Source organism: Anguilla anguilla, chromosome 6 (assembly GCF_013347855.1).
Source record: "Anguilla anguilla isolate fAngAng1 chromosome 6, fAngAng1.pri, whole genome shotgun sequence".
Lineage (NCBI taxonomy): Eukaryota > Metazoa > Chordata > Actinopteri > Anguilliformes > Anguillidae > Anguilla > Anguilla anguilla.
Genome location: NC_049206.1, coordinates 53,082,448 through 53,199,485, shown reverse-complemented (window position 1 = coordinate 53,199,485; position 117,038 = coordinate 53,082,448). Strand labels below are relative to the sequence as shown.

The 117,038-nt window shown below is 41.6% G+C and overlaps 8 protein-coding genes across 20 annotated transcripts; 4 read left to right on the top strand and 4 right to left on the bottom strand.

The window, feature by feature from the left end:
• Nucleotides 1-332: 332 nt before the first annotated feature.
• Nucleotides 333-19,181, top strand: txlnba (taxilin beta a). Of its 2 annotated transcripts, none has more exons than XM_035420900.1 (10): nucleotides 333-437; nucleotides 2,298-2,606; nucleotides 4,453-4,544; nucleotides 5,277-5,447; nucleotides 9,744-9,938; nucleotides 12,590-12,709; nucleotides 13,496-13,570; nucleotides 16,556-16,648; nucleotides 17,019-17,114; nucleotides 17,532-19,181. In XM_035420900.1, exons 2-10 carry the CDS (start codon nucleotides 2,312-2,314, stop codon nucleotides 18,045-18,047), a joined length of 1,653 nt encoding a protein of 550 aa, XP_035276791.1. In that variant the 5' UTR covers nucleotides 333-437; nucleotides 2,298-2,311; the 3' UTR covers nucleotides 18,048-19,181. The 2 variants fall into 2 exon arrangements, with proteins under 2 accessions (XP_035276791.1, XP_035276792.1); XM_035420901.1 differs by lacking the exon at nucleotides 13,496-13,570 and adding an exon at nucleotides 13,378-13,452 and having other exon boundaries at nucleotides 346-437.
• A 4,934-nt stretch (nucleotides 19,182-24,115) lies between these two features.
• On the bottom strand, nucleotides 24,116-31,877 carry heca (hdc homolog, cell cycle regulator). 2 transcript variants are annotated; one of them, XM_035424221.1, is made up of 4 exons: nucleotides 31,410-31,877; nucleotides 27,334-28,485; nucleotides 25,539-25,693; nucleotides 24,116-24,645 (listed from the first exon to the last, which is right to left on the bottom strand). In XM_035424221.1, exons 1-4 carry the CDS (start codon nucleotides 31,567-31,569, stop codon nucleotides 24,481-24,483), a joined length of 1,632 nt encoding a protein of 543 aa, XP_035280112.1. In that variant the 5' UTR covers nucleotides 31,570-31,877; the 3' UTR covers nucleotides 24,116-24,480. The 2 variants fall into 2 exon arrangements, with proteins under 2 accessions (XP_035280112.1, XP_035280113.1); XM_035424222.1 differs by having other exon boundaries at nucleotides 27,334-28,482; nucleotides 31,410-31,873.
• Nucleotides 31,878-32,822: 945 nt separating this feature from the next.
• On the bottom strand, nucleotides 32,823-36,962 carry abracl (ABRA C-terminal like). The gene is made up of 3 exons (XM_035423808.1): nucleotides 36,832-36,962; nucleotides 35,701-35,766; nucleotides 32,823-34,317 (listed from the first exon to the last, which is right to left on the bottom strand). Exons 2-3 carry the CDS (start codon nucleotides 35,759-35,761, stop codon nucleotides 34,127-34,129), a joined length of 252 nt encoding a protein of 83 aa, XP_035279699.1. The 5' UTR covers nucleotides 35,762-35,766; nucleotides 36,832-36,962; the 3' UTR covers nucleotides 32,823-34,126.
• A 1,437-nt stretch (nucleotides 36,963-38,399) lies between these two features.
• reps1 (RALBP1 associated Eps domain containing 1) lies at nucleotides 38,400-57,976 on the top strand. Of its 5 annotated transcripts, none has more exons than XM_035421895.1 (20): nucleotides 38,400-39,118; nucleotides 42,866-42,989; nucleotides 44,351-44,544; nucleotides 45,994-46,150; nucleotides 46,697-46,746; nucleotides 47,571-47,733; nucleotides 47,842-47,905; nucleotides 48,260-48,414; nucleotides 48,932-49,053; nucleotides 50,682-50,762; nucleotides 51,229-51,316; nucleotides 51,535-51,636; nucleotides 51,993-52,065; nucleotides 52,326-52,456; nucleotides 52,788-52,852; nucleotides 53,550-53,720; nucleotides 54,190-54,279; nucleotides 55,075-55,223; nucleotides 55,530-55,635; nucleotides 56,448-57,976. In XM_035421895.1, the coding sequence occupies exons 1-20, from the start codon at nucleotides 38,966-38,968 to the stop codon at nucleotides 56,514-56,516; spliced, it is 2,307 nt and encodes a 768-aa protein (XP_035277786.1). In that variant the 5' UTR covers nucleotides 38,400-38,965; the 3' UTR covers nucleotides 56,517-57,976. The 5 variants fall into 5 exon arrangements, with proteins under 5 accessions (XP_035277786.1, XP_035277784.1, XP_035277783.1 ...); XM_035421893.1 differs by having other exon boundaries at nucleotides 46,697-46,809; XM_035421892.1 differs by having other exon boundaries at nucleotides 46,685-46,809.
• A 535-nt stretch (nucleotides 57,977-58,511) lies between these two features.
• Nucleotides 58,512-67,227, bottom strand: clu (clusterin). Its single transcript, XM_035421898.1, has 9 exons — nucleotides 67,007-67,227; nucleotides 63,818-63,970; nucleotides 62,968-63,116; nucleotides 62,106-62,276; nucleotides 61,070-61,478; nucleotides 60,780-60,923; nucleotides 60,055-60,281; nucleotides 59,696-59,871; nucleotides 58,512-58,968 (listed from the first exon to the last, which is right to left on the bottom strand). Exons 2-9 carry the CDS (start codon nucleotides 63,903-63,905, stop codon nucleotides 58,956-58,958), a joined length of 1,377 nt encoding a protein of 458 aa, XP_035277789.1. The 5' UTR covers nucleotides 63,906-63,970; nucleotides 67,007-67,227; the 3' UTR covers nucleotides 58,512-58,955.
• A 6,394-nt stretch (nucleotides 67,228-73,621) lies between these two features.
• Nucleotides 73,622-86,757, top strand: scara3 (scavenger receptor class A, member 3). The gene is made up of 7 exons (XM_035424223.1): nucleotides 73,622-74,198; nucleotides 79,625-79,660; nucleotides 80,100-80,144; nucleotides 81,155-81,274; nucleotides 82,827-82,907; nucleotides 83,307-84,350; nucleotides 84,447-86,757. Exons 1-7 carry the CDS (start codon nucleotides 74,192-74,194, stop codon nucleotides 84,881-84,883), a joined length of 1,770 nt encoding a protein of 589 aa, XP_035280114.1. The 5' UTR covers nucleotides 73,622-74,191; the 3' UTR covers nucleotides 84,884-86,757.
• An 18,093-nt stretch (nucleotides 86,758-104,850) lies between these two features.
• On the top strand, nucleotides 104,851-109,814 carry esco2 (establishment of sister chromatid cohesion N-acetyltransferase 2). Of its 5 annotated transcripts, none has more exons than XM_035420293.1 (11): nucleotides 104,851-105,000; nucleotides 106,081-106,156; nucleotides 106,255-107,257; nucleotides 107,396-107,474; nucleotides 107,617-107,653; nucleotides 107,767-107,893; nucleotides 108,077-108,208; nucleotides 108,367-108,456; nucleotides 108,541-108,684; nucleotides 108,837-109,021; nucleotides 109,414-109,814. In XM_035420293.1, the coding sequence occupies exons 2-11, from the start codon at nucleotides 106,101-106,103 to the stop codon at nucleotides 109,544-109,546; spliced, it is 1,986 nt and encodes a 661-aa protein (XP_035276184.1). In that variant the 5' UTR covers nucleotides 104,851-105,000; nucleotides 106,081-106,100; the 3' UTR covers nucleotides 109,547-109,814. The 5 variants fall into 5 exon arrangements, with proteins under 5 accessions (XP_035276184.1, XP_035276180.1, XP_035276185.1 ...); XM_035420289.1 differs by having other exon boundaries at nucleotides 104,852-105,000; nucleotides 106,252-107,257; XM_035420294.1 differs by lacking the exon at nucleotides 104,851-105,000 and adding an exon at nucleotides 105,150-105,325.
• Nucleotides 109,815-110,168: 354 nt separating this feature from the next.
• On the bottom strand, nucleotides 110,169-114,795 carry pbk (PDZ binding kinase). Of its 3 annotated transcripts, none has more exons than XM_035420295.1 (8): nucleotides 114,687-114,795; nucleotides 114,061-114,142; nucleotides 113,608-113,692; nucleotides 113,173-113,312; nucleotides 112,705-112,874; nucleotides 111,970-112,099; nucleotides 110,726-110,899; nucleotides 110,169-110,524 (listed from the first exon to the last, which is right to left on the bottom strand). In XM_035420295.1, the coding sequence occupies exons 2-8, from the start codon at nucleotides 114,116-114,118 to the stop codon at nucleotides 110,289-110,291; spliced, it is 993 nt and encodes a 330-aa protein (XP_035276186.1). In that variant the 5' UTR covers nucleotides 114,119-114,142; nucleotides 114,687-114,795; the 3' UTR covers nucleotides 110,169-110,288. The 3 variants fall into 3 exon arrangements, with proteins under 3 accessions (XP_035276186.1, XP_035276188.1, XP_035276187.1); XM_035420297.1 differs by having other exon boundaries at nucleotides 114,733-114,751; XM_035420296.1 differs by lacking the exon at nucleotides 114,687-114,795 and adding an exon at nucleotides 114,317-114,392.
• Nucleotides 114,796-117,038: the final 2,243 nt, after the last annotated feature.

The following is a 117,038-nucleotide window of genomic DNA, read 5'->3' as shown; positions in this document are numbered from 1 at the left end:
AGGGACAGGAATCCTGCTTTAATTTTCCATTGAATTGCTGCTAATTATTTAAATACGAGTGTACAAAATGAAAACAGCCTACAGGTGCTTAAGCCAGTCCTTTTTTATTTTTTAACTGTAAAATTGGCCTCGGTCTGAGGTGTAAAATCAAGGCTATATTTGAGAGAATGGCAGAGAGAGGAGGCCACATGAAAAGCCCTTGAGCTGACCTGGAAGGCCACTTAATACAGAACCTTCCGAGACTCCCTCTTGAAAAACCTTGATCTGGAGAGACCTCAGAGGCCACTTCTCTCGCTCTGCTACCGCTGTCTTTCCATTGGTGCACGCTGAGTTCCATGGGGTTATTTTTGGGGAGGGCCCTGCCGATCACAGCTGTTGTTTCTGGCATCAGGTTCTCAGACCCTCTTCACTTCCCTCTATCTTCCCTGCTGGTCCTGGTAAGTGCCGCTCCATTCTCTTTGCTCTGTATGTTAGCCTAGCATGTTTTTTTTTTAAATATATATAATGTGGCAATTTGTCTTGGTTTTATTGTGATTTTGGTCCTTGTTTTTTCATATGTGTGAATATAGCTTCGATTCAGAATAACCTTCTTGTGAGTTCTAGTGAAGACTCTGAGTTGCGTGTATCATAAGTCTTGGTAGCCATGTTCTGTCACGTGTCTTGCCACTGCCTGACACAGCTGAAAATGTCCTCCAAACAAAACTGACTTTGAGGTGACAAATCATGTCAGAGGGGTAAATTAACTTTACCGTAATGCTTTTTGTTAATGTTTATAGGAATACAGATTAAATACATTCAATACATACTTATTTTTACACACGTACATACGTGCGTACAAACCCGAAACATGATGGATATGTTTTAGGCTACCTATTGAGCATGAAGATGAAGTTGCTTTCCGTCATTTCTTAATTTAGTCGGTTAGTGAAGAGTGAAGTCACGAGTCGTGTTCAGTGAATAAATGATAGCAATAGTTACGCGCACCAGCAATCAACGATTAGCACTGATGTCAATGGCCTCTTTATTTGTTTTTTCCACTTGTATACAGAGGGACACTGACATCAGCGGGGACGTGGCTAGAATAAGAAATAGCTTGTCCATATTTAGAAGCTCCAAAAATAGACTGTGGCTCCCGAACAGGTGCCATGCGCTCGCCTGCTCGAAGCAGAATGGAGAGGGAGAGGGAGAGAGGGAGAGAGAGAGAGAGAGAGAGAGAGAGAGAGAGAGAGAGAGAGAGAGAGGGGGGGGGGGGGGCACTAATTTTATCCTGATAAGTAGGAGCAATCATGAGGAGACCAAACCAGTGGGTAAACAACTCCCGGATGGTTTAAGTTCATTGGGTATGAAATCAAACAGAGAGCTGTTAATGCCAACACCATGTGCCTCTGTGCCATTCTGGGATTGGCAGTTTGGGGGGGAAATCTTAGCATGGTGACAGACCGCTGTGTTTTACGCCATTTTTCACCATTGCTTGATCGAGCATGTTCGAGTTTATGCTGCTGCCTTTTAGCATTAAATCCACACGTGCATTTGGGGGAAAAAGGGAATCAAAAGAATGGTGTATGTTAAAAGCCTGCACATTTGGCTCAGTTCAGGAAAAAACAAATAAATGATGAAAATAAATCACTAGGTTTTATCATGCAAATGTAGATGTCAGTTTTTTTGTTTGTTTTCATTTTCTGTATAATGAGAGGAGTATATCTTGTTATTATTTCTTGAGATCTGATATTTATGTTGACTGAAGTACTATAAAAGGGTGCCTTTGTACTGCTGCTGGCTAATTATGTTTGCTTGAACATACTCCTTTCTTCTAATGTTACAAAGTTATGAATACCAAGCTTCTTTAGAAGCAGTGTGGATATTTAGTCACCTTTGAACACATTACATCTGATCTAAAAATAATTTTTTATCAGACACATGCGCTACTTATTGTTCTTGAGTTCTAAATTCACTGCGGCAAAATGATCAGTTGGTCTTGATCAGCACAATAAATACTCCATCTATGCTAATTTCAAACAAATATTGTTCAATCGCCAATTTTAATGTTATCTTCAGTTTAATGGGTGATTTAGAGGGATTTCCCATTTCGCAGATTCTTTTTTCCATTATGCACAGTGAACTGTATTTGGCACCCTCCATTTGAAAGAATGGGTGGTAAACATCTTGTTCAACGTACAAGTCATGGTAATCACCACTAATAATAGTACAGGCAACTAAATATGTCCAAAGATTCACTGAATTTAAGAGCTATGTATTGTGCGGGTAAAAGTTGTAAAACACGATTCTTCCCTTCACAGAGACATCAGTAAACATGGACGGCAACATACATTCAGAGGTCAGCACCGAGCCGGAAGGCCAGCCCGGCAACACCGAGGATCAGTACGACGACCCGTCCGAGGATTTCAGCCGGAAGCTGGAGGACATCATCAACACGTACGGGCCGGCGGCCAGCCTGATCGAGCAGCAGGTCGCGCTCCCTGAGCCCGAGGAGGCGGACAGGGCCGAGGAAGACGCAAACGGGGAGCAGGGCGAGGAGGCCACGCCCGCCAAAGACGCCGGCGCCGGCAAGGACCCGAAACTGGAGAAGAAGATGCTGAAAGGCTTGGGTAGGTGCTCTTGGGCCCTCCTTTCTAGGAGACTTTCAACAAGGCGATGCTGGTTCCAATCATTTGTTTAGCAATATAGGTTATATGTGTCCTATAAGCTACATGCTTGCTACGCAAAGGAAGGTTTGGGAGGCAGTCCAGTCCCTTCAGCATTTGCTTCCTTTACTTTGGCCTCAAAATTGGTGTTAGTGGTCTTACAAATTACTAGCAAACCAGCAAACTTGTAGTGTTTACAGCAGCACCGTGCTCAATGGTGGTATCTGATACAGCCTGAGATTGCGCAACCTACAAAATCTAATTCCAAGAAGTCACGCCTTGATGTCTGCTTTTAGTTGACAGCACGCCAACCACATTTTGGCACATTAACTTGTTTATGGCAAAGCTATCTACCCAAAGTTGGTTTATCCCATCCCTTGAGTGTTTCACAGAACAAAGGACCACTATGTTTGATTGGTTCTTCACAATGGTTGCACAACTGTCATGCTATTGGTTAAATCAATTATTTTAAAATGAGAGGGGGGGATTGGCTTCACTGAAGGCAATAACAATTGAACTTCATGGTGAAATTAAGAGTGTCCATTCAGCGCTAAATCCTCTATTGAGATCACAGTAAATTAACAAATGGTACTGTAAGAGGGTTGACATAATAATTGAGGTGATGTTTATTAGATTCAATTGTATATCAAGTGTCAGTTATTTATTAGTTTTATCTCGATTTTTTCATGAAAAATACGGTATGATTTCATCTAAGAAACAGACATTACAGTAAATGAATTTTGTTATATACCCTCAAGGTCAGTTTAACATTCTGTTGATATTTTCCATAAAAATTACACACAAGCATTCTCAGAGCCTCATTTTGTTCAAAGAATGCTCCGTTGTTTGTATGTGAGAGGGAGGGAGAGAGAGAGAGAGAGAGAGAGAGAGAGAGAGAGGGAGAGAGAGAGAGAGAGAGATAAAAGAGCATCACTTCTGTGAAAGTGAAAATGTACTTTTCTCTCAGATACGGCAGGCAGGCAAGTGTCTACGCCCATATCCACATCTGTACTTCAATAAGGTCACATTTATCCCTCTCTGTTTAGCGGTAGCTAATCTGCCGTTGCTCGATGCCGATTCCCATGCAGGCAGGGCCCTGAAGAGCCCGGGGGGAGTTCTGCGCTCCAGTCACAATTCAAAGAATAATCAATTGACAGGACATTTGTCAAAATTACCCATGGGCCACAAGACTTTGTTTCTGAGCATGCTCTGTCCAGACACAATTTTTAGGAAAATTATTTTGACCCCTTAATGTATTTGTCCCGAATTGTTTATAGTGAATAATTGCTGTAATTTTTATATATCGTAGTTCCTATTGCTCTTGATGTGCTTTAAAAGATTATACTGTAACTGCTTGTGAGATCAGCAGCCATGATATATTAGCGGAACTCCAATGTATATGACTTGCAGTTTACCATGATGCTTCATTTGGTTTGCAAATTACTGCAAAGTCCTTGGACTGAGTGCATGATTTTATTTCTTGGATAGAATAATATTTTCCTAAGAGTTTATGCTCTGGTATTCACTAATGCTTTATCTTTTTTAAATGAAAAAGCAAACATTTTCAAGTTTAGGTGTTTATGAAGCTGTCAGTTAAAATAACATAATAATAATGCAAGCTATTGTGTCTTAGTTATCTGAAGCTAGAAGTCTTCAAGTTTGATTATTGTTATAGTGTGAAATATTCTTCTCACAAAAGCTTGTGCTTGGATTACCTGTCTGTCATAATTGTGCCAATAGGAAATGACTAATTAGAGGAGTTTTTCAGGGCTAACATGCAACTCTATGTGGCGTCTTTCTCTACGTACAGGAAAAGAGGCCACACAGCTAATGCAAAATTTGAACAAGCTCAGCACTCCAGAAGAGAAACTAGAAGCGCTGTTCAAGAAGTATGCAGAACTAGTAAGTGTCCCTGCCCTCTGGCTAAAATGTAGCTCAATATATAAGCATCCACAGGCCATAAAACATAAGGAGAGGGTGGGGAAAAAAACGAATTAATTGACAAAAGACTGCTAAAAGCGCCTGGCGAGATCTTCGAAGTGGTTCAGCTTGTACCGGAATGACCTAAATATTCACAGCTCCAGGGTGCAGAGCTGATCGGAGAGGAACTAGCAGAGCCATATGCCATGCAGGATAACTGAAACGCGCCTGTCTCCCACATTCTGGAAAAAGTAACCTCATTTTTAAAAAATCTCCACCAATTCCAAAAAAAAAAAAATCCAAAATAGTTTGGTGAAGCCAATATTTATCTCTTTTGCACCAAGTCCTCTTTTTGTCTCTTTCATTCCCAGTCCAAATGCAACTTGCCAGCTAATCAACTTGCCAACTAGGGCCTGTAAAATGCCAAAAAGCCAGTCAAATAGACAAAAGCCTGGAATCAGTCAACATTCATCCTTAACCTTGACTTGCAAAACTGCAAATGCAAGTGTTCAGGGGTTTTGTATTGTCTTCACAGACACAGTTTGGCAGGTTTAGCGAGCGCGACAGTGAACTTGCCAAACCGTTTGCGAAGGCACACACACTCAATCAGCATTCGTTTGGCAAAGGTGAGGACGAATGTCGATCGGATCCAGGTGCGCGGTCCTCGGTCGCGGTCGCGGTCGCGCTCACAAACGCCTTTTGCGTCCCGCGCAGCTGGAGGAGCGCAGGGCAGAGCAGAAGCAGCTCAAGCTGGTGCAGAAGAGGCAGGCCCAGGTCCTGAAGGACAGGGAGCACCTGCGGAGCGAGCACAGCCGAGCCGTGCTGGCTCGCAGCAAGCTGGAGGAGCTGTGCAGGGAACTGCAGCGGCACAACAAGAACCTCAAGGTGGGCCTTCGCCGCTCTAACATCTCTCAGGGTGCTCTGTCTCCATGTGTCTTTTTACGTCTTCCTCCTTTGTCTCCCCCCCCCTTCCTCCCTGCCTCCCTATCTTTCTCTCTCTTCGTCTCTCTCTCTTGCTCCTTCAACTATTACATATTCTCTGGAATATGAGCTCTAAATTAGTACAATATGATTTTATTTTCCATCCTTTCACTGATTTTATTTTCCATACTCTTTTAAACTTGGCATACAATTGTAGGAGCATTTGGATATCTCATCTTAACATGGAAGGCGAACTCTTCAGTCATACTCCATAACTTAATAACCTTGTGTTTTTGTAAGGAGTAAAAACTACCTGTTTTTGTTCAATGTATTAGTGTTAACATTTCTTATTTACTAAAACAGAAACCAGAATTCGTTCAGAATTGAATAAAAAACAGAAACAAAAAGGTAACTATTGATCAATAAATTTGATGACCACAATATCTGTTCTGTGCGATCTACGAACAGATTATTCTCTACTATTTACATGAATCGATCGTTTTTTCCGAGCCTTCACATCCGTTTTGTTGTGTATAACCTTTTGTTTTGAGCCGAAGCGGGTTTTCTGCTTGTTTGTCTGCGTTGAGTAATTGGTTCCCCTCCCTGCCGGCTCTCCCTCAGGCACACCTCTGTTGTCTGCAGCCTCATCCTTACGCAAAGCTTTGTTCGGCTCACAGACGAACCTCTGTGAGGAAATCTTCACGTTCGGGGCGGTGACAGTCTTCTCAGACAAGAGGGATGGTCTCATCAGGGTTCTGTGGCGTCTACCCTTCGACCATAAATCAAAGGGAGGAGCAAAAGCCTTGAAGGCAAAGGTCACGGGAGGTCACATCCACCTCTGATATGCTTTAGCGTCGCTGCTCGGCCCAGCAATCTCAGTTTTGCTGTTTTTATAGCACGTGTCGTTCTCACGTTTAACGTTAATTACAGCGTCGGGATCCGAAATGGCATTATCCAACTTTAGCATTATGAGTGAATCTTCTATCAACCGGTGAATTTGGTGGTAAAAGCTTTGCACTTTTCTTATTTTGCTTTGGGTTTTGTATTTTTACTTTATTTTTTAGATTACATGATGGCATTTCTGCCTTACAACCACAGGGTGCTAATCTAGTCACATTTTGCTAATTTGTTTTCAGATACCCCATTATGTTTGATTGCCTCATTTCAATTGGTTCAATTTGAATGTGGAAATACTATCAGTGGTGTAGTGGAAAAAGAAGTAGTGGCTAAATTGTAAGAAAACCTTCAGAAGCAAAAAGTAAAACCATGAATCATTAGGGCCTATTATTAATCCATTTATTTTTTGTGATGGGTGATATAAAGGGGCAGTTGGAGGCATTTTGAAATTAAAATACAATGATATTCAAGAAAAGGCTTTCAATACTAAAACATTTATATTTTTTGCAAATAATGTACTGCCTGCTGTTCTTTTCGGTTCTGAAGAGGAAAGAAAGGGTTGTTCAGGATTCATTTTCACACAAGTAACTGTTCTGTCTAATGTTGGATGATTTAACCGCTTGTTATGTTTTTGTTTATGTAATAGTCGGGTGTAAGCGCATATTCTAACTTAGGCTTTACCCGAGAGATCCACAATTGGGGTGTTCTTTTATTGAAAAAAGGGTGTGATGTCTATTTTCTAGTGCTATACTGGTTCCGACCTTGATCTTAATTTCTTAAGATGAACTATTCTGGGCTGTGTTCTCATGATTTTTCAGCACGTAATACCAAAATACATTGTGCACATCCATTAGCAGTTTTAGTTGATGTAGTTGATGTAGATGTTGACAGACATGCTCAGTGGAATGTGCATTTTCATGACCTTAATGGTCTAACAGTTTGTGGTAGAGTCAGGGAAACTACAAGCCAATTTGGCAGTTCTCCAACACATCTCAGACTACAAGGATTTGATGGACGTTTTTGATAGCCATCATATTCAGATCACACATCTCAGAGAGTCTTGTGTCTGTTTGAGTGGAGAACTTTCAGGAATAATAAACCTGTTTTCCTGGCTTTGAAGATAGATTTTGTGACATATTGAATGCTCCTATTAGTTTTGTTCATGCTGAAGGATAAAAAGGAATGTGTATTTTGTTGTTGTTAGTCTAAGCTGACAGGTACTGTGAAGGAGTTTATCTTGATGAGTAGGGTTTTACTGACAAACGACAGTAAATAGGTGAATAATTTCAGTTTGAAAAACAAAGCTAATTAATTGGAAACCAATGTTAGTTAGTCTTCACTCGCTGTCTGATCATTTGTGGTTCATAATGTAAGAAAGCACTGAGAAGCCTATTAATTTATTCATTCTGTTAGCAGTGTGGCAATATTGCCTAAAATGATCAAGGTATAATTTGTGAAAGAGAGCTATAGAAAATTTTACTTGGCGAGAACACATTGCTAACAAATCACTGATCTTTGTAACGGCAGGCGTGAAATGAATACAAAATTATTTACAAAACCAGTTAGTCCTGCTGTGACATCCCCTGCCTTGGGGAAAATTTCAAGACACTGAAAGAAGTGCTTCTTTGTGTTCTCTTTGCTTTGATGGAGAATCGATTATTTAGCGCCATTATTTAAATAAAAAAGCATTTGTTCCTTGTGTCAAAATACAAAGATTTATTTTTGAACACCATTGTAGTTCGCTTCACTAGATGAAGGGTTTTTTTTTTTTTCTTTTGCAAACAGACTCATTTAACTAGACCCCCCTCCCCGCTCTCCCCCCCCCCCCCCCCCCCCCCCCCCCCCCCCCCCCCCCCCCCCCCCCCCCCCCCCCCCCCCCCCCCCCATCCCCAAACAACCTTGCCTCTCTCAGTTACAGTTCATATCTGCATGTCATGCAGGAGAGAGACATTAAATGGCATTGGAAGCACAGCGTCAGGTGTGAGCACCAACCTGAAGCCTTAACCTGTTTATTATTATCAAGCTTCCTTGAGAAAGGCAATACGTTAAATAAATATATGATTATTGCACAACTCAAAGATGAAATTTCTCAGGACAACGTGGACTGAAACTCTTCTCCTCAAGTACGCGCAGACCCTTGGTATGCTTGCTTCAATCCAGACGTATAGCGACTGGGCTACGAACCACTCAAGGCGAAGCAGCTTTTTATTTTTATCCTTTAACATCCCTGTGACTCACCGCCAAACGGCAGGCTCTGTACATCATCAAGAAGCGAGACAGTATTCTGGGGAGAAGAGCCCTCTGTGCAGAACCTCTCAAGCTACAGTATTTCTGTCAAGAATCTCCACTGAACACAAAAAAACAGAAGAAAAAAAAAATGTTTTTTTTCTTTCTGGTTTGGCCACAGGGGGCAGGTTCAGCCATTGTCACCAGATGAAGAAACGAGTCGTGGCTTCTGCGGTGCGGGCGCAAGCTCAAACTTTATTCCTCCCCGCTCCTCCATCTGCCCCACATGCCAAGAAGTGAAATGCCAGCCCCCAAAAGGCTAGAGCGAACATTTCCATTTTTTTTTTTCCTCCTGGTGAAAGCAATGGCTGACCTCAGCTTTTTATCGGGTTCAATATTAGCCTCGGTGAAACATGACTAAGACATCTGTCTCTTCGCTAAGGCGGTTTACCCCCGAGGACGTTCCTCCGCTTCGGTCCGCGGTAGCGCAATCGGCCGTTTAACCTATCTCTCTGGCGCGGGGCAATAGGCCCTGAATGTGTAAGTCAGATTCAATTTTTATCACGGGCGCTGGGTTAATGCCCCCGGTTGCATCTGCGTTAGAGGCCCCTTGCTTTGTTTGCCTGACTGTGGCTTTAATTGATTCACCTGTCCCAGGTGGGGGCTTGTGTCCGTGCCATTTGTAAACACAGGCAAACAAACAGATAAGACCCCAGAGAGGAACCTTGACGACGCTTGATTTACTCTCAATTAGCCGAGTCTGAAAACGCACCCCCCCTCCGACGCCCGGCAACCCAGAGGCAATGCGAGCTTTGTGTGTGTGCGTGCGTGTGTGTGTGTGTGTGGGTGTTTGCGTGCACGTGGGTATACGTGTGTGTACATGTGTATGTGTGCACATGTATGTATGTGTGTGTGTGTGTGCGTGGGTAAACATGTGTGTGTGCATGTGTCTGTGTGCATGTGTCTGTGTGTGTGTGCATGGGTATACATGTGTGTATGTGCGTGTGCTTGTGTGGGTAAGTGTGTGAGTATGTGAGTGCATGCGTGCATGCATTCATGCATGTGTGCGTGCGGGTGAGTGGAGGGGGCGGGGCTCTTTGTCGATTGACGGCTGTCCCTCTACCCCCCCGGCCGCAGGAGGAGTGTCTGCAAAGGTGCCGTGAGGACGAGCTGAAGCGCAAGGAGATCACCACCCACTTCCAGTCCACGCTGACGGACATCCAGGCCCAGATCGAGCAGCACAGCAACCGCAACACCAAGCTGTGCCAGGAGAACGGAGCCATGGCCGAGAGGCTGCAGGCCATCATCAACCAGTACGAGCAGAGGGAGGAGGTACGGAACCGTCCTGCGCCACCCCACCTGCGCCCCCCCTGCGCCGTTCGGCATCAGGGGTCACGTCACGTGACAAGCCCCCCGACCTTGGTTTTCGTTCGCGGTCTCTCAGATGAAAACTGTCACTGTCCCTGGAGAAGCTCTGTCCCTATGGGCTCATGTAGGAGCTGACTTATGCTCATATGCAGACTGCTGAAAGTGTTACAGTGGGTCAATAGCGAATTGATTATTGTTTCTACTTTATGAGTAAAACCAATCAGTTTTATTACTTAATCAGTTTTAATCAATGTACAGTCACAGGCTGGGGCACTTCTGGACCACATTTATGGAGTCTTATCCTGGACGATATAACAAAGCAGTATTATTGGTTGTAAACTGACTATTGTACAGTTCTGTGTTGCTTGCTGTATGAAAAGGCTAATGGAAGTGAACACCTGGCCAGATTTGGGTTTACATGGTCACATGTATCTGTTCAAAATGGTTCCTTGACTTTTAGTGCCATTTTTTCTGCTTCTGTCCCGCCCAGATTAGTCACAGAGACTCCTCTTATTTCTAGCTGAGCAATTCCTCCTGAGTCACATAGACCCACACTGCATCAAGAATAGTTTAAATATGTGTTTTATATTGCATATTTAGATCAAGTGAAAAGAACCAAAAATCTAACTTGAAAGAAGGGGTCTTTTCCTCAGACAATATCGTGAAAGGTGTTGGCATATCCACTTACAATGATCAGTCTGTTTTTATAAAAATTTTTATAACATGTTGCAAATCTGGCTTCAAGCTTTGATGCCAGATACAGATGAGACTAAAACATTTCTCATCAAGTCACAAGGGATTGCATTTGCTTTTCTGTTAATATAAGAAGTTCAGACACATGTTCTTTATCTTCCATATAGTCACTGACACACATTGCAAGCTTTGTATTATTTTCTAAAGCATAATGAATGATGCATGCCCTATTAGAAATTGCATTATGCCTATTTTACACTATAACATGTCTTATTTAATCATACTGGAATACACTGGGGAGTTGACAGCTCCAAAATGACGCATACAAGCCAAAATTTGTCACGCTCACGGTTGCCATTGGAGCTGTTCTCACACAGCCATGCCCGGTGTGTAAAAACAACATCCTTTCCTTTGTTGCGGCAGCTTGATCCATAACTATCTGTCTCCAGCACCACCTGCTGGTCAGGCAGTGGTAACACATTTTCTGTGTAGAGTGAAAGAAGGCCGGAAATTTGAAGCAAAACTAATATTTATTGCCAAACCACTGCCCGTGATTAGATTTGTCTCAAGCCATTAAGATGCATATAATTCTGAAATCACATGTAAATACAAAAGAACACGTATGGCAGAGAAGGGCATCTAAAAGAATTTCAAGGACACATTAAAACCAAAGTAAAATCAAATGTAAGTTCTCTTTATCTTTATATAATTTACAAAACTAATGTGGATTTTTGATCTGTTTTCATACCAGTGGTTTTTTTCATCAGCAGTTTTTTGTAAGAAATGGGGTGGGGGGGGGGGTGTTGTTTCGTTAATCCAAATGGGTGTGTCACAGTTACAAGAGATTGAATATCAAAATATTGAAAGTTTGCTCTGTGAAAAAAAAAATTGGCCTGAGTCGTATCAATTATTTTGCCTCAAAATTCATTTTTAGACAACAGCAGCCGTGGAACTACACAATTTACTGATCTCAATTCATGGCGCACAGTGAGGTGCACTGAATCAAAAAGGAATCAACACAAAGTGCGAATACGAAGTATGGAGCTCCGGCTCGGAGCTGTGTCAACAAGAGCACTGTGAAGGCCTGCCAAGAAAGAGAAACCAAACACACTCGCAAACTGCGCTATCTCTAGACACAAGCCTAATTTGTGTTTCCGAGAGTTATGCAGGCAGGTGGTGTTCTTAGTATTTGGAAACGGCTGGAAAATGATTTAATCATGTATCGTGTTCTCAGAAGAGAAAGGAAAATGTGCAAAACAAAAGCAAAAAAAAAAAAGTACAAAATTAAATATACTACTGCACACTGTCTGGAGGGAGGGATGATTGGGTTTGGCGATTAGTTATACCTCAAAGTTCCTTGGTATTGCTGAGATGGTTTATTTATTTATTTTTTTTGTGACGTGTGCACATGCCTGAGCAAGTGCAGCAGGAATCTCACAGATTCCTTTTGAACATTTTGCCCTAGCAAGCAGTAGCTTGCAGGCATGACAGGGGCAAAAAAAAAAGTTTGGGGAATTGGCTATCTGGGTGATGAAAATCCAGCGTGGGTCACATTATTACACATAACAAACATGTATGTAAGGAGTTTTAATGATGGCCTGTGAAAATTCTTATATGCCTTTTTTTAAGTGCCTTTATTTAAAAATGACATTTTCCTCAACCTGAGGAAACTTTATTGAATGTATATTACCTTCTCATGAAGAGGAATCTCGTCCGTTCATTTTGTGGTATTTGTTTAATGATGACAATGACATTTAAAGAAATGCTACCTACAACAACAACAAAAAAACATCAAACTTGAGAAAACGTCTTGTCAGCAATATGTTGAGTTAAACCGAATGTGCTCTCAGGAGAGTTTCAAGTATGGAATTCCGTAACAACCGCCTTCGTTATCCCTGCTTCCTGTGTGTGTTCCGGTGCAGAGTCTGGAGAAAATCTTGAAACACCGCGACCTCCAGCAGAAACTAGCGGACGCTAAGCTCGAGCAGGCCAACCTGCTCCTGAACGAAGCTGAGGAGAAACACAAGCGAGAGAAGGAATACGTGAGTTATGCTTTTCATTTTACACCTGTGTCATTTACAAAAGAAAAATATTTGCATTTAAAATTTAATTCATCCCCCAAATTGTCTCTATTATACTAACGTTTCAGGATAAACTCTACAAGATTGGTAGCCTTAAATTCAACAACATTATCTCATTTCACTCCGTAGTCTAATCCTCTTTGTAAACACAATGATAGCACAGGGGATTTTCTTATCTTTGGTATTCAAACAAAAAATTGGAACACCTGCTTTTATGAAACTGCTAAAGTGACACATGCTGTATGATGAGCTCTGTTTGGAGATTCTCCAGCTGTCTTATAAAATGTAAAAAAGAGAAACCTGTTAAAGTCCATTGAATCTGATTTTTGTGTTTGGCCTGAACGTCTAATATGAGGTCAAGATTGAATCTGTCAAAATGCTTGATCTGATTCTGCTACTCACATGTTTTTTATTGCTTAGTTATTGGAATATTTTTGTAGTAATCGTTTCAGAATTTCAAGGATGTTTTATAGCTGAGGGCTGAGGGTGAACAGTATTACACCAGAAAATGTGTTCTACGCCTTATAGCGAACAATGGCAGTTGGTCTTGCTGCCATATTGCTCACGGTAGCATAGGCCGAGAACTGGGGGGGCTGTGACAATAATCATTTTACTGTTTTTGTTAATAGTTGCTTAAAGAGGCAATTGAAAAAACAAAGAAATGCTACGCAATGAAGGAGCAGGAGTTACAGATGAAGAAGCAGGTAAAGCAACCTTCTCTCACCTGTGTTTTGTGTCTGAATACAGTTACTGACACAGGCCGCTGAATGGAAACTGCAGGCTAAAGTCCTGAAAGAGCAGGAGACATTGATGCAGGCCCAGGTGAATATTCCGCGTCCACTCCGGGGACTGTCGGTTTCGCGACCGACGCCTGCTTTAACCGAGCCTCACGTAGCCACGGCAACAAACTGATGCCTGTCCTGCATTACGCACATGTCCTCTGCATTTTCCACAAGCTGGACTTTCTGAGTATGTATCAGTATTCATAGTACATTTCAAGCACCTACCACATATCCATGAACCATGAATATGGGTCCATATATAGGTCTATAATGTATATAGAGATATTTTTTCTTAAAATATTAATCAGTGGTTCTCAATGAGGGTGGCACGGTGGTGCAGTGGGTAGCACTGTGGCCTCACAGCAAGAAGGTCAGGGGTTCAAGTCTCGGCTTGGGGCCTTTCTGTGTGGAGTTTCCTCCGGGTACTCCGGGTTTCCTCCCACAGTCCAAAGACTAATTGGAGACCCTAAATTGCCCATAGGTGTGAGTGTGTGAGTGAATGGTGTGTCTGCCCTGCAATGGATTGGCGGCCTGTCCAGGGTGTATTCCTGCCTCTTGCCCAATGCCCACTGCGATAGGCTCTAGCACCTCCCGTGACCCTGACCAGGATAAGTGGGTATAGATAATGGATGGGTGGATGGATGGATGGGTTATCAATGAGTAATTTCTGCTAAACCAAATATTCTGCTGCAAACCATACTTGCATCTGTGGAATAGATCCCCTCTATATTATTACCAAATGATAGACATATACACTCAACTCTAATTTAAGAATTTGGGCCCTAGATATCAACCATGAAACTACAAGACAGTATGATATTGACAAAGCCCTTATTTTTACATTCAGTGGCGAACTAAGCCTGAGCATATGCCTTTGCAGTTTGACTAACAGATCTAATGCTACCCTAATATTGTTTAAAATGCACCCTTACCGAATGGTAATAGTATTACCATAAAATAATGTTGCTATTAATAATTGAACAACACCCTGGATGACAAACTAATCTACAGTATATGCTACAGCACATTGTGCATATCTGAAATTAATTCAATAAATGTATTTGTTCCATCATTGTATTCTTTTTATGATTACAGATAGTGGTTACTGAAATTAACCAAAAACATTACGATTAAAAGACTATTTGCAAAAGTCACAATTTATTTATTTATTTATTTATTTATTCATTGTTTAAAAAGATTGAATGGACAGCCTGCCCTCAATACTTTTTTTTTTTTCACTTTATTTAGACATGGACAACCCTTGTGGAAAAACAGTATGCTGAAGTATGCTATTTTATGCTTAAGAGTTCTTGAAACATAATTAAAGTTTATACCAAGTAAGCGTAGTGTACCATTTCACATAGGAAAGCAGAAAGGGTCACAGTAGAGTGTACCATGGCAGGAAATTTAGCTAAATGAGGTCATTTTCATGTGGGTTGGCAGCCAATCATCCTGCAAACTATGTCACATTATCTCCTGTTATATTATGATTATTAAAATCACTTAAGGACAATATTCCATGTGCGTGAGAATGGAACCCTTCCTAAATGCCTTCAAATGTTATTTCAATTTAGTTTTTTTCCACTGCTGCAAAACATATTGACTTACAACATATCTGAATGATTTTTATATTTGATATATATTACAGAGGTTAAATATGTTTTTATAATGAAAAAATTGACCATGATAGCTTTTTAAATGACACCTTTTTTAAAAGATGTAATGATGAACACGCTATTAGTTAGAAGAGCATTTAGCATTTTAGATTCTCAAACCAACCCACTATCACAAAGTTTTCAGTTTTATGCAAACTATTCTATTGCACAACTGCGTGTTCATTTACAACACAATTACACTAATTGGGTTACATTATTCTACCTTTTTTAATGTTAATCTCATAAAGATTAATGGTTCTCTTGTACATTCATGAATTATTTATGACAGTTAATGCAGTTTTAATTAATTGCAGTGTAACTATGCCATCAATTAAAACCTTTTCAATGGGAACTCTGGTAAGAATCTCTTCTGGTGGTCAGTATTATAATACAAAGCATATGGCTTTGTTTTAATTCTGTCTTGCATGTATTTGTTTCATGCTGTGCGACTTATTGTAACTAATTAAATGCAAATATCCTTCTTATTTTTTCCTGTGGAAAAAATAGTTGAGTTATATGACTCAGAAAAGGCTAATGCCTTTCGGTGAGCAATAAAAATCTCTGGAAAAGAACTGAAAGCGGAATCAGTTTGATGTTGTCTGTATGAATAAGGCTTGTGATTTGTCACTCTTTTAAGTCAGGAGAATGTCTCTTCAATCGTATGAACGCAGTTTGCATACCCATGAGGTATGTGTGAGAGGTGTGCTTTGGCAAAGGAAAGAAGAAGGAAGCAATTTGAATGTGGGAAACTGCACACCATGCTATCTGACAGGCCCTAACAGATTAGCCGGTTAACTCTTGAAAGGGCAACAGCCTCTGAAATATTTATAGAACGGCTCATTAATATATCTCGGCAACCACTAAAAACAGCCACAGGAAATCCCACAGAAGCTGCCGGGGATGCTGGGAACTGGGTGTGCATACGGGGCGAGCTGGACTAGGAATACGATCGTCCTAATTAGACCCAAAGGCTAAAAGTAGATCAACAATGTGTGGCCACTTGGATGTGTTTGAGAAGAAGAAGAAGAAGAAGAAGAAGAACTTTGTCCCTGTCATGTAGACCTGAAGATGTTAGTCCCATAGAAGGTTGTGTTAACATATATATTCACCTCTGATTAAAGTTCTGTGTAAAGTACTATACAAAAACTTAAACCTAAATCTGATATTTGATGAAATTAAGATAGCATGTCTGAATAAACTCATTTTCTATACTGAGAATGCAAAAGTTGACTTGTCGATGTGAACAGAAGTTAGAAATGATTGAAGGCCTTTAAGTTCACTGCTCCATCATGTACTTACATGCACCCTTCATTGACTCCGCCCCTTTTGATGACGTCAGAGCTGACTGCTGTCCCGCTTTCTCTCCTCAGCTCGTCCTGTACTCACAGAAGTTTGACGAGTTCCAGACCACGCTGGCTAAAAGCAACGACGTGTACGCCGCTTTCAAGCAAGAGATGGAGAAGGTTAGCACTGTCTGTTCAGTCAGACACTTCTCATAGAATTGTATCATAGCACCTTATACATCATTATCAGCTTTTTACTTACGGTTTCCGAGCTTATCTCAGCCAAACACGTACACCCTCTTCACCATTAGTCCGCATGGAAACCAATCTTCCTCCCATGTTGCAAATGCACTCATTCATACAGTGGTATTTTAACTGTCAAAATATTATTTTTCTTTTTACCTGGTATTTTTCCCATGATTATTTTACCACAATGAAAACGTATACAGAGTTCAATGTTAAAAAAACATAATAAATGTGACATAAGGAAAAATAAACTGATGTGCAATAAAAATGTAAGACATCTAATATCTGGAATTTTGATTTGTAGATGACACAGAAGATGAAGAAGATGGATAAAGATTCGAATACCTGGAGGACACGCTTTGAAAGCTGCAACAAGGCACTGATGGATATGGTGGAAGATGTAAGATAATTCAAACTAAATCCCATTTGTTCAAATGCACCACTTAGTACAAGAATAAAAAGTTCTATTTCGGTTCATTTCGGTTAACTGAACGACTGACAGCGTCATAAATTAAGATGCAAAGTAAAAATAGTACCTTTTTCTGGACCCAGGACCCTCTTTGTTTTTAAAGCTGCAAAGGCAGCAACAGCTTAGGGAGAAATATGCACGGCAGTGCCGGCCCTAGCCTTTGAGGGGCCCTAAGCAGAATTAGATTTGGGCCCTCCCATCCAAACATTATAAATAATATATATTTCAGAACAATTAGGGGGCCCCCTGGTGGCCGCGGGGTCCTTAGCAGCCGCTTATTGGCTTGAGCCGGCTCTGACGGACGGTAAGCCCCCGTGGGCTAATGGCTTTCCCCTCTTCACCTGGCAGAGAGCGGCGAAAGATAAGGAGTTTGAGCTCTTCACCCTCAAGATTCTGAAGCTGGAGAAGCTGTGCCGGGCGCTGCAGGAAGAGAGGAAGGGCCTCTACAAGAAGATCCAGGAGATCAAGCAGTCGAGAGCCGAGGTCGCCCCCACGGAGGAGCAGAACGCACAGGAGGGCTCTGCCCCTGCCCCCGCCCCCGCCCCCGACTCCGCCCTCGACCTACCCCCGGAAGAGCTTTTCCTGACCGAAGAGATGACTCGTCTCAGCGCGGAGCAAGCCCGTCTGCAGGAATTCGCCAACTCCCTCCTGTCCTCCTCCCTGTCGGAGGAGCGGGATGAGGAGGAGTCTGCGGAGCCCGCGGGGGTCGAGCAGGCCTCCTCGACGGCGGAGCCGAAAGCCAGCACCGCCCCGGCCCCGCCCTCCTCCCAGCAGCTCACTTCCGCTGAGGAGAAGACCCAGGAGAAGAGCGATGGCGATGGGACTGCGGTCGTCACAAGTAAATTATCACCAGAAATGTTCTAGCTGTTCTAAATGTTCTACAAGTGCCTTCCCACAGTTTGAAAATTGAATTCAGTTTGTTAGTCTGTATTTGTGAATTTTAAGGTGTGGTGTACACTTTAAGCATCTTTTTAATTGCGTACCAGCTGGCTGCCAAAAGATATTTTAATTGTTTTGTACGGTATGCTGGAATAAATCCAAACCATGAATGTCAAGTTGATTAAACGGCCAAGACCCTATGCAATACCTAACAATTAAGACAAGTTTCCTTTTACACAAGAATCGTATGCAAATAACTGTGTTTCTCCCTAATCCCTTTGTCCTGTCAGTGGCATTCTTTAGTACAAATGATCACCGATGCCCACAGTTTTCTAGTTTTTTTCTAGGACAGCAACATTTTCATAACGCCTGAAAATGACAGAGGTTTACGTGAGTGCGTTTACTCCCTTTGTTATGAAATTTAAATAAATGCAGGCCTCTACTGTAACATCGGAGTTAGCCATTTCAATCAGGCCACGTGACCCTTCTTTCTTGCCCTTGCTTAAAGATTTTTTTTTCCCCGTGAAAGTGTTTCCATGGCAACACACTTCCAAAAAAGAAAAGAGACGAGAAGAGAGAAAAGAATCAAGCTCATTCTGTCTGGGAAAGCAATCTGTATGTGACAGCCTTCATCCAGAGAGCTGGTGGGGGGGGGGGGGGGGGAGATGCGCGGACCCTCTCCTGCAGCATGATTTCTGCGGAAGAACAGCAGCCTTACGCAAACTCGGCGAGCGCGCACCAAGGGCACCTCACAGGACGTCAGGGACTCTCGGTCGCCATGGCAACCCCCAGAGCAGGCCCAGCCGGGGCATCTTCGCATTTGCATGTTAGGTGTTTTTTTTTTCTTTTTCTTCTTCTTCTTCTGTTTCTTCTTTCTTTGTCTTCTTCTTCTTCTTTTAATGTTATTGTGTGTTGCCTGACATCACAACACAAAAGAATTAACATGCAGAACCTGAAGGGGAAGGAGGAATAGAGTACGGACATTGGTCGCACTGGGGGAAAAAAAGTGCCAGAGGCATGTTATCTCCAGGGTTTTCAAATGCTTATAGTGTAATTATCGTGTCATCTATCATTTAACATTGTCCAGTCCATTGCTTTAATAAACTATATTAACTTTGACTCATGCATATGCTTTTCTTGCCGAATGTATTATATATGGTACCCTTTTACAGTGCGAATATCTGAATGTCTGGTGAGCTATGTCTCATGTAATGTGAGGGGACATAGTATAAAATAATGATGGAAGATACAGCACCTGTCTTCCGTCTAAAACAGTAAATGTCCCATTTTTATCATTAAAAAGGCTGAGGAGTAATCTTTCGTTTTATGGTTTGTTACCACTCAATTATGAACCATTTGGGTAGCTGACCCCCATGTCTCAGGTAGCCTACATACTGCTACATGCACTTAATTTAGATTAAGGACTTCTTTTCAGGAGTGTAACTGTACTGTCTCACTCAAGACTCAAGCCTTTGACCTTCTAGTTCCCTAGAGCTGTTCTGTAGTCACTAAATGAGAAATTGGTTTTACATTATACTTTTTTATTGACAATTAACAACTTAAATATAAAAAGGATATGCAAAAGTATAAAACATTTAGTTAAATTCTGTAACGGAATAATTTGTATTCCAAAAAAATTAAAGTGTTGAAAACTAAGCTACGTATGAAAATCCAGATGTACCACAGCATCAGGAACTGATTTTGGCATACTTATGCGTGACTCATGGGGGAACATCTCTGTTCTTACGAGAGTTATTTCACTTTGAGTTTGTGGCCACCAGATGGGGCCTACGTGCTTAATCAAACTACAAGTGGGGAGGAAGTGACATATTTTTCCCTTCACCTCTTCCCCCAAAGCTTGTTTCTTTATTGAGAATGTGCACTGAGACTTGAAACATGCCTAAGCTTGTCGACATTAGCACTTGAAATCTCGAGAACTCAATTCTAAATTACATAAATGTCGTTATGGTATGTCTTGTGGTCTGAAATTGTGTGTGCGTGTGCGTGCACATGTTTGTGTGTATGTGTGCGTGTGTGTTCATCTAATTAGTTAGTTTTCTATCATTCATATATTAAATGGTTCATTGGCCATTAAATAAACAGCCTTTTTGGATTCACAATGTAGTTAAACATACAGTATTTCCATTTAATATTATTCATTGAACTTTGACCTTGAGAGAACAAGGAATGCATCATTTAAATGGAGGCTAAAGTGAAAGTAGTGGGTCACTTAATTGCTGGTAGTGGCATAGGGTTTTCACTGAGGGAAACAAAGACAGGATGCGCTAGATGGTAGTTTTTTCCACTTCCTTAAATCAAACAATATATCTGACAAACAAAAGACAGAGAGAAAACCTCAGAGTGCATCAAATTTTCAGACCGGTGGAGGAAAAGGTTTCAAAAATGAATACAGATAGCAAAAAGAAAAACAAGAAAAGAATATTCATAGCTCAGGTCAAGGAAGAGAGTAAAAACGGGTATACAAAGAGCAAAAAAAGAGGCAGTGAAACTTCCTCTTGGCTCTGTCATATTTTGTGCTGCTTCTGAGATAGCCCTGGATATCTCATTTCCTGATATCCTTTGACAGTATAGGATTGCACAGATAGGTGGCAGAACACAATACACAAGAACAACTGTACATGGATTAATAGAGCTTACACTCACAGCTAGGTACTATTGGAGTCATGTCTCAACATCTCTACATGCAGTGATCAAATTGATCAAGCATACAGGCAAGATAAATGATGGTCAGTTTGACCATTCATGGCCATTTAAGTGAGTAAGTGTCAAATTGACCACTGTGGCATTTTTAGAGTTAACTACTTTTTAAGTACATTACTGTAGCTACCTTGCAAACACCACGTTTTTTAAGACTCATAGACAGAAGCGTATGCATGAGTAACTTGCCAGTTCTGTAAGTTGAAAACTTTTTGCTCGGGATAAGATTTACCGTACTGAAGGTAGGGTAAGCGCCCTTAGATCAGGTTTCACCCCTTGCTCTCGTTCTTGGGTTGTGAAATTAAAGAGAGCCTCAAGAAAAACCTAATTATCGTCTCAACTAAAGGAAGACGAGGAGCTGATCGCAAAGAAACCTACATTTTAATATGTTCTGAACATGATATGGATCAGCTACACATCCAATTCTGAAGGCCGTGCATCTTCGCCGTTGCTTTTCCATCTTAGGATAGGCAGGTTATTCTTAGCATCAAGCCTTGGCATTTGCCAGGGTGTATAGCAGCTGAGATGTGGACGCTCATCTTCCATTTCTTTTTCGTCTACAAAATGCAGTGGTAGAACACATTTAAACAGATGGACATTTAAAAAGATGTAATAATCAGGTTTAGAGAGGAATAGGCAAACATAAAAGCACTTACTATGATACTTCGCGTCGGGATGACAGTAGATAATGAAGTGCATTTGAATACGTGTTCTTGATACAGTATGTCCACCACAACGTTATATAACATTGATGATTGCCCGCAGATTCACTCAACTGAAAATAGATTTACAAGTGGGGAAACACTGAACATGTATTTTTATTCTAGGCACTTGTCTACAACCTGAGTTCAATATAAGTGAAAAAAATGTTGCTTTATTACATGTGAAGCCAGGTGGGGGGTGGGGAGATCTAAGAGAAATCCATTCAAAAACTGCAGAAATAAAAACTGCAGAGTGTCACTTATGAAAATGACTGCAGTTACTCACCATCCCCATTAACAAACAAAAGTGCGCTCAAATGATACATCACCAGGTGTAGGAGCACTTTAGATTCACTTTGATCATGTGATCAGAAGCATTGCATTGCTTGAGGATTGGTGGTAGATGAGGAACGGACAGGATTCATTCCGTGCATCAAATAATAGATCGTAAGTCTTGGTTACCGGAAAAAGTAGAGTGCTATGTTCTTATTAATAGATCCTTGGTACTTTGTTCTGAGCATTCATATATAATACTTTACTTCAAATAATACCTGAATTCCCATCACATCCACTGGTGTGTCATTTCACCTTAACGAAAACAATCTGTAGGTAGAGGTGGACAATTCAGGCTCAGAAAGTAAAAGTCCTCCCCAGTATTTTATTCCAATTGCCTGGACTTGCTAATTAGCACAAATTGTCAGCCAGGAGGTAGAACTAATTAGTGAAATCAACTGGCTGAGTTCATGGGTGGAAGTAACACATGGCAGGACTTTTACTTTTTGACCCCTGGACTGTTCAGCTGTTTTTAAGTGAATAAGTACAATTCACCCTTCGCTTTTCTTTCCCCTATTTGATACAGGCAATCGTGTTGAGCAAGTTACCCTGATTCCACCCACACCCTGTGAATTGCCCCACTGCAGCTGAAGTGTGTGCACTGCACCAATGCACTTGCTGCAAGCTAATGACCATTTTCCACTCTACAGGCTAAACGTTATTATAGAAGAGCTGGCTTCAAACAGGAAAAGAATACCTCTCACTATTACCATGGTACTGAGTTCACTATGTTGACTCCCAATCACCTGTAACTTTCCAAATGCATAAAAGTAAAAATTTTCCAATTTTATACAGAATTTCCCTTTGGGAAAACGTGAGGCAATTGGTCTAAATGTGCGCTAATGCAAATGCTCATTTTAATGAGCCAACAACATAACCTGCATCTCAACTGCTTTCAAAAATTTCAGGTGTGACCTAATTCAGTGTTCATTAATCAGATGACATGGAACTCCTTCTAATCATGTAGTACCTCTTTTCCAGACAAAAAGGGGGCTGTTAACACCCATCTCAGTAGCTGGTTTGCATGAAAAAGAAAAAAAAAGACTTTTGTATGGTTTGTACGACTCCAGGGTAAATTTGGAGCAGCATTTTTATAAAAACATACACTGTGTAGTCTTCGGGCACCTGGTGTATTGTTGAGCCAATACTGCGGAAGTCCAAGGATCCTAAACACAACTTACCTATGGTGGGAAACAGGGGTGTAGCACAAAATTCTGGGCCCTATACATAAGCAGTCTCTGTGGGTCCCCTTCCTCTCTTGATCCATGTCTCTCACGCATCATTCCAGGCTTTTCAAGGGCACTCCCCCCATTCAGGCCCTGGGTAGTCAGTCCCACTTTTCCCCCCACTACGACACCCCTGGTGGGAAATAGCCAAGGATCAAACCTGCAGTACCTCGGCTTTAGGGTCCAGTTTTAGCACATGGTTAGTGCCCTAGCCACGTGAACCACCAAATCACTTAAACCTCACCCCCTACAGAAAACATGCCATCTGCTTAAGAACTAAACACATCCATTAATCTTCCTGTGGTGTATTGTCTAAGGAACAAAACAAGCACACACGCAATTATAAAACTGCCTGTCACTTTGGTTTGGCCAAAAATGCCCACAGCCCCATTGGGTTCCTTCGTTAATGTTCCTTTATTTCAAATCCCAAAACGTTTCACTTCCTGTATTGACACACAAATTGCAGTGAGGTGCCAATTTCAAATGAAAATCAATAATTCATTCACGAAAGCGTGTCGTATTACACACGAGTAGAGCAACGTTTTCCCCATCACATTGGCTGGGCATTGTTGCAGGGTGTGCATCTTCTCTATTGCAAAACCCAAGACTGGATTTTGGCCAGACATTTGTAAATATTTAGGTCAAATGTGCACGCACATAGGCTTTTACTTCGAGTTGAATGCCAGCATACCAACTAGGATATTGTTTGCTCTACATGGATAATTAGATGAACATTTTGGTTTTTATTAGGCAAAGTTTAAACAGGTTGATGCATGTGTACTGTAAACAATCCTTTATAAACATTTTAGGCCTTAGGACTGAAAAAATCACACCAAGTGCATGTGTATGTGATACGAGTTGAAATTAACTGCAAATGACAACTGTAAAGAATTTAACTTCTCAGGATTTATGGAGTTCCATTGAGAATCTGTACTGCATTTTGAAAGAGGGAGCCTTCAAAGTGTTGTTACTATAGCAACAGAACTTCCTGCTTCAAAACGAAAACCTATAACTATAACTTTATGGAACAGGCTTAAATAATAAAGGAGAATGGATAAATAAATGAGTTGATTAGTCCATTTAACTTTGTTTTTTTATTTATTTTTTTATTACAAAAAAGCTCATTTGGCATACGGATACATTCACTTGTCACAGTTTTTGTTTTTTTGTTGTTGCTTATGGGTTTTTTTTTCTTTTTACATATTAATTTCAAAAACTTTTTTCCCCATTTCTTATGAATATACACCCAAATCTTGTTAAATTTTCTTTCTTTAAATAGAAAAGATACTTTATTGGTACATGTATATTGTCATATTTCTTTATAAAAACAAAAAAGAGATGGACAAAGCATCCTGAAAATGAATCTTTGTTTATGAGCCAAAAAAGGTTGCCTATAGAAAGGAAACAGAAAACAACACTAGCATGCAAACACAGCATTTGTCAATAGGCTTCCAGGACCTTGTAAGAGGAGAATGGCTTGACAAAGTGATAGTCTAGATTTCCACAGTGGGGACACTGCTGCACGTTGCTGTACTCGGAGAAGTACTGCATCCCAACTCGAACGTCTATGACGGGTTTTCCACAGTGCTTGCAGTTCAGCCGAGCCTAACGGGGATCAAACGAGCAACAGAAGCAGTGGGATTAGAACATGCTATGGCATGGCGGACAAAGACAGTGAGGGGAGAAAGAAACAAACACATATTTCGACAGTTCACCTGGACCAAACAGGGTAGAGAAGATCAAAAAGCAGCAGGATTAGAACCTGCTACAGTAGTGGTAACCAATCCTGTTCCTGGAGACATTGCGTTCTGTAGGTTTTCACACCAACACCTCATTCAGCAACTAGAGATCTCTTTGAGCAGCTAATTAGGTGTCAGGTGTGCAAAATTAGGGTTGAATTGAAAGGGTTGGTTACCACTTCTATAGTATGGGTAATAATGCCAGTGGCAACAGTTACATTTGGCCAAACCAAGGAAAGAACCAACAAACTAGTGGAATCCTTCTGAAATACAATATTCTTAAACAAAATATAAAGACAACCATTTAACAAATTTGCAACAGCACTGTGCTGCAATGTATAGAACATTGTACAAATACCAGCCACTGTAACACTGGCAAGTCATCATTAAGGACAAACTGCAGTTAGGCCAAATTAATACCAAGGTCAAGCCACAGAAGCTACAGTACCACTCCCTGTGGTGTTGAAACAAATCCTAAATTACTGTTCTTACTGTGGGTCAGGTTAGGTTCAGGCGCAAGTTTAAACACAAGAACATCAGGAACAAATAACTGCACACTCGACGCAGGCCCAGAATAATAACTGCTAAAGCATTAACCTGTCGAGGCGTGAAGTTTGATTCAGAAGGAATAAACCTATCAAAGCATGAAATAAACAATATCATAAAATATCATTGTTTTTTTTTTGTTTGTTTAACAAAGAGGCCAGTTAATTACAGTCAACTACAAACATGCCATATGGCTTATTAAATCTCTCTTACCTGACAACAGGGCGAGGCAGCCAGTATGTCATAAGTGTACATGGTTCCCAGTTGGTGCCAGCTCCCATCCCATCGAGACTTACACTTTATACATACGATTTTATGGACTCCTTCCAGGCAATCGACACAAATTGCATACAGGTGCATCAGCCTCCCTATAAAGAAAAGGGTTGGTTCATTTTTAATTGATAGAATCCAAAATCATTTTCTTTAAATAGTGAAGAGAAAAAAATTTCAAATTCAAATAAAAAGAGACAAGATTTTTTTTAAATGACATTTTAAATACACGCAACGTGTATCATTGCCATGCAGACAGGAACCTTAAGATCAAAGCGACAGCTTCAAATGGCTGCGCCATTTCTTTAGGCGGCTGCGCCATTTCTTTAGGCACCTGCTCCATGTAGCCCAGCGGTTGGTGATGATAAGCACGTACGCGGCTGACATTTATGGGCACGGTTTTATGTCCATGCAGAAATACATTAAGATGATGGATGCCTTCGTATAAAAAAATGAGCAAATTTCACTGGGATTTCTTTATTTTCCCATTGCTGACTGATTTGCATGCTGCGTGCACTGCTTACTGGTTGTGTGCTGCCAGGTTTAAGATCACATATTAAAACAACTTTTGGCATAAATCTTTCATTACAAATAGCTAATAACTGAGGACCCACAATGTGAGAAATCCCTCCTTTTTATTTAAAGCAGCCAAATACCACTCTTGTGCAATTTTTTTTAAAGATCTGGGAAAAATTAGAGAAAATAATTTTTTTTATTTTCATTTTACATTATGAACCAGACTATTAGGCTTCATAAAAATACAAAACTGTATAAATGAAGAATTCACATAATAAGCTGTGTACACTACCCCAGACAAGGGCACAGCCCAGCAAATTTGTAATACCCATGAAATTATTATAATATTTTTTTAGGGTCACAGAAATGTAATGCATGATGTCCTAGTGGCCCAACTGGGTGAAGAAAGCTTATACCACTGCATCATCCAATATACACCGGTAACAACTTTAATGCATGTTTGGTTTATCCACAACTGATAACCTTCCTCATCTTTCCGCCATTCCGGTTCTTTCCTTGCCGCCTTTTCGCGCTCTACTGTTCCTATAGTGAGACGATTGTTTTCTTTGCCTAAGTTATAACCTGAGGAAACAACCTGCTGATATGCTTGCAGTGTTGCTCTGGGTTGTGCAGTGCTATCGGGAGGGAGCCGAAAGAGGCTGATAACACTTACACAATCGTTTGCCCTGCATATCCTGTTTGAGGTCTTGCATCGAGATTTGACTATTCGACTTTGCATATGTAAATGTGTGGCTTGCCGTCATGCGTCTGAGCATTTGTCTCGCAAGCTCTGTAAACACCGCACTGCCATACAACTTACTGTAACTTTTTCCTATTTCCTGCAATATACATTACGGATGCATTTTGAGAATAACCATGATCTGCTATCAATGTAGCAGGGAAATGAAATATGAAATCCGAGATTTGCAACAATCTGAGAACGACAGTGGAGAAACACAGTGCACAGAGATGTTTTGAATACTGTGGCACCAGTAGTTACTCTGTGGCTTAAAACTCATTCCATCATAAATCCCACTTATATCAAATTTGCATTCAGGTAAAATGAATGCTAAGCACAATACTTAAAAAACTCAGCAATGATTTTCATCAGATAGAGTCAGATAGCACAGCTTATTTCATGCAAAACCAAAAAAGTTTGAAATAACTTGACAGTTTTACAGTGAAGGACAGAAGTAAAACAGGGAATAGGAAGTGACTTTACCCTGTAGGTGGCAGGGCACGTCATACTCGATCTCGTCGTGACGGGAGGGGCTGAGAAACAGGGTCCCGTCCACCAATGGGAACTGCTCAAACACCGGCAGGGTCCGGTGGCACAGGGCGCAGTTGACCACGTTCCTGTGGCTGGCGCTGAGCGCCGATAGGATGAACTTCCTCAGCTCCTCCCCCTGGCCGGTGTGGGCGTCGTCCTCCATGCGCACGTGGTAGGTGTTGAGCTTGTGGCGGGGGATGTGGGCCAGCAGCTCAGAGAGGTCCAGCCTCCGGAGGAACTGCACGGGGTTGTCCCCCGGGGCCAGCCGGGGCAGGGGGAGGCCGACGCCGTGCTCCAGCCCGTGGCCGCTGCGGCCCAGCCCGCCGGCGGCGGCGGCGGCGGCAGCCAGCAGGTGCTTGCGGTGGCCCTCCAGGTGGACGGCGTTCTTCAGGAACTCGCCCAGGTGCCGCGAGCCGCGGGGCCCGCCGAAGGCCGCAGGCGAGAAGAATGAGAAGCCGGACGGCGGCGACTGGCCGGGGGAGTCGCAGGGCGAGCGGGGCCCCAGGCTGTTGCCGCAGAAAGGGCCGCCGGGGCCCCTCTCCTGAGAGTTCTGCCGGTCTATAGACTGCCGGCGCGGCAGCTCCTGGCTGGACGTCCTGTGCGCCATTTTGTTTCCCGTAGGGTGCCGGACCTTTTTGGGCTCTTCGGAGGGCTCCATCCCACCCACAGCCCCGCCCACACACCCACCCCCACCCCCGCACCCGCCCCCGCCCCCGCTTGCAGAGGCGCCGGACTTGCCGAAGCTCTTCTCCGGCGGGACCTTCTTCTTGCGGTCGTCCTGCATGCGTTTGACCTGGTACCAGTCGGTGTCCTTTTTGAGGTGGCCCTGGCCGCAGCGGCAGGAGCAGAAGCGGAAGGCCAGGTCGTATCCCTTCTTAGTCCACATGTTCTGGCGGCACTGCTTCTCGTTCCAGCTGCGCGCGCGTCCGATGCAGTTGAACTGCACCAGGATGCTGCTCTCCCACTCGTAGAAGCACTGCAGGTGCATCCAGTTGCTGTAGGGACAGGTTTCGCTGTTGCACACCACCCGTTGGTAGTCGTCCTTGTCCAGGTCGATCGGTCTGCCCAGACTGCACACCAGAGGGGTAGCACAAGGGGCTTCTGCTGGGCATAAGAATTAAGAGAATAACTGCAGTGGACAACACAATTGCATTTAAAATGCAAAGCTATGCATTTGCATGATGTGATGTCTGCAATGCAAATTATACAGATGTAGAACCACATTGGACAAATGAGTGTCAGAAGGCTGAATAAAAGTAAATGGACTCGTGATGCATTCCTGATAAAGTTACAGTCTGCGTGTTGTTTTTGGAGAGTTCTCCATATGTCCTGTTCTACACCTGCTAGCATTAACTTCTGGTGGAATAATAAAAAATCGGTACAGTGATGCTCCTATGCTCCTATATCATCTTATTCATGATACAAATTCTGAAAACACACTAGCATTTGAAATATGTCACTAAGTAAGCACACATGGAAGGAGAAGATAAAAATTGCAATAATTTCCAAATCCTTATCTAACGGGCCAGGGGCCATGTAACTGATTTTTTCTCCATGATACCCAATAATAAGCAAAGGGGTGAAATTAGACACCCCAAAACACCCTTCCCTCAGCCAAGCGAACATCTGGCAGGTGAGTCACTCGATCCCTTGCATTAAACTAATGAAAAGAGGTGACCTTCACCAATTCGCGAAAGACTCAGAGAAAGCAATTAATGACACATGAACCTTTCGTTAATTCACAGATGCTCCATTTACGTTATTTACGACTTCTGAAACTGAATGAATCACACTTTTTCAGTCACAATTCTTGTCAAATGTCCTACTTACACCTACTTTCACAGCTAGAGCATTTTCACCAGATGTCTGCATCTATTTTGTCACAGCACTTCTGAATGGTCCAGGTTTTCTGTCACTTGGCACAACAGATATAAGCTACATCAAAACATTCTTCCATAAATCAAAGAGCAATACCAGTTGAATTACCCTGCTTCCTTTACATAGGCCCTAAACCAAGGCAAATCACACTGCCTAGCCTACATGTAGCATACTGTCAATTTATTTTAGCCAGATAAAACATGTTGCTGTTGACATTAAGCATCAATGGTAGTGTAGTTTAAGCTTAATATTACCCATTCATAATTCCTTCACACATCTGGTAAAAAGTCAAGTTAACAAAACATTATGTAGCACTGGTCTGCTGTACAATATGGCAGTCAATTTAATATGCAATAGCATATCTTATTGCTTACACAACTGCATAGCCTGTGTATCAATGCCATGTGAACCTTTTATAAGGGGTAGACTTTGTTTGTATTTTTTCACAAACTCAGTTTGACAAGGAAATTATCTGCAACTAGCCTGTGTCGTATTAGCGTCACGGTTTATTCGTTCACAACAAGAAATTGCTTTAGTCTTTCCAGCCCATCACCACCTGTAATGCAATGGATGCATCAGCCAAACAAATGGGAAACGTATTAACTTATGTATCTATATTAGAATTAGGCCACTTGACAAATTAGCCAGATTTCACGACCCTCATGTTTATTGAAATACAGTTATACATCCATCAAAGGGATGAATGCTGGAGCACACCATGGTTATATGACTTCTAACAAAACATAATACACACTGTATTCTTCAGAGAATTCTCTGACACTGCTCACCCAGAATTCACCCCTCAATCACACTGTCACTATAAGCATTACTGTCAAAGTACATATAGAGCACAGTAAAGAAACACAGGGGAAGACACGTGCATTTGCTGTTAACATTTGCTAAATATTATTTTGCTTGTTTTATCAAACCTAATTTATGATTGATTGTTGGTCATTTGGATGTGTAACTTCATCATTCTTAAAGGGAATAATTCTAAAATAGGGGTCTCAAAAGTTTCCAACGCCCAGCGTCCCTACACTAATTTTACCTGGTATTAGACACTTCAGTGAATGAATGCCCATTACACTCATTCACTTAAACAGGGCTGTGTCTGAGGAAGCAAGGTTGACTTCCTTGTTTTTAGAATAGCTTTGCCAAGCATGATTTACAAAAGAAATCGTGCATCAACAGTAAATGCATTCTATTTTAATAAAAAGGGGGAACCTATATATTAAATTATGTTTAAAACCTGTTTTGTCAGTACAAAAAAACGATCCTGTGATGAAAAAAAAGAAATTAATACAAACCAAGAAAAGTTTATAGAATAGCATTTCATATCATATCTAATCATGTAATTTCACTAAGTTGAAATTCAAGCTCTTGTCTGCACGCTACCTGGGCACCTGTAGTGCTTTGCGAAGTCATTTACGGCTAAATATGAGCCTTTCTCTTCCTGTTCATCGGCAGTACATTTACTAGTAATGACAAATTCGGTTATATTTTCAATTGTCAAATTTAGTCGTAAATCGGACATATTGCCTATAATCAACGTACACCGAAAATCTGTAATACATCAGATATTCAATATTTCAGTTATTCCAATTTTGTGACCTCAATCATCACATTTACGCTTGTTGGATCTTTGATTTGCATCGCCTGCAAATATTACCAAGGAAATATATTGACTTGAAGAGGACATTGCAGGCTTGAAGTCTGGAATACAGTATTAGACAAAAGAACCCTTGAGTAAAGCACTTGACCTCAATTGTTTTTGTTAAACTCCAGCCGTACAGAACGTGCAAAATATAAATGGCGAGCCATTTGAGGGCCTGGATAAAAGAAAAGGTTACGTTTAATAAAACAACATGTGTGCCATTAAGGCAAAATGCACGCGTGCAACCAACTGGGACAAGTTGCTGCAACTGAGTAAAGATTCGCAGAGGCGTTGCATATCCCATGATAAAAACAATGCCATTTTAACGCACGCAGATATGTAGCTGGCTAGCTAGCTAGCTAGCTATCAAATTATCGTGCATACTCTACATGTAGTTAATCGTTGATCTTTAGTTATGTAGTTTGCTGTATGTTATTAAAAGAATCACAATAAATGCATAAGAGTATGCACGCTCTGTCGCGAATGTTGTCCTTACCACTAGTATTCTCATTTGGCGGCGCAGCTGTAGCCCCCAACAACGTTGTTGCTGCTGCCTGGGTTCCTGTTGCGGCCGCACTGGCTCCATTTTCCTGTTCATCTCCACTACTATTGGTGCGTTTATTTCTCTTCCCCTTGTTGTTTTTCTGGTTGGGCATCGTGCTGTTCCTGTTATTAATGAATACTGATAATCAGAAGCTGCTGTCTCTCATTTCCGCAGATTACATTTTCTCAACGCAGCGCAGCATAACATTCTTTTCTTCGCTTTCTGTTCTTCCTTTGCAGGTGACACTGCCTTTCACAGCCTCATCGCCATCTAGATTTCTGTGGTTCTGTCAGCAAAGGTAGGCTATACGACGAAGGCGTGTCAGTCTGTTGTTTTGATTCCTATTCTGAATCTCGAACGGTCAGGCGCTGTTTTCCCCTTGCCTCGGTGACGACACTGGGCTCCTCCCCCCGCCCATTGGCTTCGAGTTATTAATAGACCTGGTGAGGGAGTCCCAAGTCAAGAAGTTCTGGCTGGGAAGGGATTCCAATGCGTGTTTTGGACCAGACCTAATGCCCTTCATGTGGCTATTCAGTTGGTTTCAGTAGTATGGACTCTAAGTAGGGCTTACATGCGTTGCAGTCCAGTAGCTGCAGTCCTGTCGTTATATTTCAGAAAATGTGTCACTATCTCCACAACCCGTTGATGCATTTCTCTCAACAGAACCTACACAGATCCCACTGTCTGGTCTATAACTGTACTAGGACGGAGTGTAGCACAGTGGGTAAGGAACTGGGCTTGTAACTGAAAGGTCGCAGGTTCGATTCCTGGGTGGGACACTTCCGTTGTACCCTTGAGCAAGGTGCTTAACCGGGATTGCTTCAGTATATATCCAGCTGTATAAATGGATACAATGTAAAATGCTATGTGAAAGTTGTGTAAGTCGCTCTGGATAAGAGCGTCTGCTAAATGCCTGTAATGTAATGTACTGCTGAACTAAATGTTTAATTTCATCAGTTACATATGGACAGGTGCCTGGGCTCAATGTATGTCCTCAGCTTTTTTCATTTAGTTTTTTCTGCAAGTAGCAAAAAAATGTGCACTTACCAATTCAAACATCACAAAATGTATTCCCTTGGCTATATTTGAGAAAAATTACAATTGCTTATATTTGCAAGTAGAGGACGATTATCAATTAAACAAAATTCAATTTGTCATAACATCTGGGGTAAAGCTTGTGCATCCCATTAATGTTCAATGATTTAAAATCTTCTTTAAAAAACATATTAAAATACAGCCAATTTAGATGCTACTTGTGCATTCTGTGTTCTATCAGGTTGTCATAAATAATATACATTGCTTGCCTCAAATTTGTATAAGCACATGCAATGAATATATAAGACACACTTCCAGTTGAATGCTCAGATTATTTTATTTATTTTTTTTTAGTAATTTGACTTTCATTGCTTTTATTACATTTGTCAGTAAGAACATTTTTATCCTTCTGACAGAGGTACTGAACATGTAGGCAGCAAAATCTGAACAGACCTGCCATGTGTGGATCCAGTGTTATTCCAGTGCTGTCTACCTCAGTTGATTTCTTTCAATAAACCATATGAATACAAATATAAACACTTCCTGAGTCTATCTCACGGTGCTAGAACAGACTATATTGCTGTATAACCAAAACCTGAACGGTGTTCATTACATGTCCACAATCATTACTGATGTGAATACAGTTTTGCATGTTCTCTGATCAATTAGAATTACTTGAGAACACGCAGTCAATTTATTTTCATAGAGACCAACACTGTTCACCTCAGAAAGAAATGGTCAAGTGGATCTAATACTACAAGGATCAAATTCTTTTGAGGAGAAATCTCAGAACCTATTACTTTAGCAGCTCTTTGATTTTTCAGGAGTGATTAAAACATTGTCCATCAGCCAATCTTTTAAAGGAAAATAGTAACTATTTTAAAGAAATACAAAAATTGAGGGTGGCTATATTTTATGTTCATCACACAGGTTTGTTTTTCATTCTTTATAAGAAATACAATTTAACCAAAAGTTGAATGTAAAATACTTGGTCATGTTGATTTAGTCCTGAGAAAACTTTACAAAACCAACTATATATTTGGCACAAATTATCCTATTATATAAGAGTAAGGAAACAGTACAGTATTGCACATTAATTGTGTTGACCCTCTCTCTCTAATGGCCACACATAGTAGAATTGTTGTGCATTGGCAAGGAAACTTGCTCTTTGACTACACCATGTTCTACATTCACCAACTTTGGCAAAACTTGTAAAATGCAAGCCATGGTCACAGTAGTAAAAAGTAGTCTTTCAACCAAATATTAAAATTATACACATTTCCTTTAAACAATTGGTCCAAAAAAAGTCAAAAAGAAGTCCATATCCAAAAGTTCATGAGGTAGCAACATGAACATGTAAACAATAAATGAAAACCACCAGGATGTTTTTTCGTTCCACCAAGACTACCTGTGATATGTCTTAGAAACGTTTTGTTGCTGAATAAAAATTACATTCCAATGTAACATACAAATTTCAAATTGCAATTTAAAATTGACACATATTTAGTTGCCCTGAAAACACATAAAATTCTGATTGTGACTTGTTTGACACTGCATGGTACTACCTCAGTTGCAAACCTGATCTTTGTTGTTGCTTTTTATTTTTAATTATTTTTGGAAAACACGTACATTCACTAGTCTTCGTCTTGCAGCAGCACGACATCAACGTTGTCATGGACGCCTTGCAGAAGAAGCTCTCCCTGGAAAGTGACAATCTTCCTCTTCTTGGCGGCCTTCAGTGTCCCAACGATTGCTTCAAAGACGTTGGCACATTCATCGTCACTAAACAGAACGCCGAACTTAACGCTGTACTTCCCGTCTGCATCTGTATTGGAAACAGTGAATTTTAGAGCAAATCTTCTTCCACAATGAGGAACACATGCAGACCCTAGGAATTTAATAGATTTCAACTTGAACAGACCTCCTTATGCCTTGTTAATAACGCTTGTGTTTTACTCTCTTTCAGTATTAATATCATGACAACTGAATGTTTTTCTAGTAGAATAGCTAGTTTTTTATCCTGAATAAGCTTTCCACCAAACTAAGAATTTGATTACATTGACATGTGGAACAAAAATTAATCTATAATTATCAGTGAATAAACACAAGTGTAATAGTAAATGTTATTCTAAATGATCAAAAACATTCACTATCAAGAATGTTCACGCTCAGCATATTTGTTTTTGGACCACTTTCACAACAGAAAGGAACGGTTGTGACTGTTTATTTATGTTCATGTGCTCTTCCCAAAATTTTTGACTATTTAACATGAGAATCTGGATAAATGGGCGATAAAGTAAAATCTATGCATTACCTTGTATTGCACATTGTTTCACACAGTTAGCATTTAGCTAATTATTAACTAACTCTGCAGTAAATTTTCATTGTAATGGCTCATAAAATACATAGACAAAAATGGGTGAAAAGGTATGGTGTACAAAATATATACTTTAAAAAATGGCAGTTTAATTTACATGTAAAGCCATACTCCAACCATACACCCAGTACCTACATCTGGCTACACCAACCTCACCCACACCATGGTGTGACAATTCATTATTCACAAAGAATGTACACAGCTCTGTAATGAATAGCTGCATTTTACTTAGTGTTATATTAAGGCAGAATCCGCAGACAGAGAACTGTGAAAGCAAAGCAATCCATAGTCAATTTCTATTCATGAAACACTTTCTTTAAATGGATGTAATTGATTAACGAATTTATATGATGGTAACATTAAACTACGCTTGCAAGTTTATTGAGAGTAATTTAATTGCTGCCATTAACTAGACTTTGGTATGGCAGTAATGAAAAACCAAAAACCTGGCGTGAGGAGACCCAAAATAAAGACAATAAACAATCCTACATCCTTCCTCTTCAATGGTTTCTTAAGTTTTAAGTTACCTTCCACTTCAGAAAAGTATGAAGCATTTCACTGTTGCACTGTATTAATTCCTGACATTTACAAACAGAACAAGCAGCATTGTACTTTGGAGCTGCTGGAGTGGGTCCTAGTTCAGATAAACCTGCAAAAATTAATCAGAAGTGATAACAGCCATTTTAGGTGGCTCATAGGAGCCAACAAGTTACATATTTGTATGTGACAATGAGGACACAGTGCAAGTCAGCAGCCACTGCATAGACTCCAGTGTTACTGGGGACTACACGTTTTTCCTCAGAATTGCTTTTAATATCGTTTCATACTTACTTTTGCTCCCAAGTCGGCGGATATGTTCAGTTAACAGTTTTATCTCATGGTCCACATTCATTTTCACTGCAAATTGAATGCAAATTGAATTAAAAGCGGTGGATAAAATAAAAGAAACTTATCCGCAACAAGCGTCAATAACTGCTTGGGAAAGTTAGAGCAATACAACATTGGAATACATGACTGAAATATAGCATGCCTCTTTTAAGTTTAGTTAATTAATTCGTGCACATAAATTCCAGCGCTCTTAACTGTTGCGAGATTTTAGAGTCAACTGCTTAAATGAAGTCCAACCAAGCCAAATATAACAATTATTTACTGCGGGTCTTTATATCATGTGGATGCACCAAACGTATTTAGAGACCGCAGATTCTACCTAGGTGTCTAGCTATGATTCTACCTGTGCACACTACAATGAGTTCAAGCTGTGCAGCGCCTCCCCAAATCTAACGCCCATGGTACAGAAATGACTCGTCTTGCAATTGCATCGCCAAATAAGGCATGGTATTTTCTGCTGGCAAACAATATATGCCGGTGATCAACTCGGTGAGTACTCCGCACTCAAGGCAGATTACATTTTCCAGATCAATTTCGACTCCAGTCTGCAAGTGAAAATAAAATAGCTAATGCGACTGAATAAGGATTTCTATTCTTTCGTTCCATCAAATGAATATTTGCAAAATAGGTTCATAAAGCACACCAATTATTTCTAAACAGACCGCAGCACGATGTTGACAGAACCTGAGAGAATAAGTGGGTCTGCTCAATATTAACTTGGAATTTCACGTGATAAACCGTGCACTTTATGCGGAAGTAGGTCGTCTCACCAACACCCATATGAAGAGGTGCAGGGAAATTATACTGGGTCATACTTGCCGCTAAAACCATACATTCGGTCAGCTTTTTAACTACGCCCGGATATTACCATATAATCGTTAAAACACACTTATCTTAAAAACACGAGAGTGTAACTATTCAATTCTTTAACCCTTGCGTAAAAATGCGGGCTAAAGAATGGATCCTTCTTCTAAAAGTTGCAAGCTTCCTAGTTGTCGAAAAAACAATGTTTCCTGCGCGAGCACAGTTAATACGATTTTCTAAACACTTATATCACAAGTTTTGTCTACTCACCAAAGAAAAATATATTTTTCCAGTATCACAGGAGCTAAAAGCTGCTACCTTCTAAATGAACAGGAAGCGGGTGAAGCCAATGAGACTTGAGAGCACTCCATACAATGAACGCGATAATACTGACGTCAGCATCTCCTCCCCCTCAGTTGCCAAGGCATAGGTATATGTTGCAAGATCCAAAAACTGGCAACATTTTTAAAGACGAAGGAAAAGCACGAAACCTGAGGAAACGGCTACAGACATACCACTGTACCGGGGAACTATTATTATGTTCTGCATCATATATGTATGAGATCAGATGATACATTCTGCATTAATGTTTAATCCACAATTTTCGAGTTTGTATGAAAAGTCTTGAATTACAAGCTATTCCCATCACGGTGACGTCCTCCATAGATTCAGTATGGTGTAAACAACTAACTGGGTCATCCTGCTTAAACAATGGCGTTCGTGGAAGTGATGGAAATTCCAACAGTGCTAGTGTTCGCATGGATCTCATAGGACAGTATACAATCGCCATGGTGTTGTATGTGGAAAAAAGTTTTAGTGAGTAGGGTTGGGTCTGCATCCTTGTAGAAGACCAACACCATAACACCCATTGGTTGAATGGAACCTGCAATATGACTACCTCAAGGGTGGCTAAAGTATACAGTTGGTTGTATATTGACTTATAAAAAACAGAAAAATAAAGAATAGGTAAAAGAATAGGGGGTGGGGTGTTCAAATATAGTGTAATGATAATTCTCTCTGAAATTCATGCTTCTAACCTTCACTTCTTCATACTCTGCGGTCTCTCAGCACAGGCAATTTTGTTGTAGAACCCTAGAAATTATGAAGGCACCTTTGCTACAGGTACATAGCAATTGCCCAATCAATCAGGGAAGAACCAATCACTATATAAAGCAGTATTTTATTGAAGACATATTCCCATTTTTGAAAGATCATAGCATTGCATTAAAACAGTATTCATATCAAAATCCACTTCTTCAAGAGATGGGTAGCAATCAAACAGGCCCAATTCACTCGTTTTGCATGGGTGTGCATTCAAATGCTGAATAAACATGAAACAACCTCTGAATCTTAGCAACTGTTCTCTGCTTAGTTCCCCTTAAGTTATTGTTGTATTCTTTGCAATATTGGGCTGTATAGATAAAATACAGGTAAGAGTTTAGTTAACTATGATCAGGAGTCTGCTGACACAATTGTTAAATTGGTAAAATAGTCACCCACTTGAAAGCGAGTACGTTGAAAAGGTTAAATATGACATATTTATTTGAATTTCTATGAATAAGAAAGCTTCTATTGAGAAGTATACCATAGCAGCAAATGGCACAAGGCATGGCATTTGCAGCAGCTGTTGATTATTATTTTTATTTTTTCCATTTGGTGCCCATGTCATGCAACGCCCATACTCTGCAACATCCATGCCCTGCATATGCATGACAGCCAAATAACCAGCAGGAGGAGGTATGACCATAGGTATGACATGCAATTCTCAGGCCCTAAGTCCTGTTGATACGTTTCATCCGGGTCCTCTTTCCTCCTCCCCTCTCCAAGTCGACTCGGGCTGACTGGCAGGCTGTTGAGTGACGTCACGGAGCACAGGAATGGCGGCGCTGGCTGATAGAGGAAGAACCTCTAAGACCATGAAACTTTATTGCTAACACCATTCACAGAATTCGAAACTGGGAGGATAAGTCAGAAACTTTGCACTGCTACAGAGAGGCCTATTTCACTCCCTTGTGGCATATGATACCAACGTCGGGAGTAGACTGCTGACTTGGGTAGCTAGGTAGCTAACATTGGCTACCTGGCTAACGAGTAGCTAAGTTCGCTGATAGCTAATAATAGTCAAAGCAAGCTAGCTTGTGCGCCTACTTCTAGGCTAACGCTAACTACCCACTTCAATTGGAAACGTTGGTTTTTTGCTATAGTTAACTTAGCTGTTTACCCGCAAGTGTACCAACAAGGCTAGGGTTAAGCTGGTAGTTTTAGCTGGCTAGGTAGCTAATAATCTAGCCAGACCGCGACGTCGTTAATTTTGCTTTGGTAGCTAGTTTCAGCAGTTGGGTCCGCTAGCTGTGTAATTAGCTAGCCATCAAGCTAGCTAGCGCTATCCATATCCTGTGCTACAATGGAAAGTTTAACCTTAAGTGATGTGGAGCAAAAATATTACTCGGATTTATTTGTCTACTGCGACACGGAGAACACCAAGAAAGTGGCCTCCAACGGCAGAGTTCTTGACCTTTTCCGAGCGGCCCAGCTACCTAACGAGGTGGTCCTGCAGGTAACTAACGTTAGCTAACTTACTGCTGGCAAGCACGTCGAGCTGTCACAACTGTAACTTAACATTGCAGGTTTCCAGCTAACTTGCTAGCGTTGTTGTAGTTTGCTAGTAAGCAGGTGGTGAAACTTTCCGCCACAACACACCTGCCGGCCCCGACTTCTCGTCTTCTGACATGTCAGGCTGTAGACCTATGTAATTAGCGAGCTTGACTGGCTGACCGTTATCTGATCGTTTTCTAACTTGGCTAGTTAGCTGGTACACTTGTCAGCTACCTGGCTACCTAGACAAACTGGGTACAAATCCGTTAAGGTCTGAAGTCGTAATTTCCATCCGTGAACCTAACATTTGCTAACGTGCTAGATTAGCTTTGATTTGTTAGTGAGATGGAGTAGCTAGCTAGCTACTGACTGTTGTCAGTTTTTGTACGTTACCGGCTAACGGCGTTACCTGGCTAACTAGTTAACTTGGTCGAATTGGTTTTATTGAAATGCTGATATAATTAGTTGGCTACCTACCTGGCTTATGGTTTAGATATTTTAGCGAGCTAATGGTTTGTGTGGCAGTAGTAGGCGTGACTGCATAGACGACATGCAGTTTCATTGCGCTGGATTGTTAGCTAGACTAGCTGACTAGTTAATAGCGATTCTACTGCCGTTCCCGGTGATTTAATTCGCACCGTGATGGTGAGGAACATAAATAGAACGTGTGCTGTGTGCAGTAGGCCAGTTTACATTCCATATGCAAAAATGTAGCTAGTTGTTAGTCAGATATTATGTGCAGAATCTGGCCTACCGGTGGTGTAGCTCAGTATCGCTAACTTGCTGGCTAGATAGAGTTTAAGGTATGTTTTGTGACTGTTAGCTATACCTTGTTGCAGATAGGCATGTTAAAAGCGGAAACGTGCACTGCTCGCTCGCTAGCTAGCTATCATTTAGAAGCAAATATAACGTTTGTTCCATAGTAGGCAACTATTTTCTATCTGGCTGTTAACTGTGACGCCTGTAGAATATTCAGCCCGCTTATTAGCTAAATTATAATACCCGGAACGTTACTTGAAATACGTATGTATTTAGCCAGTCGGAACAGTTTGAATCAGTGCAATCTGGACGTTATTATTCAAGTCTAATAAACCTTAATCTTCATTATACTGAAGCTTTCATGAGTATGTATGGTAATAATAGATTAATTATGTACCCAAATAAATTGACGTGGCGTTAGCTGACAACATGTCGACTCATAGGACATCCATGTAGTGGCTAGTGAAACGTCCGTCCTTTTCAAGGGTGGGACATAGCTAGATGGCCCTAAAGCAGTCAATTGCCGGAAAAAAGCAGATGGTCGAACCACTTGTATTCGTTTGACAGTGCGCAGTATTACAAACTGGAGATTTTTAGGTTTGAGCGCATGTGATTTGGAGGGGTGTGCCTTTTTGAGTCATCGGTTGAATCAGCATTTAGTGTGTTTCAGGGCATACTGTTCTGTTTCCTGGCTAGTTCTGCCAGGGGGACACACGGCCTACCTGTTAGTAATTTGTTTCAGGAGTACAGAATAGGTTGTGATCATGCATTTCGCTGCACGTTCCTACGCTTGGTGTGAGTTTCACTGAATACTATGCAATGAAACGGATTCTGTAAGCCGTTATGAGTCATCACTAAACGTGAACATGCTGGCTGTAGTCTAATTTAAGTTCCAACTGTATCATATGATTTAGGTCATTCCAAGGCATTTGTGGGTTCTCATACATGTCTTGCAGATTCTTCTCATAATATTTGATGGTTAATATTATACAAAATCTGATCATCCTTCCTGCTCCTGTTATGACGGTCAGTGTTCCAACATTTGGTTCTCCGCCTGGTGTAGATGGCTTTTCTTAATTGTTTTTAACCACAGTTACATTGCCCTTTGTACACGGAGATAAAAGTTCCTCCGCACGTATCCTTAGATGGACATTAATGTCCTTGGACCTTCCCATTATCAGAATATACAATGGATTAGACTGTCACAGTCTGCCTCAGTCTGGAGCTTGCCATGGTGCACTCCTTAAGGCAGGTGTTTCCTGAATTCTTAAAATATCACCAGCGTGCCCTGTAGTTGCCTTGTTCCTCTCTGCTGTTGTTGATGCTCAGTGTGGGAATTTATTTTCTGATTAAGATATTTATCACAGGCATCAGATTTTGCTCTGTCAGCATATCTCTGGTTGGTCGTTCCTAATCAATACACCCAATAAACAGAATATCAGTTTCTCTCTGTACACCTTTATTTTCATGAATTGATAAAGCACAATTTAGAAAGCACTTGTTATATGCTTTGTTTAAACTGCAGATCCACAAAATGTTGTTCTTAGTAGACTATTCAAGTGTTCTGTTTCAGGATTCAACAGTTGTACTGCTTTCATATTAATACAATGACTGATTTAGAGAAAATATGAAGGTGGAATTCTTGCAGTAATATGTTGAGCTTGTAAAGGTTTTTCATCTTTTAAGCTTTTCAGAAAATATGCAATTATTTTACATGTTTTCACCTTTTGCATTATCAGTTTTGTTCATTTTTTTTCTTTGGTAAATCTGAGAAATTTACAACAAAATGATAACGATTATTGCATATTCTTCTGTTATTTTTTTCTTTCTTTTGTACTGGAAGCCGCTTTAACATATGTAAATTAAAATTTTAATTTATTTCCACAAATGCTGAATGATTACTCAAACCTTTAGATGACCAACTAAATGTGCTGCATTAGACAAAACCTCAATTCCACGATATACACACTCAAAAGCATAATCTCAAGTCCATTACAGACTGTGTGCAGGCTCAGACTGTGCTGAATTTGCTCCGAGTTCGGTAGTGCGTTCTATTTTGGTGGGTACAGGGAACTGGGCAACACTTGTAGCTCGACCGCTTTTCCTCCTCAGGTCCGCAAAAAAAAAAAAAAAAAAAACTGTAGCAAAGGTCGGCAGGGCAGCTGCTGTTGGGGGACCTCCTGAAATGGATTGTACTTGTAGAGGAGTGCCCTTTGATTTATGCCTGTCATGATAAAAATAATGATACAGGTCGGATGAATATCAGGCTGCATTAAGCGAGATAGCACACACTCTCATGAGTCTAGCACTGAATAGCTGACCATAACTGGGTTCCCTCACCAATTTGACTGATTTGGAGAATGTACCCGACTCCTTTTGGGTCTTGAAATTAAATTTGTTTTAAATGTTGACCGTCCCCTCCCTCACTGTTTCGTTCAGGGAATAATCTGAACGTGTTAATGGCTTGGGAATTCAAGGTGTAGGTTACTGAAATGCAGCATCTGTGAGTAATTTAAGTGTAGTCCGCAGGTTGACCTCTCATTCGAGTGCTTTCCATCCTCGGTGTAGCGAATGCAAAAAAACACATGCAGGGCTGTAAAGTTTCTTCAGATTTAAGGTTCCTGCGTCGCTGGTGAAGGTTTTGCAGAGCTGCCTTCAGAATGTGCAGTTTAATCAGGCAAAGGACTTTTGATTCTACAGCAGGGTGCTGTGGGTTCATTTAAATATCGCTTTAAACAGTGACCCACCGACAAACTTCACCAATTTGACACGTTTCCTGATTCACAACCGCTGCAGGAGTAAATCCCCAAGGTCAGAGGTTAACATTTTCTGGTATTTTTGCTTTTTGAGGTATTGAGGCACGGGTCTGCTGTGTTTTAGGGTCAACTCGTGGTTACAGAGGGTCATTTTTTAAATTATAATAATTTTTTATTTGTTGTTTTTTTTGCAGATCACGGAGCTGTGCGGTGCCACTCGCCTGGGCTATTTCGGACGGAGCCAGTTCTACATCGCGCTGAAGCTCATAGCTGTGGCCCAGTCTGGGCTGCCGCTCCGGGCCGAGAGTTTGAACAGCGGTAAGCGGACAACCTTTTCACGATCGCCATTGCCGTTGCTCCACATATAGCTGAACATGCTAGGATTGACGGATATAAGGTAATCATTATGTTCCAGTATGCTACATCATGATTGAAAAATAGTGTTTGGTGTCCAGTTTCGTCTCGAATGTCATTGGTGGCAAACCTTAACTCTTACTCAAACCTTAAGACTTAAAATCACAGGTAAACCGTGCTGTGAGTCCCTTTCATATGTTGTAGCTGTGTTTGCAGTATGCAGCATAATGGCTGACACATGAAGGGGAGAGTATGTCTGTTGCATTTAAGGAGAACAAATGAAATCCAACCTTTTCACTTCTGCTCTTGCTTGGGCAAAGGCAAATAATTTAGCCAATTGCTGTGACATCATAAAATTGTATACAGGGTAATAACTTTGTACTAGTTTCTCCAGTTTATCTGATGACCAGTATGTCACTCGCAATGCAGAAGCTGTGATAAAGGCTTTTCCTGGTCAGCTGCGTATTCTGAAAGGAAGGACGGCTATCGCAAACCCGGCGATAGGATTCGGAGAAAGGGCTGAGTTAGAGAAAAAGAGATGACACAGACAGGAAATAAAGACATCCCCGCAGGCTGTAAGACGCAGCGGGGGGGGGAGTAGACGGTCGACAGGAAATTGCCAACCCTGAAACGAGGGCTCGAGCAGAGCTTGTTAGGAAAGAGTTATCAGTTGCTCCACTCCATGGGGAAATGGAGTTCAGACACTGATACGTTATTGAACTCTGGTGCACGATGTTAGTATTATAGGATTTGTTTTCATTATGTGCATTAGGGGATAGTGTTCCAGGAGCTGAACTGACTCCCTTTTTACAACTCAAGGTGATCTGTGGCATATCCCTGTCATAGTTTGTCAAAGTGCCTGTCTATTGTATTTTTACCACGGTTCAAACTGACTTAAATGCTACAAGATTAGACCATTTCATATTAGAAAGAAACTCTTATTGTAACACTGACCGGCTCTTTCAGTAAACGCCACACATTTTATCAGGCCTAAATATTAACACTGTGGTCAACTAACCCCCCCCCCCCCCCCCAAGAACGGTCAGTTCACCACAGTGTTAATATTTAATGATAAAAATGTGATAAAAATGTGTGGTGTTTGTTGAAAGACAGTGTTACAATAAGAGTTCTTTTCTAATATGCACTGGTATGTATAGTAACTTTTGCCATGCACCAAAATTGGACTGCATGATTTTTGTTATAGTTATAAATGGGTTACTGCGGGTTACAGTGAAATGAATTGGTTACGTACACTTACACTAGAGAGGAATGTGTTGTTGAGGCCTGTAACCATGTATGCCGTCTTTGCTCCTCCCCGTGTGTAGTGAAGGACCTGCCCCTGCCCAGGTTCGTGTTGGGCAAGAACGAGCAGGAGGCCCGACACGCTGCCCTGTACCCCGACTCGGAGAACCAGGGGCCCTACTCGGGCGTGATCCCGCGACCCCCCGGGCGGGTGCAGTCCAAGAAGGCGTCGAGCCACGAGGTGATCCAGCCGTGCGCGCCTCCGGCCGAACCTCAGGTGAGGAGCGCCACCGACCGAGCGGCCCTAAATCGACCGCCTCCGCCTCCCACACGCAAGCCTCGGCACTGACACGGCCTTGTGAAAAAGGAGAAGCCCCTTTTAACCAGGCCTCTGTCCAGTCACGCAAGGGAAACTTCCTCGCGAGAACTCTGTCAGCAGCTTATTCTGAAGGCATCGATTCCAAATCAGCGCTTTGTGCAGTTATGTGGTTAAGTTCGGTGTGAGTTGATGTTTTGGCCAACTGTATTTTAAATGTAAAATACACTAATGTGAATTAAACTGAAGGAGTACCGAAGGGAATGTTTTTGTGATTGTGCGAATGAGCTGTTTTTGGAATCGCTCCTGCACCATGGTGTTTTTGAGTTGAATTAGATTTTTCCACTAGACATCTTTTGGATTTTTTTTTTTTTTTTTTTTTTTTTTACAGCTACTGAGTAGATTGAAGTGTTTGTGCAAATGGGAGATGCCAGAAAAAAGTATTGTCCTCGTCTATTTTGAATTGACACTTGAATATAATTATAGAAGTTTGTTATAGCCCACATGACAAACTGGATTTTGTGAGATGGGATATTTTGGTGTTTATCCGAGATGTGGATATTTTAATTTGAAAACAGACAAAGCAGATCGCAAGCAAAAATTTCTGGCCCAAGCCTCTCCCTTGCCAGATTAGATGTCTCATCACTTTTATGTCTTGTCTTGTCACTTTTATGTCTCATCTTGCAAGAATGTAGAAACAACCTAAATATAGCACTGGGTTGAATCTGTTATGATTGAACTTCTGCCAGACCGTGTTATTGACATAACGATCGCTGTCAATGTCCAAAATAATTAGCCCATTGTGATATCAATGGCTGCCATGTTAGAAATGAGATAACACAGTAAATGGGATGGTTGAGCATCATGTATAAAGAGCACAGCAGTCTTGCATTGCACATCAGACGGTACAGATTTTTAAAGATGTAGTCTCTAATAAAACAGGAACTCTTTATTTTCTGTTCCCGAAATGGTCTGATTCCGCCCAGAATCATATTCTGTGAGTAGAACGCAGACTCAAGCCTGCAGGGCTCTGTTGGGACTTTCGCAATGCGAATCCCCAACCTGTGCAAATGTCTATGCTGCTATGCGCCAGCACATCCTTCATCATCCGAGGGAAGAGCATCAGCCCTGTGGCCACATTCGCTGGCAGAGTGAAGTCAGGTTTCTGTGCAGCTCGCGAAACCTGCTTGGACTTTTTAATCAAAAAAGGCTAGTAGATGATTAACAGCTTGCTGTCTCTTTCTCCCTCTCTCTCTCCCCCCTCCCTCCCTCCCTCCCTCCCTCTCTCTCTCTCAGCCTCCCTCCCTCTCTCTCAACCCCCCTCCCTCCCTCCCTCCCTCCCTCTCTCTCTCTCTCTCTCTCTCTCTCTCTCTCCCTCCCTCTCTCCCTCCCCCCCCCTTTCTGCTACAGCCTGACACCACGTCCCCCGTGGTTTCCCCCCACCAGTCTCCGCCGGCCTCCCCCAACTCCTGGAGAAAGCACAAGCGACAGACCAGCGGCGGGAACTCTGAGAGACAGCCCGCGGTAGCAGGTGCCGTCTGGACGCCCTTCGGTGAAGCACAATCAGGTGGTTATCGGGTGGCTGGCATCGCACGGCTATACCATATAGCGGCACGGCCGCTGAAAATATGGCTTGTCTCTCAAAAACACCCTTCTTATGGCTGGTATCTAGCCCTGCGGACGTACCAGTATGTGCTCTGCTTAATTCAAACCAGCCAACACTTGTTTGCATTATTCCTAGCTATTATTCACTGACATTTGAAGTTCTCATTCAGCCACAAGATAGTTATATACATACTTTCTTTCCTTGAAAGGTATTAACAGGAGCACAATGTTATGTAAAGTTACCCTGGGCGCACACACACCAAACATTTGCACTGCTTATTGGTTTAAATGTAAATATCACATCCACTGTGCACTGAATATGGTCTCTAAACAATCAATACCTAAGCTTGAAGTAATGGGCAGCACAAGAACTCATTAAAATAGGCGAAATTTCATAGTGTGTGATGCTAACCTTGTTGTTATTTTTTAGCCTGTTGTTTTTTTCTTTTTGCTAACTGTGCGCCGTTTCCCCCCCCCCCCCCTCTGCCTCGGAAAGGGCCGGTGGCAGGCGATGCAATGTGGTCTGCCCACTCTCCCCCTCCCGTTCAGGAAAGCTGGGTCAGTTTCACCGATACTCCCCCTACCAGCACACTTCCACCAATGCATCCCTCGTCAGTCCAGGTAGTGCAGCACATGCTCCCGCGGACCCTGTCGGCTTTCTTCCCTAACGGCTACGAGTCTCCGGGCTTTTTGGCTAGCGCAGTGCGCGCCGGTTGACCGATAGCAGGCCGCCATCGCTTAGCGAGCGCGCTCAGAACAGGCGGGCGATCTCCGGAAGGCTTTTCGCGGGACGAATTCGCTGCTTGGGGTGTAGGCCAGCGTGACGAGGGTCTGACAGGATTAGCAGAACATACACGGTTCCGTAGCAGATGATATCGATAGTGATTTTTGTTTGCAGATGGCTTCTGCTCTGGGGCATGCTTTATGAATGGCAATGGCAAGCAGACCTTGTAACACTTTGTCCAGACTGCTGTCGAACTTCTGTAGCTTCATTGACCTATATAAGTCTCTTTTGCTTCAAGTCTAAAAAAAAAAACACATTCTGTTTCTTTTTTTTAAATCTGTTGTGTTGATTATGGCCTAACTGTTGTTATACCAACAAGAAATGCAAAGGCATTTTATCACTTGTTTCCCATCAGCTTTTTGCATGGAAGACAAATATCAGAACCTTTCCACCTGACACATACGTACCTATCTGTTATTTTGTGTATTTTTATTGATCCCAATTCAGTTTCTTAAAGGCTTATATTTTGCTTGATACAGTACAGTTTTTCATAGGCTTAATGCTGGATGTCCTAAATATGTTTCTTCTCTGAGAAAATGATTAACATTTTTTTATTTTTTGTTAATTATGTCACGTGGGGGGGGGGGGTGGACTTTAGGAGAGCACAACGGTCCGAACGGTCGCGTCTGCTGCAACGGCGAATGAGCTCCAAAGGCAGTCCAGCAACTACGACGACCCCTGGAAGATCACGGACGAGCAGCGGCAGTATTACATCAACCAGTTCAAGACCATCCAGCCGGATCTGAACGGGTTCATCCCCGGTAAGAAAGCCAGCCCCTCGCCCCACTCGCGACCATAGCTGGGGTCTATCGCTTAAGAGCAGTTTCACTTCATTACGTGAGCATTTCTGCTTCCGTCCTCCCCTCCAGGCTCTGCAGCCAAGGAGTTTTTCACTAAATCAAAGCTGCCCATCCTTGAACTGTCTCACATTTGGTAAGCGAGCTTTGTGTCATGTCATGCTTTTGTGTGGTTAGAGCTTACTGTGTTCAGAGAGATAGCAGGCCGGTATACCTATGATTGGGTAAGGCCATCTGCTAGCTGAGGTCATTAAAAATGCATTTAAATGATAAGCAGTATGACATCAGCAGTGTTGTGAAATGAAAATGAAAAGTGACCTGAAATTTTGGCATGAAACTGCACTGTTTTTCTGAACGATTAATCCAGGCAGCCTTACTTTTAAAATGTATTTCATGCTTCTCGAATCACGTTAATAATGGAGTGTTATTCTTAGTTATTGCTTAACGGCTAGTGTGTATCCATCTCTGACTCATTTCCTTTACTTTTCAGGGAGCTGTCAGATTTTGATAAAGATGGTGCTTTAACACTGGACGAGTTCTGTGCTGCGTTTCATTTGGTGGTAGCAAGAAAAAATGGCTATGACCTTCCGGAAAAACTGCCAGAGAGCTTAATGCCAAAGCTTATTGACTTGGATGACTCAGCAGGTAAAAGCAAGGAGAGAGAGGCTTTCTCTCATGACTTTAAAAGGCAATGTTTTGGACATATCTTCACCATTTGAGCACTTGTTTGGAGAGAGCTGGCTGTTGTAACAAATGAAGAATAAATGCACTGCAGGCTAAAGCGGATCATTATTATCATGTTGTACAATTGCAAAGTTAAAGGGATAGTCCAACTTTGCTTTTTGGCTATTTATACCAAATTCATCCCTGTGCACCCAGTACAAAAATATTTGACAGTATCTAGAGGCAGCATTTTAGCCGTGCTACCTCAATGAATGGCTGCAGACAGAACCAACGTTGGCTTTGCTAAGTGAAGTGATGGGTGAGATGGCCAAAAATAAATTTGGACTATCCCTTTACGGTGCAGCGATGTGAACGTCCCCACTGTATGTGTAATTGAGTTAAAGGAAGAGCAGTGCGCTAAGGAAGTGAGCGAATGCGTGAGTCGAGCTGGTTTGGTTAGTTTGTCTGTTTGACTTCTCACACGAGCGTGTTGTTGCAGAAGTCCCTGACCCAGTCCCAGAGGTGGGGTACTCCAGCTCGCCTGTGGAGGTGACCCCCAACAAATCCCCCTCCATGCCCTCCCTAAACCAGAACTGGCCCGAGCTCAACCAGAGCAATGAGGTACAACCCATCTCGCATGCTCCATGACCCCTGCTTCACCTGCCGATGACCTTTGACCCAAAGAGCGGATTGGTCTGCTCTTGATGTAGAATTTAATGCTTGGTATTGTGTACAATTCTGCAAATATATTTTTTTAATTCATATTTTCATTGTGGCCTCCCTTCAATTGGCTGTTTGGTTGGGGGAGAGAGTTTCTAGGCCTTATCCTGTTGTGATTAAGCTTGTAGCCGACTGTGTAGTTTGCATTTGCGCAGTGAGACATTTGCTACAACTTTTGGTGTATTATATTTATATTTTATTTGTTGTTGATGTTCTCTCTGCCTCTTAAGTATACTTTGGATTTGCAGAAGCTCTAAGAATGTACTGGGGGAGGAGGGGGGAGGGGGTCCAGGTGAATTTGTACCCAATTCCTGCATTTTTGTGCAAATATATTGCCATTACTTGTTAGTTTATTGACCATGTACAGATGCATTTTATAGGATAGTCAATTTAGGCATTACATTTTACCACTTGGTAATTTATAGCACTTTACTGAAGTCATATGACAATTCATTTCCCAGTAAGTGATAAATTGAAGAATTCTATGCAGGTTCTGTCCAACCCCTTGTGCTGTTGTTAACTGAGCAGCACCAGTGAGGGCTTGGTCGTTTAGCCAATGAATGAGCCGGGAGCGTATTCATAAAGACTCTTAGCGCGCTCTAGGGAATGCACGCTAAGCATGCTAAAATGTTTTACCCAAGGAACTCTCCCTTTGAATGCGCTCATAACAGTCTGAGGCATGCCCGCGTGCATAGACACTTCACTGCAATGGCTGTTAAGAGCATAGGGTCTGGCAGAAGTGCTTTATCAATGCAGTTTTTAACCATTCTGCTCCTACGTGGAAAATGTCTGCTGATCACCAGTGCTGAAATGAAATGAATTCTTTGAGAGCCATTCCACATAACAAATGGATTTATAATTGTAGAAAACAAAGGTTATTACATGGTTTCTTTAAGTTGGTGACAAATTTTTAATACATCTGTTTAAAAAAAAAAAAAAAACACTCCCTGCCAATCAGTTAATACAGTCTCAAACATTCCTTGACATCCTGACTACCAACAACATATTACTTTCCTGATAATCACAGAGTGCCTTTAATTGCCAGCAGCTGCCATTTTCTGGTGTAAGAAAGTAAGAGCAGGACTTACAGGCTCTGAAAAGCTTTATAAATGGCTTTGAATGCAGATTCTAACAGCGAAGAGAAATGGGCAAATTTGAAATTCTCAGAAATGAGTTTCTGAGAGCTTGAGACTTAATTTTCCCTCAGACCTACTCTCAGCGCTGAAATTGAATGCATATGGGACCCGAACTCCCGCTGTGAAAACCAAATGTCCATCTTCTTAATTGTTGATATTTTTAGTTCTGTTCTTTTGTGATCAAAGTTCTCACTAACCAGTTCCAACCATTCCTTCTGTCAGGTTTTGCTAATGAAACATTATGAATAAATGGGTTTATTGTATGTTAATTACAGGTGTCCCCAGCCCCGCCCAAATGGCAGTGCTTCCATTGCATTGGTTGTGATCATGCCTCTGCAGCAAATCAGTGTGCTGATTTAATTATTTTTTTTCTTTATGCTCTTGTCTCTCCAGCAGTGGGAGACTTTTAGCGAACGCTCCTCCAGCTCACAAACTCTGACCCAATTTGATTCTAACATTGCACCAGCTGACCCTGTAAGTCAATCACTCAGTACGGCCGTTTCATTATTACTTATTTCATTAACCCCTCCCCAGCCCGGTTTTATCCCTTAAAACTCATGGTCCCAGCATGCCGCTGCAATTGCGGCCTTCCTGTGTCGTTTTGCCTGTTCATAAGAAGGCCGACCGTGCCATTCTTTTTCAAATTCATCATGTAACTTGCATCACAAAGTCTTAACTGTTAGTTTTTAGATGGCTTTGAGGACTTGAAATATTACATGCGTAAGGTTAAGTACAGAGCCTTGGAGTTAAGATTTGCTTTAAGAGCTTATAAGGACAGTCGTTAACACATTTCCTGTCTGACCGCCTGTAATGGTGTGGAAGGTCGTCACGGTTTCCCGCCACAAAATGTCCTGCCGTGTTTTCTGTGACGGAGCGGGGCGGGTTGCCGTGGTCGCGGCGTAAGGGCGATGACACGGCCGCCGCTTGTGTTTCCTCCCAGGATACGGCCATCGTTCACCCCGTCCCCATCCGCATGACCCCCAGCAAGATCCACATGCAGGAAATGGAGCTGAAGAGAACAGGAAGTGGTAAAGACGCGCCTCCTTTCCTCTCCGCTCAACGCCGCCCCACCCGCCACTCAGTTTGCGGCGGTTTTTTCGCACTTAATGTTTGAGTGTACCGGCATAACCTCTGTTCTTGTGAATTTATGTGGCCATAATCTGTATTGGATGTTTCAGTCCTATGATTTTTAACACTGGATGTAAAGATGTACCGCTCCTTATTCTGAATGCTTGTTTCCTTGCAGAGCACACACATCCTACGAGCCCTTTGATGGCTAAGCCCCCTGAGCTGTCGGAGGAGAATAAGTTAGCAACTTCTATGAAATTTGTAGCTGCAAATACCACAGGTATATTTCCTTGTGTACTCACCCACGCTGCTTCCACTGCACTGCAGAACTCAGTTTCATTGCTCATCATGCATTGATACAGAAACATTTATGTTACCAGTTATGGCTCAGTTAGACTTAAGGCTGTTTTGCTGTAACTTTCATAACTACCTTCATATCGCCCTGTGGCTCTGCTTTAGAGTTGCTGGCAGTAAGTGGTGTGATCATCAGACTTTAGCCGTTTCCCTGACCACCCGAGTTTGATCCCATAAATGTGTTTGTGTCAGGCCGTTGTCATGAAATGGCTATTTAGGGAAGTTGAGCGCCAGCGAAATGATGGCCCTGCGTTCGAGTAATTCTTCCTCTCCGTCTCACAGGCGATGGATACAGCAGTTCCGACTCATTCACATCAGATCAAGAGCCAATAGGCAGTGTCGTAACGAGACAAAGGTGGGCTAATTTCATCAGGGTTGCCTGAATCTGTCGTCCTGGAAGTTGTCGCTGTGGATGCGGAGGACAGAGCAGCGTGATTAGATTTTTCTCTTGAATCCCCCTGCGGTACTGCGGCATTGTATTTTTAATTGAGAAAACGGTGGAACTCGAGCAGTTTGTCATAAGAAGGGCAGGAGAAGCCTGACGGGCTGAGTGTGTCGCCGCTGTGAATACAAAGAGGTTTTTGTGTTTTTTTTCCTCTTCGCCCTCGGCTGCAGATCTCACTCGGGGACGTCTCCCGAAGGACTCAAAGCCGCGGCCCCGCCCCCGCCGCCCCCCAGGCCCCACGCGTCTCACTCGAGATCCTCCTCGCTAGACATGAACAGAAACTTCGCCGCCGTCCCCGCAGGTATGGCCATGGATGCTGATGCTGAAAGGGCGCGCCTCGACACAGATGAAAGAGAACCTGCACTTTGATTTGCCTGCTTTAACCCTCTGAAGAGCAGTTTTTTGTTTGTTTTTTTGGAATTCAGTGTTCTAGAACTTCATTGCTTTTAATTGCCAGTAGGGATTGTGACATCAGCATTAGAACGTTCACTTCAGAATGTTCACTTAGGAACATTCTAATCACTTGTTTGTGACCTTACACCTTACAGGGATAAATAGAGTACCTAAAACGACATTGCAGCGTTTGATGACGAGCGCCCATCCTTATCGTCGTGTTTGACTCTGTTCTACAGGGCAGCAGCCGGCCGCGGGCGTGGCCTTCCCCCCAGCGGTGCCTCCCCGCCCCCAGCCCTCGCAGGTACGCCCCGGCGCTTCGTGTCTGCGTGTCTCGCGCGCGTCTGCACGCTGACAGGAACTCTCCAGTTCTGTGTCTGCTCGTAGCTTCCTTTCGTGCCCTCTGAGCTTCCTGTCAAGCTTTGATAAGACCGTGGGTTGTGTGTGTTCAAGTTCCACGTATATCCTTTTGCTGTAAACATGTTATTGTATACTTTTCACTGTTTTCAGTGTGGATATCAAATTTAAAATGGATATTTCCGTAAAAAAATAATAATAAAAATAAAAAACTATATTAAAAATAGGCATTAAAGAAACTATATCATATGACTTCAAAAATTCAATTATAGTATTGGATGATTCTCTGTGTGTATTTAGGGTTTGTATCGTGGGTCAAGTCCACCCTCAGGTTTAAACTTTTTAGTGTTTCCATGCTCATTCAGTGCTGCCTGATGGACAGATGCAGTCTCTCAGAATTCCAGATAGTGGCTGTTGAAGTGGCAACTGGCAAGCATTTCTACCTTAGAAGACAATTACTTAAAAATACATTGGATTAAAAGCAATTTCTAGATGATTGTTGTCCACTGATACTTCGGGTCATAAAATGTAATTGAGCTCCCTATTTTAAGAGGTGTGGTGTGAATTAGAACGTTTAATTGCCCTGCCGTGGTCTGTAAGTGTGATCAGTGACTGAACGCTGTGTTCCGTCCCCCTGGCCGCAGGCTGCCGGCCCTCACGGCCACCGCCCGGTGGACGGGGACGGCCTGGCGGCTCACGCCAGCACCTCCCCGCAGCAGATCCCCGAGCAGCCCAACTTCGCCGACTTCAGCCAGTTCCAGGCCTTCGCCGTAGAGCCCTCCGAGGACGGGGAGAAGCACCCGGAAAGCTCGCAGGTGGGCGGAGCCGACGTCGGGATTTTAATTGGGCCAGTCGGTCGACCGGTCGGACGCGTTCGCCGCACTGCGTCCCGATTCTCCACGCGCGGCGAACCTGAATGTTTGCGGAGGTCGTGCCAGGAACGCGGCCGTCAGCTGCCGTTTGTCATTTGCGGAAAACGTTAAAGACGTCAGAGTGAATAATGGTGGCGATTAAGCCAAAGCAGCGGAATCCAGGGGCTGAGTTGGACTCTGTGCATAACATTGGTGTCTGAATGTGTTGTGTGTCTGAATACGTTTGTGTGTTAATGTGTTATTGTGTGTCTGATTGTGTTGTTGTGTGTCTGAATGCAATTGTGTGTTTTAATGTGATTGTGTATTAATGTGTTGTTGTGTGTCTGATTGTGTTGTTGTGTCTGATTGTGTTGTTGTGTGTCTGATTGTGTTGTTGTGTCTGATTGTTTTGTTGTGTGTCCGCTGTGTACAGGCAGAGAAGCCGGGGGAACCGGCCGGCTCGTTGAGAACGGCGAAGGCGGACGCTCCGGCGGAAGACCGAGCCGCGGCGGCTGTGAACTCGGTACGCACGACATCCCTGCAGTGACATCACTCCGCGTATTTAAAGGGACCTTCACCCTGGGGGGGGGGCGTTGATTAAGAATGTCTCATGTCATTCCGCCCAGTGGCATTGACTGTTTACGGTGTCCTGGGGTGTGGTTTTCATGGTCGTCGATTTGAATTAATGTCTTGGGTCTCAAATCAAATCGGAGGCTATTAAAACCACACCCCTGGACACTGCTGACTGCCCCTTCAAATAGGGAGACTTTGAGGTCTGAGGCCCCCACAGGGCATTGATCCAGAAACCAAGCAGAGATATTCTTCATTTACCGTTTTCTGCATTATTAGTTCATTTTTTCCCCCTTTGGAGGTCTCCTTTAATGACTGTCTGCTTATCATGACTTTCCACAGAAACATTAGTTCCCTCACATTCATATTCATGTATTTTATTAGTCATGTTAGATAATGTAATAATCTTTGCTATGTAACCGTGATACGTTGAACTGTATTGTGTTTGTTAATAATGACGGATGCTTGAATAACGTTGCTATCCTGTGGGGAATAATGAAACTGGTGATCAGGTTAGCTGTTTTTCATGCACACACTGACACGTGGGTAGCATGCAGATGCAGCCACGCCTCCTCACAGAACCCTGAGATTAAATTAACTGGGTAATTTAATAACTCTGAATAACCTGATACTGAACATGAAAGGCCTGGCTGTTGGGGACAGATTTGTTTTCCGAGGTGCCATTCTGCACAAAGAGCCCATTTGACAGGCGTCCCGTGTGTTCCCCCCCTCGACCCCCCTATCGCAGGCCAAAGGCTCCACGCCCCTCGCCCCCCCGCCAAAGCCCGTCCGCAGGAGGCTAAAATCGGAGGACGAGCTGCGGCCGGAGACGGAGGAGCACCCGCAGAAGCCCAACGTCATAGCGGCTGTGCTAGCGACGCAGCCCTCTATTCCCAGGTACAGAGACACCGAGGATCAGCCTTAAAGAGCAGCAGTGCCACTACCGCTGCTCATCCTCATGTTCAATACTGTGGAGGAGGAGGAGGACTATATTGGTATGACATGCAAAAACCTGCATGGGGATGCACATTTCTTTCTGATATATTCTGCAAGTTGTTTGAAAGTTTGTTTCTCTTTTTGGCTCAACTATTAAACACCCTTTAGAAGGTTGTATTGTGTTCATTACAGCGAGTTGGAGCTTGTTGTATTAAGTGAGTAGTGGCCTTGCAGGTTTTCTCCATTATTGTGTTCTTTTTTTAACAGATCAGCTGGCAAGGACAAAAAGTCAATCCAAGCCTCGATCAGAAGAAACAAAGAAACTAATACTGTGTTGGCCCGGCTCAATAGTGAATTACAGCAACAGTTAAAGGTAAGAATGGTTTCTCCCTCACCCCCACCCCGTCAGGAGACGGCAGTGAAAAATGCTGATTAGGCCTTGCAGTTTAAAATAAATAAATCTTTTGAACAACAGAGGGGGAAAAAAAGTAATCCTAGTCCTAAAATGGATAACGGTAGTAGCATAATCAAGCAAGACAATTGTGGCTACAACTCTGAGTGAACAAAGCAACATCTTGAGTCCTTGAGCGATGTGGGTGGGGCGTCCCAGATGCGGGGGGTGACGTCCGGCATGGTTTTCTAAAGCATATCCACGATGTTCGCTTTGGCGTTTGAGGCGTATTATTGGGCCTTGACATCACGCGGCGTGCAGTCCTTATCAGATGGAATGTGGGTCGGCTGTTAATGAGCGAGGGGGAGACGCAGAAGTTCAGCTGCGGGTCAGGCTGCTGTCTTGCAGGTTCTCCAGTCTCCTTCCCCTTTGAGCGAATGCGCTACCCATACAGAGCAACGCCTATAGCAGAGGGGCTCGCAATCATTTTGTTAATGGAGAGCTTGCTCTGCTGAGTCTCTGAAGGCCTAACGTATCACACGGTTGAACACTAGTGAGTTGGTAACACTAGTGAGCTGTAATCCTCAGTTGGTCTTGCAGATCAGTGACTAAAGCAACATGAAGACTCTGGGATTATCAGCTGCAAGCCTTGTAGGTCATGGTTGCCAAGGAAACACAAGGGGCCTGTGATCATTTAATGGCCAGTTGTAACGTTTTTGTTTAGACTGAGATAGGGAGAAAAGGGGTTGGGACGGACGGGGTGCTAAGCGGGATTTTGTGCTTTTCGTCCACAGGACCTGCTAGAAGAGAGGATATCCTTGGAAGTGCAACTGGAGCAGCTGAGACCGTTTTCACACTTATAACGGGGGAGGGGCATCCACCACGCGTCTGAACTTTCTGCGAGGCCGCGAGCGAGAGAGAGAGAGAGAGAGAGCGAGAGACAGAGACCGTTAGAGTCCAGCCCGTCCCCTTCGAGGACTCGAATGTTCACCCCCTATTCCCACCCCGCCTCTGCTCCAGCAGGCTGTACAAATGAACACGCCCCCTCTCCCCCCACCTCCCAGCCCACTCGCAGACACCGATTGGCCAGAGAGCACGTCGCTCCAGAGGGGTTCCGGGGGAAGGAATGTTCCCAATTGTGGCACTTTCATTTCAATTAAATAAAAAAAAAAAAGAAGTATATATTTAAAAATGTCTATCCCCCACCCTTACCAGAGCAGTGCTTCCGGTTCCCCTTGGCAAGTCTTCAGTTGACAGGAGCGACAGCGCACATTGCGGTTGTGGACAGCAGGTGGCGCACTTCAGCAAGAAGAGAGCCGGTCGGCTGAGCACCGGGCCGGACTGGAGGCCGAGGGAAGCGGCATGGTTATGAGTAACGACGGCCAGCAGTCATTCATGTTTATGACTCCTCCCCCCTCCCTGCGCATGCCGCAGTAACAATGGAGGGTCTGTCCCAGCGTGCGTCCGGGCACCAGCTACTAATCTCTGGCATCAAAGGACGAGCTTTTCCTTTTTGTTCCTGCGTCCCCAGCGGTTTTCTGAGAGTGACACGACAAATTGCGTACCTTGTACAGTACTTGACCCGAAACAACTGCATACACTTTTCCTCCTTTTTGTTGTTGTTTCTTCCTCTTTTTAGTTTACCTTTTCCACTTACACAGGCATTTTCTGTAGCTTACACTGTACCTTACCTGCCTCAGTCCCACTCCAATCACTGCGTTTCTCTCCTGACTGGGTAGAGAAGTGTGAAGCAAAGCTTAGAATTAAATGACTGCACCCCAATCCCCCCAAAACCATTTTAATCTGCATGTTTTTCATGTTCTTACTGAGTATGACGACTCAAAAAATAAACCACTTAATTTGCATAAGTATCTTAACTAGTATGACTTAATTTGTGTTGGTACCTAAACTTGTCTTTTGAGTCATTTTTTTTTCTTTTTATTTGTTCGATTTTTGCTTTGGATTTTTTTTTTCTGGAACTTTCCATGTTTTCGGTTTCTTTTTCACCTGTACTCTAAGCCTTACTCCTGCCGTTCAGATCTCCACCCTACTATACTGTCCCTGTACTGAACCAAGGCGAGCCTTCTTTTCCCTGCTGTTCAGGTTGATGTACTGTATAAGGGGTATGTTGTATATTGTATGATACACACCTTTTGATCTCATATGTAAATTTGCATTAATTGCTGACTAACAGCAAATATTCTATTTAATTGCTTATATTATGGCTGTGGGATCATAGATGTTTAACTGCATGGATGTCTCTGCAGAATGAACTAGCAGCTGTGTGATTTTTACACAAAATAAAAACAGCACAATATTTTAATCACCTCTCCTTTTATTCCCCCTTAGTCCCAGCAGCCTTACGTTTGTCATGTGGTCACGATGAAGAATTGCCAGACAAGCTTATAGGATCGTTCTCTAGTATTTTGATACCTGGCAGCAATAATAAAGCTGAAGTAAAGCATTTCTCTCCTTCGGCTGAGCTTGATTTTAAACAAGTTCATTTCTTGAGTGCTGTTTCCCTCTCAGATTTAAGTATCTGGTGCTGACTTAAGGCTTTAATGTGCATCTGATTTTTTTCTTCTTCTGTTGCTTCTTATATTTTTGAGTCATCTTAGTTCTTTACTTGAGAGGACTTTTCAAAACTTTCCTTTGTGAAAAAACACCCAAAGAGTTAATTTTTTATTGACTGGAATATTGCAAACAATGTGATTTTGTCTTCTTGATGTTGAGTGTAGTTGTAGAAGACAATATTAATTTGCCAAACCAGTGGATTCCATCATTTTTCCCTAGAAGTGTAATGTAGTGTGACCAACATTCACTCATTAACAGTGATTTAAAAGAAAAATGGGACAGCCTTTTAGCACAGTATATTTTATTCATTTCTGCATTGGTTTTTAGCAGTCAGGATGTTGGAATGTACAAAATCTATTGCAATCATATTTTCATCTCTAGCTTTTTCCTCAGCTAACTGGCAGAATACATTTACAAAGCAAAACAGTATTACAACAGTGTTAGTGCAGATTAGCTGAAGTAGTAAGGACATGAATTTTAAATGAACAGTAGTTCTTATTCCTCTTTTGCCTTTTCTAAAAATATGACACCGCTCAGAAGATCTCACTTCATGCCAGTGAAGTTTCACAGCAGGAAAGACTATGGTGCATGCAAAACGCTTCTAAATTAGGAAAAGGATTCGCTATGGTGTTGAAGAAAACGCGAAATTCACAAATATTACGACCTTACGGCATTGTGAAGAAAATCCTTTTATGGCCAGAACCGCAGCCCGGAAAACTTCTGATGGTTTACTTCACAACACTGGAAGAGAAAAGACGACTGGAATTACGTCAGGCATATGTAAGAATAATGAAGATGAGATCAATGTGTTTGTGCCAGGTTGATAGCTCATGGCGTTGAAAATATTGAATCGCTGAAATATTTATGCCATATAACCCATATGCTCTGAAGAGCAGTCTTGCCCAAATTTCGAAATTCTTTCAATTTAAATTCACAGTCTGGCACTCAACAGGGCCAGCTGTGAAATAATAGCTGTATATGTCCCCATCAGACCTTCACAGAAACACATGCAGATGTTTAGACTGAAAAGGCTATTATGCTTTCATTATAGTTTAAAAATTAGTATCTGTGGACACTGCAGTTTCTCGCCTCTTAAGGGATGTTGCTAATGACTTAGATTCAAGTGTGCGTTTGAAGATTAGGGGATGCAATTTTCCGTTGGCTCCATGGCGCCAACTGGCGTACGTTATTTTCCTGACCTGAACGTTATTTTCCTGACCTGAGGTAATTCTAACCGCGGATTCAATACACAAACAGAATTGACTGCAGAAACTCTCCCAATAGTCAAAAGCATATAAATAAACATCTTTTTTTACGTAATTGTGACTTTAAGAAGATGACAGCCAAAGAATGTCAACCACCCAGAAATGTCAAATTTAACCAGTCACTGCTAGATTGAGTAATCTTTCAGTGAGTCTCTCCAGTTGAATTTGACAGAAGGGTGTCAAAAGATACGCATCACACTTACATGGTGTTCTGCTTGTAGCGGTCAAGAGCCTCCTGAGCCACCACCTCGGAGAATCTGGGATCGCTCCAGGGGAGGTCTCCTGGCACCGTGAAGCTCATGGGAGGGGCATCAAACAGCTCAACGGACACTTTGGTGTCCTCTGGCGGCTTGTTGTCTTCTGATGTCCTGGACATAACCTTGAGTGGAACAAAATTTAATTGTGATGAGGAATTTAAAGAAAAATGCTGTATTTTTTCTGTTGATTACATTGTATTGTAGTTTACTGTATAATCTAAAAAATGTGTATGTTATGAACTGGGAGGTCATATAAAAGGCATATGCAATATTATTAAAAATTGGGGAAATCCTGAGAAGCTCACTGTTTTAATCTGGAAGATTCCATCCTTGGTCTTTGTGTTGTTGGCCAGGGCAGACACCCAGCCAAACTGCCGGTTGAACATGTCCAGCAGGCTGGAGGTGTTGAACATCTGCTCCTCGAACCTCCTCAGAAGCTTGCTGTACTCCTGGGTGAACTTATCCGCCATGGCCAGAGCTCTCTCCAGCTCCTCCTTCACAGGTCCTTCCAGAGGGTTCTTCCCCGAGCAATCTGGGACAGACGACAGGACTTCCTGTTTACAACTGCGAGGTTATCAGCAGTCTGCAAAATGTCCCACCTGACCGCTCGGTGATGCTTTCAGAATGACGTCATAGATTCTTCCCCTCTCCACAATTCTGAACATACATAGTTCCACCCTCAACTACCATTGGCTGATATGCCACTGAGACATCAAGGCATTATACACAGAATGGGGAATCAATTTCATCTAAGCTTTGAGTTGTTAGTAACCTCACACATGGACTATTGGATGTACTGTTAATGTACTGTGTCCAGGTAGAAGCTGGCACTTTGCCAGGCTGTCAATCATGACTAGAATTTATATATTTAAAAGTATATTTAAAAGTGGGCCTCAGATAATCTGGTAAGTTACTTTTGTGGAAGTCATGTTTCCTTTTTCACTTGTTTGTTATCTTTTCATCAGAATGCTTTTAGGTTGGAATTAGGGAATTAACCTCTAAACCTGTGAAAGACTTTGGTGCTTCTTACCAACTGACTGGATGGCTTTGCACTTTTCACATTCCTCCCGCAGCTTGATGCAGCCGGCTGAATTGCGACGGATTTCCCTGCAGGTCATGCGACCATTCCCGAAAGGCTTCGTGATAACCACGTCCTCGTTAACGCTCCCATTTCCTTAAACAGGGAAGACAAATGTAAAAACAAAACATCACATCTGACGTCCAACATCTTTATCACCCAGTTTTCAATGGGGTATTTATCACGCAAAGCTAACTGTGAACATGCTACACTTCAGCCTCATGTCAAATCAGGGGGGGTACCTTCAGCGGGCATGAGGTCGAAGTCTTCATCCCTGCCCACGTAGGGTCCCAGGGAGCCGAAGATGTTGCGGGCCATGTCCATCATGGGCTGGAACATGCTGTGGAAGCCGTGGAAGTCCTGGTCCTGAACCACCGACCTGTAGGTGCGTGAGTGCCCCTCGTTACGCCCGAAGAACCTGGAGAACCCGAAGGGGCTGGGGAACATCGGCTGGTGGAAGGAGCGCATGTGGTCGAACACCTTCATGCTGTCCTGGAAGATGTTGTCCACTCCATCCGCCACCTCGGAGTAGCGCTCCTCTAGGTCCTGAAACCTCTCGCTCTGCTCCTGGTCCTTCCTCTCCAGCATGTCGATGTTCTCCCCGTTGATCCAGATGGAGATGGGAGAACTCCTGTTCAAGACCTCCTCCAGCTGGAAGAGGAGGCACAAAGGAAACACATTCCACTGCTGTAACTGAAATATTATGCAGGGTCTATTGTGCTAGGTCTGCTCCTAGTTGTGCTAGCTAATATATTTTATATTTATAGTACCTCAGGACCAGGGCCAAACCATGGTCCTGAGGCACTATAAGGTCAGTTTATTTGGTTGATGGAACCCTGCTCAGTATGTGAGCTGTTCCAAAAAGGGTGATCTTTTGTAGCTCGTTGATATTGATTGAGCCAAAGATATTTCCTTATTATTATTGTTGTTGTTGTTGTTGTTTGTAGTGGTGTTGTTGTTGTGGTTGTTATTATTATTATGATGATGATGATGATTATCTTTATTATTATTGTTGTTGTTGGTGGTGGTGGTGGTGGTTGTGGCAGCAATGGTGTTGTTGTTATGGTTGTTGTTGGTGGTGGTGGTGGTGGTGGTAATGGTGTTGCTGTTGTGGTTGTTGTTGTTGGTGGTTGTGGTGATGGTTTTGTTGTGGATGTTGTTAATATAATGATGTTGATGATGATTATTATTGTTGTTGTTGTTGTTAGTGTTGTTAGTGTTGTTGTTGTTGTTGTTGTTATTATTGATACTATCATAACTGAACCCAGTCTGGCCCACCTGCCGGCCCACCAGCCCGGAGCCGCTGCTGCAGGTCCTGGAGTAGTACTTGATGCAGGTGTTCTTCAGGCACGGCTTGCACTCCTCCCACAGCGCCTGCATGGTCTCGTTGCACACGCCCTGCTCCTCCTCCAGCTTGGCCTCCATCTCTTGCGCCGCCTTCAGCGCCTCCTGGAGGAGGTCAGACAGCACCACGACGAGGGCGATAGTCACAAAGCTTATTTATCTATCACAATGGCTCGCAGTACACCGTGCCTGGCTGTGGGAAAGTTTTGTCACTCTTTATCTGAAGGACATTAAGCTCGGATCAAAACGCACAGGGAGCTAGAAGTGGCGTTCACTCAAACAACGGAAAACAGCTTCTAAATGTTATTCTTAAGCTGCCTGTGGTGTTTGTACAGGTCATTGACTACTTGCTGAAGTGCACACAGTGGAAACAGCTACTGATAGATAATTTTTGAGTGAACTATTAAACCATGAGAAGTTGCACTTTCTCTGGACATAGAGATTTTAAAAAATGATAAAATAAACTGAACACTGAAAAGTGCAACTTGATTTAATAGTGCAGAATGTGAAAAAAAAATGTAAACAGTGACAAAGAATCAGGATTACAATCTGCATGTACCAATCTCCCAATGCAGCAAATTTAATTGATTATAATATTAGGCAAAACCATGGGGCATCAGGGGCAACTTGAATTTAATCTCTGCATGTATTGGTAACTCTTCCAGAGTCAGCAGTAGTCTTGTAGAAAAACTAAAAAAAACAATAAATTACACCGACATTTTGAAGGAAAGAAGTGGGTGTGCCATGGGTGAGGTATTTCTGACTCAGATCAGTGGTAGGAAAAAACAAAACCTGCCTCCTTCTGCTGTTTGGTTTTCTCCAGGGCTGTCAGGAACTTATTGTGCTCCTCCTCAGATTTCTCCATCACAGACTTCATCTCTTTCACTCCGGTGATGGCATTCTCAATTTGCTTGTCCAGGTACTTCTCACCCAGGAGGGAAATCTCTGCAGTGCATTATGGGAAACTTAATGGATCTGAATTCATCAGAAGCAGGCTTTAAGCACAGTGGAATTAGGGTAAGTATTAGCAACAACCGCAACATTAAATGAAGCCTTTATTCATTAGGCATTTCTGCATTTGTTTTTCACTTAGAAAGCCCTCAGAATATGAACTGTTTGTTCATAAATTTACTCTAAATGTACAAAATTCATATTCATCTTATAATAAGAATAGGTACTTAAACAAAACATGTCAAGGTTAAAACTGCGACAAACATATGCTTTTTCTACTTTCATATACTGTAGTATGCCAATATTATAATTTTAAAAACAGGTATATCAAGAAAATTTTACATAGTGAAGCTAAGAATTTGTATTTAATGCAAATTACATATTTTCCATACAACTAAATTCATTGCCAGCATGGCATCCATGTCCCTTTAAATAACACTGAAATCCTTTCTAGGAAACTTCCAGATAACTGTGGAATGAATTCTTCCTCCACGGCCATCCAAACACCATGCTAATTAGTTTTTTTCTGTACAAAAAAATATCATGCAGCTTTACCAATACACTAAGTAGTTTCCTTAGGGATCAAAAACATGCAAAATGTCAAAGACTTTTGTGTATGCATGCAAGACAGCTTTCTCAGGAGGAGCAAGCTTTCTCATTTGTTGCGTTCTTTTCCCCAAAGGAGGGGTACTTACCGTTCAGCTCCTCTTTGGAGGGGGGCAGCAGGCTCTGGACTGAGTAAAACAGGAGACAGAGCCCCAGGAGACACCAGGAGTACCTCATCTTACCCACACTCTCAGGAACCTGGCTGCAGGTACTTTAGCACTCAGACTGTGGACTGTGTGAACCTGCAGGAGAACCAAAGTGGGAGGCTTAATTTGTAACACAATCTATGGACAACCAGCAGGGTGGCAGGCTGTTGTATTTGGTAGAGAGTTCACCTAACAATTTCGAGCAAGGTACTCTGAAGGTACCGTTCATATACAATTATATAAATGGACAGAGGATGGTAAAAAGTAAGGTACTTGTCTGTGTAGTAAAAGTAAGGTACCTGTAGGTGTATCTGGCGATTCAATAACTCAGTTTAGTCCTGAAACTAAGTTTGTAAACATATCTCCATGCTCTTGACTCTATTACCGTTATACCAAAACTAACATTCTGAATATTGATCATATAGACACAGGCCTGAGCCCAACATGATAAATAGAGCAAGCAAAATTCATCTTCAGTATCAACTAAAATATAATAAATCCAAAACTAATCTCAAAGGCAGTAAACTGAATTGACATCAGTGTACTGCTCTGGGGAGGCAAGACCAAAGTACTAATCAAAATGAAAACTTTGGAGTGAATAGGAAGAACATCCTGACATTGATATGATCAGATTTCTCAAATCACTTTTCAGAAACTGAAGAGCCAGTCAAATTTCTGGAGCAATGATGCACAATTAGAAGATTAGAAGAGAGATTAAGGACATACGGTATCATTAGTTTTGTCGATGAAAACAAATGATACTGTATCATTTGATATATAGTGAATTACCCAGTGTTGTTTTATTTCTTGACATTATAAATTCTACCCCTTACTTTATTTGTGTAAGGCTATGAATTTCTCAAGCTTTTTTTTTTCTCTAATTTTAAACGGCATCGTACCGCATTGCGATTTTCTCTTTCCTTTCCTTTTCGTAATAAAATGTATACAGTTACATTAAAATTCTAATTTTAAATGTATTCCAGAAACATCTTATTGTGAAAGGGCATGCAAAAGCTGTGTGTGCTGAAAGAGAGATGCTTGTGCTGACAGCTGTGTAGATGTTCTGCAATGCTGATACTGCTATTTTTAGGCATTAGAAGAAAAAAAAAAGACTGATGATGACTATGCTTTTTTCCCCACCTGACTGCAATGTTTTTGTTGTCCTGACAATTCACCACTAGGTGGGGCTGTGTAAGGACTACTCACTACTGCAGGACTGCGCAACCAGGGCTGATGCATTTCGGGATTTTGTGCCAACCTCTGCTCTTAATTATTTAATTAGCTCAATCACATCTTGGATTGATATTCGCATAAGCACCAGCTACAGCAACAGACTGCAAATGCATTGTATAGATATTACTGAGCTTGAGTGCTGGAGTGGACCAGCATAGTTTATATGGCTGTCAGAGAAATGAAACCAAGGTAATTGGTTGGAACAAAAACCAGCATGCAGACCATCCTTCCCGGACCAGAGTTGTGCACCCCTGCACTAGTGGAACAGAACTAGGCACCCTTTCTGCAAAGGAACATTCCAGTATGACCAGGCATGGATAATCTCAATTTTGCAGTCACGGGCTGGCATCCAGTGCTTCCGTCACTCAAAGATAGGGGAGGGATGAATGACAAACGTTGACAATGAGCCCAGAATTAAACTGCTTCTAGAAACGACTTCCTGTAATTTAGTTTCAGTACCCTGCTGCATGTAAACAGAAGCCCATAGTCCTTAATAATGTCTCAGATGGTACGGTCTGACTTTAATTGATATTTGTACATCCAACAGCCTTTCAGAATACCTCAGAACATCTCAGAACTACTTCAGTTGTATTGTATCCCCATCAGAAAGACAGCTGCATTTCCATGATGTGAACAGAAGAATCACCTTCATTGTCAGAACCATATAATTTACAGAAATGGACACTGTAACACATCAGGCAGCCTTGGAGTGGCGATAATAAACACTGACAGTGCCTATAAGATGCATCATCACTCTCAGTCAAAGCTGGGAGCGTTCACTGTGAAAAGAAGCACTTGGAGACTAGTGCCTTTTGGCAAATTTAAACAAGGGGCCCGGTTACATAACCAGCACACAAGCCTGTGAATTCCTTATACAAACACAGCCAGTCGGTGCCGGGGGCTTGGGAAGATACTTGTGAGTACCCTTCCAGGCTTCAGACAGCTGTAAATAGTCTTAGGGTGTGATATTAGGATTTCCATTGCCAGGTTTTTCATTTACCCCAGAGGAAGGAGAGCAGTCTTCTCCCAACAGATGTAAAGAATGCAGCTTTTACCGTATGCAACCAAGGTTAAAAGTAGAAATTAGTCTTTGCAATATTTTATTTTTGATTGGACGTTTTTCAGAGAAACATCTCTAAGGATGAATAACAGCACTATCCCCTACTCGACAAATAATCTGGAACAGATTAAAACAAGGAGACGGATATAACAGTGATTGCAGACTCCCACAGCACAGCATGGGGTACATCTAAGCTACTTCAAGCAAGCAGATGGCCTAAGCTCTGCATAAGCGGGGATTTGCACATTGTAATAAACACTCAGCAATGGAAATCAGTAAAGAGGTTGGAATGAGAATATCAGTGGGCTTGATTACTTGCTGTACGCTCTGCCCTGCATGGCTAAATTCACCTCCCTGCACTAGTAGTCACAGCCAAATCATAGCTGGAAAATAATCAGGCAAAAATAAATCATATCTGATTTATTAAATGTATTTATTTTACCTATTCAAAGCCTGTGGTCCTAAAAAAGCATGTTTTGAAATTATTGAGAAAGGTCACACCTATGAAAATCATAGTCATTCAAATCACTGACAGCGTTTATATATATAGTGCTCATGACTAGGCACTAAACTACAATCCCCAAACCCACGACATCTCTCCCATATGTATCCCATCATTTACGAGGATTGAGAATCTAGTCAACAGCAATCGAAAATGTTAAAACATGCATGCGTACACTGCAGCGCAGGGTGGTTGTTTTCAATGAGCATTAGTCCCTGTTTGGGTAAAGGATACGGTGGATGGTCCCCGAACGCCACTCCCCACAACCGCACGGCTGCAGGGGTTACAAGCATCAAACACGCACCTTACATTCCCATCTTAGCCGCGGCTCACTCACCTCCCCGCTGATCCTGCCTCTTCACAGTAGATGAAGCGCGGCGGGACTGCGTCCTCGTAGGTATTTATACCTTGCGCTGATGTTGACACTGTGATTCACTCACGGAGAATGCCCTGTGGTTTTAGACTTTTCTGGAAGTTGTGTAATTCCCGGTGCACAGCACGGAGATTAGCCCGCTTTCGGCCTGAAGTGGGCAATGTTGCTCTATCAAACAGCGCCGTCCCGCCCCTCTCTGCTGAAGCAGAACTAATGTGGTGAGTTTATGGCGATAAGGAAAGAACAATTTTCGATATGATTGCGAGAATTGTGTGAAATAATAACATTGATGTGTGATTGACAGATATTGTAGTAATTTTTGCATAATGTATGACTCAAAATCATGAATTTTTGAAAATAATTATATGTGGCGTCATTACAGTATTAACGCATACCTACTATTATTAGCCACACGCGCACACACGCACACACACACTAAATTGTATAGATGCAGCACAGACCACAGACCTGTTAATTCATGCCCTTATCTCTTATTAGCCAAGTCTACTTTTATGCATCTGCCTTTTCTGCCTACTTTTTCCAGTTCATCAAGTTCATTATATAACACCATGTTTAATTCTGAATCAATGAGAGATAAAGTTTGGTTAAAGAACAACTTGCTTGTATTTCTGTAAACGCGTTGGTTTTTAAATTGCACGGGGGTTGTGTTAAAATACAACTGTCTAGTGCTGTGTGAGTAATCCACTGAGTCAGACTTTGGCTCCGTGTCAGTAATGTGCTATGGTTGAGTTGTTGCTTCCAGCATATGAAGAGAAAAGCAGTGTTTAGTATAATTGCCATCACATCAGAGCAGCTGAACAAATGACATCTCTATTGAATGGTGAAAACAGTTGTGAATGTTCAATAATACGCTTTCAAAAATGACAAAATAATACGTTTATATTTGTTCCACCACATTTCCCTTTGGAGGAACCAAAAAACACCACCGATAAGAATCGTCTCTGTTGGGTTTGCACTTTATCTGCACCTGCCAGCATTTCCCGGCATAAGTAAAAAAAAGGCACAAAAACAGCCGACGTTGTGTCATGTGCACATGGGCACTTTTCAGCTCGGTTTGAGCTGTGGCTGGGCTGGCTTAGCATGCAAAACAAAACAACAGTGTGACATCTTTACTGTCCATGGCAATTAATGTTGCTACTGTAGGTCAGAAAAACACAAATAGCACACAATTAGGAGACAGATATATCATCCATACCCTTATGGAAATGGAATATACATGAAATATACCAAAATATATTATCAAGTTATTTCATTATGTATGGGAAAGTATACAACTCATTGCCACTTTCAAATTACAATATACTTTTTTACAAATACATAGCTGTGAAATGCATGTATCATTGAACAATATATTGCGGTATATTCAATTTCTTTAAGGTTTTAAACATTATTTACACGTTGCATAAATTAGTTAGCTTAACATCACACAATATAAAATACAGAGTGCACCACGTATTTTGATTTTGTATCATGCATACCTCCCTTATATTATCTAGCATATTGCTACATACTGTATATCCTATATCTCTCCCTCTGCTGACAAGCCCAGTAGCTCCCGGAACAGTGCATCCCATTCCTCTGAATCATAATGCACCTGGTTGTCTCTCCCCAGGGTCTGCACTTTTATGCTCCACACCCGCCAGTATTTCCCACCATTGCCGATAACCTGTCATGTGAATTGCCCACGGGGGGCGGGGGGGGCATTTTGTTTTTTTCACCCCAGCCTGAACTTCAGAGCCGAGCTGATTTGTGTACCATGAAAGTCCAGCTTCTGCGTAAGAAGGTCACATATAAGAAAATGTATACATGAACTGGCTGGCTGACAGCTGGCAGTTGCTCTATTTCGAATGATAAGAATGAAACCTACGAAGGACAATTATTCCAGTAGCCTTCCTCCTTTATTGATTCTCTACTATAAGACAGAGGACCGAATACAAATGGCCACTTTTCTCCAGTGGGTACTCTTCGCCAGCCGGAAGGAGACGGGGGGGGGGGGGGGGGGGGGGGAGGCTGGCAAAGAAGTGCCAGCGTGTCTCCTCTCATCCGCAGTGCCCCTGAAGCGCCAAGGTCAACCTGCGGACTGCCACGGAAGGGAATCGGGCGAGTCCCGAAACATAAATGTCCCACAGCTGCAGGCTATATACAAGTAGCAATACCTCAGCAGGAACGCAGCCTTCATTGCACAAGGAGAAGGACAATATGAATGTGAATCATGTTCTCCTCAACATATTTAAAGCCTTGGGTTAGGCTTTAGCTACCTAAGCCGCGAGTACTTGTGACAGGCGTGTTACTCCAAAGGTGCAGCCAGCATAGTGCTTTTACGACAAATGTGAGATTTTGTGATTTGAATGAGGCAAAGTGTTTTTTAGAATGTATCTATTTGTTAATTTGATTGAAAGTCAGCTCTCTGTCCACAGCAAACACCCTGCAGCTGAAAGTAGCACTTTTGCACTATAATAATTAAAGTCAATGTTGGAGGTAAATTACAGAGGAGAGGCAACTTTCACAGCCCATAAGTTACAGTCCACAGTCATTTTCAGTTTTTAATTATATCAGTTTATGTTATGCCCTCTGGCAGATAGTCCGGCTCACAGCCTAGTAAACCCCGAGCAGCAGGACATCTGGATTCTGTTCACCACAAGCCACGCTTAGTTAAGAGAAAGCATTGCAAAAGTAGAGATTAGTTAGTTAATAGAGATTAGTTATGGTCAGAAGAGTAAATAGATATGTTACATTTTTTCTCCATTAAGTAATTTTTTTATACGTTGAGCAATAATAATAATATATTTTTATTCCTTTTTTTACAATGATGCTCCTGCTCCCAAAGAAGCATCTTTCACTATTGTTTGAAATAACAGCATAATATCATGTCTCAACATTCTGCTGTGACAAATCATCTATTTATTCATACCATTGAACTAAGATATCCAAATAAAACCAGATAAGCGAGTATCAGGTGTGGGGCTATATGAATATTACCCACCAGATGGCAGTGATACGAGACTTCAAAAACTTGTGTTTTGAATGTGTTAAAGTTTCGGCAAAGTTTCTGAGTTTGGACAAATGCAGAATGAATACTGGTCTTTAAACTGGGTTATCATCCTATTTATGAATGTTATTTGCAAAGTTTTAGCTGGAAGAGCCGTCTGTCAACTCAACCAATCAGAATTTCACATTTGATAATATGTCCCACACTTACATTCCTTCCAGGAATTTATCTGCATGAAATTATTGGTCCAACAGCATATGCTTAACCTAGTTGATTGGATTTCCAAAGATTTCCATCTGTATTCATGATGTTCACATTATGTTGTATTCCTGTGAGTGTGAGCGCAGGATGTATGAAATAGTGTTTTTCAACCCCAGCCAAGGACAGCCTCCCAGCACAGAAGAAACAGATAGTCAAACACAAATGTCTAATCTGGAACCAAGTTATTCCACAGATTGCTGCTATTGCATCAGTTAAATTTTCTACAAAGAGGTTCCAATCACATTGCAAGTTATTCCAAAGATTATTTTTATCTTTTATTTATTTTTATTGATTACAAAAGTTTAATATTCTACAAATAGGTTGCGGTCACACTAATGCAACCATAGTTTATCAGACTATCAGACATGCAAATGTGTCTTTACAAACATAAAATCAAAAATCAACATTGCAACATGCAGGCTACACTGACTGAATTTTAAACACCTCTGAGTTGAACAGAGTGGAAGCAAAATGATGATGTATGCAAAGTTAAACACTTTGTAAATACAGTACACTTTATAACAGCTTATATAGCCTTCCAATGGTAAACCAGTCACGTTATCTACTCCTCTCAGTTTGTCCAAGATATATGACTGCAGTGAACCTAAATGTAGTTGTTACAGAGAATTTTGAGTTCCATTTACTTCATCTGGATGAACTCAAAAAGACAAAGAAAATGAAGTTTGCATGTAGCAAAGAAAAAGAAACATTTGCTTCACGTCCTTGTGAAAAGCTAAGGGTAGGGTGCACTTCAAGTTTAACTGAGCAGCCATTTTCAGTAGGAGAAACAAGCCTTCACGGCTCATTGGAAATCAAGGATAATGTGTTTATCGTGCCACTTTGAAGTCCCTGGAGTTACTGAGCGTTTGAGTGTGGCTCATTATCCATAAAAGGAATACCTCTTGCTCTCAGTCTTTACATATGAAACGTGCGTGCACATGTGGTCCGTTTTCAAAACAATGCCGCTTTAAACATACTGCCAAACATCTTTGGAATCTTCTTTTCAACTTGCGCACTTACGGTGAGACTTGATCAAATCAAGCTTGGACTATTTTCTTCACAAAACAAATTGATGTCAGACCATCTTTTCCAAAAAAAAAAGAAAGGATTTTTTTTTTTTTAAAGGAACATCTTGGAATGTTTATCGATTAACAGATTTATTGAGGCTTGAATTCCGGTAACTGTCTGAGAATATCCTTCCTGTCCCTCAACTGAGGTGATTTGTTGAAAACACTGGGAAATAATGGCGCATCTATCTAACAGCACGTGGAACGCCCACCCCCAGCCTGTTTGGCCCAAATCCACCAACACAATGTGCGTACACCCATTAAGAATGTGGAACATTTGGCTGAACTTTAAAAGGGTGCTGGATCCCTCACAAAACAAGGCCCCACACAACTACATTTAGGGCTCAGTTTGAGGCTGAAGAAGAGCAAGCTCACAATCTTTAAATGAGTTAATTCCTTGGTAATCTCCATGTCTCATGCAACCATAAACTTCTTGGTAACTATTCAAGCGCAGTGCCTATTAGAAACAATCTGACGTAATCTCCCAAGCCACAGCAAGTTCATTCAAGCATTCCTCTTGAAAATAATCTTAAGAATTGCAATAATTGGTACATTTTGTGTCGTGGCCTTTGACATATCAATCACCTCAATGAATGATTTTGAATGTCTGGGATTGGCTTTTGTAAATGTGCCTTTGAATTCTGGCTGTTCAATGTGTGATGAGTGGTCATACTTCATTCACAATGCTAGGTCACAATTTTTCTGACCTGCAGGGTAGTCTAGTGGTAGGGTTTGTGACTGGTAACCATTTGAGCCCCCTTGAGTGAGGCCCTTAATCCAAAAAAAAACTGCTCCAGGGGCTTTATCCCTGGTCTCTCTCTCTCTCTTTCTCTCTCCCCACTTGCATCTGTTCTCTCTGGCATTTCTCCCACGGCGACCTTGAAAAAATAGGAAATGGGTCTCAGTGGGCCTCCCCTGCTTAAATAAAGGATTAATAATGCGTTGAGTTATAACGGAAATTAGTCGTATTCCTTTTGATCGTGTATTTCATGACACATGGATTTTTAATGAGTAATAGGCCTAATGCTGGGGCTCAGTAATGACACTCTCCACTATAAACATAACACCGCCACAAACATGGCGACTTAAATTGCATCTGGACTTTATCAGTGATTGGGAAATCGCATGGACGGATTTAGTCTTGCAAAACAACAAACCGATAAAGCAGTGTGCAGGACAGCCTGAGCTTATGAAATTAAAAACAATTAAACATTCCAATATGTTCATATGGATCATGTTTTTTTTTTTTTTTTCCCTCAAGGCACACGGAGCATTGAACGGAAAAACAAGAACAGTGTTCCTGAGCACAAGCAGACACAGGCTATTTTACCTTCAGAAATAATGCTGATCGGTTCTGAATCTTCCCTATCCAATGCACAGTAGAGAAAAAACATATTTTATAATTCATACGTGCATTTAATGGTTTCTGTAGTTACAGTGTTAAAATTGTTGAAATCTGTTTTAAATTTTTTTTTTAATCTCCTGTGAACTTTAATCTGACCTGAATTTCCTTCAATATCTATGCTCCATTGATTCATATCCACACTACACTACAGAAACATAATGAATGGACATTTGACTGGACACTACCACCAGTGGGTTGTTTTGGAAATACACGAAATGTAGGCTACGCTATACAGAGGGCAGTCCTCTAGTACCTACAATATGTAAGGTCGGTTATAACATGCATGGTTATTCAAAAATATTTTTAAAAATCGGAGATAAGAGTTATGAATTTGTCTGAAAACTTGTGATAGCCTACTTTATCCTAAACAAATAATTCTGCATGTACTGTAAATGTCTGTAAGCGAGTAGCCAAAAGTAGGCCTAGCTATTAGCGAGTAATAGCCTACTGTAATTAAGTAGGCCCTACTAATCTCGCAATGCTTTAAAATATCCAACCTACCTAATCTACTGGTTAATGGCACTCAATCAATTGGAAGCTACTGTTCTGTGTCCCTCTGGTCTGATCTTTAAAGCAATAATGAATAATAAACGAATTAAAAATAGCTAAATAAATCGGTACATTAACAGCAATCGCGAGGTAGGGTTAAACGACTGGCGCTCAGCAAATCGCCGTTGTATAAGCTACTGTTGTATTATTTTGGATTGCAGATATCACAGAAGCTGAAGGTGTTCTTCCCGTCGAATGGATTTGGACATTTGTTAGCAATTAGCGACAGTCAAAGTGCTGACTTGCTACAACACCCGATCGCCCCCTCCCTATTTCCCTCCCTCTCTCTCTCTCTCTCTCTCTCTGCCTCTCTTGTCCATGTCGTGTTTCCCCCCTGGCTGCACATGGTTACTGTCCAAGGTATCATTTTCTTCGTGCTGTATATGGGAGAGGCAGAATGGACAGTTTGCCCATTACAGTGGGAAAGTAGTATGTAGCCCGGTTGCGGATGTGTGTGTGTGTTTTTGTTTTGCAGTCGAAGTTTATGCACGCTGAAGATCAAGTCGGGGTTCGCTGCTGAAAGTGCCCGTGGGCTTTGAGGAATGCATATTCACAGAGAGACGGACACAAGACCGAGAGCAATTAGTGGGTAACTTTTTGAAAATATGTTTTTTTTGTAAACGCAAACTTGGGAGTCAGTTGCCTGAACATTATAAACATCCCGCAAGCGAGAACCCATGCTTATGGATGTGCGTGTTCACTGTAAGCTACACCAGATGAGTCGGATGCTAAACAACTGTCCTGTTACATTTGGTGTTGGGACTTTTACTTCAGTCAAGAAGATATTTTGAAGGGGGACTCCTCTGTTCATCCTAGGTATATTTTACGTCTGAAAAAAGTTGTTTTGAAGTCACATCATGAAAGGTAAGGCTATTGTCTTTTGGTTGACTTTGTGCATTATCTAGAATCCAAGTGATACATTTGACTGAAAACTCCTCTTTTGCCACGAGAGGAAATGTATATGATCTACAGAACATGAGGGTGCACATGCACATAAACGTGCAGACAGCTCCCTTTTAAAAGTGTACCACTGAGAATCCAGGAAAAACGTTGGTTTATTGATTTTGGACATGAGACATCCTGTACTTTAATATGAAACCTTCCTGGTTAAGAATGTCAGTTACACAAAGCATACATTTGCTTTGGGTTACCTTAAATTAGATTATAGGTATCACATCAAATTGATAGAATTAAATCCTGTAATTTAATGAACATTGAATGACTTATAGGTACAGAAACATTAATCGACCCCCAGGGAACGAACTAGTCTGCAGCGACATGTGGCACTAGCTGCAGCAGTTGCTGTTGCAAAATGTTAAAGTATTTATGCAGAACAGTCACAGGTATGGGGTCCCTTCATTCCTGAGTAAAAATCAACTGTTTTTAAGCTTGAAAGTGTTTCCTAAAGACTTCTTTTTTTCAGGGAAACCCCAATACACTCCTAGAGTATAAAGTAAAGGAATTAGGTTGACTTCATTGTTATAAGCAGCAGGTGTGTGGCTGAGATACAGTAGTGTACTTTAAAAAAATCACAGGCAGAGACCAGTTTGATGACATCCAATTCATTTGTGTCAAATAAAAACATCAGAGGTACATACAGTATAGAACCACAAATTGGTTAAGTGTCTTTACAGGACCAGCGAGTACAAATAGATTACCATTTGTGTAATTTTGTCTTCCCGAGAATGCAAGGAAATCACAAAATGAACATCACTTTAAAAAAAGGATAGCAAGAAGAGTAAGTCAGACATTATGGTCAACAAAACGAATCAGACATGTTTTTATGACTCTAACCAGGAGGTGCTTAGGTTGCATTGCATGTGACAGTAAGAGGGTTGCGAATGGTTTTATTTCACGTCGAAACTCTGGTTTCACCACAGAACCACACCATAGGAAGGCCTAAAATGAGTACTCTATAGCTTCAGAGTAAGGAAGGCGTGATCAACACATTCCTTGGCTTGACACCACTTTGATTGGAACCGCACATTCCCGCATAAGTGTATTTAAAACAGTTGAACCTCAGCTGGAATTCAAGGCCGCTTGTCTTTATTACATACGGTTGGGGTTTCCTTTGGCTTTCGAATGTTCCAAATTTAATATATGCTTCAGACAGGGTTTTGCATTCTAATCTCAAATAACCTTGAGGATGAAGGCAGTCTACTTTATTACAAATGGAACACAGCCATTTTTTAAAGGATTGTTCTTGCCCTATGAATGAATGTCTTTGTTACTTATGGTTTGGATGTAATTTATTGCATTCCTATTTTTGTTATGTCTGTTTTACACTGGAATTAGACAGTGAATGGCCGTAGACAGTTTACACGTTATCCTGCCAAGGGAAAAAAATAAAACGATACGAAAACTGAAGTCGTCTTATAAAGTCCAGAAGCTATTAAGGGTCAACAAAAAAGATCAGGGAAAACCAAACAAATTCACGGAACATGTACTTCCTTCACAGCAGATCGGGGGTCAACAACAGCAAACATTAGACAAATACTGTGGATTTCCTCGAGTCGGAATATGAGGTTTTTGTCCTCTTGTTCAAATGTCATTCAGAGTTCAGACTCACAGTCTGTATTGCAGTGATCTGAGACTTCCTGCAGCCAAAACCTAAAATCTACCGCTCTCAGAACAACAATATTATTTGTTCACAATTCAGGCAGCAGTGTCTCTTGAGAACATCTCCTGTGTGATGGGTATGGGGGATGCCTGTGGAGTATTTTTGGCTGGACTGCAACAGCGGGGCCAGCCCTATAAACGCGAATGTCTGTGACTGAGTGATGAAGTTACACCATTGGTCGGCCGAGTTATGAAGTTACACCATTGGACGGCCGGATGAAGTGTGTTACACCATACCAAATTGGCCACAATTTTGCACACCCATACGCGGTCCAACCATATACTAGGTTTTGACCTGGTCTTGTTCCATCACAATGAGTTTTAGTGGAAAGCCGTTACCAGCTAGTTCTACCAAATGCAGAGCTTAACATTGCAATGGTCCATCACACTTCCCAGGCTCAGTTCAACACCTGTCTACCAAGGTTTCCCATGATTACCTCGATCCATCAGCTGAACATGGAGAAGGTGAACTTCCTGGAGCCTCTGCCATACTTCCTAAACGTTTCCATTAAAATGCCATCATTAGGGTTGGCTCAGGAGATTAATCAAGCAAACACTGAGACAGACTAACCATTGTCCAACATTTAGAAATCTCCAGCAGGAAAGTCGTCATACCAAGTGATTTAATTATAAATCCAACGTCAAACACAGTTTTCCTGCACAGTTTTCCTTGGCAAAAGAGGAAGTACAGGTCGGTCCGTGGTCTTGTCTTTGGTTGACTCGTATTCATAGAAGGCATTTTTGCTAAACTGACTACTCCAGAGTTGGTCCCATTTTCACTACACATTCTACAAAAATGTAGAAACCCCCTGACTCCAAAACTGCATGCATTCATCAACTTTGTCTGCTACACTGAGGCTAGACTTTAGCGATGATTATCCCTTACCTTTCATTATTTACAAAAGTGAAACTTATAAATTTGGCCAGCTCCTCTTACTGATAAAAAAAATGCTAATCAGCAGTTTTCCTTGTGGTGTTCACATATGGATGTAGTTACAATCATTTGCTGTGTTGAGTAGATCCTAAAGGTAGGCTGAAACACAATTGATGGTCTTTTGTGCTCAAATGAGCCATTTTAGCTGAGCTGTAGCTTTGTTTGGATGGGTGGCGGTGTACTGTCAAAACAGGAAGTGGACACAGATGGATATTATTGGCACTTTTCATTCTCAGTCAGATCTCCTTACGTTCTCAAACTTGCATGTTTGAGTCCTTTCACAGCTCGTGTTGCACAGTGAAAAAACACATCTGTCACCATTGTTACCCTTGCATGCTCTAAGTTTATGGTCTGGGTTTAAACATTTTCTGAGTATATTTACAGTGTGACACGAGATTTCAACACAAGGTCCCAGTTGGCTGAACTGGAATATGATGATGACTCGTGATTTTGTGAAGCTTACAGCTTACATAATGTATGAAAAATGGCATTATAATTTAATTCCACCTTGTTCTTTGCCAATTTGAAGACAAAAGCTCTGAAAGCTCTCTGAAATAATCAAATGTATGTACATGATTTTACCACGGGGTGCCTTCCCAATAGATAAGTAAGATGAGAGATATACCACAGCTGTTTCCAGTAAGTGCTAAAGACCTCTATATGCCAAAACATGTGTGTTCTGTACCATGGTAGACTGTCAAAGGATTGCTTCCATTATTGCAATATGCAACAAAAGGTAGAGATAAGAGGATTCTTGGCACATAAAATGTTTGGTTTTGATAAAAGTCTCATTTTGAATAGAAAAAAATGTATCATGTTTAAGATTAAGGATGCGATTCAATCAGCTCTGTCCTTAACAATTAAAAGCAATAATTATTATTTTTATTCACAAAGCAATCACTAAAACTAACTCACCAAACTGAGTTTGCAAATGAAGCATCTAATGCCCACATCTGTTTGATCTCTTCCACAGTTAAGGACAAATGTTGATTGAACACAGGCCTGTCTTTTTCTTTTTAAACCTGAAAGAAAATGCTACTTTTACTTTCAAATGCATTTGAAAAAAATTCAATTTGAAAAACAGTCTTAGGTCCCCTTTGCATTGCCATGTTCAGACAGTTGTGTTGGCCTGGCAACAGTAATGTCAGTTTCCTGTCTGCCACGAGGGGCCTGTTTGAAGGTGAGTAAACAGCCAGACAGGAGGGTCCCCCGCCTCCTCTACCTCCCTAACAGTCTACGTCGAGCCAGGGTCCAGGCTCGGGCCTGCTGTTGCAAGCCACCTGCGTGTCTGGCTGGGAGAGTCAAATTCTGAGCAGCAGATCAGCTACAGATGGAGTTTGTAGACTCGCATTCCAACACCTCATGCCTGGCCCCGTACTCTTTCAGACTGGCTTCTCAAGCCTGACTCTGCCCTCTCAGAGAGCGTGCATAAATATCCTCACCTCCGAGTTAAGAATATTGCTCTTTCCGGCTGCAATAACATATGCGAGCCCAGGTGGATTCGGTTGGAAAAGTAGAGGTATGTTGGAACATTTTATTGTAGTTAAGAGGAGAATTTGTTTCTATAAAGGAATTTTTTTTTTAGAGAGAGAAGGGCTTTGAGTCATCCTCCTTTGACCGTTGGTGATGCAGCTTCTTCTGAGTGAGCATAATCAAATGATGACAGTAAATGCAAAAAAGACCTGTGTGTTCGTGTGAGCACAAGCAAGCTTGTGCCTACCCATGTGCTCGCATGTATGTTTTATCATTAAAAAAAAACATTTTTATGATCACTTTTTGTGTGAATCAAGAAAATAATGTGGCAAGAAGATGTTTATTTTTAATAACGCACCAGCGTTGGGAACAATAAATAAGAGCATTAAAAAAGGTCAAGGATCTTTGGAGCATGCATTGCATTTAGCAGCCTTTGGTTGATGTCATGGTCCGGTCCTGTCTTAACTATGCCAATGCAGAGAAATAAAAAATTTGACAGAGACATAATTTTTATTTCACAAAGCTAGCTGCTATTTGCCTCAGAGGCACATTGTAGCATAATACAGAAGTACAAGTAGGGACTTAACGAGTGATTACATCATGGAATCGGTAGAGAGTATTACGAAATGCTAAATGTTTATGGCACGGTACTTCTCTCAAGAAAGAAAGGTTCTTGATATAATTCCAGAATTCTTCACAAATAAGCTCATGAAAGCATTGATTGGGGTTAAAGTGGTCATTGTAAGAGCTGTTATTGTTGAACCCGTTCCAAGGTATAATCCAAATTTGATTCCCCCATGACTCCGTGGAGCCAGTCTGCTAAGTGTTCCTCTGGACCTCCTGTCATAAAGAACTGGAACCAGTCGTGGGTGCCTGATAGCAGACTTACAGCACCAGCCTCCAGAAATTCATATGCAGTTACCAAGGGACCATTTATCTGACTGCATACACATCCATTCCATTGGGCTCTTTCCAGGAAAAGGAGTAAAATATTATTCTCTGATCCTTGTAATTATGTCAATCTTAGAGCTGGGCCAAAAAAATGACTTCACGCTTGAAAGACGTCTCCTGCATTGCATGCTTTGTGTCTCTTGGTTTGAGAGTAATGCATTTGCTGGGACAGGCAAGGTTATTGTATTACAAGTCTCTTAGTGATTTATGATCTTGGTAATACAACTGGAGTGTTTCCCTAGCTGTGTATTTTATTCCATCACCCTTGATTAATTTGTTCATTATGCAAATGTTTTCTGTTTCGTTTTTTCAGAGAACTTTTGTGGATATGAAAATCAGCTCTTTAAAGGTAGGAAAAGACTTACAGATTCTGCTTTTTGCTCTCATTGATGTGTAGACTGTTGGAGATGGTATTTCTAGATTTAAAATAAATATTATTCTCCTTTTGCTGATTATGTAACGCATCCTTTTCCCACGCTTTCTGCTCATACGGACATGAGATTTGTTTGTGTGTTTAAGTGTGTTTGTATAGAGTTGTTCCAACAGTACTCCAGTTCTTGAGATAAATACCAGCATAGTTACAGATTCAGATCGCATTCGTAAAGTGAAACGTTGTTCTCTTTTGACCAGGTGTACCCTAGAGCCATAATTTACTCCTGCGACAATGAAAGATATTGTAGAAATGAGAAACATATTTTATGTAACAATATATTTCTAGGCATTACCATGGCTATATGATAAAGCAACTGCCTTCATTTTCTTATTCAGTCTCTCGCTTTGTTTTGCAGAGGAGGATCTTACAGGAGAAGAGGAAGAAATGCCCTCTTTTAGAGGTGAGGAAACATCTTTCAGGCTGGTCTATCTGGGCATTGCACAATGTATTCATTCTCTTTTGAATGTATGGGTCCAGTTTTTGAACTGTGGCCTGTGGCCCAGAGCCTCCCAGTGAGCAAACCCAGAATCTAGACGTCTAGAGGGGTGGAAATCTATGTTGGGTGACATTTTGACATAAACAGACTGGGTTAACCTCAGTATAGCTCAGGCTTTACCCGGGTATAGCCTGGCTACGTCCTAGTCGGCTGGAAGCTTTCACTTTTCAACCAAATGTAGCCAGGTTTTCACCTGAACGTCTAGACAGCGTTTCACCAAATTTTCTCTAAATATTCACAAAAATGTTCACTGGGCTGTTAAGATCTGGCAGTGCTCAACATTTGGAGCAGTTGTGCTTTAAATGAATACTAACCCCTACAAAACCGATTTCCCACAGTTCCCAGGAGCTAGGGTAGACATGGTCATGTTTTTCCAATTATGTATTTTGACCTTTGAGAAATTATACAGGTCCTAATAAAATACTTGTCTGCAAAGTAATAGCATTGGATGGCCTTCAAGGAAATAAGGACCAGACCCTTAAATATTATGTCTTCCGACAAGGCGTTTACGATCATCCTCTCGAATGCAACTATTCACATGAAATTTAGCATTTCTAGAACACAAAACTTGTCCTTTCTCTCTGTGTATGAAATGATTCAAAATTAGTGGAAAGAAATTGTGTGCATGTGGGGGACGGGGTCTGTGTCCGCCTGTCTTTAACTGTGAGCATGTATGTTTGTTTGTATTCATGTGCATTTACCTTACTCACTGTAATTCGCTAGTTTGTCTGGCAGCCACAAGCAAATATTGCCCATGACACACAGCTGCACTTAACATTGTTGGCTCACTCTGGATCAGAGATTCCATTCTAGGTAATGTACATTTGATAGTATCAGGATCCCAGCATGCATTTCTCTCACTGCTCTACTCCCCTGACCCCCGTGTGACAGAGAGGGCTGTGTTGTGTTCGCAGGAAGGACGCGGGGCGGCTGCGTTAAGTGCCAGCAGGCCCACTCCCTCCAGCTGGCCGTCAAAGTGCTCTACGGCTTTCTCGCCTTCCTTATCATAGCGGTCGCCATCCTGGCGTCATTAGGTGAGCCTCCTCTGCAGTGAACCTTCACACCACTCCGGCCTGTTTACGATTTGTTTCACGACTTCGCCTCTGCCAGACAATTTATGTCCCCCTTAGTAACATCTGTTGCACGCGGACCCACAGAGTACAGCGCGATAACAATTCTGTATGCAGCAATTTAGGCTACGTGCAGTAGGAACACCTGCAAGAATCCAACAGTGAACTAAATCCAATGAAGGACAGAGGAATGAAAGGGAATGTAAGGGATTTTTTTATGGGGTCGGGGGGGGGGGGGGTAGTCTGGGAAATCTTCTTGTTGTTGGAATCTTGCCCTACAGTTCTGGAGGTGCAAATTTACACCTCTTAATTTTGGTTCAAATAAAACATGTGGGAAAAAATTACTACCAGGACTCCCGGGTTTAGGACTAGGTGTGACACAGGGGCCCAGTGCGGTGCCAGGAAGTTGGCCAAAAGGTAGTATATATGAAACCTTCCAGGCCACCTTTGATGCCGTATCTTTCCAATCAGTATGGTATCTTTGCTTGACTTAGTGTGATCCACTGAAATACAGTAGCTCTGCTGGTGGATGAGCACTTTACATGCTAAGCCTTAGAGGTACTTCATTCGCAACGAAGCGGTTAGCACGATCACTTTGCACGTTTATCCTGAGAAGTACTTAATTCACAAAGAGGTGGTTAGCAGAAAGCAAAAGTTATTCGCTTAGTCTTACCAGATGAATTTGTGAGCGCATACAACCAGTGAGAACATTTCACTTTTGTTCCACTGTTTTAGAGAAATAAATCCATGCTGAAGACAGGTCTGAACTCAGCATTTATTCAAGGTTTAATATCCTAGTTCTGCAGACCCTTTGGGTTTTATTGCCAGACCAGGGACCCAGTTTCTGTTTTGTCAGTGCACAAAGCAGCGATATTGGGGCAAAACAAAACAAAAACGAACCAGCACAAACCATAAATTGTGGAATTCTGAAATATTTGGTTGGTCACAAAGCACGCCTCCCAAAAAAGTGGATTGAGTGGTCTCATAAATATTTGGTTTGCTGAAATTTCCATGTCATTTCACACATCTGTTTTACATTCTCCAAAACAATTTCCCAAAAATGTCCCGTTATATAACAATCAGGTTTAAGATAAATATTACATGAGATAGATTCAAGCTAGCTTCTAGTTATCTCAAGCAGCTTTTACACTAAACAGAATACATGTTGTTGGCTTTTATGAGCATTGTGGTCAGTACACCTCATAGTGTACTGCTGTGATTTCATAGTGTACCATGAGTTGAAATCAGTGTACCTTCATAACTGTAGGTGCTAGGTGGCACGTACCTATGGAATTATTCTTATCAAGGACAGCTGGCCTACAAAGACACGTGAAAGCCTGCCTTATCCATTATGACATAGACTCAGTCTATTGTGTCACACATGCATTCAGGGCCACATTAATATTGTCTACCCATGTCTTCAGAAATTAAATCATTGCCCGGAAAATCATGTATGACACATCACAAGGTCTGACACCGCAGTCACTTACATGAACCTCTCTGTTTTTTTTTTCAGTATTTAGAAAGGTTGACTACTTATCAGAAGAGGAAACATTTTATCACAAAAAGATCATCAAGGTCCAGGAAAGTATACAAGGTAGTAGAATAATTTTTCATATTACATACGCACTCTATATGTCTTTGAGTACAACAGAACATGTACAGCTAGTAAAACAAGCCTTAAAGTAATGAAAAGTTCAATATTAATCAGTGGCAAAAAAGCTGTTTTTTTGCTCTCCCCAAGTGTAATGTGGCTGCTAGACTATCAGGTGCACAGTAAAATAAAAATGGAAAAATGTTATTCATAGTTCATGACCTCACGGACGCATCCTCTTGGATGTCCTGAGTGTGAAATATTTCACATGACATCACTTTGTCTTTAACAGTGAATAGCTGCTTGGATCTTTTTTCCCTCTGAAATACTTATGCGACTGGATACTCTGGGGCAGGTTTCTGAATTAGTATGTTTTGGCTAATTTTGTTGTCCGCCTTGTAGATCTGAGTTCTACAAGCAACTGCTCGGACTGTTTCGATATCACCCACTTGGGGGAGGAAATCACCAGGCTGAAAAAAGAGTTTGAAGAAATTCAAAAAATGATTCTGGGTCAAGAGCAGGCATTGCACCAAGCCTCCGAAACACAGCAGGGTCTACGCGCCTCCAGCAGCCGAATGACACGGGACATTCAGACTTCTTCCATGGCCATTATGCTGATCAATCAATCCTTGGAGAGATATTTAGACCAAGTAAATGGCTGGAAGGTAGTCATCACCGAATCCGACGAGGCCATGAAGTCTGTTGTTCAAGATCAGTATGACCTGAAAGCTACCGTCCAAACGGTCAACACCACCGTGGCCCTCAATGCAGTATGGATGGACACGCTTCAGAGGAAGGCAGATGAAGAAACTATGGTTCTGCAAAAAATTACAACGGACTGGCAGAACTACAGCAAGGTGCTGGGATCTCTAAAGTCCAACTCGAGCATCACCAGTCAAGCCGTCAGAAGTATCCAAAGTGGCATTTCCGCCACACACCAGAGAATCAGCATGAGCTCTGAGATGGTGCACGATCTCACCCTGCAGGTCATGAGCTTGCAGATGCAGCTTGACAACGTGACCTCCTTCATGGACGAGCACGAAGAGAACATGCACGACCTCAGGTACCACTCCAAGTACTACGAGAACAGGACGGGCGAAAGATTTGTGACGCTGGAGGCCAGGATGAACTCTCTCGAGCTGGAGATCGACACCATCTCCTCCAGCATCAACGCCACGGTCAACCACGTGCAGAGCATGTACAAGTACATCAACATAGAGAGCTCCTCCTGCCAGTCCCGCCTGGGAAGCCACACGGAGGACCTGCACGGCCTCAACAGCACAGCCGTGCTGCTCCTACACCTCGCCGAGAACCTTCGACAGCAGTACATGCTGCTTAGCATGCGGGTGGACGTTGACGTGAGGAACATCTCCATGGTCATGGAGGAAATGAAGCTGGTGGACACTCACCATGCTCAGCTCATTCAGAACTTCACCATTTTGAAAGGTAACTGATTAAAGGTTTCCATGCTGCACACAAGTGCATTTTGTTCAGACTTTAAACTTGTACTCACTGTAAGTCTCTTTCTTACTTCTTATGCAGGTGCTCCTGGGCCTCCGGGTCAAAAAGGAAACAGGGGAGAAAGTGGAGCCAAGGGACCTGTTGGCTTGACTGGAAGCAAAGGGGACCGAGGACTTTTGGGGACCCGCGGGACCCAAGGTGAAAAAGGTTTTATCGGTCCAAAGGGAGCTCCAGGCCCATCGGGACCCTCCGGGCCTAAAGGCAGCGTGGGCCTTAGAGGAGCCAAGGGATCTTATGGGCAGCCAGGTCCTCGGGGGGAAAAAGGTCAGAAAGGTGATATGGGAGTTTTGGGTAAGGATGGATTGCCTGGCCCCGAAGGGCCAGTGGGAATACAGGGACAGCCAGGACTCCCAGGAATACCCGGACTACCTGGACTCAGAGGAATTCCTGGCCTAGTTGGCCCACCTGGTCCTCCTGGTCCTCCAGGGCTCCCAGGGGAGTCACCTCCAAACCCTTGAACTGGACCACATCTCCCTTGTCAGAAGCCACAAGGAGCAAGCATTCGCCTTGCGTGATGCCCTGCATCCTCATTCTTGCACCAGGGAGAATCGTGGTTGTTTGTAGTGTGGAATATCGACTGGAAACATTCACATTCAATCTGTCACACTCACGCCACCTTGTCCTTAACCTTGTCCTTAACAGTTACTCGAACTGGTAACTCCTGACCCTGAGGTAGTAAATATGGCTTCCATTCAGAAGGTTCAAAGGAAAGAAAAAAATGATTTCTGTGTTGTAATTTCAACTGAAAGAATGTTCAGGACAAACATTGAGACTATCGGGTCATTTTGGGGAAGAAACTAAATGAACAAGAAACAGAGAAGATCGAATACACAAGGCAAGCCAGTTGCAACTTAACTAAAGCCATGCCTTATCCTAGCCACTGAATTGACCCCTGCTAGATGCTATGTAAATAAGTAATCTGTCACTGCAGTAAATCAAAGATTTGAAGAGGCCACGAAGCACATGCATGGGTGTTTTATAAAGGTTTCAGTTTACAGAAACATTGTGCACTTTTCAAAAATAAAGGAACCGATAAATATTGGTTTGTTTTTTTTATTGTTTGTAAGGATATCCTTTGACACATGACTTTGATGCCAATTTAGTGCCTATGACAGTGTGTTCTGTACCCCAGGGTATATATTCCATTTGATGTTTTACAAATGTTTCAGAGCAGGTACTCTGAATTAATGAACTAAATTAGGAAGCGATTTACATTTTGACCTCTGATGGCTCCAGTTGGATTCAAAGAGAAATTTATACCATGTGGCTCGAAACAGGATATCTGGTGTTTATGAAATGAATAAATAGTACTTTACAGGGTTTGGTACAAAAAGTACCGTGACTAATCTGTATTCAGTGACACAGAATAAACTTCTTAGGAATAATAACCATTTGTTAGCCAAATATACATTATAGTCAAATGTTGTTACTTTGGGGTTTGATTATTGTGTACTCCAATACCTTTCAAGTGTATATAATGTTTTCATGGTTGTTTTGTCTATATTTTCAATTCATTAGGGTCTTTTTATAAAACTTCTAAGAAGTGCATAGCTACAGTATGGGAACTCAGCCTCAGTCAAAATGTCAAAGGCCTCTTTGCAATCATTAATAAAAATCTTTTTGCACTTACTCAAGGATATTATACGATCGATCGTTATATTTTTTGCAACAAATCTAGGTGTCAATAAAATATATAACAAATACAAATAGGAATAAAACGCCAGAATGAAATGTGATGTGGATGTGTTTCTCTGTAAAGTGCAACTGGTTTGCATAATGTTCAATAAATTCAGTTATTCTCATGTCTGCATTGTACATCCATAAACAGATAATGATCTAGAATTCGTGCAAAGCACAAAAGTCTTTGGACCTCTGCATTGTTATCTATTAAGTAACTACTTTATGAATAAACTGAGGTTACAGTAAATACTTTATAAGAACATGAATCATGGCCAAGGAGCGAGGATCATGATCGGCAAATCTAGTAAACTGTATTGTGTGAAATCTTTTATATTTAAAAGAATTCTGGTTTTGATAGCTTTTTTTAACATAAATTGCAGCAGACAAACTACTTCATCCTGTGTAAATGTCAATGTGTCAATGTTAATGTCAATGATTTAAATAAACATAAATAAAAATGCTGTATTATAGTTAAACATAATGTTAGTAATGTTATTCTGGATACAGTGGTAATTATGACTTGATTCCAAGTTCAATCGTTTGTTTTCCTAGCTGTATTTATTCCAGGTGCTTCACAAAATAGAAGATTACAGGAAATTGCTTGTCAGAAAAATTGCATTCTGTTAATTGAATGAATTAAAAGAGACCAATTTCCTAAAAGGAAAAAGGAGTGGAGCTTTGCTGTTCCAGGGGAATATGATGTTTTTTCACCATGGAGAGCTGGATTATGATTAATTGAAAACACTGAAAAACTGCAGCCTCTTTCCCCTGTGATCGAGCTGTACGGGGTTATAATGAAACACAGATTTCTCTCTGTTTTACTCATTTGTTATTTCATTTTACAGTGCATGCTTTTATAAATGCCTTCTGCCTCTTTCACTTTGTCATCTTGATGTATTTTAAAATGATATCAGTCAGCATTTAGGAATTTTAGATTTTTTTTTTCTTTACATGAGCAGAAATATGTACAGATGCATAGAGCATATATAATTGCTTTAACTCCTGTCGTGTGTAACATTCTGGACAGCCATGGCTCCAGGTGCTTAACAGTGCCTTTTCGGGAACCAAGTAATGGATTTAGGCTATTTTTTACAAGTAGGACTATCGGTTGTCATGGATACAGCAGATGCTCCAATCTATCATGCATGAGCAACTGGCTTAGGCCTCTCAGTGACTGAAAGTGGGCTACAGAGGAGCACATCTACAACTGCAATGTCCTCAACCATGTCAAAGTTCAGGAAACAACCCAATATTAAATGTCTCTGTGCTCTGATGTGTGGCTCGTGTCTTTCCACAGTATTATGTCTTTCCACTAATGATGAAATCGCAGTTTAAGATGGAAGAAATCAGAAATGGTTGCTGTTCCAAAGATGAAAGATGAAAGCCTTTGTACTTGAAATACGAGAAGACGTGCTTGATTTCCATACCAAGACGTCTAACATTAAGACCTCCTTTCATGTAATAATGGCCTGTGTGGTGAAGAAAGCCGCAGAAAGATATTTGACCTCCAGCAGCTTTTTCAAACCACAGCCAAGGGAGTGCCAGCCAATACATCGCATAGCCATTCCCTGTGTGAACGTGATTCCAGTGCTTTTCACTTGAGACATCATTACCAATAGCGCACTGCGGCAGAGAGAACGGTCGTAGACAGACCGTGTGGAGCCCGTAATACATGCTCTGATGTTTATTCAGATGAACATTATAATAATATGGGATACAAAGCCCTTCAAGTAGCCTTTTGTCTGGCTCTGCCACTTGTTTGTATTCAGTGTTTAGTCTGTCGTGAATTTCTTTGTGGCACCACTGGGCAACCAAAGAAATAAACTTTGAATTGCATCGACACTGATCCTCTAAACAAACTAAATTGTCAATAGAAGATATTGTGCAGAGCAGGCACATGCCGGGGGGCGGGGGCTGGGGGGGGGGCAAGGGCAGGGGGAGGGGGATGGGTGGGTATATGGGTGTCTGAGCCCCTGCCTCTTTTGCCCCAAGTGCTCAATGTGCCCCATTGGTTTGATAAATTTTTTTGTTTATATTTTTTGTGTAGTTGTTGCTGTCATTAATTTTCATTCATTCGTTTTCATAAAATATATTCTGTACAATAAGTGGGTGTCGTAAAAACAGTTTTTCTATTTTTGTGTGCCCATTTCTCACTTTGAGCACCTTCCCCTCAAGAGGTTTCTGCATGCCCCAATACAAATGATTTCACAGGCATGTTACACATTTTAACGTCTGTCATGACAGACCATAAATGTCCGTGGGAAATGGGAATGTCCAAAAAACAAAGATGTTTCCAGATGAACTGTGTTGTTACTAGGGTATTACTGATGCTATGGGTTATACTAGATTTACACACAGATACTGTTTTCAGAATGTGCATTGATGTCACATTGAATTAGTCAGGAATCTTTTAAAAATGAGGTGTTTTTGGTGTTCGATTTTTTGGTTTGTTTGTTTTTCAATCTTCAGATGACACTTTCTTGCACATCTTGGAGTTTAGCTCACTGTTACATTTATGTTGATTGTCTTATTCTTTATATGACTCTCCTGTTCTGACTCTCTCTCAAAAGCAATATGTTTCCATGTTTTCCCTTGGCATCTAGCGACTATTAAGTTCCACATGAAGAGCTCTGTCCTGAGGTAAATTCTGAGAAAATGTAAGCACATCGCACAGATCTGCAAAACAGAGGTCGGCCTGTTTTGAAGATGCTGACGTGTGGCAAGATTTTTTATTGAAGAAAAATGGATTAGACTTTGGATACTTTGAACTGAAACACGGCACACATGGTGTGTAAGCAGCCCTGCGGTTTGTTCAGTGGATTATGAATCAGAGTAATTTAAAAACGGACTTTTGTAGGGAACCTAATAAAATTTTGATTCATACTAAGATGTTGAGACAGTAAAGTCGAATAAAGTCAAATGACATTAAATAAGTCTTCGCAGATGGGACATGGCTTTTAATTAGAGTTTTTATATTGGAGCTTGTCTCTGCAATGCTATCATGTTTTCTCAGTTCATTAGCGCTTTTATTTCAAACTTCTATGGATTGAGCTTGACAAACGCAATGTAGGTTTTGGAGATGGATTTCAAGTTTACATATTTCTGTATGCCAGTGACCAAATGGCCGTCTATTGTATTATTATACAATCATTCTGACAACTTCACAGTAACTTGGTGGTCTGGTTGCCTGGGCTACATCCCATGGTCATTGCTGGCAATGAAAACAAGCATGTGGATCGTCACAGTCATTTAAGAACTCATGGCTGTTGCTTGCTTTAAGGAGGGAAAAAACCTGCAGTGAGGCACATGTCTGCAGCTGGCAGACATGTGCCTCAGGCCTTAAGACCTAATGCCACACAATGTCACGCTTCTTGGCTCACAGACATTTATGGGGCGCTAGCTGGTAGGTGAAGCTGTATAGATAATCATCTGGGCCAAGAAAAACACTGACTCCACAAGCAGGTGAACGTCGCTTGAATCCCGGGCTTTGACTGACTTTTCCTGTTATGTAATTCTGTGCCGCGTATTCTTTTCTAGGTGGAATTCCATTCCAGATGGAATGCACGTTTCCACCTATGACCTCTTTGACCTTTACAATATTAAAATTATTGACAAATGTGTAGCAGTAGGAAAGCCGAAAGAGTAAGGACTTTTTGGTTTTTAATTCACTGTGTATCCTGTGAACCCCTTCTTCAATTAGGCAACATGTAATTGCAGTGTTATTATAGCAATAATGACAGGTTTACTTACAGTGGCTCCCAGACGACACAGTTTACTTTATGGAAAGCTGTAAACAGCTTGTTTGGAAGGCATGCCAGAGGCACTGATGCACCAGAGTAAATAACAGGCCCAGATAAGTATAATGCTACAGCTGCTCTAAATATTATGCTACAGTAAGCAACTCACAATAAATTAAAATGTTTAAATAAACTTATAATTAAATGTTTTTATTCGATATATTTGTTTCTCGGGTTGGTACAGTATGGTGGTATTCTTTGGGCAGCTCTTTCTGCAGAACTTTTGGTTTCATGTAGTAAAATACTGCTGAGTTATCTGCTTTAAAAATAAGAAATAAAAAACTGCTAACCATTTGTTTTCTGTGCAGCTCAGCATATTGCCATGAGGCCAGAGAGGCAGACTGAATTTGAAGGTCATTTCCCAAGTGAAACTAGATATGGCTAGAATAATATCACACCTGCAGGATTTCTCCCAGTTGTAATAGGCAAGATCAGTTCAATACCAACTCAAAAAATATGTTGTATTTCCGATTGACTCTGAAAATATATAAGTACAAGTAAAAATAAATAAACACATTTTCCAAAAATGATGTATACAAAAAGAGAAAGTACCTGACGGAAAGGAGCAAGTACCTGACGTACTTATTTTCGAGTTTCAAGCAAGAAATCTGTGAAGTGAGAGGGCGTTGTGTTTTCGCTCTCGTGAAAAACACAATGTTTGCCAGAATAAACTGCGCCAGATGTTCTGAAAGGAACTAACGCCAAGTTTTCGTTCTCCAGGTGGAATACATTTCATGTGCGTATTTTTTCACTCCCTCAGTTAATAAAACATCTGTTGTAAGGTAACACCCCGCCCCCCCTCCCAAAATGTCCACAATGTCATTGAAAATATGAGTACAAAAATGGAGACACGTTGTGGTGTTATGTTACGTGTAACATGGCTTTCATAACTGTCATGATCATATGTTAAGCATGAATTCATACTGTAGTTCAATGGGTCAAGGAGAAGAACAGGTTGTCTACCTGGAGCTGTTGCCCTTAGCTAAAATTTTGGCATGGATGTTACATACTGTACTTTCGACTTGTTTGCATTAAGCCATGACTTGCCTAATTGGATTAGACTTGTCTATCTGACTTGTTTATCTTATTTAATGACCAATCGTGAAATTCACATTTTTATTTTGCCTGCTTAAAGGGGTAGTTCACTCACTGGGGTAATTCACTTTTTCATATTTTTTTAGTTTCAATGTACGTTTTTTTTCGCTGACCTGATTTGGATTGTTTTTTGTGTGCGATGAAGGGTATTTTAAATACTTACAGTAATGAGTGACTTACAGTGAATATATGCTTATAGAAAATCTCAAGTACCTCCAAAGCAGGTTGTATAGCGACATTGATTCCAGAGGCTACACATATAGCAGATTAATATTATAGCATTTGATATTTGATATGATGTGTCAGGTGAAAGCAAACAATCTGCCCTGGCTTCCTTCTCACTACAGTGGAACTCAAGAACAGAAACTAGTTAGTGGATCTTCCAGTGATGGAAACCAATCTTAGAGGTACATTGAGCTTCCTTACAAGGCAGGAAAGGAACATCACTATTCATTATCTTTTGTGGACTTTTCCAAATCAATTGAGCAATAGAAGCTGAGAATATCTCCATGTTCTCTTTAAAGAGTATATTCTTACATTTCCTACAACGAGGTTTAATTCTTTTAAATAAGAGCAATGAATAGTTTTTTTCTCCAGGAGAACTGATGGAAAGATATATACCATTTATCCATCATTTCATATATTTTTGGGTTCATATCTAAGAAGTTCATATCTGTGTAATGTTTGACTTTGCAGGGGAAGAGGTATACAAGGACATGAATTTTCTTTGGCAGTAGTGTCCAATATTTGTCCAATTTGTCCATTAGGTTACATGTTGTCCGTTATGATAAATGTATCACAAAAATAAACTTTGACTAACAGTCAACTGCAAATCTTTTCATCACAAACACATTGCCAAGTTCTGCAATTACTAACTCACTAAACTGCTATATTAGAAGAAAAGTTCTAATGCTTGAGTTTACTCGCAAGTCAACGTTAAGGTCAAATGACTGATGAATACAGACCAGTGTTTATTGGAAAATATTAGTTGAAAAAGCAAATGATGATGTGCTGTGCAAAAAAAGCTTGGCTTGAAAACTAAAAACAGGAAAACCGGCCTAATAAAGCCTGATGGAACTTTTAGGCTGTATTCAGCAACAAGGCTAAGTAATAACATGCTAATTTACCATGAAAATGTGACAGAGGCCATGACACATAACATTCATTTGGATACTTGGACTACATAAAGTTTTAGTGCACCTTGGTTTTAAAATGGATGGCTGGGGCCTGCCCTAGGTGACTATATGATTAATGATTGTACATACCCTCTTGAATAAACATTGTTGGCAGCTGCTTTATTTGTTAAACCGTAACATTGGGACAGGGGGAGGGGAGGGGGCAGATGCTGCACATGTAGGCCTAAGGGGTAACACACAGGGCACAGGAAGAGAACTATGACAAGATAATACACACACACACAGACACATACACTGACACACACGTACGCACACACACACACATTCACTGGCACACACACACACGTGCGCACAAACACACACACACACAAACACATACAGACATGCAAGTGTGCATGCACAGACACATACACACACACATGCACACACACACACAAACACACACATGCACACACTCATACATATCTGCATACACGCACACAAACACACACACATATTGCACATGCAATGGGGACCTTCATACCACTGTTGGATAGTAAAAGGCCTCCAACTGGGAGCAAGATGTTGGACGCATGCATGTGAAAATTTGAGCGAAAGGAAATGTGCTCGAAAGGGCATAGCTCACTACTGGCGGAAATATGTATTGGAATATTGTATTGGAATGTTGACTGCTTTTTGTTCAGTTAAGGTTTCCAATAAATGTCTCGCATCTACACTTGAGATTTAGTGTAAAAATGTTATTTTGAGTTCATAACATAGTACTTTATAGTGAATTACTCACAATTCTCACTCCCTGTAATCTCATGGTGACTACAGAGAAAAGAGCATCTCAGCCTATGAAGCAAATATAGTGAATGTAAAATTGCACAACTTCTTGAATTCTTGAATGACACTACATGGTAATGCAAGAAACAGAAAGGATTCACCCAGTTCAGAAACAACCATCCTTAAGCCCACAGTCATATCAGACCCTTTGAGAACCTTTTGAAAGCTGACTGTGAATTTACAGCCTCTCTCTGGACCACATCAACCGACCCAGTCATGTAGGTCAAGTGTCACGCCAGTTTTTCATAAACTGACATTTACCCTTTTTAGCACAGCCTCTCCGAGATCTTTAAGCTATGATGAGTCGGTTTTATTGGTTCTTTTCCAAACAAAAACACAGATGCAGAAGCATTTTACCACCTCGAACATCGTTTCACAAGCACTGACCTCGCGCACATCCTCATTTTAAAGTTTTTTCGAGGTCTCCCGGGTGATCTAAAATCCATCTGCCGCTTGCATTTACCGCACAGTACCGACATTTTCTACACATTCATTTAAAGCCATAATGAAATGCACAAATTCAAACGCAATTAAATATTTTATCTTTCTCTTTTTCTTTGAAGAGCAGAAAACAACATTTCATTATTCTAAGTAAAAACATGTGCAGTGAGGATTGAGGCTCTTCTCCAAGCAGCTCAGATCAATTTACAACTTCTGGCAATCCTAAACCCGCAGCTTCAGTTTGTTGTTTTTCATTTCATTTCTGGGACATGGGCCTTGATGCTATTCTAATTTGGCAACAATGATTACCACACAAAGGAGAAATAGTTTGGCAACGGTTATTTCAAAAAGATAATCAAAAACATAATGTAAGCAAGCACATTTGATCAAAATAATTAAAAAATGTTTTCTGTGGAGTTAAAGATGTATCGCTACTCTGATGAAATAATACCCCTGAAAACGGTTACATTAATTGCCACAGAAATGTAATTAACACTGTACAAAAAGTACATATTGGCAACAGGATTACCAAACCTTTACCTTCTAGATAAAGGGAACAATATGTTAAGCATATGGCAACAGGCTGTATATCTAACAAATGTTAAATGTATTACATCATTTAACCACAAATAATACAATTATTTACATTTCATCCATTCACAGTTTCATTACTTTGCTATTTTACAGGGCACGGCATATGTACTGAAACTAAAATATTATTAACACATTGCAATATTTTTAAACATAATTGTTGCCACTTTAAGATATTGGAATTTTTTAAATACACTGTTGTGAAAGTTACTTATCATCACGTTTTCAGAAAAGCCCACATATTGACAGTATATTCTGCAAGAAGTACATATCCCATAGGGACAATACATAGATGCAGCCAGTGTGGACTACAGCCAGGGTGGTGGAAAAGTCTTTGAAAACACAAATGGTTTAGTAGACAGAGATACAGGGTACTGAAAGGTTCAGATTTTTGAGCTGACTAAATCATGTCATGTTGGCTCTCAATGTAAAACAAGTTCTCATGTGTTTTTTTAAATATTATTTTTATGCATTTAATCTTCTGCTGACATTTTGGAAAGTAAAACTTGCTTCCATAACACATGTTTGAAAAATGGGTGTAAGCAGAATCATGATGAAGGATATGAAAGGATATTAAAGGTTATGAAAGGACCCCAGTTAGTTTCCATTGATCCAGTCAGTGGGCTGGCTTCGGGTAAAGTTCTTTGTTTTCTGGGGGTTATGCAACCAGAACCCCCCCCCCCCCCCCCAAGGATGGAAGTACATCTCCTGTACAGTTGTAATACCACATTAGCCTCCCTCTCTTTCTCCCTCCCCAGGCACTTTTTGATGGCAGGAATGTATAACCAGGCCCTGGGGCTCCTTGACCTCTGAACTATGTTGATGACTATGTGCCTGCACAGTGGGTAAGCAGCCATGCACCTACTCGGTGGTCAGAAAGGTCCTAAAAGGTGAAGTATCTGTGGGGCTGCCACATACCACTGCTTCCAAGTGGGACTTAGCTGTGGTTTTGGTGTCCACGGCAGGAGTTGGAGATACAAGATACAATATAAAAAACAACTCCAAAAAAATAATATAGTCTGACATAAGATGAATACCATTCACTGTTGGTAATAATGTTTTTAATAGTCAGGGGAGATGTAACTGTCAAATGTTCACAAATATTTCTCAAGGGAGACATACTGGTCCGTCCTCAATGGACTTTTCATGGTTATGCTTGACACCACAAGAACTGCCTCAATTTCATGAAATTAAGAGAAGACATACGGTGTAGGGTGAAGATGGGGGTTTACGTGTGTGAACCACAGGCCAGAGGTGAGGTTTCTTACCTGTAAATGCTAGCCCAGTGCAGCCCTCAACATCCCTTGTGTTTTGGGGTGTTAGCCAGTCCTTTTTTTCCACAGCTATTTTGGCAAGATCAGTATTCATCACTACAGCGGGAGAGATGCAGAGTCCGAAAGGTATCGCACGGAACTGCCACATCCTCTAGATGCCTGTCAATGCGACACAGTAAAATCTCCAGTGTGTTAACTAACAGAGTCCAATAGGGAACACACCTACACTGAAAGAGTGAATTTAACACTAAACATTTTACTGTGTAGGTGAGATGTACTTCCCAATAACCACTGTGAAAATCAAAAAAGCTGAACCAGTGAGACCCAGAGATGCATTCCAGGGCTCCACTGATGAGCAGTTTCTGGTAGTTATTAGTAGTTTGTTGAACCTGTGCCCTCAAAAAGTTCTCTAGAGGCTTATAAAAGTCTGCTCATGCAGCAATGTCACAAGATATTACAATAGCATAGCCATTAAATTTAATGTATGGGTTAGGCTTCTGCAGTTACATAAGCAAACTGGAAGCTGTAGGCAAGTAGTTTAATGAGAATGACTTTTTACTTTTTGCTGTTGTTAAGCGTACAATCACTGAGTAAAACAGACCAATAACATGGAAAGATTTGAAAAAAAACAACAAAAAAAAACAGGAGCCATTGTTTTTCAGCCATCCCAACACAAAAAAATCGAATTCCACTGATGAGACTAGGTGCCCGTTACATTATCTGTTGAACGAACTTTGAACCCATCCTTGACAGCTATCCTAAAGCACGGGGGCTTTACGATTTTATCCAAAGAATAATTATCCCGTCATTTCTGATGGTCTGGGACTGGCCCGCCGTGGCCTGCGAAACACAGGGGTGGCCGTTACATTTCCACAGCTGCGCGCCCCTATAGCCCACCGGCGGCTTTCGGGAGCCCCTCCCTCAGCAATTAGGGAAGAATGGGGCGCGGGAGAGAGAGAGCGGAGGGGCCCGCGTTCTGCTGAGTTCATCATCTGCGGTCGCCTGCGAGCAGAAAGCGGGGAGGGACAGGACATGACTGGCGCGCGGAGCTAACGCAGACCAGATGGGGCTGGAGAGCTGGGAAAGGGTCACGAGATGTTAAGACAGCTGCGGGTTCTCCTTGGACGATTACGGGCGGTGGAAAACTTCATATTATTGTTGTAAAATAAAAAATAAAAAACGTTCTGAAAACAAGCCTTTGCCCAAAAAATCCTGAGAGCAGGAACAAGAGGTAGAAGGAGTGGTCGTGGTTTAAGTGGCGGTTACAGATTTGAAGCTCAGCATAAATACAAGGGGGCCTCCCAGAACACAGGACTCGTGAAATGACATTGATATTAATTCATTCATACCTTTGCTATTCTAAGAAGAATATGATTAGTAATGAGCTTTTTGGCCTATTTCCAGCATATAACACATACATAATGAACAGCTCATTTTTTACTGTGGGTGTTGCTGCATGGTGCCTGACTATTTTGACATTAATGCTTAGAGTCCAACAGCGTGCTATACATAGAAGGGATTGAAGCAGGCCTGGGACTGAGTCCAGCGCCTCATGTGGTACTGGAGAAAACAGATAATCCAGGAAATGTGCCTGGAACTCACGCTGGTTGTGCAATACAAGATAAAAACCATCTCCCAAAAATATAATATAGTATGACATAAGATGAATACCCTTCACTGTTGATAATAACATTTTTAATAGTCAGAGAAGATGTAACTGTCCAATGTTCACAAATATTTCTCAAGAGAGATAATACTGATCTGTCCTCGATGGACTTCTCATGGTCAGACTTGACACCAGAAGAATTGTGTCTCAATTTCATGCAATTGAGAGAAGTGATGTGTACTAAAAGGAACCACATAAATGTTTGGACAATATGGATCATGAGAATATAAAATACACTTGATCAGCTTGAGTATATGTATTCAAGGATGCCATATCAGTTGTTTCCTTACAGCAAATTATAGCATGTCAGCTGAATCTGAAAATTATACATTATAATTGAAAGAATGGATATTGTTAAAGCCTTTGCATGCATTATGGAAAATTACATTTTAAAATATTGCAAACTGTGCTGTGACTTGTTTGTCATTTTATCTGGTATTGCATGGCATTATTGTCCTACATTTGGTGTTGTTCTGAGGATTTTTAAGAAAACGATTCAGTCCAGACTCCAGATGTTACAAACACGCACCATTTAAAGAATACAATACCATTCTTGGGACTTTCCATAAACTTTTGGAAAACAACTGTAAAGAGCAGGACAAAAAAACAGCTTGAAGGCATGAAGCAGTAGTGGTGCAAATCAAGATTAATGCTGTTTTCTGCATGTGGCCCTTCGTCTAGATCATTCAAATCTGACTCATTCGACCCCAAACCGTGGTCTAAACCACGTCTCAGAGGCCAGCCTACCAATAAGTCTTCAGCACTGCACTGTCATTGGATAAATGCAAGCTTTCCATTTTCTTTCTGTTTATGGAAGCCAAAGTGGAAATTAATGTTAAAGATCAATTATCCTTTACAAATTGCAGCACTTATTCTATTATAATCATGGAGTGAGTTTCCATCAAAAATCTTCTGTCCTAAAGTTTTTTTTTTCTTTTTTTTCCCTACAAATCTGTAAAAACACACAAACATGTAGTGGATTAAGATGGAGTTCAATACGCTGTATGACAACATCTGGTCTTGAGGATCATGTCATGAAGCCTTCCATTATAAAGAAAACATCCTACATCACAAAGAGGAGTTTAGACAACTCACTGCAAAGTTCCTCATTCGGGAAGTCAAGTATAATAAGGACAGAAAAACACTGGATGAAACGAAAACAAAAAAATCCCCTTTCCACGTTATAAAAATGATTTCCAGATAGGATAGATCCAAACGGATCCTCTCCAAATCTGACATCCCCAGTAATATTTCTGCAGCTGTTCCTTGGTGGAAGGTCCCTCCCTTTTCTCCCCTTAATTGCAGTCTGTTTCCCAGGTCACTGAGTCAAACATCCAAAGGCGCACTTTCACGTGTTTGCATTGCTGTGGCATGTAACAGATTTACTCTTTGGGGAGATTCTGGCATTTTGTGGGCAGGGCCTAGTTTTTTTAGCATTTGGTTTACTCCAGGGATACCTTGTAAAACAACAATGTCCATCTGGTAACTTAACATTGAGTAATGGTTAATTCGATTTAATATGATATCCTACTTTTTAAAAATTGGAACTTGCTTGTCTTCTAACTATTCCACTTGGCTTCGTGCAGATCCAAAAAGTATAGCTCCACTGCTGAAAGGATGTCAAAAGTGGGTTGTTTATGGGAGGACAGGCTGACCTTGGACCAGTGGAGGGCATTGTGTTGTTGTAAAGTGGAAAGAGGAAATTTTGTGTAAAGTGTGTCTGATGTGCCATATGGTCACATGAGGAGCAACATGAGGAGTGTGAATGGGACGTCAGGTCTGCATGAAAGAATAAATCAGTTTCAGACCATCAGCTATGACATATAAAATGGTGTGACCTCCTTAGTTTTCACTTCTGCTGACTTTAATGCATATTCAGTTTCACTGAAATACTGTTATAATTATTATACTTAATTATTTCTGTATGGCTTTTGGAATTTCAGTGTGTACACTGTTGCAGTGATTCAATGCATGAACAAGAATGAGGGAATTAGCAAATGGACTGACTGAATGAATGAATGAATGAATGAAAGAATGAAAGATTTCATCATGGCTCCAGAGGTTTAAAAGAGGTGCGATTTCATCATGATTTTGTCTCATTTCTAACCAAAGGCTGTGGCACACTCAGTCTCGGGACCACAAACATGTGCGATGGTCATGCCGATGACCCATTTAAAGCACACGCTGGGCCTGCTTCTGGCCCTGCTTTCGGTCGTAACGTTCGCTTTGCCGACGGTTTTCATGCCAGGGTGAATCAGCAGAAGAGAGGAGAGCTGCCGGTAAATCCACAGAACGCTCTGCTGGTAATTGGACCCCGGAGGCTGACTCATGTGTTATGAAACCTGACGCCCGAGAGATCGAGCCGCACTGAGCTTTAACCCTATCGGGGCAGGATGAGCCCTGGTGCGTGACGCTAATTCAATTATGCTCATTATGGCGGAAATACAGCAGAAGTTGGATGTGAACTGCCACACAAAGAAACAAAGAAGAATATTTCTGCACATAAATATTTTGCATTATACTGCTTCAAGCATTTGTTTCTTCCCCAAATACACTCACAATCATTCTAAAGACAAAACTGAAGAACACAATGTCATTTGACCCATTTTAATCAAATTCATAGATTACTTCATTTCATAATTACCAGTAGAACTAAGGAGCGTGTACGTCAGTCTGCGAACACACACGATATATATTTACAGTATGAATGTATAAGTATGCATAGAGTATGAAACGACAGTATCTGGCATGCCAACATTGCAAGCTAAACTCCCCACATGAGAAGCCACAAATTTGCCATTTCAGAACCCCACAGAGTCCCCCAGCGGAAAGACACACACAACCCACCTGCGAGCTAACTTCATTGTCGTCGCTACGACGACCCTGTCTCTAACCTTTGCACCCCGGTCAGCTGTTTATACACATTTTCCGCGGAGCGATGTACTCTGCTACAGGGCCGGGGGGCGAGGGAGGCAGCACAGGAAATATTCAATCAGCCCCATGTGCGAGCCACATTCACTCGCGTCAGATTCAAACGCGTCCAAAGACAGCACCCCCTCCCCCCCCCCACTCCCAGGCCTCCATTTTATGGGCTTGTTTGCTTTTGTTGGAGCTTCCAGCAGGCCTAGCCGAGGAGGGAGGACCTGGGCTCGGGCCGCACATCCTCTCTGTTTGCGGGGCGGACCGGGGGCTCGCACCGCCAGCCCTCCGGGGGCCACTCTGTCTGTGTGTGGTCGTCGCCGGCGCCAGCCAACCACAGGCCTGCTTTACGGTCACCGCTGGATAGCACATAGTCAAATGAGGCCTCCATTGGGACTTTTCTGCTCCCCATGTATAGTTTAAACTGCATGCCAGGGCTTTGTATTGTCCAGCATGGCATGGGGCTGTCTTGGCATCACTTGGGTTACACAGCAAGGGCTTTCTTTTTTTGTCACCCCTGCAAGGCGGACAATGCATACACAGGCAGAGCCCCAGCCATTTTGTTTTCAGAGGAAGGCCAAAAGGATAATATTTGAGTCGCGCCCCTCGGTGCACCGTGAGGTCCACCTGGTCTCCTTCACACACGCGCCGGCCCCGTTCGTTTGACGAGACACGCGAGGAACTAATGTGGTGATAAAGTAAACTACACATCAAAAAAAAAAAAAAAGAAGCTTTCTCATATTACAAGTGTAGCAGAACATTAGCTTTTCTTTTGGGTTCAGGCGCTAGCTTGTCGCCTCATAAATTCTGAGAGCAAATAAGAATCGGTTACATTTTTAAATGCCCCCTACCCCCCCCCCCCCCCCCCCCCCCCCGTCTCCCCAGTAAACTTCCTGTATATAATTGTATCGAAGTCTAGCTTTCCACTGTGTGTCTCCCATTTTCCAGGCAGGGTCTGGGACGGAGCTAGGTTTGAGCGCTCGCTCTGAAGCCCTGCCAGGACCTCTGCGTTGGTCCAGGCGAAGAGGATGACTGAGTGTTTCCTATAAACACAAACCCGGCTTGTCCACACAAGAAAGGGCCATCGTAGGTGACAGGGGGAGCTCATACTTTCCACCCAGGCCTCGGCTGCTCTGGCAGCACGGCGACGCTTCCCACCGCAAAAAGAACCCACTGTTTTTTTTTCAGACTCTCAAACAGCTCCTGTGCTGTCCGCATTGTGCCACTCTTCCTCAAAGGGTAAACGCTTCCCCTTTCTGACAGGAGGCAGATGCCCTTTCCCTCTGTTTGCATGCATCAAAAGCTTCAGTAGAAGGAAGGCTAGTTTGGATACCCAATAAAAAGTTTCGTTTTTTTTTTTTCTAGAATCTTCTAGCTGCATGGCAAATCTAAAGTGTTTCTGAAGGAGATATTATCCTGCAAGTGCCCCATACTGAGCACAAAAATGACTTCTAAAGCAATTTTATTATTGTAATAATTACAGACAAAGGCCCCTTATAATAACCTTGCCAATGGAAATAATAACAATATTGAAGTCAAATGAAAAATCTGGACCTAAAAGTCCTGCAAATAATCCTTGCCTTTTGGATGACACTTCCAGAAAGATTACTGTTTATTGATTTATTTTCTGTATTTTGGGTAACCTTTCCCACACAGCTTACTTTTAAATCCTGTCGCTCGACCAAGAAACATAATTATTTTTTTATAGGAGAACAGTTTTCATGACAAAGTAATCCAGGCCATTTATATGTCCCATGATTCACAACCAACTACAAAAAAAATCTATTTAGAGGATGGATCACTAATCACTCTCTAACATTAGTCTCAGCTTTAGGCCTGTAGAAGTTTAGGCCAAAAAGCTCCTTTTTATACCTATTTATAATACACTAGCATTCAAATCCAGTCATTCACAACTAAACAGTTCATTTTCAAATAAACATAGGAGAGTTCCTCTCTCAGTACTGGAAGCATTCTTAAAAGTACATGAAAACACAATAAATATTGTCAGTAGGAGTCATTAGCAATGACACAGTTTAACATTCTCATGTTAAATTACTTTAAATTGAAATCCTTACTCATGTTGTTTCAGTGCCCTGGGGTTTCGCTATTTCTTTGTTTATTAAAACTTAATCAATTACTAATTAGAAAACAGGGTTGCCACAGCATTTTCTTACATGGTTGAAGTCGCCATCTAGTGGCAGAGAATGAATAAAGACATACGGTGTTAAAATGACACAGCAGGTTTCTTTTGCCTTGCTTCCACAATCCTAAACCTGTATCTGGCCCTGTGAACAGATACAGAATGTATGAGGGTCAGCAATATTTCTTAAGGGATGCCCATCTGCAGCTTATTTTTCTGAAAAACTTTGCATTGCTTGCCTTCTTTTCAATGTCATTTTTAAGCAAAGCTCCTCCCTGCTTGGTAGGGTGTATTGGTCCAGATGTGCCTTGTACCTGGCCTTATCCAGGTGTGCACTGCAAAGTGTCAGGAAAGGTCTGACAGAAGGTTCAGTTGAAGTGGAAACAAGACTCACATTCCAGGCCTTGATGTGGTTCAGTCTATAATCTAAAAGGGATTTTTGGAAGCCAAAGAAAAGGGCTACAATTTTATTAGATTAGCCTGCATTCACCTGACCATAGGCAATGCTGAACTACGCTTGAACCGGCAAAGCTTTTTTTTCTGAATATAGAACTTCTGTTTTGTATTTAGCTCTTTAATGATGCAAAGCAGTGAGTACAATTCCCTTTCATTTAACTTACGCCATTAAGATGCATCATCTTATAACACCTTTTCAACGTATTTCAACATGCTGCTGCCCATTGGTCTCAGATCATGTGAAAAAATAATGAAACCCGAAAAGCGTAGTGGTGTCTGACAGAGTGGAAGGCGAGAAGATGCACAGAACTGCACAGTGCTGGGCAGCCTCAGAGATTAACAAACAGCTGGTGAACAGATCGCAACACGCCTCGCTAATTAACTTAGCGTCCACCATGACCCGCCCTGTTTATGTGGATAAACAGTGATACTGCAGGCTGACTTGTTTAAGAGTTCAGTAATACTGAAAATAAAAAGGATAGTTTTGTATCCAGAAGACCTGCCCTGTCCTGTACTCAACCAGCTGAATCAAGCTGACATCATCATCTCTCAACTTCTGGCATATCCACAGACTATTTCAATGCATTAGTCACTCCACAATGGCCTGCAATTAAAATTGCATCACTGGGGCACCTGAAAATATATTTCACAACAGCAATCATGTGGAATTAAAAATCCACCGGTGGTAAGACTCATGGAAGTCATGGAACACATGTGACATACATTTAAATGTCGATGCAATTAATTTATTCTATACTCTAAAAGGAATGGAGAAGCCCATTTTTTAAGGGTCACTGTTTTGTAAACACAGACCTGGTCCTATGGTAACTAACGGTCACCCCATTACTGGGGGAAACGGCCTTTTCCCCAGTTTTGCTAGGACCAAATCGTGCGCAGACCAGATGCAAAACAACTGTCTTTTCTTTTTGGCTTCTGACTTTGGTTGCAAAGACTTGTTTACTCAGATGTCAGATGAAATTAAAACCCTGAAGGAAGTTTATGCATTAGGATCATCCAGTCATCTCATGATGTTATTTCACGTTTGCCCTTGGGAAGGGGACTACACATCAGTTATTTAGTACTTTTAGCTGGGGGCGGGGGGCCGATCACACACAGCTGCAGATACCAGTCGTGTTTAGAAACGAACAAATGTTACGCTTTTGTCTGAAAAACAGCAGGTGGGAGTTCGATCCTGTCCATAATAATCGCTTGAGGACACTTGGCACTGTTTTGCAGAGTGTGTTTAATGTCCATTCCCTGAAATACAGCTCGTCTGTCACTTAACTGAAAACCATCACAACAATGGTGCTTCATACTCAGATGAGACCTTTACCTAGATTCCTTCAGTTTTTAAACTTAAAAGAGGCTCGAGGATTTGCATGAATACAAACTTTGGCAACTTCAGCCATGACATTAACAGTGCAGACAGGCGTGCATTTTAAAATCATGCCAACCACAATATTAAACCGCCCTGTCTGGATGCTGAGGTAAAACTCACAGGAAAGTTGGAATAGTGCAGAAAGCACAGTGAAAACATTGACATGTTGTTTAAAAACTTAGAAAGAGTGCAGCTTTTTCCATCAGAAAAATACACATTACGTGCAATACAAAATTATCAAGACTGCTCTTACGGTAAAAATAGGTAAAATTAGGTACACATCACTGAATCCAATAATATAATATATAAACTAACACGTAGCACTTAAAATTTAATTAAAATTTTTAAAAATCTTGTCGAGACTCCCTTTCAGCATTCTGGTTGTAAGTTTTAAATGGATTGATTAAACTGAGTTCTAGAGCCACCTTCTGGATAATTTCTGTACTACACAAAAATAACATTTTAATGTAGCAAATATGATATTTCAAAGTTCAAATTTGTAGAATCCATCTTCACACGCTTTAAATAAAAATACTTATTTCGTTTATTTGAATTCATGCAACATTAGCCTTTTATTTTTTGCAAAAAAAAAAAAAAATCTAAAATGGGAGATTGCATTTTAAATGCAATTTAAATCCGAACTGAAATGAACGGTTAGGCGATGAACTAAACACCCAAGGGTCCAACAAGAATTGGTTCGGCATGTTTAAAAGCCAAGGATTGCCGATCAGTCTAGGATTGTGCATTTCACAGTTTTAATGTAACTACGTAATTGTCCAACCAACTATTTCCATGGCTAGCACTAAGTAATGTTAAATGTGCCATGGATAATTTATTACAGAAATTATTCTTTCCGATGCAATAGAAATTGCCAATAATACTACCCAAATACAGTTCACTACTTGCTACACAAAGTATTCCCAGACACCCTGGAGTCTGACAGTTACCTTTCTTAGCTTAAAAAAATTGTATAGGAACAAGCATGCTAGTTACACAGAAACTCCTCCCTTTATCAAATGCATCACAGCCATAGTTAGACTGAGAGTTTTCGTGGCGCGCTATTCAAAACAGCTCTCAAAAGAACCGCGAGTGTGAGGTTTCTCGCTGGTTTGTACGGTTTGTACTCAAAGTAAAATAGAAACATTTTAAACAAGGATACGGAATCACTATCTGACTGGTAGGCATGTCTATTCGTGTTTGCTTTCCCAAATATAAATGAGATGTATCCTCGTGTTAGTTTACTTACCATCGTGTTAACTGGCTAGCTGTAATTGACTGATAAGCAGCAATGTTAGCAAGCTGTTAAGTTAGCTGAACGAAATCCAACAGGCTCAGTCACAGACGCGTTAGCCGATGTTGTCGTCGTTATGTTCCAATTTTGTATTGTGGCATTCATATACGTAAAGTTGTTTGCTTCATCTGCATGCTGAGTTTGAAGCTAGTTAGTTAGTGGACTAACGGTAACGTTAGATTGTTTGTCTTAGCTGAACTCTCTTCATTAGGTTAGTGCTACAAATACGTTTAGCTGCCAGACCGCCCTGACTACGTCTAGTTGCTTAGCTAGCGAACAAGCCTAAACAATAAAAGACAAGATCTTAACTTATTATTAAGTAGTTAATGTACGCTTGTTTTGTTGTGTTTCTCAGCCAGTTCGCTAATGTTAGTACTTAAAACAAATTGCTCCCTAATCTCCCGCCAAGTTTGGAGATCTCGAATCCTCAAACCTATTCAGTTGGCGCGGCGTTCCCAGCTATCGATAGCTAAATACGTAACGAACGTATGTTATTGATAGCCATTTACCCGAGTTAAGTGCCTATAGGACACATTTATTAAAATACTCTTAACATATTTAAGTGTAATTAAATACATTTTCTGGACTAACCTGGCCAAGTTAGCTAGCGTGGCTATGGTTGTAATGGATTTTGCCTGCTAGATACCGGCTAGCTAACTAATCTGATGAATTCGATCAAATTATCCATAGGTTATTTACTGAAAGAGGGTGTTCAGACTACAATTTGCGTGAGATATCATATTACTCAGAACTACCAGCAACCTAACATTTGTAGGTGGACTTCGAACGTTAGCGAACAGTTTAGTTAGCTTTTAACATTCAGTGTAGTGGTGGGGTGGGTATGTGACTGGTTTTTGTATTCATTTGGCATAACCCGGAACACAATGTCATTAGCCCGATTTATTTAGTCCAAAACACGGTAAACTGTTCAAACGTATTACTTATATTTTTTATCTCGTTCTGCAGAAGGCCAGTCCGAACTGAAAATGCTGCCTTACTGTACAACCAGTAAAAGGAAGCGTTGTTCTGTCAGCTCTGAGAGGTAAGCTCTTGTGGTGATACCGGTCTAGTGTGTAGTGACGGCATTCTTGTACATTTAGTCGCATTCTCATAATTTTGTAAATGTCATCTTTCTAGCAGCCCAGCAAAGAAGCATGCTCTGAACGGAGGTTCTCCCCTCAGACGGAAGTCTCCCAGGCTGCCACAGTCTCCCCTGGGAAATAAGGGGCATGTTCGCAGGGAGAAAGAGAATTTCCCATCACCCCAGAAATCTGCTTCACCCAGACGCCAAGGGAACTCCCCTGCCTGTTCTCCCCTGGCCCCTAGGGAGCTGTGCCTGCCGTCCCCACTGAAAGGCTCTCCCAAGAGAGCTTCCCCATTCAAGACCTCCGTAGGAACCGGGTGCTTCTACAGCAAGAGGAAAGCGCTCTATCTGACGCCCCTGGAGAGAAAGCTACTAAATGATAGCAAACCCCTCGGCAGCAAATCCAGCACGAGCCTGTTCAGTCCCCCCAAGTCTGCGGGGAGGCTGAAATCTGGGAAAGGCAAAAGGGCCAAACGGGTTGCCTCTTCTCCATCTCTGACGACGAGCCCGAAGGGGACCGTCGCCTTTAAAAAAAGTGCAGGAATTGAAGGTGGAAATGGCGGCCAGCAGAGAGAACCGTATAAATTTCCCTCTGTGACATTCAGCAGCATGAAAGCCAAGCCGAAGCCAAAGCTGTTTGTGGGAGCTGCTTTCTTCAGCACTGGGAAAAGGGCTAACACGATGTACAAAAAATCCATTCAGAAATCCACTAAGCTCAAGCCAGTCGCTAAGGTGGAGAAAAACCGAGTCCAGGTTCCGGCGAAGGAGAAAATTTGTGAGCCCAAGAAGACGGCACCGTCTCCTTTGCGAAATGCCGTTTTTGTGAAGAATCCGGTTGAGGTTCCTCAGCCGCAAGCTGAACATGCAGACATTGAGGAGTCCATGTCCGTAGGCTGTGTCCAGGAGAAACAGGTTCAGAGTGAACAAAGAGCCCCAGAGGCCCTGTCACCTTCTGCCCTGTCAAAGAAGTACGGGCTGGTCAAGGAAGTGAAGATTATTCTGAGGAGGTCTGTTACCCCCTCTAGTCCCGAGTCCTCTGCAACAGACGCAAGCTTCCAGGTAACTGCACGTTAAAGTTGATGCTCGTTTTGCAGCAGTGTGCAAAATGTGTTGCTCTGCCTCGCCACATAAACCTCAAGCTCTTCTAAGTGGTGTTTCTGAGTGCAGTTTTACCCATCGTTTCCTCTCGATTTCCAGGACTTCAGTACACAGGAATCGGACACAGTGTTTGAGATCAGTGACATCCATTCATCAGCTGTAAAGTGCAGTCCAGAAGGTATGGCGTTCTTTATGGATTATGAAATATTATGACGTTTTGTGAATCATAAATATTTCGGCAGTTTGTTGAGGTGAACCAATGTCCGTTAAGCATTACATTTTTATTAACTCCCCCCCCCCCCCCGTCTTCATTGCTGCAGAATCTCCCTCTGTGTACCCCATCTTTGGTGCCAAGAAGTAAGAGCTATCTTGGGCTATTCTTTCTTTACACTACTGGAAGAATTCATAAAAAGACATTAAACAAATTTTGTAAATCCTAACAAATTGTAATGTATAAATTCCTCATTAAGGCACCTGAAGAAACGGAGTCTGGCTTCCCCAATGAAGTGCAGCACCCCTTCCACACTAACCGTCTCAGCAACAAGAAGCCTCCGGAAAAAGGAGCAGGAGAAGCTGGCGCCCGACCAGCTAATCATCGTGCGTAGTTTTGAGCCGTGGTTTTGTGCTCTAAGTGCCACAAAACATGGGGCACATTAAAAGATTATTGAACCGTAACAGTCTGGACTTCTTGAAAGACTGTTGGAAGATTACTTTTCTAGGCTGTGTACTGCCAGGCTGTGGCTTGTGCCCCGGTGAAGACTTGTCTTGTGTTGTCTGCAGGATGCAGGCCAGAAGCAGTTTGGTGCCACCACGTGCTCATCCTGTGGCATGGTCTATAGTGCCGACAGTCTTGAAGACAACTTTCAGCACACACAGTTCCACCAGCGCTTCCTGGACAGTATCAAGTTTGTGGTAATTGACTTTGTATTTCCTCTAAGGTGTGCCAATGTTTTTGTACTGTATTTCCTCCATAGCTGAACCAAAGCTGCAGATTTTTGCTTTAACGTTAAAAACAGCTTGTTGCAATTGATTTCTGGTGCACTTGATGTTTATTGTACTTACGTTGGCAGGGTTGGAAGAAAGAGCGAGTGGTAGCTGAATTTTGGGATGGAAAAATCATAATGGTTCTCCCCGAAGATCCAAAATATGCCATTAAAAAGGTAAATTGATAAATGGTTGCATTCAGCCATTTTTATTTGCTGAATACTTTTCCATGCTTGTTTACCAACGATTGCTTTCTTCAGGCTGAAGACGTCCGGAAACTTGCAGACAACGAACTAGGATTTCAGCAGGTCTCTCTCAGTTGTCCCAGCAAGGCTAAAACGTACCTGTTTGTGAACTCTGACAAGATGGTTGTCGGCTGCCTGATCACCGAACACATCAGACAGGTAAGGCCTTACAGGTACACTTTAGTCAGATGGGGTTCTTTCTCTTTGTACACTGAGAATGTGCCCACAGGCTACGTAACATGTTGAAGAATATGGATTCTTCTGATGCTTGATTTTATTTGACAAGTTTAATGTTGTGATGGTTTTTACAGGCCTACAGGGTACTGGAGCAACCAGAACGTACCAAGGACATGACCAAAGAGGACTTCATGGACCACCACAGGGCCTGGTGCTGCTCCACCTCTCCAGAGAAGGCCATTTGCGGCATTAGCCGGATCTGGGTGTTCAGTCTGATGAGGAGAAAGGGCATCGCCACACGCTTGTTGGACACTGCAAGGTAGGATTTCTGTTAAGGTGGTGGGTCTGAAAAATTTAGCCCACTTCTTGAGCAAATACGATTTTGTGCGACCCTCCCAATCAGTGTTTAGCCTGAGGTTTTCAAACAAGGTGCAGCAACATTTTTTATCTGTAAAAATGATTACACTGTAACTTAACTAGTGAAGAGAAAATGTTTCATTTGACTACTGTAAATGTCAAAGGAGAAACTTTGAAAATATATTTGTTTTTTTCTCTCTGTTCCAGTTCAGAAACAAGTACACACTGGTTAACATAGCACTAGCTTAACAGCTCAACCCTTGTATTCTTTAGCTCTTGTGTTTATAACAAAAATGCTGCTTCTCTTATCCTGTCACTGGGCTAACTAGACTTTGGGATATTTTTTTTCCTCAGAAACACCTTCATGTATGGAAGCCATCTGACCAAGAAGGAAATCGCCTTCTCTGATCCCACACCAGACGGGAAACTCTTTGCCACAAAATATTGTGAAACGCCTGCGTTTTTGGTTTATAACTTCATTGGCTAATTGCTATATCAAAAAAGTTGCAAGAGCATTTTGGAAGCAATCTGACGCAATCTGATTTATATTTGCATCTGTATATTAGTTCAGATAGGATTTATAGCCTTCAATGATGTTAGCTTGTAATTAAAAGTACAGGTTTGGTATAGCTAATATGAAGACTGATTCCTTTCTTTCCATTCTTAAAACAGTTTATGCCTATTGTTTTATATGCAGCATTTTACAAATGTAAATAGTTGAAATAAAAGTTTTATCCCAAAAATTTACTGCACAACTGAATAGCACGTCTTTCTGGAACAATTCTGCACTTTCACCAAAAATGTAAACGTAGTCATGTTTTTCTTGACGGATAATGTAATACAGGCACAGGGCTCTATGCTAACGTTTTTTGCCAGGAGCACATGTTGTCTAAAGATAAAGAACTTGGGATGCATCCCAATTAGTAGATGTGTGCTAACTGGAAAAATAATTTTGGAACAGATCAATTTTCAGGAGCATGTTCTCCTGAAATGGAAGCAATGTAGATCCCTTGGGTAAACTGACATTTTAATCAAGTTTGATTTAGGAACATTTACTTCATGCAGTGACCCTGTAGCCTATTTTATAAAGAAATGTACACGAAAGGGAATAAATATACATCAAGTTTTTATTTTTAAGAGACAGAAAAACGACAAAGAAATGACAAAGAAAAGACTAAAGGCTACGACAAGGAAAAGTTTTTCTTTCTAAATATAAACTTTCTGAAACGTTAATCTATAACAATGACCTCGTCGTTCTTCTCGTCCACCTTCTGGTAAGACTCGAGCACCTGGACGATCTGCGCGGCAGAGGGGCGCTTGCGGGGGTCTTCGCTGGTGCAGAGGCAGAAAAGCTCCACCATTCGCTGGTAGGAGGCCCCCAGGATCTCGGTGTCCAGGGGCGGCCGCGTGCCCAAGCTTTCGTAGTACGTGTCCTCGTCAAAGTCCAGCTCGTCGAAAGAATCGTCTGGCACAAGGTTACAACAAAGACCCGGTCACACTAGCCTTCCCACCATTCTAAACAGGAATGTTTCAGTTCCATGTCAGAAAAAATATGGGATATTCCCATGTGTCAGGACCATATATAAATGGGCAACATAAGCCAAAACACTGTGATAAATCATGTAGGCATATTTTAATTGGATCAGAATATATTGTGTAGTTTTACCTTCATCATCCTCACTATCCAACATCTCCAGATGAGGAACAGACAGGGTCATCATCTCCCAGAGTGTCAGCCCATAAGCATAGATGTCTGCTTTGTCAGTGATTACCCCATCCTCCAGGGCCTCTTTGGGTTTCCAGGGCTCTGTTCCAATGTAGTTAGCTCTGGGGTCACTGACTGTACAGAGTGAAAAGAAAAAGATTTCAGCGTTGAGCAGAACTTCAATTTCAGACCATTTCGCAGTCCTGGGAAGCATTTAAAGCACCAAAACAATAAACTTTAATTGTTGGCATGCTGACAAACTGCCCAGCACGGCAGTTCTACAAATTTCTGAGAATAAAAGCATTGTACACAATAGCCTTAATGAGACATTGCTCACTGAAAAGGCACAATAAGTACGCTGAATAAATTCTCCAGGATCAGAAAATGATATACTGATCATTGCTGTATTCAGAAAATTCATAAATGCATACATCATAAACCACTAGTTATAGACTTAACTATACATTTTACAAAGAGAACCCTTAAATACATTGGAATGAAAACATTTCCAACAGGAACCAAGTGATGCATTATTCTGCATAAACACTCATTTTATATGTGGCTGACTGAATATGAGAGCTCTAGCTTTGTTATCCACAGTACAGATTTCTCCCACTCTCAGTTTAGGAGGGAAAACTTTGCTTTCGTGCAGATCTAATAGGTGTCCAGAATACACGGCTTAGGATGTCTTGGCACTCAGGGAAGAGTTGTTGGGCCCAACAAATTTCAACATTCTTTAATAGTGATGTGTTAAATGGTTACTGCAGTGAAAAGCTACATGGTGGACTTTAACAATGTTGGGCAAACAAAAAGAACAGTAAACACTGGAACTTCAATAAAAAATAAACATAACTTTGGCTGCAAATCAGTCTGCCAAACAGAAAGGTTTAAATATATTTAAGACATTAAGTTATATGGATAAATACACCTCTGTACTGGGGAGAAGGCAGGTGGCAGTCTAAACCCATCATTTTCATACGCATGTCTTGTCAGACTACAAAATAAGATTTATAGCAGAAATAAAAACAGCCCAGAACACTCATTACAAACAGGCTAATGCTAGTTTATGTTAGCCGGAATCATGTGTGGACTTAGGTCTTCTCTGATATCCTGTAAATGTTTTTGCCATTTGTGGGCCCTACAGTGTGAAAAGGTCACAATATACATTTTTAACACAATTGCTGCCACGAAGCAACACAAGCTACCTTTCATGTTCTCATCCAGATGCAGGGAGACGCCCACGTCGCAGATTTTTACGGCTTCGAAGTCTCCTTTGACAACAACGTTGCATGATTTGATATCCCCATGTAGAAGCTTTTTCTCATTGTGAAGATACTAGAAGAGATGGAAATGCATGTCTGGGGCATGCTCTACAGCACCAAAAAACATGTTCATGCTTGGCATTAATCATAACCGTCCTGAATACAAAAACTACTGCATCTGCAAACAATAAAAATAAAATATATATTTTTTTTTTGGTTGGTTTTTAAATAGAAACCATCCCTTATGTTATAGAGGGGCTGGTTCCATTTTGGTCTCTTGTGCAGATGCCTGACTGACCACAAGAGACACCATCTTGATGACTGAACCCCTCCCTCCCAGGCCACAAGCAACATGATCAGGCTTTGATTCCAAACAGCAGGGCATGTCACTGCAGAGAACAAGTGCTTCAGCATGATATACAACCTGACAGGCCCCTCTTTTTGTTAAATCTTGACTAGAACATTATACATTCCCCCCAAAAAAGTTATATTTTCAAACCATACGGGCAAATGTCCACAGGAATTTTACATTTACAGAGATGGCTGAAAAAAGACACGAGTATGCACTTGGTGAAACTTGCTATGTTTCAAAATCATATGTGGGGAAAGGTTCAAAACTTCAAATAGAACAAGATGGTTTGCAGAGGGAAACTTTATCAGCCATTTTGTGCCGGATACCTGGAGCCCACGCGCCACGTGCAGGGCCACATTCTCAATGGTTTTGGCCGGGAAAGCAGCTCCCCCTTCCTCTCGCCTCTTCTCTATCAGGTCATTCAGAGATTGCTCTCCTCCATACTCCATGGCCAGGCACTTGGATCCATCCTTAGCAGTGGTGAAGGCCCGGAACCCTGAATTGCGAAAGGCCACACAAAATTATTCTTACAAACAAGGGGAGTTTTCATGTTTATGGCATATGAGAATTTTAAAAAAAATTTTTTATTACAGTCTGGCTAATCAAAAGTTTTTTGAAGAACAGTCCATAAACCTTTTGTGAATTGCAGTTGTCCCCAGATATTTGAGGTGTCTTGCACAGAACTGAATACTAAGCTAAATAGCCGTGAATATTTATACAACCACAGATATCCGGAACAAGCACCAAGCATCTGGAGTCATCTCATTGATGGATTTATTTTATGTTCATCTTACCAACAATGTTTGGGTGGTGCAGGCCCTTTAAAATCTTTGCTTCGTCACAAAGCCGTTTCTGGTAAACACCCAGGCTTGTTGTTGCACACTTGCTGTTGATCTTCTTAATGGCCCAAGGAGAATGAGTCTGTTTGCCAACTCTGAAAGGTCAAATGGTGACAAACGTTTAAGACTGCTAAATCCCATAGCGCCAGGATTCACATATTTCGGGTCCATATCTAGGCCCACGTTCATTCAGCTTCTCGGTGTAGTGCAGAGTGCGGAGTGCAGACCTAGGATCAGGTGTCTCTTGGCCATATCTTAATCTTATTCATTATGACCTGAAGGTGCAAACCAGTAATAGGTCAGCACTCGTCAATTGAGAAGCATTATAAATACGGCCCCTGGTGCCATTTCAGAAGCGAGATGCAAGTCCTGGTGACAGGGTAAACATACCTTTTCATTAGATAAACATTCACTCCAGTTCCACATCCAAGTTTTTGCATAAAAGGAGACGCGGGGATGGTTATTGGTGTCCCAGCTGGAGAAAATGGTAAAATAGATTGAAATGCCTAAATATGCCTAAGGGGCGACATAGCTCAGGAGGTAAGAGCGGTTGTCTGGCAGAGGCATAAATTGTAAAGCACTTTGGATAAAAGCGCTATATAAAATTGCAGTCTATGTAAATAAAACAGACACCGGTTATCTTCTTGCGAAATACGACTACTCTAATCAATGTCACATTGAAACGTTTTCAACGGTGATAATACTTTAATCATTTTAACACACATAACATAGCTTTGGCCATGTCATAACTGCCATTGTATTCCAGCATAATCATTTTATTGCCCAGTATAATTAAGGACTACAGTTAAAAGCTAGAATGACAATTAAGAGTTAGATACGCACCGGGACTCCTCATCCCGTTTTGCTTACAAGGGGTCTTGAACGCGCTTGCTGCTTCCATGCTTAGTCTTCAGATCTGTATTATCTGATCAAAGACAATGAATCACTGAATTAGCACAAGGCAACATTGCTATTGTTCCACTAGCTATGCTAACGTTAGCTCGTCAAACAGCATATAAGAATGAATACATTTTAACGGTCTAGAAAGTTTGGTAATGTAAGAAATCAGCTGAAGCTATTGTTGGAGGGTGAAGCCTACCCAACTACGAGTATGTCCATTTTATATCTTCAGCAAATATCTAGCTTGTTAAGTATGTTAAGACCGAAGTTAGCTAGTTTGCTAGATGACACTGAAACTCGGAGTAGATCTAATCAGAGGAAAAAAAATATTTTCGTTGCTTTAATGCCGATAACTAGTTAGCAATAACGTTAGTACAGCTATCTTTTAATCTATTCTAGCCGGTTGTAGTTGACTAGCCACACAGTACTCAAGATTCTGTCTTAGAACGGATTCCCACTAACATCACGTTAAACGTATTTTAAGCTCTTTGAGCAACTAATCGATAAGTTAGTCTAATGTAGCCAAATTTAGTGAAAACTACATTCAGCCTCGGAGATGGAAAGTTCACCTGGTAATACAGATGTAGTTGTCTGCTTAGCAGGATACGCACTTGCAAGTATTTTTCTGTACGTCAAATAGCGCCAAGTTTCAAAATTCAACGTATCTTTTCCGGGTATCAATTTTGCGCAAGACTGTGCATCTAAACAAGCATTTATAGAAAGTGCCGGTACTCATTGCAATATTTTACATCGCAGCAGTGAATCCACATGAAATACGAATCAGGGTAAATGCGCAGCGTCGGCAGTGCACGGACATTCGTGAATACAACCTTAAGAGAGTACAGTGACTGCAGAAGGACAAACCGTGCGTAGCTAAACTAGCTAAATTAGAAACGGGATTTCTGTTCTGCTTGCTTATAGAAAAGAGCGACATACAAAAAAGTGCACATAGAAAGGATTAGGCAACGAAGAGCAACTGATTAGCCTACTTTGCTACTGGGTACATTGGAAAAGGAGTGATATTTACAATATTTGTTTTGTTTCGTTGGCTACAGTGATGGATACAATTCTGTGTTGGGATAGTTGATTTAGAAGAATTTGCAAACAAGAACCCATAAAATAAAACAATTATTGCCATGTAGGTTTACTGCAAAGCCCGGGGTTAGGCAAAGTGACAGGGTCTCTGAGACTGAAATAACGTTTTTATCTACTGGACATGGGGAGGACTAAACTAAAGACAAAAGCCTAGTCTATGTATAAAGGCTACAACGCATTTTTTTATCCATGTTGTATTGTCATAAAAGCCAAAATTCGGTAAAATGTCATCGGAGTTGGACATCGGACGAAACGTTAAATGAGTGGCCAATAGTAGCCTATTGCAGATCTTTGTGGTAAGATTTAAGCATTTCGCTTACATGCTTTGTAGCTACCCTTTTATGCAGTATATGGTAGCTATCTCACTCTTTTGTACTCATTTTCATACTTTAACACTGCTGTCGAGCCTGCTTCAATGAGAAAGATGTTAGAAATGTTCTAGACTAGAGACCACTTAAATATGATGTCTGCACATTCACGTAGACATGATGTCAATTTCTGCATTACCAGGAACTGCTCATAAAAATATTCATTAAAGGCCCTTTACATCAGCTAGCAGTTTTCTGTATTAAATAGTAGTTAGTAGACCATTTAAAATTATTTGTGATGTTTGATGCTCATGAGTAGCAGTTACAAGATTTCTGCCAACAGATGGCAGAAGTGAATTCAAATTTAAACCAAAGGTGTCAAGTGAATTGAAGGCATCCATGTAAATACAAAATCATTATTCAATGTAATAGAATATATAAGCTGATATAGCCCAAGCTTTTGATGAATATTATATGCCATAGAGACATAAATGCACCCATTCAGAAGAATATTGTGCAGTCACGTTATTCTTACTGTGTTTGCTCGCATTTTATTGTTTTAAAAGTCATGCCATTGTCTTGAAAATGGTCCAAGACTGAGTGTTCTTGGATGTAATGCATATACCTTTTCACTTAATTGAAAGTTACGAAAACCAATGAAGTAACACAACAAAGAAGTTTTGTGTTTATCATCCAAAAGCCCCTACATTTGATTTCCCAGGTGCCTGTGGTTAGAATAATCTGGGGTCATTGCAGCATGACTAATCATCCCAGTATTTGGCTCCAATCTGCGAACCCTGGGCGGCACACATGCATTTTTTGGCAATTGTTCATGTTCCTTTGTTTTCGGGCTTACATTCCCATTTACAGTATATGACCTTGTTTTATTCAATGGTGGTCTTACGTGCTCTTGAAGAAACAACGTCAAATCCCGTCCGACGTTTAAGCGACGTTCGGCAGCTGTCCCACGATGTGTATTTCAAACGAGCCACAGCAAAGCCACGTCATTTTGATTAATGTTTCTCACCTCAGCGCTCCATCTGTTTACGCAGAGCTGCAGACCAGCTGATCTCAAGCCGGTTACCTGCAGTACCCTTCTGGCCCAGTATTGTGAAAACAGACAGGCATATATCTCTCTAAATTATGTTCTACCAATTTTACATGTTGATGCATAAAATTGATATACAACCTTCAGAGCCGACACATTCTTTGCACAACAAGTCCGTTTTTTTGGTTTAAGATTGTGGGTGTTCTAGCTCATTTAACAAAGACCACATGGGCTATTGTTTTCTGGTAAAGCCTCACAATTGGGCTTTATGAATTGGCACTCATATTGTAAAATGTCAAGGAACAGCCAGACACGTTAGAAACTCATTGTATGCTTGCAAGAAACCATCATTAGTTGAGGTCTGTCCTTAGAGGTTGTACCATATTACATACCATATGAGTATTAAAGTTGTTCTCCCATTTGATTAATTTTGATTTGATGAAAGATAATTGTAATTAATTACAGTAATG

Bases quoted from the DNA above. Each gene is read 5' to 3' on its own strand.
- txlnba (XM_035420900.1), top strand. From the start codon at position 2,312: ATGGACGGCAACATACATTCAGAGGTCAGCACCGAGCCGGAAGGCCAG. The intron at 5,448-9,743 runs GTGGGCCTTCGC...CCCCGGCCGCAG, and splicing joins GGCACAACAAGAACCTCAAG to GAGGAGTGTCTGCAAAGGTG. The intron at 13,571-16,555 runs GTGAATATTCCG...TTCTCTCCTCAG, and splicing joins AGACATTGATGCAGGCCCAG to CTCGTCCTGTACTCACAGAA.
- heca (XM_035424221.1), bottom strand. From the start codon at position 31,569: ATGCCCAACCAGAAAAACAACAAGGGGAAGAGAAATAAACGCACCAAT. The intron at 28,486-31,409 runs GTAAGGACAACA...TCTTATGCCCAG, and splicing joins GCCAAATGAGAATACTAGTG to CAGAAGCCCCTTGTGCTACC. The intron at 24,646-25,538 runs GTAAGAGAGATT...GATCCCCGTTAG, and splicing joins CTGCCTCGCCCTGTTGTCAG to GCTCGGCTGAACTGCAAGCA.
- abracl (XM_035423808.1), bottom strand. From the start codon at position 35,761: ATGAATGTGGACCATGAGATAAAACTGTTAACTGAACATATCCGCCGA. The intron at 34,318-35,700 runs GTAAGTATGAAA...TTTCCAATACAG, and splicing joins CCGCCGACTTGGGAGCAAAA to ATGCAGACGGGAAGTACAGC.
- reps1 (XM_035421892.1), top strand. From the start codon at position 38,966: ATGGAAAGTTTAACCTTAAGTGATGTGGAGCAAAAATATTACTCGGAT. The intron at 47,734-47,841 runs GTAAGAAAGCCA...CCTCCCCTCCAG, and splicing joins TCTGAACGGGTTCATCCCCG to GCTCTGCAGCCAAGGAGTTT. The intron at 54,280-55,074 runs GTACGCACGACA...CCCCTATCGCAG, and splicing joins CCGCGGCGGCTGTGAACTCG to GCCAAAGGCTCCACGCCCCT.
- clu (XM_035421898.1), bottom strand. From the start codon at position 63,905: ATGAGGTACTCCTGGTGTCTCCTGGGGCTCTGTCTCCTGTTTTACTCA. The intron at 62,277-62,967 runs GCAGGTTTTGTT...GACCTCCTCCAG, and splicing joins AAACCAAACAGCAGAAGGAG to GAGGCGCTGAAGGCGGCGCA. The intron at 60,282-60,779 runs GTAAGAAGCACC...CGTCTGTCCCAG, and splicing joins CAAAGCCATCCAGTCAGTTG to ATTGCTCGGGGAAGAACCCT.
- scara3 (XM_035424223.1), top strand. The intron at 79,661-80,099 runs GTAGGAAAAGAC...TTTGTTTTGCAG, and splicing joins TGAAAATCAGCTCTTTAAAG to AGGAGGATCTTACAGGAGAA. The intron at 82,908-83,306 runs GTAGTAGAATAA...TCCGCCTTGTAG, and splicing joins GGTCCAGGAAAGTATACAAG to ATCTGAGTTCTACAAGCAAC.
- esco2 (XM_035420289.1), top strand. From the start codon at position 106,101: ATGCTGCCTTACTGTACAACCAGTAAAAGGAAGCGTTGTTCTGTCAGC. The intron at 106,157-106,251 runs GTAAGCTCTTGT...TCATCTTTCTAG, and splicing joins TGTTCTGTCAGCTCTGAGAG to CAGCCCAGCAAAGAAGCATG. The intron at 109,022-109,413 runs GTAGGATTTCTG...TTTTTTCCTCAG, and splicing joins CGCTTGTTGGACACTGCAAG to AAACACCTTCATGTATGGAA.
- pbk (XM_035420295.1), bottom strand. From the start codon at position 114,118: ATGGAAGCAGCAAGCGCGTTCAAGACCCCTTGTAAGCAAAACGGGATG. The intron at 112,100-112,704 runs GTATCCGGCACA...CATCTCTTCTAG, and splicing joins ACGTGGCGCGTGGGCTCCAG to TATCTTCACAATGAGAAAAA. The intron at 110,900-111,969 runs GTAGCTTGTGTT...CACTCTGTACAG, and splicing joins TCTGGATGAGAACATGAAAG to TCAGTGACCCCAGAGCTAAC.